At 37.3% G+C, this 144,179-nt stretch overlaps 3 protein-coding genes and 2 pseudogenes across 5 annotated transcripts in view; 1 reads left to right on the forward strand and 4 right to left on the reverse strand.

Moving 5' to 3' along the window:
• The window catches only part of CDO1 (cysteine dioxygenase type 1), a 12,652-nt gene extending 8,896 nt beyond the window's left edge, over positions 1 to 3,756 (reverse strand). The window contains exons 1-2 of the mRNA XM_028513949.2: positions 3,247 to 3,756; positions 1 to 78 (exon numbers count right to left, since the gene is read on the reverse strand). Coding sequence (XP_028369750.1) covers positions 1 to 78; positions 3,247 to 3,416 — 248 coding nt within the window. The 5' untranslated portion in view covers positions 3,417 to 3,756. The remainder of the gene's footprint in view (positions 79 to 3,246) is intronic.
• A 2,983-nt stretch (positions 3,757 to 6,739) lies between these two features.
• ATG12 (autophagy related 12) lies at positions 6,740 to 29,930 on the reverse strand. Its single transcript, XM_028525092.2, has 4 exons — positions 29,494 to 29,930; positions 23,092 to 23,228; positions 10,149 to 10,211; positions 6,740 to 9,222 (listed from the first exon to the last, which is right to left on the reverse strand). Exons 1-4 carry the CDS (start codon positions 29,654 to 29,656, stop codon positions 9,163 to 9,165), a joined length of 423 nt encoding a protein of 140 aa, XP_028380893.1. The 5' UTR covers positions 29,657 to 29,930; the 3' UTR covers positions 6,740 to 9,162.
• Positions 29,931 to 30,012: 82 nt separating this feature from the next.
• AP3S1 (adaptor related protein complex 3 subunit sigma 1) lies at positions 30,013 to 108,133 on the forward strand. Of its 3 annotated transcripts, none has more exons than XM_028514049.2 (7): positions 30,013 to 30,213; positions 56,077 to 56,168; positions 59,375 to 59,486; positions 76,927 to 76,998; positions 98,237 to 98,344; positions 101,558 to 101,598; positions 107,511 to 108,133. In XM_028514049.2, the coding sequence occupies exons 1-6, from the start codon at positions 30,145 to 30,147 to the stop codon at positions 101,591 to 101,593; spliced, it is 489 nt and encodes a 162-aa protein (XP_028369850.1). In that variant the 5' UTR covers positions 30,013 to 30,144; the 3' UTR covers positions 101,594 to 101,598; positions 107,511 to 108,133. The 3 variants fall into 3 exon arrangements, with proteins under 3 accessions (XP_028369850.1, XP_035876568.1, XP_028369836.1); XM_036020675.1 differs by lacking the exon at positions 107,511 to 108,133 and adding an exon at positions 106,068 to 106,164; XM_028514035.2 differs by lacking the exon at positions 101,558 to 101,598 and having other exon boundaries at positions 30,017 to 30,213.
• LOC114498039 lies at positions 32,517 to 33,234 on the reverse strand (annotated as a pseudogene).
• On the reverse strand, positions 61,546 to 64,898 carry LOC118499517 (annotated as a pseudogene).
• Positions 108,134 to 144,179: the final 36,046 nt, after the last annotated feature.

Below are 144,179 nucleotides of genomic sequence, written 5' to 3' on the forward strand. Positions count from 1 at the left end.
CTGCCATGTCCTTCACCCCAACATAGAATCATTAGATTAAATTTTCCGTTTCCTTCATCCACAAGGTTTCGGGTGTACCTGAAAAGAATATATTCAGAAGATTGAATTTGGTTAAAACAAGCACTGGGAAAAGTAAGTGTATCACAGAATATCATTCATTTACAGATCTTACTGTTTCTACCTCTAAGCAATTCTGAATGTAGTTTTCTAATTAGGAATCCAGCACAAATGAAAAATATTTTTCCCAGTGCATTTTGGACATTTTTATATTTTGAATCACATTTACAGTTACTGTTTTCATTAATGGCAGGGAAAAGTAAACCGGGATAAAAGCAAATTCCTTTATTCTCCATGTGACTGCCCCAAACTGATAAAAAGAATAAAAGTTCCTCCCAAAGGTATTTGTAAAGTGCCTTAGTGCTCTAGGCAAGAATGTTGCTGTTGTTTTTTTTTTTTTTTTGTCTTTTCCCTCAGGTAGTTACACCTGAACTTGAAGAACAATGTCTTATTAAATAGCTGTTCTAGAATTCTCCTTAGTTTTACTATAGTCCAGACCAAAACCATATTCAAAAGTGCTCCTAAAGAAAAGTCCTCCACAAATATAGTGGGGGTTGACTTAAGTCTGAGCATAAGAGACTACATTAGGAATGTAACTAATACTCTAAACCTTTTATAATGATGAGAAAACAGTAATAAGCCAAAAAATAAAAAATTAAAATTAAAACAATCCTGAACCAAACAACCACCACCACCACACCATCAGGAAAAAAAAAAATCAACTTTAAAGTTTCTATTGGTTCAAGAGGTACTAATGGTGTTATATAATTAGCAAAGTTGGAAAATTATGACATTCATTTAAACTGTTACTTTTAAGGAAAGCAATCTTTACCCCATTTCCGGGGTAGTGTTTGTTCATATGGTCATCTGTTCACTTAGGTCCTACGTGTCCCCTCCTCCCCCTAGCTGAAGGCCAGGTGTGTCACAGCAGCATCACTGAGGGAGGTAATTAGCAGATGCTCTTTAGTTGTCAGTCATTCTCACTCTGTAGCCCTTTATGACCTAGCAAGGGGCTGTACACATGGCCCTTGATTCACAGTAAATTCGGTTACTGTACTACTCCTTCCACCAGCTGTAGGGTCACCCTTATTGCTTCTTTGGGGCTTCTTCTGGAGAATTCACTATCAGATTCACACTGGAATACATTCTGTCTTGGTTCTTCTGCACTGCCTTCCCAAGGTCAAAGATCAGAATCCCTCACAGTGCTTGGACACTTATTACTTGCAAAAAATACTATCAAATTGATTTCTGCTCTCCCTTCCCCTTCCCTTTCTCCTCCCCCAAATGCCCACCCAGGACTGCACCCATTATCCTAATGAGCTGTATCTCAGATACTTGTGTAATAGATCTATCCAAGTGGTTGCATTTCAAAGGGTTTAGAGCTTGTCAATCAAGACAAATTTAAGGTCCAGGAAAATGTCCTGTTCTAAAGATTAAGAGCCTTTACAGCCTACCTGGTTAATTTCACTTGACAAATAATATCTCTAGGTGGAAGAAGAAAACCACTATTATGCTCCAAATATCTGCAAGAAGTTTAATAGTGGTTTAGTGTGTGGGCTCTGGAACAACAATGCTAATTTGATTTCTGGCACTGCTTGATGGAAGTATGATCTTGTACAGTAATCCAAACTTTTTATTGTCTACCATTTCTCACCTGTCAAATAGGGATAAGAATGGAACCAATCTCACAGGGTTGTGGAGTTAAATGAATTAATACAAGTGTCAAGTGACTGGAAGAGCACCTGGCCCATAACAAGCCCTCAATTACTTGGCACTAATGGCAGAATTAAAAACTAGACGCTGGTAACCTCACTGGCAGCCACAGAAGGACCAGCAGCAACATAAACTGAGTTGACAGGAACCAGAGGAACTTCTTATAGCCTCTTGCGAGTGGAAAATGGGATCCTGGGTAGGCTTCACTTATTTCAAATCCTAAAATACAGTTGAGACACCGCTTGCCAACAAAAATTTACCAAATGCACCAACCCCCGCCCCCTCCCAATCTGGCAATGATCAAGGCGCTCTCTGCTCTCTGTGTCCATGATTCTGTCTCTGTTCTCCTTGTTTGCTTAGTTTGTTTTTTAGATTCAATTGTTGATAGATACGTGTTTATTGCCATGTTATTGTTCATAGTTTTGATCTTCTTTTTTCTTGAATAAATCCCTTTAACATTTCATATAATAATGGGTTAGCGAAACGACTAACAGAAATTGCTACCAAAGAAAGCATAATCTTTCCTTATTCTTCTACTTCAACTATCTGCCTCGACCCAACTAACCATAATGACTGAAGCTCTACCTACCCTTCGGAAAACAACTTCTCACTCCTTGGGGTGATTAAATTTTACTTCTGGCCCCAGAGGATAGGTAGAGATTCATTTTTACTTAAAAACCGAGTCAGTGCTGTAAAGGACCAAGCCTCCGGGGGCATCTCACTCCAGCACAGCTGGAGAGCAGTGGTCTTCATTTTACATTCCAGATCCCCAGTACTATGGACAAGAGAAAGCATACTGCTTGGGGGCGAAAGAGAGACTGTCATTTATTTCGTGAACCCGATGGTAGATTTAAATAAAACTGCAGTCCAGGAAGTTAAACTGGTTTGGGAGAAAAGGCACCACAAATGGAAAAGGAGCAGCTGACAACCCCAAGACGCGAAAGAATGCCTGTCGGGCAGGTGCCCGGTTGCAGGCGACCAAGGTTGAAGTGATGGAGAACTAGTATCGGGGAAGTGTGTTCTCCACCGTTACCCTTTTCTCTGAATGGCTGGTATACTTCTCTCTTGGGAACACCACCCTCCATTAGCCCAGGCAGTCTGTTCCCCAGTGCACTGCTCCCCAGGGCAGGGGCAGAGGGAGGAGTGGTAGTTTTGAAGCTGAGAGATTGGCACGCGAGAACAGAAAACTGTAGAGGCCCGGTGGCCTCCCCTCCAGTGGGCAAGCCCTGCAGGATCTACCTTCCACCCAAAGCTCGGAGACTGAGCCCAGGTGCCCCCGGAGGAGGAGCAGCACTGCGGTGCGGCGAAGGACCTCGGGCGCTGGAAGCGTGGGCGCAATGCGGTCAGCGCTCTTCCCCAGCAAGATTTCCACCTTCCTCCCCAAGCCCGCTCCTCTGCGGCCTCCGAGAGTTGGCGCTGCAGGGTTTTGAGGCCCGCGCTTGAGATCCTCAGCTGGCCAGGCTAGAGCGCACTCACCTGTACTGGTCGTACTTGGCATACACTGACCACTCGGCGGGGTCGCTCTCGTAGGCTTCCATGACGGCCTGCACCTCCTCCACATTGACCTCTTCCTTGGCGAAGAGCTGGTGCAGGATGCGGATCAGATCGGCTAGTGTCTGTGGCTTTAGCACCTCGGTTTGCTCCATCCTTTGCAGAAGTGGCAGCACGCCTTTCTCACTGCTGGGCTTTGGCGAAGGAGCCGAGCAAGCCTAGGAAATGGGGACGATGGACCCTAGCTGCCAGCCACACAGCCACACACACAAAACCCCCAACGTTTGAGAGCCACAGCTTTAAAATCCCTGGCCAAGATACCAACACACCCTCCCAACCAGGGCGGGCGCAGAGAATGTGGGATCGCAATGCTCCTAAACACAAATCAGGACCAAATCTGCTGGATTTAGCCTCCCGGGCCCTTTTTAAGCTCTCGGAGCAACGGGAATGTACCAAAGGCCCTTGGAGGGTGGGGAGAAGCGCAACTTGAGGACGGTGGTGGAAGCTAAGGAGCGTGCGGGTAAGGTCCTCGGACCGTTTTAGCCTTACCGGAAGCCCCTCCCTCCCAAATCCCAGCACTCGCACTGGGCAGCGCGTAATTTCTCCCCTACCTTAACTGGGCCTGGGCGCACTTTGGCCGCCCATCCCCACCCACCCCTCTCCCTGCACCCTTCCTTACCTTCTCCTGCCAACTCGCCCTGAGGCTTCTTTTGGCCTCATGGGTTCCCAACCAAGGATGCAAAGCACCAGGGTTCTGGAGAAGACTGCTGGGGGTGAATGTTGAGGAAGGGGATCCTTCCTTTCAGAGAACTGGGAAATTGCATAGAGCTTGAGAAGGCTAAGGACAGATTATACTCCCAAAACGGAGATCTGTTTTTGTGGATTGAAACTATAGATAACATACTTCAGGCTAGGTGAAATAAGTGTGCTTTCCTTTATATTTTTAAAAACTTTTTAATTTATTGGGGTGATATTGCTTGGTACAATTATATAGGTTTCAGATATACAATTATATCATACATTATCTGTATGTTGTATTGCGTGCTGTACTGAAAGTACATTTAACAAAGGAGAGACTCGACTGTGGAGCAAGACTAGAAAATGGGAGGTGGCCAGGTATATCTCTTTGATTTTAAAATCGAACATAAAAAAAATGTTTAGTGCAAAGACTTCGTGTTTCAATTCATAGTGAATAGAAGTACTCTGTGTGTGTGTGTTTTCTCCCAATGCAGTAATTTAAAGCGTTCTAGTGAGACTATATCAATCTTTCATTTCTAGGAATGTGCTTGAAAGAGCCTCCTGGTAATACCTACATGGAAACACATTTTTATGTTGTGCACAGCACTTTCATGCTTGAGAACAAGATTAAAAAATGTGAGGGACAGAAAAAACGCAAGTATAGATTCCTTCTTTCTCATTAATGGACTCAGGGAATAATCTGGATTCAAGGTTATAAAAGGTCTAGACTTCTGGAAGACTTTTTCCTAGACTTCGCTTGAATGTATATACAGGGGTGGGCAAAAGTAGGTTTACGGTTGTGAATACACAAAAGTTTATTCTTGTATTGTTAGTATTGTTCTGTTTTGTATCATTATTTATGATTTATCTTTTAGGCAATGATAGCTGGTAACTTAACCTACTTTTGCCCACCCCTTTTATGTACATATAATGTAAACTTACTTGTACTAAGTGTCCTTTGGAAATACAAATGACAGTTCAATCACCATTGTTCAGAAAGGGCTTTGGTTAGGAAGCACGCCAGAAGCCAACCTTTTATGTGTGTTGCAAGGAGAGGCTCTAGTAACCTAAGTGGAATACCTAGATCCAGAGAGGTAGTAGTTCCACTGCACTCTGAATTGTCCAGGGCAATGATTTACACATTTGAATGGTCATTGATATGGAGTAATTAGGGAAGGGAACCAGAATTATCAGAGGTCTGGAAATATACATCTAATGATCCATTTGACACATTTAAGAAATCATGTACTACATGCCTGGCACTGCTCACCCCACCAAGTCTCTGCCCTCAGAGGGCTTATGTTCTAATGGAGGGGAAGAGCAGACAGTACACATGGTGAATTGGACACACAAATACTATACACAGCTTACAATGGAGGAAAACTAAAGCAGGGGGAAGAAGGTTGAGGGTGGTATATTTTAGAGGGAGTTCAGGGGAACATTCTTGATGTGAAATTTGGGCAGGGACTGAAGGATGTTAGTGAGACATGTGGTTTTCTGGGGGAAGCTTCCAAGTGGAGGAAACAAATGCAAAAGCCCTAAGATGGGAGCAAACTTAGTTTTTGAATAGTAACACAGATGAACACGGATATGCAAAAATGGGGACTCCAGATCACCTTGTAAGGTCTTCGGCTTTTGTTGATATGGAAAGCCATCTCATCACGTAGGCAGAGTATCATCTCACATCTTCATGATGAGAACACAGACACCATTCACATCACTTTTATCGCAGCATACTGTCAAAAAACACAGCATCTATATGGTTGGGTACTATCCAGGGTTTTAGGAATCCATTGGAGCTCATGGGTAAGTGGGGACTCTTGTACACAAATTGCCCTTTAGTGTTGCTTTTCCAAGTTAAACCATACTTTGAAAGCCACGCTTCATTTCATTCACTCAATATATAATGAATTATTGATTGGGTACGCATAAGGAAACATACTAAGTATTATGTGTATGGGTACCAAATGAAAAACCAAAAAAGTCCTATTTTTAGGAACATACGTATATACAATCATGGAATGGTATTGACACAATGCTTATGATGCAGTATGCAGCAGTGCTGTAATAGTGGTAGTTCACTATAACTGTTTTTATGAGGTAGAGAGTATCTCCCCCTTGACTGATTCAGACAGCTTTAGGGAAGTTAAAATCTGAATTAGGTCGAGGCAGGATTTGAAAGGGTGAGGGTAAGTGCACTTCTGTAATGGAAACATATGAGCAGATGTAAGAAACAGAAAAAAGGCGGCAGGTTCAGGGAATAGTGTGGGCTGAATAATGTAGGGTACCAGTACTTGTAACTTTTGCAGCAGTACAGAAACCTGCTGCACTGCTGTCTGAATACTTTTTCTTCCATTATGTGGTTTGTAGCTGACTTCCCTGGTGCCAGAAGCTTACCCAGTATATTATTGTCCTTGGAAAATGAGGTAGAAGATGCATGAAAGGTGATTTTCATACCCCTTGAACACTGCACTGTCCTATTTTGGGTTATATACAACTGGCTGCTGTATGATGAAAGGCACAGTCTGCACTCCTTTCAGATTTCTAGTGTGATTAGAGTAGATGATATTTAAGGTGCCTTCAGCATTAGAAAGTCTAGAAAATTAGATTCTATCAAGTATCCAATCTTATTTAGCTTACCATATATTCTAAGTGTGAGAAACTCATAATGAAGTCTTTGGTGTAGATACCTTCAAAGATGGAAGTACAATATTCTAGTAATTATATACACTCTGTATACTGTAGGTCATCTTTGCACAGTAATGTAGAGCATGACATAACTGACATCAATTTTCTCATAAACATGGAAAACAAAATATGACCTGAGGGTTCAGTTCCCCTTGCTCCAAGTTCAATTACAGTTAACAGTTTAAACCAGACAACTACGAAAAATATTTGTGAATTGTGTATAAGGTTCTAGTCACCAAATAACTTAATGGGATCCAGGCTTACAAGTAGATGTTGCAAAGTTACATAAAGTGATCAACTCTTTGGGTAAAGATTAAGAGGTAATAGTATAAATATGATTTATAATAGTGTAAAGCCCTATACTATGTTCTTCAAGGTTATTAGGGGAAAAAAAACAAGCAAGGTATATATGTATTTAACTAACCTTAGGTTTAATCAATTACTAAGTTCTTTAGATCAAAAATGAACAACTGATGTCACAAATTCAAAATGGAGTTTTGCTTATTGAGGTAGTAAATATTCCATACCTGAAACCTTAGTAATAAATATTAAGTAAATAATTTTTGCTATTTGTTAACTATATATGCATATAAATATATTTACATCTTTCAATAAACTATAAATGGATGAAGCTAGAGAACAGCTCTTTTCCACATCCAACATACGTGACTTGAAAATACACTTTCTGGTTTTCAACATACATACAAATTTCTGACCCAGTTTTTACAAGATAAATTTGGAAAATTTAACCTGTATTATTCCACTGCTAACTACTAGCTGTATTACGTTAGTACTCAGGAACATTGGTATAAGGGGACTTAAGAAGGACAGAAAATAAGAACTGAACAGTGATTCGATCACTGTAAACTCAGTTGTTCCTTAGTATCCTTTAATGCTAGTATATGGCAGATCATTAACCATAAAGTACATTCTAGGATTTAAGGGACATAAGCATAGTTCAAAGTTCTTTGACAAAACCATACCATGCCCATTGCCTTTGAAAATAAACACTTAGGATTCTTGCACACACTTTAGACCTGTTTGGATATTCCATTCAATTTACTGAAATACTTTTTTTTGTGGCTTCATGTCTAGTTTTTATTCTGGAATGTACAGCTGTTTTTAATTATAGTTGACATACAATATTATATTAGTTTCAGGTGTATCACATAGTGAGTTTTCACACCCTACAAAAGTGATCACAGAAGTGCACTATCCATGTGTCACCAGATAAAGTTATTGTGACATTGTTGACTGCATTCCCTATGCTGTACTTTACACCCCTGTGACTTATCTCTAAGTTTGTAACCTCTTCCTCCCCTTCACCATCTCTGGCCATACCCCTGCCACCCCACCCTCTGGCAACTATCAGTTATTCTGTATCTATGAGTCTGTTTTTTTGTTCGTTTTTTTTAGTTTTTTAGGTTCCACACATCAGTGAAATACTCTTTAAATACTGCATTACAAATGTAGTACAGAATAAAGTGTTAAATCTTACTTCAAGCAATAACCAGTGTTAACAGCATTAGAAAAAAAGATACTTTTAGTTATGCCATGAAATACACATAAAAACTAGTTTTTTTCCAGTTATTCTGAGCATTTTCAAGTTGAAAAAATTCATTATAAAAAAATTCAAGAATGCTGTCACCTTCACATGAGCACTTCTGACACTAAGAATAAGAGACAGAATATCACCACAGCTATAACCATCGGGGTTCAAGAATCATCAAATGACTGGACTGAAATTTGTCCAAAATTTGTAAAATTCCTGTTTCCCAACAAAATAATTAAATCTAAATGATGCATATTCTTTAAAACAGTCTTCCAGTGTGTCAATATATATGTTGTCTTGGCTAGATGTTTGCTAGAAATGAGCAGGAACAGTTTTTTTCCTCCATTATCATCTGGCAAAGATGTAAAACCAAACTGCTTCTTTCTACCAGCTGGGCTGCCCTCTACTGGATCATGTAAGGTATAAAATCAGCAGGACAGTGAGATTTTGTTTCATAATACTGTATAGGTATAAATATAAATGAGAACAGGCATATCCCATACATTGAACAAACTGAACTTCCCAGAGTAAGCACAAAAAGAATCCTTTAGTAAACAAAACTGACTTTTACAGTGGAAAAACAATCAGCAGAGTGTTAATTCTACAAGTAAACAATTTTAAGAACTGGTGACAAAGAGGCTTTTACAATCTTAGTCTCCTTATCAATTGTCATGGAGGCATATATGGAGCAATAGTTGTAGTACTGGGTATACTCTCATGTCAATCTTTTAGCATGATTTCTGTAATGCAAACTACATTCTTGTGAGTCTATCTACTCTATGGATAACATGCATAAACATGGGTCATAGCAGATAACATGCTCAGTAGATCATATTCACAAGTATCTTGCCAAAAGTGTCCAACTTTTCAGAGCTGTTTCCTTTGTGAAGATTCATTTTAGTTATGAAGATCTTTTCTGTAGTTCATCCCCATGCCTGAGATTTGCAGTAGTGTAGGACCAGTTTACCATCACTGCCAAAACACTACAAAAAGAAAACAAGGCAGTAAGTTAAACTTAGTTTCATCCAAGAATGACAAAAATTAAGAAATGTTATATTTATCATAAATATCCTCATACAATGTTACATGTAAGTTATCTATAAAGCTATTTCTGTCAAGAGATGCAAGTTGCTACTGGACACATATTAGTAATCACAATGTTTATTAATAAAACCTCTCCTTTAAACATCACAGGCATGGATGATAGGCTTACATATTTAATCTTGTCCCTTCTTTACACCTCTAACTGTAATGTATATACTGTTTTGAACTAGTGGTGTTAATGTGTATATGTACTATAATTATTATTGCCACGAAACTTAAGAATGTTAAATGAAGTCATTCTTATGTAGTCTCCTTTTAAATTTCTTAGAGGCAAATCTGGATTACTGATTAATATAAACAATATAGGAGAAACAAATTAGGTAAAAAAGAAGACCTTACTTTCTGGGCATACTTCAAAGTCATCCTCTATTTGTATTATTCATTCCTTAATTCTTTAATCAGTGCAAAATTTACTGAGATCCAGCTATGTTTAAGGTGTAAGAGAAGTAACAGAAAACAAGAAAGTAATCTTTTTCTCTTGGAGGCAATTAAGAATAGCATCTCTTAAAATAATGATACGATTAATAATCACACTATTCACAGATGTGCATCTTGCATTAAGAAAATGAAGTAGTGCCCTGGCTGGTGTAGCTCAGTGGATTGAGTGCGGGCTACGATACCAAAGTGTCGCAGGTTCGATTCCCAGTCAGGGCACATGCCTGGGTTGCAGGCCATGATCCCCAGCAACCGCACATTGATGTTTCTCTCTCTCTCTCCCTCCCTCCCTTCCCTCTCTAAAAATAAATAAATAAAATTTAAAAAAAAAAGAAAAAAGAAAAAAGAAAATGAAGTAGTTATGTTTTACCTCATAGAGGGTTCCAACTTCCTGGTCAGGGGAAGGGGCAAAGGACTGATTCACATAAATAAACTGCAAGAAAAAAATATGGTGATTAATTTTTAATGGTATCATGATTAATTTGTACTTTTCTGGGGTCTAATCAGCCAGTTATTTCAAATTCTTTGTCTTCAGAATTGAAGAAAGCTTCCCTAAATTCCTTTTTCTAATTCTCATAAATTAGTCATCTAATGAGATGTTTATGAAGATCACAGTCTTCCTGGAGGAAAAACAATAGAATATTTTCTCCTAGAACAGTGGTTCCCTCTTATTATAACTAAAACCTTTTACATGTTTTTACAAATAGCTTGAAGGTTTATTCAATAAATTATTAAAAGTATTAATTTTCCCAATCAATCATTAATTAAGGACACAATTTTTCCTAACAAAATTTCACATAGCTTAAAATCAGATCTAGTATTTGAGATAGCCTGTACATTTTTCTTGGGTAAAGAACACACATAGCTGGATTTTTTTTTTTTTTTTTTTACTTTTACCACCACTGAAAACTCTTAAAGGTATTGAACTCCAGGCTGGGTGTACTATTGTAAACTCATTTGTAGCTCAAAAGGACTGTAATATAACTGAAACCTAATGTCCTTATAACCTTGTTCTTTAAAGGATTCATTGTTCAATTTTTCAGTTTAGTCTTGTTTTTACTAAAACATTCTAATAAAGGTATTCTCCGCTTTTCGAAAGTTCATGTTATGAAAGACCTACATTAGTACCAGTTTTTAGTAACTGAAGAAATCTGAAGAGGATTTTCACTTTTACAAAAAAAGCAAAAATAGCATTCAACATACGTGTTGCAGTGAGCTATTACAGAAACAGTAAGACTGGCTCTGCCCAGCTTGTTCATGGGAACTACACTCAGCATCTCAGCATAAGCCACCAAAGCTTTGGACTGTGTCTATGAGCATCTGAGCATTAATTAGCAAGCTGTCTCCTAAGATACCACAAAGCCTAAGGAAGCTTGTAAGGTGTTATGCTTAGCATAAAATCAGATATAATTAAGTGTATTTAATATGATTTGGCAGGTTATTTTGTGGAGCCTGGGTATGCTAAAAAATTTTCCGTATAAATTAATAGTAATTGCTTATTTGCTTCATGCCATTTTGGCTTAGGAAAGGTTCTATAGGAACGCTCTTATTTCAGATAGTGGGGGAAACCTGTCCTTAAAAAATTCCTGAAGATACTGAAACAAAAGGCCACAGTGTCAAAGTAGCTTTTGATAATTTTCTTTTTAGAAAACAAAACATTACTTGCAGGTACCACATTCAATTTTCCTTTGTCCACAGTCAAATTCTAAGACTAAAATTTCCTGGGCTTATCATATTCTTTAAAACCCAACAGTATCAGAATAAGTAGATGGTTGACAGACACTATTTGGGTCACCGGCAATAACAAATATTATTTACATTTCTACCTTAGATGATACAGTGTGGTAATTAAGAACAGAGGCTCTATTGAGGCAGATCTAGGTTTGAATTATGGCTCTAAATGGAGTTAACTTTTCTCAGACCATTTCCTTATTTTTTTAAAAAGATTTTATTTACTTATTTTTAGAGAGGGAAGGGAGGGGGGGAGAGAGAGAGAGAGAGAGAGAGAGAGAGAGAGAGAAGCATCAATGTGCGCTTGCTGGGGGTTATGGCCTGCAACCCAGGCATGTACCCTGGCTGGGAATCGAACCTGGGACACTTTGGTTCCCAGCCCGTGCTCAATCCACTGAGCTACGCCAGCCAGGGCTAGACCATTTCCTTATTTATAAATACGGAAAATAATAGTACCTATTGGGGCTGTTGGGGAAGATAAAATGAGATAGTATCAGTTGCTGGTACATGTGCTCCATAGCCAGTTTTAATTATTTTAAAACAGTTAATGCATAAGTATCAATTCATCGTTAAGGCTGAATAATATATTAACAAAAACTTCAGAAACTTAACAGAGGTGAGTGTGCATTTAAATGTGAATTTCTATAATACAGATACAAGAATTTGTCTTTAGTTCCTGGCAATTCAACTATGAGCAAACTGTCAGGTACATTTCTCTTCTGGTACACATTTTACATGAGAAAGGCTCCCAATGGCAGTTTTTATTTCAGTGAACTGAGTGTCTATTATGTTGTAGGAATTGTCCAAGGTGTGGAACTATGAAGATTATATGTTCCATTAATGAGTTTTCAGTCTACTGGAGAGGCAGGCACATGCAGGTAAGAATATAGATGAGAAAAGTGCATCTGATGAGGTGTGAGGTGCACAGAGATGTGGCATTAGTTAAAGCATCAGGGAACACCTCCTTGAGATGATAAATAAGATTTGACTAGGTGAAAAGAATAATTAGGACTTTGTAGGCAAAAGTAAGATGGTTTTAGTGTTATGGGAAAAGAGCTAAAGAACTCGATGTGATTTGTAACAGGGGTCAGAAACTGAAAGTCCACTGCCACCAGGAGCCAGGATCTGGGGACTGTGGTAACTTATTGGGGAAGAGGCTGTCACCTCCTTGACCCCAGGCACCATGGGAACTGCAAATGGGATAGAATCTCACTGAGGAGGCTGCAGTTTGGCTCAGGAGCTGTAAGCTCTGGGGAAGGAGAGAGACAGTGAGGGCAGTGCTGGCTGCAGAAATAGCATGGCAGGAGCAGGCCGGCCCGAGGCTGACAATCACTGGTGGGAACAGGGAGAGCACCCTGCCACCACCTCATGTTATAGTATCGCTGTGGGATTCTTTCCAGCACCATCCAGGAGATCCACTGAGAAACTTCATCTAAAACTGCCTGAGGCTCTATCAGGCTGTGGCCAGACCTGACCAAGACTTTGTACTTTTTGTGGAGGGGAGCATGAGAACAGGCCCCCCAGGGTTCAGTGCTACAGTGAGGGGGCCACACAGGAACTCCTCTTAAAAGAGCTGAGGCAAGACTCAAGACCTGGCAGGGACCCTGTGCTCACATGCACGTGCCAGAGGTTGAACACCTGAGATTCACTGCAACCAGGCAGATCACCTCACAAGCATGTGTGCCCAACCCCCAACTGCCAGATTACAGGCTCTGCAGATCACTGAGGCCAGGCTCAGGAATATCTGCTCGGTGTGTATCTGCAGGGGAAAGCTAAAAGCTCTGAAGGAGCCCTTTCTACCAAACACTAGAGCTACATTCTTCCTTGGGCCATGATCCACTGAAACCAGTAGTGCAGAGAGATTAGATACAGGTGCAACAAGGCGGGGTTCAGGTCCCCCCTGCCACCCCCTCCCACGCAGCCTCTGTGCCTTAACAGAGCAATTGTCTGTGCCAAGCAGAAGGAGCTGTTCCTTTTACACAGATTGGCTCCTCACAGGAAATAGATAATTCACCAGAAACCACACATTATTGGAAAAAATCTGGGATAGAGCAAGTCATGTGGTGAAGGGGCAGGGAAACACTCCCATCATCTTCCCTGAAAACTGAAGGGCACCCCCTGGGGATAACCCAGGGTTCCCGTCCCCACTATAGCATTAGAGGTCCCCTCTGAACATAGGTGGAGAAGGTACCGGCAGTCCACTCTGGTCATTAAATAAACCATTCCTGGGCCCTGGGCTGATGGGAAGCAGGCAGGGCACAATAGTAGGGACCAGCCAAAATTGAAGGTGAATACAATCACCTTCTTAGAGGTGGGAAGCAGGCAGGGCACAATAGTAGGGACCAGCCAAAATTGAAGGTGAATACAATCACCTTCTTAGAGGTGGGAAGCAGGCAGGGCACAATAGTAGGGACCAGCCAAAATTGAAGGTGAATACAATCACCTTGTATTCTTAGATTGATCTAAGAATACAATCTCTTCAATTGTATTCTTAGATCTTCACTACTTTCATATTTCAAATCTTGAATTTTACCCTTTCCCTCTCCTACTCCATTTTGCCTTCCCCCACCCTTTCTTTGTTTTAAATTTTGCTTTTTCCATTTTAGCCTGATTTTCATTCCTCACTCTTAGTATTTCTTCTCTATTCTCTCAAAATCATTTTTCTTTCCTCTAGATATCTCATTAGCTTTTCTTTTTTTCTTTTCTTTCCTTCCCTCCCTTCTTATTCCCATTTCATCGGTATTAATCTTTGCTCATTTGTTGTTGGTATTGCTGTGGTGGATCTTTCCCTCCAATTTGGTTCCTGATTTTTTCATTAGTTTAAAATATATTTTTTCTTGAACCTCATACTATCCTTTTCCCTTTTCTTACTCCATATTGTCTTATTTCTCTCCTTTTAATTACGATGTAAATTCTATTTTCTTTACTTTGTTCCTATTCCCTACTCTTATTTCTCCTTCCTCTACCCTCTTAAAATTATTTTTCTTTCAGTTAGTCATCTCATATTTGTTTTCCTTTCTTATAATAGTCAATCTCCTTACACTTTTATTATTATTTACTCATTTGCTGTTGATAGTGTGGATGTGGTGGGGGTTGTATGTGGCATCATACAAGGCATGGTGGGCAGTGTGACTCTCAGACAGGATGCAGAGGGAAAACCCCACCAAAGAATGAGTCAACAACCACCAAAACCAAATTACAACAAGAGACAACACATAAATGGCATAAAGGGCATCCGAACAGCACCTAGTGCAGAAGATCAAGGGGGCTGCACCACTGAGTCCCACAGGTCTTCTACCATGGAAGGTCACACCATGATGACAGGGAGTTAAAGCAGATCAATCTAATACACTGAAAGAAACAGGAAGAGAAGATTAAAATGGGGAGACTAAGAAATACACCCAATCAAAAGGAAAGGAGGAATCCCCAGAAAAAGTGCTAAATGAAATTGAAGCAAACAATCTGTCAGACACTGAGTTAAAAAAATGGTTAAAAGGGTCCTCAAAGAGCTCAATGAGAACTACAAGGTATTCTATGGAAGCTACAAGGAACTTACTAGAACTACATCAGCATGAAAAAGTAAAGAGACTCTATCATTGAGAGCGGCAGGAAATGAGGAATACAGTATCTGAAGTGAAGAATACACTAGAAGGAATTAAAAGCAGGCTAGATGAAGCAGAGGATCAAATCAGCAATTTGGAGGACAAGGTAGAAAAAACTCCAGAAAGAGCAACAAAATCAAAAAGATTCAAAAAGAATGAAGAGGATGTAAGGGAGATGCAGGACAACGTGAAATGTAATAATATCCGTATACTAGGGATACCAGAAGGAGAAGAAGAGGGAGGGATAGAAAACCTGTTTGAAAAAGTAAGGATGGAAACTTCCCTAATTTGATGAGAGGAAAGTCACAGAAGTCCAGGAAGCACAGAAGGTCCCAATCAAGAGGAACCCAAAGAGGCCCAGGGCAAGACACATCATAATTAAAATGCCAAATTCAAAAACAAAGAGAGATTCTTAAAGGCAGCAAGGGAGACACAGGAAGTAACTTACAATGGAGCCCGGGATAAGGCTAGCAGCTGACTTCTCAATGGAAACGCTCCAAACCAGATGAGAATGGCAAGAAATATTCCAAGTAACAAAAAGCAAAGGTCTGCATCCAAGACTATTCTAACCAGTAAGGCTCTCAATTAAAATGGAAGGCCAAATAAGGAGTTTCCCAGGTACAAGAAGGCTCAAAGAATACATCTCCACCTAACAAGCACTGTAAGATATACTAAAGGGACTATTTTAAGATGATAAATGAAAGAGACAGACAGATACAGGTACAAAGAGCAAAAATGGCAATGAGTAAGTACTTATCAATAATAACATTAAATGTGAATGGATTAAATGCTCCAATCAAAGGACATAGGGTAGCTAAATGGATAAGAAAACATGACCCGCACATATACTGCCTACAAGAGACCCACCTCAGAACAAAAGGCCTACACAGAATGAAAGTGAAGCTATGGGAAAAATATTCTATGCAAATAGACATGAAAAAAAATGGGGTAGCAATATTCATATCTGACAAAACAGATTTCCAAACAAAGGCTATAAAAAGAGACAAAGAAGGACACTACATAAAACTTAAAAGTAATAATCCATCAAGAAATAACCATTGTAAACATATATGCACCCAAGAGAGAATCACCCAAATATATACGGAAAATCTTGGAGGACTTCAAGAAAGATACAGACAGCAACACACTCACTGCAGGGGATCTTAACACCCCATTGCCACTAATTGACATTTTACTAGAAAATAATCAACAAGAATATTGTGATATTAAATACTACACTAGATCAAATGGACTTATTTGATATATACAGAACCATTCATCCCCAAAAAGCAAAATATACATTATTCTCAATTGTATGTGGAACACTTTCAAAAAGAGACCACATGGTAGGACACAAAACAAACCTGAACAAATTCAAGGAAATTGAAACCATATTAAGCATCTTCTTGGATCACAACCGCTTGAAACTAGAAACCAATCTCAAAGGAAAAGAAAAGCAAAAACATCCAAATTCATAGAGATTGAATAACACACCTTTAAATAATGAATGGGTTTACAAATAGATCAAGAAAGAAATCAATACATATCTGGAAACAAGTGAAAATGAACACACAAGAGCCCAAAACCTATGGGACACTGCAAAGGCAGTCCTGAGAGGAAAGTTCATAGCAATACAGGCCCACCTAAAAAAAATAGAGAAGTCTCAAACAAAAAACCTAACCCTACATGTACAAGAACTGGAGGAACAACAATAAACAAAGTCCACAACAAGTAGAAGGAAGGAAATAATCAAGATCAGAACAGAATTAAATGACATAGAGACTAAAAGAACAATTTAAAGGCTCAATGAACCCGGGAGCTGGTTCTTTGAAAAGATAAAATTGACGAGCCTTTAACCAGACTCATCAAGAAGAAAAGAGAGAGGACCCAAATAAATAAAATCAGATGAAAGAGAAGTTACAATCAATATCACAGAAATACAAAGGATTGTAAGAAATTAGGAACTAGGAAAAAAAAATCCCATTTACTATAGCAACATTAAAAATAAAGTACATAGGAATAAACTTACCCAAGACCTATACTTGGATAACTGTAAGAACACTGAAGAAAGAAATTAAAGGAAGGAAGATACAAATAAATGGAAGTATATACCATGTTCATGAATTGGAAGAATTAACATCAATAAAATGTGCATATCACCCAAAGCAATCTGTAGATTAAACACAATCCCTATTACAATATCAATGACATGTTTCACAGATCTAGAACAAATATTTGAAAAATTTATATGGAACCAAGAAAGACCCCCAATAGCTTCAGCAATCTTGAGAAATTAGAAGAAAGTAGGAGGAATCACAATAGCTGATATCAAACTATACTACAAGTCCACTGTAATCAAAACAGTCTGGCACTGCCATAAGAACAGACACACAGATTAATGGAATAGAATAGACAGCTCAGAAATAAACCCATGTCTCTACGGTCACTTAATATCTGACAGAGGGGGCAGGAGCACAGAATGGAGTAAAAATAGCCTCTTCAATAAATGGTGTTGGGACAGATACATACAAAAAAAAAATGAAACTACATTACCAACTTACAATGGAAGGGAGGAATACTGCAGAATAAACTAAAAATGGATAAAAGACTTAAACATAAGCTATGACACCATGAAAATGTTCTCCTAGAGGAGAACATAGGCAGGAAATTTCAGATATCTCACGCAACAATATTTTTGCCAATATGTCTCCTAGGGCAAGGGAAATCAAGGAAAAAATAAGCAAACGGAACTACATCAAATTTCTTCTGCAAGTCTAAAGAAAACATCAACAAAATGGAAAGGGAACTGATTGTAATGGACAACATACTTGGCAATGACACCTTGGACAAAAGTTTGATCTCTAAAATATATAAGGAACTCATATGACTCACACCAGGAAGACAATCCAATTAAAAAAATGGATGAAGGACCTGAATAGGCACTTCTCTAAGGAAGATATAAAGAGGGTCCATAGGCATATGAAAGGGTGCTCAGCATCACTAGCCATCAGAGAGATGCAAATTAAAACCACAATGAGATACAACTTCACACAGGTCAGAATGGCCACCATAAAATCAACAAATAAGTTCTGGTGAGGATGTGGAGAAAAGGGAACCCTAGTGCACTGTTGGTGGGAATGCAGACCGGTGCAGCCACTGTGGAAAACAGTACAGAATTTCATAAAAAAATCTATAAATGGGGCTGCTTTTTGACCCAGCAATTCCATTGCTGGGATTATACCCTAAGAATCCCAAATCACCAATTCAAAAGAACTTATGCACTCCTGTGTTCATAGTAGTGCTATTTATAAAAGCCAAGTGCTGGAAACAGCCTAAGTGCACATCAGTGAACGAATAGATCAAAAACTGTGGTACATTTACACAATGGAATACTATACAACAGAACAAGGAACTCCTACTTTTTGCATCAGCATGGATGGAACTGGAAAATATTTTGCTAAGTGAAATAACCCAGGCAGTGAAGGACAAATACCGTATGACCTCACCTATAAGAGGAATCTAATGAATAAAACAAAGTAGAACCAGAGACATGGAAACAAGGAACAGACTGACAGGGACCAGAGGGATGGGAGAGTGAGATAAGGGTGGAAAGAGGAGGAAGTGACTAGTTTCAGAACACGTGTGAATGACCCACAGACATGAACAGCAAGGTGGGGACTGACTGTGGAGCAGTAGGAGCAACAGGAGGAGAACCAAAGGGGAAAAACTGGGACAACTATAATAGAACAACATTAAATATTTAATAAAAAGAAACTGAAAGTTTAAAAAAACAAGAAAAATTTAGCTAGTTTAAAATTCCATGGAAGTAAACATTTCAAAATGCAATCTTTTACTAAATGTTAGGATTTGGGAAGATAATATTATTTTAAAGAATAACAATTTTGTTTTTAAATCACTGGTCTTTAAGTGATGTCTCTCCAACTATTTTCGTTGTCACAAAGCTCTTTCCCTAGTAGATTCTTCAGGGAGGGCTTTTGGGAATAGTATTCCCCAAGTCTTACACATTACTAACAATTGTATCTTGATTAACAGTCAGTTTTGTTGTATATAAAATCTTTATTTCACATTTTCTTTCCTGGTATCTTCACTGTCCAAGTTTAATGATAGCCTAGTTTTCTAGTCATTTCCTCTTTTATCCCTTAGATGTCCAAAACCCTTTAAAAATTTTAAGTCCAATAATTTTACCAGAATGAATCTTAATGCTCATTATTCTGGCCTGACATTCTTAGGTACTTGGTATATTTTTTAACATGTACAATAGTTTCAATTATTTTAAAGAAATTTACTTTGAATTATACTTTTATGTTCTGTCCTTTGTTTGGTATTCTTCTTCAGAAATGACTGTTATCCAGATCTTCTCTCCTTTGTACATACTCATAATTTGTCACTTTTTCTCAAATCTTTTTTACCTTTCATTTCTTTCTGATTAAAAACAATTTTTGCCTTCTTTTTTTTAAAGTAATTATTTGTTATTTATTTAGCTTTTTCCTTCTAATTTAATGTCCATTTCTGAAATAACTAGTTCAGGAGTATTTGTAATTCTTTTCCTGAGCTGTAGCTTCATTTGAGTTTTACTAAAGCTGATTTATGTCCTTTCATGTCTTATATAATTTTCTTAATGTCTTTTAGTTTGCTCTGAAATAGTAAATTATAGTAATTGACTTGTCTTGTAGGCACATTTTTCTGGCATGCTTTGTCTTTAGTGATATTATTTCCCCGCCCCCCCCCACCAATAACATTGTATGGGATTTGACCTTGACACTTTTCTGTTGCTTGTTTTTATATGAATTTAGTCTTCAACTTTTAAAGACTAAAGAATGAGGTTTGAGTGGTTTTTCTAACTCTAGAGAATGACCTCTTCTGTTTTTATTTTTTTCCTTTTTGGTATAGTGTCCAACAATATGGAAGCCTGCTTTCTGAGACTCCAGGTTCTGTTCCCCTCCACTTTGATCTGGTCCTTCTATTTCCTTCCTCTCTCATGTTCCTACTCTGCTCAATTTTGATTCACTTCTAGAAGCTCCTCCTCAGTGTGGAGTCTTGTCCTGGAAGGGAAGGAGCTTTACTGAATCTATTTTGAGAGACCTCACAGGGTAGACTGCTCCAGTCCCTTCTGTTCACCTTAGTGAAGATATACAATAATAACCTACTATGGGAGAGAATGGAACCCTCTCAATTTCAGCTACTATTCTTAAAATATCTACTGCACTTTCCAGTAAACAGGTGTTAGCTATTTCCAGGTTTTCCCTTTTTCAGTGTTGTTAGATGCCAATCCTGTTGCTTGCTTGCTCCTTTCAGCACAATGCTGCTACCACGGCAGGCACAGTTGTTGGTGATTTGTCTCCACAAACTTGCATGTAAAGGTTCATGAAGATATTTGTCATCTAGTTGTGTTATAAATACTGAACATGGGTATTTGCTTTTGCCATCTAGTTGACATTTTTGTGGGAATTTAGAGATTCAACTATGCTTTTAAATCTTCATTCAAGGACACTTTCACCTGGAGAGAGAAAGAGAGAGAGAAAGGAAGGGAGGGAGGGAGGGAGGGAGGGAGGGAGGGAGGGAGGGGGAGAGAGAGGGGGAGAGAGGGAGAGAGAGAGAAACATCGATGCAAGAGAAGCACTGATCAATTGCCTCTGTACACAACCAGACTGGGGATCTGCATGGGGACCAGGGATCACATGTGCCTGCCACTGAATCAGGATGAACCCACAACCTAGGTATGTGCCCTGATCAGGAATCAAACCCTACACCTCTAGGTTACCTGATGACACTCTAACCACTGAGCCACAATGGCCAGGGCTCAACTATGCCTTCTGACACCACTGCTATCTTCCCTAAATCCCTAGTATTATTTTTTTCTTTAACATCCATTTTGCTAAAATAATGTAGGGTACAGCTAGATGAAAGTCAGAAGATGTAAGCTCTAGTTTAATCTAAAAAAGTGACAAAACATTACTTTTATGTTTCTTATTGATTACATAAAAAGGGATAATCAGATTCACTATAGAGGTTTAAGGTGGAACCATATAAAATTGCTGTTTTTATAGTTTAAAATGATTAATTAATGACAATTTTATATGGCTCAATCTAACATGTGAATATTAATCAAATTCTTTCAGATTACTGGATATAGGCAATACAAAAGATCAAGACTAACATTAACATACAACATAGCATAGTTTCATCTTTTCTTCTAATTATAAATTTCTAAAAGCAGTGTCTTTTTTATTTTTTAAAATTTATTTAAAAAATTTTTTTTAAAGGCCTCTTTTTTTTAAAGATTTTATTTATTATTTACTTTTTAGAGGGAAGAGGGGTAGAGAGAGAGAGAGAGAGAGAGAGAGAGAAGGAAAGAAACATCAATTTGTGGTTGCTGGGAGCTATGGCCTGCAACCTAGGCATGTGCCCTGACTGGGAATCGAACCTGCGATGCCTGATTCGCAGCCTGCGCTCAATCCACTGAGCTATGCCAGCCAGGGCAGCAGTGTCTTTTTTTTTTTTAAAAAAAAAGATTTCATTTATTTATTTTTAGAGAGAGGATGGGAGAAAGAGAGGAAAGGAAACATCAATGTGTGGTTGGCTCTTTTATGCTCTCTACTGGGCACCTGGCCTGCAACCCAGGCATGTATCCTAGACTGGGAATCAAACCGACCACCCTTTTGTCCAGAGGCTGGTGCTCAATCCACTGAGCCACACCAGCCAGAGCTAAAAGCAGTGTCTTGATTATTTGATGCTCCTCTGGTTTTCTACCTCTCCAACTCTTCATGCAGAGATATAGCTCTGCTCATATTTCTCAGGTGTATGTCCTCGTTTTGCTGACTTTTCTATTTAGACTTGGACTCTAGGGAAGCCCTCTGCTTCTGAGGATTCAACTACCATATGCATGTGGATGATACAATAATCTTCTTGCCCATCTCTAACATTTAATTAAATTCTATATGGCATTCTTATAAAACAGATACTTTTCTCACTCTGGTTGGTCACAGAGTAAAATGGTGAGCTACAAAACTCAAATATCCCCAATACTTTTCCTAAACAAGTTCCTTTGGAGGAATCCCTGGCTCTATGCTGTTTTTACCTCAAATTACTTCTAATCATTGGTCTATCTTGTGCTTGTTCTTGCACCTATGTTCATTTTATGAGAGCCATGTACAGTAAACTCTTATATTAATATTGGCCAAGATAAAGGTGTCTGATATATTAACATGCAACAACATTCCAAATACATGTAGACATTTAAATTTCTACAGCTGAAGACCAAGTTAAAAACCAGTGAGCCCTGGCCATGTGGCTTAGTAGGAGTGTTATCCCATATACCAAAAGGTTGTGGGTTTGATCCCCAGGTGGATCATGTATGGGAAGCAATGATGGATGTTTCTCACTTTGTCTCCCTTTCTCTCTCTCTCAAAAAATCAGTAAGGCACATCCTCAGGTGAGAAAAGAAACCAGTGGCATTTAAAATATTAATCTTTACAATGGCTACCATAAAGTGCTCAACATCTACTATAATATGAAATAAGAATACCTCTTAATTTTTCCATAATGTATAGCAAAGATATATTGCTTACCTCAAGATGAATGAGAAGAAAGCAACACTGATATCAAAACAAATTTTAAAACCTAAAAATTTATGTATCAATGTTCTATGATAGATCTTTCTACATGGACATTCGGTGACTTTTTGAAAAACAAAAACAAAAAACCAAATACAAACACACACACAAAACCACCAATACAGTAGGTTAAAAATCCCACTGTAAATCCAAAATTCATTTCATTTCAGGGTTCCCCAGAGCACTCTTCAATAAAGTACAGAAATTCCACCAACAAAAGAAATAAAATAACATACTTAAGTAACATATGTGGCTCCATATGTATTTTTATATACAACAGTTACTGATTGTTGCCCCATAACCACTGTAAATTACTGCAGAAAAATATTCACCACTGGTTTCATACCAACTGTTCTGAAGCCACAAGTTTAAGGAACTTTTTGATGAAGTCAATGAGTCCTTGGATGGTTCGGGTTCGCTCTACAGCCCACTTCTTTGTTTTCATTATAGGGGTGTCTCCTACAGCCTTTAGTAGGATGTCAACTGTAAAAGGAAAAGAAATTGACAATTGCATTGAAACATCTAAAGTGAAATTAAACTAATCTGCAGTTAAGTTTATACACTGAGTTGGCCAAAAGGTTAGTTTGTTTTTTTTCCTGGAATGGCTCTAGTACTGTTAGTTGTCTTTAACTTCATTGAAAACAATTTTGTTACATTGTGCCCTGGCTGGCAGAGCTCAGTGGATTGAGCGTGGGCTGCAAACCAAAGCATCAAACCAAAGCATCGCAGGTTTGATTCCCAGTCAGGGCGCATTCCTGAGCTGCAGGCCATGGCCCCCAGCAACTGCACACTGATGTTTCTCTTTCGCTCTCCTTCTCCCTCCCTTCCCTCTCTAAAAATAAATAAATAAAATCTTTAAAAAAAAACCCTGGCAATGAGCTTAAAAAAAATTTTTTGTTACATTGTATTGTGACAGCTGTCATAAAAAAACATCAAAACTGGTAAATTTTTGTGCAGTCATTTTAATACTAAAGATGGAAGAAGATAATGTAGCATTTTTGGTGTATTATGTTTTATTACCTCAAGAAGTGTAAAACAGGGACTTCCAGCCAAGCTGAAGACAAAGGTAGATACACTTTGCCTCCTTGCACAATCAAAAGGACAACAACAAACTTAAAAACAAAAAAACAACCAGAACTGCCAAAATATCGAACTGTGTAGAAGTCTGACAACCAAGGAGTTAAAGAGGAAACATGCATCCAGACTGGTAGGAGGGGTGGAGAGAATGGCTGGAGGACCTGGTGGGCAAGGTGGCAGCTAGTGGTCCCACACTCGTGTGCGGATAAACAGGAAAGAACACCTGGGGAGTGAGACAGGTGGTGCAACCCAGGGTCCCAGAACAGGAAAATAAAGCATCAAAACCTCTGGCTGTAAAAACTGGAGGGTGAGACAGCAGGAAAAACTCCCAACCTCACAGGAGAGTCAGTTGGAGGCCTAGGGGAGTCTTAGAATGTACCTAAACCCATTCACTGGGAATCAGCATCATAGGGGCCCGATTTGATTGTGGGTAGTGGGGGAAGTGAATGAAAGCCACCGAGAACCAAGCAAATGGCATTGTTCCCTCTGACCCCTCCTCCGCAGACAGCACCACAATGTTGGGAAGAGGGTTGCCCTGTCTTAGTGAATACTAAGGCTTTGTCTCCTATAATGTAACAAGTGTGCTGAACAAAGAGATATGGCCCAAATGAAAGAACAGATCAAACTCCAAAAATAGAACTAAGTGATGAAGATATAGGCAACCTATCACATGCAGAGTTCAAAACACTGGTAATCAGAATGCTCACAGAAATGGTTGAATATGGTCACCAAATGGAGGAAAAAGTGAAGGCAATGCAAAGTGAAATAAAGAAACATGTACAAGGAACCAACAGTGAAGGGAAGGAAAATGGGACTCAAATCAATGATCTGCAGCAGAAGGAAAAAATAAACATTCAACAAGAACAGAATGAAGAAACAGGAATTCAAAAAAATGAGGAGAGGCTTAGGAACCTCTGGGACGACTTTAAATGTTCCAACATCTGAATCATAGGGGTGCCAGAAGGAGAAGAGGAAGAGCAAGAAATGAAAAACTTATTTGAAAAAATAATGAAGGTGAACTGCCCCAATCTGGCAAAGGAAATAGATGTCCAGGAAGTCCAGGAAGCTCAGAGAGTCCCAAAGCTCAAAGAAGTTGGACCCAAGGAAGCACACACCAAGACACATCCTAATTCTATTATTCAAGATTAAAGAGAAGGAGAGAACCTGAAAAGCGGGAAGGGAAAAGGAGACACAGTAACCTACAAAAGATTTCCCAGTAGACTATCAGCTGATTTCTCAAAAGAAACCCAGTAGACAAGAAGGGGCTGGAAGGAAGTATTCAAAGTCTTAAAGGGCAAGGACTTACATCCAAGATTACTCTATACAGCAAAGCTATCATTTAGAATGGAAGGGCAAATAAAGTGCTTCCCAGATAAGGTTAAGTTAAAGGAGATCATTATCACCGAGCCCTTATTATATGAAATGTTAAAGGGACTTATCTAAGAAAAAGAAGATGACCAAAAATATGAACAGTAAAATGACAACTCACAACTGAACCTAAAGACAAAATCAAAAACAAACTAAGCAAGCAACTAGAACAGGATCAGAATTACAGAAATGGAGATCACACAGAGGATTATCAGCGGGGAGAGGTGAGAATGGGGAAGAAGGTACAGGGAATAAGAAGCATAAATGGTAGGTACAAAATAGACAGGGGGAAGTTAAGGATAGTATAGAAATGCAGAGCTGAAACGGGACAACTGCAACAGCAGAATCAATAAAATATACTTACATAATAACACAACCGAATCGCAAAAAAAAATTTGTGCTGCTATGGAGAAGGTGCTGTGACTGATTGAACACGTCAAAAGTGATTTGAGAAGTTTCTCGGTACTACTGATATTTTGGCCAAATAATTCTTTGCCATGAGGCTGTCTCATACACTGGAAGATGTTTAGCAGCACCCCTGGCCTCTACCCACTAGAAGGTAATAGCAGGAGATAGCCAGCATACTCAACATATCCAAATCAATTAAGTTATTGGTGAAAATGAAAAATGTGTCTTTTATTTTAGGGAAAAACTAAATGGACCTTGTGGCCAACCCAACATTAATGATACTGGAAGTATGTCTAAGATGTACAAGTATTAGGTAAGATTCTCTTTTCGTTGTGTTTTGTTCCCCCCCGCCCCTTGATTCTACAATCCCACAAAGGCCTCCTCATGCAAATAATCTTTAAAGGTCATTTTAACAATTCCAGGAAAAAAATATATAAATGGTTGATAAATATATAAAATATATAGAGTTATGGCCCTTTTCACCTATCAAATTAGTAAAGATTAGAATAATACTGTATGTGACACAACTTTTGGGAACAAAATGGTATACCTTTTCTGGAGAAGAATATGATAATACATTACAGTAGAGATATACGTTGACTCAATACTACTACTAATAATTCTAGGGATCTAGACTAATAAAATATGAGATGTAAAAAGATTCACTTAGAAGGACTTCACCTTTGTTGAAACGTTTATTTTTATGGGCAAAATACTTGGTAAACCTAAATATCCAATGATACACATATATGTGTGTGTGTATATAGATCTATATATATATATATATATGGGGGGAGAGAGACACATAGATAAAGATAGATATTTTTTTAGAGGGAGGAGGGAGGGAAGAAGATTGAGAGAGAAACATCAATTTGTTGTTCCACTTATTTACGAATTCATTGGTTGCGCCCTGACAGAGGATTGAACCTGTAACCTTGGTGTACGGGGTAATGCTTGAATCAACTGAGCTACCCAGCCATGGTTTGTCAACAAGGGTACTTAGACAGCATTAGTTAAATAAAGGATACTATAGTCTATGATAGAATTTATATAATTCAGTAAAGAACACACACTCTAAAATCTCTGGGTTCAAAATCCTGGCTCTGCCACTTGCTAGGGATGTAAGCTCTTTAATCTCTCTGTGCCAGAGTTTCTCCACTTGTAAAATTAAGATAATAGCACTATCTCATAAGGCTGCTTCGAGGATTAAGTGAATTAATATGCATAAAGTGTTTAGAACAGTATCAGTTCACAACTCATACTTATTGAACCTTAAGATTATAAGGTGCCATTAAAGAACACATATTACAAATGCATATTTAACACTATGAAGTTATCAAAATGTATTAAATATAAAACAGTACGTATAATAAAACCTCAATTTCATTAAAACCATCTCAAACACAAATTCATATAAATGTGGAATATGCACCAAAATGCTACTTTGCCAGTAATGACATTATAGATAATTAGTTTTATTTGTGCTTGTTACAAACACCAAGTTTCCTACAAAAACCTTTTTAATAAAGGAACATAATAATTATTAGAAAGGAAATACAATTAGGGGTCAAAAAATTTCAGTTAGAGAAAGTAAAGGTTTCAATAACCCAAAATACAAATTCAAACTATGAATCTGTCTCCTAAACTTATTATCTGTCTCCTTTTTAAAAAAAGGGGAGGGGCTGGTGAACAAATAATACAATATACAGATGATGTATTACAGAACTGTACACTTGAAACCTATGTAATTTTATTAAACAATGTCACCCCAGTAAATTCAATAAAAAGGAAAAAGAAGTCTATCTACCATCAAAAGCAACACTGAAAGCAAAACAGTGTATTGCTGCCCCCTAAAGTTAGTTCTGTTCTACTACATCCCTCTTGTCCCATTCACTGGTATTAAACAATTGGGACCTGAGGAAGTCAGAGATAAATATATTCAAGTTTACCCTTAAAATGAAGGCACTTCCAGCACAAAATGCACACAGCATTTTTTCCTGCTAAATTTTGTATTCCTTTTCCTGCTTAAAAACTCTAGCTTCAGTTATTTAGAGAAGAGGAATAAACTGGAAGATAAATGAAGGAATTTTGAATAACTCACTTGCATACTCCCTCAATCCCCTGAGGCTACCAACAACTCAGTTGCAATTGGGCATTTCAAGAAAGTGAAGCAGAAAATATTATGAATTGTATTACTGAATGAAAAAAATGTAAGGGCAAGGAGCTAAAGGAGGACACATTTATTTTAATAACTTTTTTTAAATTCTAAAGGTGATTTGCTTGTAGTTCTCAACTCTAAGCATTGGAATCAACTGGGGTAACAATTTAATTTACAAGAATACAGGTGTCCACATGAATTAAATCAGAATCTTTTTAAAGCAGGGTCTTGGGCATAGGTTCGTTCAAAAGCTCTCCCAGGTGGTCCTAACGTGAAACCAAGACAAAGAACCTCGTTTGTTTTAATCTTTGTTCTTCCATAGATTAAACCAGATGTGGAGCATATGAATTAATTAGCTAAGTTCATTTCATCAGAAGGCATCCTCAAAAAAGGACACTTTCAGGGAGGAAATTCAATAGCTAGAAACTAAGTTTTACATCAGAGAGGCAAACGCAAAGCTCATATAAGTCAGAAAAAGAGCCAATTTTTAAATGATGGTGTATTCACACACACACAGACACACATATATACACTGCTCAAACCAAAGAAAACATGCTATATAACCTCAGGCCATATCCCAGTTGCAGGTTATTATTTTTTAACCACTGCTTTACATGACTATCTTCGGCATCAAGTAGTAAACTTTTGACTAAGATTGTCAGAGATTACAACAAGCCCTTTGAAAGTATGTTACTGCTTACAGTAAAACGGAAAAACAGGCGGGGGGACAAAAATCTGTAAAACTCACGGACTTCTTCTGAAGATTGTAGTGGTTATCTATACAAATAAAGAGCTTGTTTCTCTAGTAATGCATCATGTGGAAATGACAGAATAAATTTCCCCCAAATGTAGAGGCAGTGTAACTTTAAAGGGGGACAGTGCCAAGAGAGACAATTATCCTTCATGGCAGAAGAAACTAAAGTCTGAGGAGAGGCCTTGAGATCACTAAGCAGAAAGCATGCCAATAGCTACACTAAGACTCTAGACTGAGAAAACTTGTCTAAGGCCCAGGGTCAACCTCTGAATTATAGGTTTTGATTTGCTGATTTTCTCATAAGCAACTGTACACAGAGCACTCAAGAACAAGTAAATTTAGGAATTTCCGTATTTTACAATGGCAAACTAATTCTTAAGCAATACAGGGTTGATGACAGCTAGTTCAAGCAATGAAATGATTCACAAAGGTTCTAAAAATTTTTGTTTTTAAAGGCAATTCCTATGCCATTAATTTTCCCTTAGTATTTCTTCATTCTGGGCAAAATTTCGCTTTTTTGGTTCAAGAAGTGAATTCACACGCAATTTGTATTAAAAACTGCAAACTAATTAGTAGGAAGGCAGGGATTGTAATCCACACCTGCCACTCACCATCCCTATCATCTTAAATCATTATTTTAATAATGAGGTATCGTGTAAAGTACCTGGAGCTACCGAGATCCCACTCAGTTCGACGTCTGGCCAACTGCAAGGAATAGTGCGGTGTCGTAAGTACTGTGGCAACCAAGTCAAGTACCGGGCACCACACTGCCAAGGTACGTCCAGTAACGGCTTTCTTAAGAAGAACTCAATTCAAAGGTCTTCAAAGCCGAAAAGTACGTTTCCTCTATCCTGACTGGTCAAAAACCACGTCTGGGACGTGCTCTCTAAATTTTGCTTCTTTTATTGGCCGCCATCCCTAGCGTGAAGCCATCCATCTAAACCTCCCGCCTCTGCCCAGAAAGAAACTACTTTCAAAATTACTTTTTTTCTTGGTGTCGCCGGCAGGTTCCTCTGTACCAGGGGAGACTGCAGCGGAAGAAGGAGGCTCCGGAGTGGCTGTTCCTGGGGAGACGTCCGCAGGTCCTTCGCTGTCAGCCGCGCCTGAGGGAGGGAGCTGCAGCACAGCCTCCGACTCCTCAGCCATTTTGTTCAGTGGGAGGCGAGAGCGGAAATGGGGGTTCAGGGTGTGCAGTGGGCGGGCTTTGCGCCGCGGAGAGTTGAACTGTAAGCGCCGAAGTAAGGGGACCCAACCCAACGACAGTTGGAGGAGTCGGCTGGTCGATGTCGAACCTGTGGCAGATCCCTAACCCTTAATACAATGCCCACTGTTTTCCCACAGCAACGCACCTCGGGAAAGAGACGGTGGCTTGCGTGGCGGCGGACCACTCAGTTCGCAGGTGCCGCTCTGGCAAGTGGGGAGGGGACTGGAGTGTTTCCGCTTCCCTCCACGCCAGCCCCGCTTTGGCCCCGCCCAAGCCCTGCCCCTTCAAGTCCCCGCCCGTCGACTCGGGGGCGCGCGCGCGTGCCGGAGGGGGCGGGTGGGGAAGGATCAGCGGCGAGATCCCGAGGCTAGGATCGCGCACCCGCCCCCGCCCTGGCCTCCAGAGCCCACCCGGTCCGCCCGGCTCAGCCATGATTAAGGCGATCCTCATCTTCAACAACCACGGGAAGCCGCGGCTGTCCAAGTTCTACCAGCCTTACGTGAGTATCCCGCCGCCGCCGAAATGGGCAAGCGGGAGTCGTTGGCAGCTGGCAGCGTCCTCAGTGCGACTCCCTTAGGCGCGCCTCGGCCCTTCTCGCGCCCCAGCAGCCTAGCGCTGCGGGGCTGTCAGCCTCCGGGTGGGTGTGAACCAGGTGCCAACCTCCCATTGCGCTCCCAGTCCTCCGACGTGGCTTTGCCTAGGCGGCCCCTCCGCCAGTCTGTTGCCTGGGTGGTTTCCCGGCTGCGCGGTGGAGGCCCTGGAGACTTTCCGGTGCGGGGCCCTCCCGGGTCTGGCAGCCTCAGCCCACCTGCGCCGGCTAGCTTACCAGCGCTCTTGCTTTCCTGACACCAGCGACTTCTTTTAGCTTCCGAGGAAGACAGTGGAGGTAGTCGGTCTCGCAGCCCCACCTTCCTGACTCCCAGCCTTTCTTGGTGGACTTCTTTCTCTTTTCTTCTGGACAGATGGGCCACTGTTGTTCACCGTAATCCTTTCATTGAGCAGGAACTTCAGCTTCCTGCGTTTTGATAATTGCACGCTTTGTACAATCTCTTGTATGTTGCGATACAGGATGGACTGCATGGTTTGACTTTCACGTGTCTCCTTATTAAAGAAAAAGATAAGTGAGGAACTAACATTTTTATTGGACTTTTTTCTTAGTGGCTGTAAATTATTTCCTTCTGCAATAACTGGAGACTTGTAGTCGATCAGGTATAACTGTGATTCTGTACTTTAAAGTTATTATGATTTGGCATTTTTCTACGTAAGGGAATTTGTCCTAACTTATAGTTTTTTCTACCTATGAAGAATAGTAATATTTGTAAAATTATTTTAGAAGTAAATATTATTTAAAAATGCAGGAGATCTTAAGGTGGTAAAGATAAGTAATTTAGTAATGGTTAATGGAGAATTATGTGCTCATCTGAGGCCAGATTCTCCATTAGGTAAAACACTGAAAGTTGGGCTATCAGTAGAGTTAATTTAGAGATATAACTATTGCATTGTATTTGGGGCATTTGCTTACAGTCAGAAATGAACTTTCAATTAAATATTTAAATTGTGCCAAGGCTAACGCTTTTATGCAAATTATTCCCAGAGAGAAATCATTCCTGCCATTAAAAATTAAATGTGAAGATGTCACTTTGCCTAAAATGATAATTCAGTCTGTGAAGGTGTTAGCTGAAGTGAGAAATCTTGAGCTTATTCCTCATTTCCTTAAGTAGTTTAGGTTTTGCTAGTGATAAAGAATATTTTCTACTACTGTTTGGCTTGAGTTTGATGTAATTTAAATGCTAATCCTTTATTTAAGAGTTCTACATTCATTCATTAATCCAGGACAGGATTCTAGTTGATCCTTCTGGATGAAAAAAAAAATGCCTTTAACTTTTTACATTGTTACCCATTTACCTAAAATATAGTATTAGCCTTTATTGAAGGAGCTTTCTCTTAACCATTTTGCTTGTGTCCTCCATTTGCAGTACAGAAAAGTATGGTCCAATAATGAAACAATTCAAAAATTTGCTTTTCCATGTCTACATTCAATAATTAGGCAATATTAAAAATAGGTTTCTTGCCTAATGCATAATATCAGTATAACCATTCCTGTAGTTTAGAATTTAACCATCTACAGAAAAATGAATGCAATCTGGGAATCCAGGAATCTTACTCTTGTTTAACAATGGAACAGAATACGTTTTACCTTTACTAGTAGGTAGCAGTGAAGGTTAATGTGGGAAGAGGCAATTCTAGCAGCAGGGGCAGCTCTGGTGTCATTTTTGGCCATTGCATATGTGACAGTGTTACTGGGGGCAGGGAGCTAAGAGGTGTATAAAGAAGAATCTAGTGGTCACTGGTCATGTAGAAGTAGGGGTGCCAGAAGCTGTTTTTATGTAATTAGTTTTATAAACTGGGTTTTGCCATTTGTATTTTTGTCATACAGGAATAATGTAAGGTTATTTGCTTCCTTTACTAGACCATAAGCTATTTAGGGTGGAAATCTTTCTCATTCATTTATTTCAGTCAGTTTGTCAACAAATATTTATTTCATGCTTACTAGGTTCAGGCAGTGTTTTAAAATCTGCAGATGAGTCTTGGCTGGTGTGACTTAGGGGATTGGGTGTCGGCCTGGGGGACTGAAAGGTTACCAGTTCGATTCCTAGTCAGGGCACATGCCTTGGTTTCAGGTCAGGTCGCCGGTTGGGGGCATGTTAGAGGCAACCTATCAGTGTATCACGTATTGATATTTCTCTCCTTCTCTTCCTTCCTCCCTTCCCCTCTCTCTAAAAATAAATAACACCTTTTTGGTTTGCATAAACACACTTATTTACTAACCAAAGGGCTGGTCCTAATTAAACTAACACTTGGAAATAGTTGCATGTAAAATGTTTGTGATGAAGATAACAGAACAGTAATGGGGAAACAAGCATGGAGAGATTTGCGTGTTGAACTGAGCTTGTTTATCCTCACAGCTAACTCCTGTTCAGAAGGATGATGGAATTTTCACTCAACTTTTTCATAGATCCGAGTACAGGTAACATAGTTCATAATGCATTCCACCACCATTTTCCCACCTTCCAATTTTCTTGTAATTGTGCTTTCCTTCCCATCCCACTCCTGATGTTGAACCAATGCACCCTCTTCAAAGTTGCAGATGGTCTTGAGTTTTTCTGCCATCACTTGTAGCTTCTTCGAACTTTTCTCCCAGGTAACATGAGAACTGTGTCATTTTCAATGTGCTCAGTTTTTACGGTGAGGTTTTTCTATCAAAAGTAATGGTACAGTCTGGTTTGGCCATGGCACCCATTTTCCGCAGAGCCATTCCCGCAACTAGCTCCTTCATGTACTCATCGAAGCCTTTGCTCTCCACTAAGTGCCATCTTCCTACCCATTGCTGAATGCTGGCCATGGTAGGCATGGGAGGTGTGCAGGCAACCAGAAAAGAGAAGAGTCTTGTGCTAGGAGCTTGGCCAAATAGAATCTTTAAATAAATAAAATCTAAAGGTGAACAAACATAACTTCTGTTTTTTTCGGTGGGGAGGGAACACAAAGCTAATAAGTATAATAGAATATATAGTGTGTCAGGTAGTTATAAGTGCTGGGAAAAAAGCAGGGGAGCATGATGGAGTGCAAGGATGATAATTTAAAATAAGATAGGTAAGTTCTATACTCTGGTTTCTCTTCAGATCGTATAAATCTTTCGCCTTTTAAAGTAAGATAGGTAAATTCTCACTGAGAAGGTGACATTTGATCAGAGACTTGCAGGAGGTAGGAAGGCCCACCTAGCAGATATCTGGGGGCAGATCAGTCCAAGCAGAGAGAGCAGGAAATGCAATGCCCCTGAGGTGGCAATGCCTGTTTGAAGAACTTGCCCTAAATGTTAAGGAACACCAAGAAAACTGGCATGGCAAGAGCAGAATATGTAAGGGAAGAGCAGTTGAAAATGGGGTGTGTTTGTACAGGGCACAGGTGGCAAACAAAAGGCCTGCGGGCCGAATCTGGTCTTCTATCTTGTTTTATCCAGCCTGGCACCTTGTTTCTTCTACCTGGTGGCAGCGCTGAGCTTTCACTTAGCTGTTAAGGAGTAGTTACATTTATACAGTCCTCAAATTATATTTGGCCCTTTGAAGGCAGCCTCGAGGCTGATGTGGCCCCTGAAAATTTCAGCCCTGAGGCTGAAAATGAGTTTGACACCCCTAGTATAGGGCATTTGAGTTTATTTTATTCTCATTGCTTGAAATGTCCTTTCCTTCCATTGCCAAATTTCTAAATTCCACCCCTTGTTCCAGGCCTAACTCAGACATCACTTAATCATTCCCTGGAGCCTTTTATCTTGCTGAAAGACTCCTCTTGGTTCTTAGGAGTTTTATCTATATTAGAATATAATATTCTGTTTCACATCCTATATTATAATTCCTTTGGGGCATTCTATAGATTCCTTGAAGTAACGTATCAGGTTTAAGATTTATTTGTGTCACCACCAGCAATCAATATTGAGTCTTCAATATAGAGAACTCTCAATAAATCTGTGCTGATGTATTTATTGGAGTTTCCTAGTTTGGGATAAAGTTTGGAATAGAAGTGACCTTCTAAATTCCCTTCCAATTCTTAAAATTTAGTCCTTCATTGACAGGAGGTTTTCAGAATCCATGCCTTTAGGATAAATGTAATGATAGAATAGCCATTACTTCAACTGTTTCTATTTTAAATGGAAATAAATCTCTTAAGAACTATATATTCAATGAGATTGACAGTTTTGAGTTTAATTTATTAAGCAGTATTTAGAGGTATGGTTGGGTTAACTGTTTCATACTGAGGTTTGAGTTCAGTAATAACGGTTTAACACTAAGCAGTTTGAAAAGTGCGTAACCATTTGCCAACCAGCTTCCCCTACTGCATTGGATTTTCATTCATTATTTCAGTGTTACCCTTGACTAGTGCAGATTTCCATTTCCTTTGCTGTAATTAAGTTTTAGATTTGATTGTGTCTCCAAGCTGCTATTAATGTGTGAGGCACATGAAATCACCACATATTTGGCTAAACTGAAGTTTTTGGTTCATTCTGTTAGAGTTTGACATTAAGAATTCAAGAGTATACTCAGAATAGATTCTCTTTTGTTTTTGCCTTCTATATCCTTGAACTATGTCTGCATAAGTTCAGATGTTTTTCTTGGTTTGTCTCTTTAAATTAATGCTTGGCCACAGTGACTTGGCAGCAGTAAACTTTAGTCTTTTTATATTTGCCTAGCAATAGTTGTATATTACTATAATTAACTAATAAAACTAATATTTCTTAAACCAGATATATTTTTATCTAGTTGTCAAACAAGAAAAAACCCTTGGGTTATGATTCCTGTATTATTAATAAACCTTAGTATATCCTTTGGTGAATCACTTTAATAAAGTAAAAAGTGTTTGTCTTTTATATGAATTATCTTAGTTGTTTCCACTGATTTAAAAGATTGTATATGTATACTTGTTGGAGAATTCACACGCGTATACAAACAGGGAAGTTTTCAAACTCTTACATACATGAGACTTGCCTCAATTTTCTTATACTTGTAAACTATATCCAATTATTTGTCAATGAAATGCAAATCCTAGAAGGAACTCTAAGATTGTTCATTTATTTTTTTAATGTCTTTACATGACAGATATAAAATATTGAAAGTCAAACTTTGTTTTCCTTTTTAAAAAATCCTTAAGAAAGATGCATCCATGTTTGTTGATGTCTTTTTTAGTGACTGTTGGACGATGTGGCAGATGCAATAGTTAAACTTACTTTTATGATCCAGATAGAAGTGTCAGCAGTTCTAAGTATTAATTAAGGTGTTAATACATATTGTATTAACACATAGTATTTAGGCTGTTTTATTGAGAAGATAATTCCAAGTGATTTAGTTTCTTTTCACATTAGTTAAGATGCTATTAGATACATAATAGCATCTAACTATGCTATTACTACAGGGTTTTATGTAGCCTGAGTCTTTCACTTAAAAGGAACTGTTAGTATACATAATAGGAAGTGCAAGAACAGTAGATAGATTTGAAAACTATTTGATTCAGCAAATCAATGACCTCATTCTAGATCCAATTTCTTTCTCTACCTGGCTTTTCACAAAGTTGATGTTCAAAGGCTGATTTCCTCCTTGAAATAAGCAGTAATCAATTCAATCCATAAGAGTAATCTGTTCCTCCAGTCCAAGAATATGTCTTTCCCTTCAGTCTGATTAGTCCTATCCAGGGCCAATAATATAGCTTACACTAATCAGGATCTACCCATGGAGCTGAGGATGAGGATGGAAACACAAATAAAATTGGTATTATGGAAGAGAGGAGTAGATAGATGTTGGGTAGGAAAGCAAGTTCCCACTATTCCCTCTGTATTAGCTCGTGTTCTTTCTTTTGAATAGATACTGATTTTTTCTTCTCTGTAATTTTAGATTGCTTCTGAGATTGTTAATATCAGGAATAGTTCTTGAAAATATGTGATTCTGAATATGTCACACAAAAGATATTAGTTTGGGGTATTTCTTATATCAAAGGATCATTGAAAATGTCCATTCTACTGTGATTACGGTTTTTGTACATGGTGTGCTTGAAGACTTGCTTTTAAAAAAATTTAACTTTAACCTGTTGAAAATTAAAGGAGGAAATAAAATATTCAACATTACAGTGATTCTTGGCTTTAGGAGAAGGGTTATAAATTGGGCAGTGTTACAGGTCATTCCTCTGCCTTTCTAAGCAGACAAAGGCTTTCTTTAGAGCTATTTGTTTCTTTAGCAAAGCCATTGATTATTAAATTATTTATTGTTTTAATTTTTAAATGTTTCTTTTTTTGTGATTATGTGGAAAATATTTAAGTATTTAGATCCCTAACATCACCCTTGATTTCATTATCCACAGATAACTATTAACATATATTTGTATTTCTTCCAGTCTTTTTCTATATCCTTTCAGAATGCCCCAGTGAAAAGTAAACACTTTTTAGACATTGATAACACAGAATGAATGCATCAAAGCTATTGGTGGATTTATTGAACATTTCTTTAAGATAATTAAATATGTTAATGTCTGGCTTCTCTATGTTAAATTGTTTAAAATACATTAATATATATTAATAGCCTTTAATAATTTGCACATATTTTTCTCTTTGCACATATTGTAGCTCTTTCTCTTTTACAAAATTGAACTCATATATAAACTGAGTGTATCAGGGCTCTTCCCTTTTCTGATTCTGAAGAGAAATATTTGCTAAGTTTTGTTGGAAAATCAGAATTTATTCTTATCTTTAGCACTTGGAGTTGACTTTGTACTTGTGGGTTATGAATCTCTTAACTGTTGCTGATAAGCCAAGTTGACTCTGAGTTGTAGACCAGCTAGGGAAGCCAGACCCCTTCACGAATATTGTTATATAAAACTCTCACATCTTTGCCCATTCTGTCCTTTCAGCTTTCCCCTTACCAATCCTTTGTGCTGCAACGAAAGTGAAAAACTTTCTTCACTGAATGATCAGGCAACTCAGAAAGCATGTTGCAGTGTAGGAAGAATAAAGGCCATAGTTAGCTAACAGGTGTTTAGTTCTTAAGACTCTCAGGGGAGGAACTTCTAGACAGTCCCTTGAGAAGTGGCCTTTTTGCATATTACCTGACCTGAGCATTACATTCTCTTTTCTCTGCCCATATTTTTCAACAAATATTTATTTTTGTATGACCCTGTTTTACAGGTCATATGGTTGGTAACATTGTGCTGAGTAATGTGAGTTTACATTCTAGTGACAGGAGACAGACAATAAGTTGTGTAAGATTCTGATTAGTCTGTGAAGAAAGGTGAAATAGTGTAAAGGGATATAGTGTGGGGGAGGGGCAATATTAGATAAGATAATCAGGGAAAGCCTCTTTGTGGACCTGACCTTTGAAAAGAGAATGGAGGAAAAGGTACAAGGAATAGGAAACATAATTGGTAGGTACAAAATAGAGAGGGGGAGATTGAGAATAGTATAGGAAATGTAGAAGCCAAAGAACTTATAAGTACAACCCATGGACATGAGCTAAGGCAGGACAATGCTGGTGGAAGGGAGGTTGCAGGGCGGAGGGGAATAAAGGGAGAAAAAAAAATGGGACAACTGTAATAGTATAATCAATAAAATATTCTTTAAAAAAAAGTATTGAATGAAGTAAAGGAGTGTGTGAAAACACCTGAGGAAAGAATGTATCTGACAGAAATAGGTTCAGGATTCCTTATATGGAACCAAACATGGCCTGTTGAGAAAGAGCAAGAAGGCAAGCTGAGTGATTACAGGCAAGAGTGGAAAGAGATGGGGTTGGGGAGAAAGATAGGGCCAGATCGGACCTCCATGCAAATCTTGCAGCCCCTTCAAACCTTTCAGTCTGATTATATTATTCCCAACATGCTCTCTACAAGAAATATTTCTCCTTGGATCTTTCTTGTAATTTACATAAATGAACAATGCCTCTGGCCTCTGTGGGAGAGGTAGGGATGCTCTCTCCTGCTCAGTTATTTTCTTTTCCACCCAGTTATCTTAGGCTGTTGGAGTGCTTAACCAATGAATAAATGCAAAGTGAGTACTGCAGTTCTCTGCAGCCTCTATACGAATTAGACCAATGATCAAGCTGGTTCCATTTCCTAAGATACCTGTGAAGTAATACAACTTGAGAAAAAAAAAATTCTTTTTCTCAGACATCTCATAGCCTTAATTGTAGGAGTGCAAAGTTTATGTGAAGTCCACTAGACTACCTTTATTATTGGGCTGAGAAGCATTTACATCTTTCTTTCTTGGTTGAAGTCTGGTGTAATTACAAGAATCGCTAGCTGTCAGTCATTGTTCTCTTTGTTGTCCTGGAGTAAAGGGCTCTTTGTCAGTGTGCCAGATCCATTATTTCAATTCCTGTGTGCTAAGTGGGAAAGATCGCTAGTTCATCCCACTACCTAGATATCTTACTATTTCCTGTCATTAATATATCTTAGTGTGATTGTTTAAACTAATTTTTACAGTAATAAAATATACATAACAAAATTTATCATTTTAATTGTACAGTCCTGTGGCAGTAAGTACACTCACATTGTGTGCAGCATCACATCATTCATCTCCAGAACTTTTTCATCTCCCCCAAACAAAAATTTGGAAGATTATGTATCTAAGGGAACTGTAGAACATTCCAGAGATTATTCTCAGTTACCTTTGTATTTCCTCAGACTGAATTGCTTCTTTTATTTTTATTTTCAAAGACTCCAGTGTTTAAATTATGTGAGCTTTATTTGGGAATGAACTTCCTAATTTTAAAATATAATATCTTTCAATATTCTTTCTAAGAATATATCTATAAGGAGACTTTTTAAGGAAAAAGTATTATGATGAAACTGGCCTCAGCTTTTGTAAAAAGAATTATCTAACCTTAAAAATATCCTTATTAAGATATAATTCACATACTATATAATTTGCCCACTGAAAGTGTATAATTCAATAGTCTTTATTGTTTTCCCCATTATGCAGCCATTACCATAATTCTGCTGTGACATTCATGTGAATTCATCTGAACTTTTTATGTGAACATTTGTTTTCATTTTTCTTGGGTGTGTACCTGGAAGTGAAATTGCTAGGTTATATGGTAACTCTGTGCTTACTTGTTTGAAGATCACACTGTTTTCCAAAGTGACTGTACCATTTTATATTGCCATCTGCTATGTATGAGGGTTTCAATATCTCCATATTCTCATTAACTTTTGCTGTGGTCTGTCTTTTTTTATTCTAGTCATCGTGATGGATGTCAAGTAACATGCCATTATGAATTTGATTTGTATTTTCTTAGTGACAGATAATTTTGATCATCTTTTCAAGTGATTATTGGCTATTTACATATCTTTAAAAAAAATCTGTTAGAATCTTTGCCCATTTTTAAGTTGTGTTTTTGTCTTTTTATTATTGAACTATGAGAGTTCTGTATATATTATGGATGCAAATTCCATATCAGAATCATGATTTGCAAATATTTTCTCCTATTATATGGGTTGTTTTCACTTTCCTGTTGATGTCATTTGCAACACAAAGATTTCAAATTTTGATGTCATCAAGTTTGTCAGTTTTTTATTTGATTTTGCTTTTTGGTGTAGTTAAATTTAAGAAAGCTTTGTCCAATCCAGGGTCATAAAGATTAATAACTATTAGTTTTAGTTCTTATATTTATGTCTAAGATCCATTTTGAGTTCTTTTATGTATGGTATGAGGTAGGGATCTAACTTCATTTTTTGTACATGGATATCCAGTTTTCCCAGCACCATTTGTTGAAGAGACTATTCTTTCCCCATTGAATTGTCTTGAAACTTTAACTCCAACTTTTTAACCTAAATTTTACCTTGTTTTTGAGGTCTCAGGCCTTTTCATGTGCTACCATGACTCAGTGTCTCTCTTTAAGTATTCAAACACAATATATCATCATCTCAGCTATTTTTTATTTAAATTCAGTAATAGGGTCTTGCCCCTGATACTGGAAAACATCTTAGTATTGGAGATGGTAGTTTTAGAATGATAATAGCTTTCATTTATTGAGTGCCTTCTTTGTTGTGCTAAGCATTTCAAATACATTTTTTACACTCTAAGGGGAAATAGCATAGTGCTCTTTAAAGAAATTTAATGAAAGTGCTAATACAGTTTCTGTTGTAGGTGCCTTCTTCCCTCCTTGTTTGGAATATAAAGCTAGTCCCATCCTGATCATCTGTTCTTTATGCACTCATGCTGAAGTGAGGCCTAGGCACAAACACAGAGTTTCTAGCAGCACTTACTACTTGGGAGATGCCTGTGCCCCACACAAAAAAAAATCACACCTGTGGAATTTTTTTTTCTTGCTGGGGCCTTCTCTTTTTTCTGATTCCTAATTGTTGGAGTGCTTTGTAGCTTAGTCCTTAGACTTCACTACATTTTAATGCAAAGAACTTTTTAGTGCAAAGAACTAATTATTTCCCATATGTTCCTTATTTTCCTGATTTTATTCTTTTGCTCAAATTTTTTTCTGCCTCCAATGTGCAATTTTAACTTGTCTATTGCCTGCATTTTTTAATTCTGTCAATACCTATTTTTTTAATCCTCATCTGAGGATATGTTCATTGAGTTTTAGAAAGAGAGGACGTAGGGTGGGGGAGAAAGAGAGGAAGGGAGAGACAGGAACATCTATGTGAGAGAAACATCACTTGGTTGCCTCCAGTAAGCACCCTAATTGAGGATCGAACCTACAACCTACACGTGTGCCCTGATGGGGAATCAAACCCAAAACCTTTGGTGCATGGGACAATACTCTAATCAAATGAGCCACCTGGTCAGAAATCTACCTATTCTTTATGGACCTTCCTAAATGTCTGTCACTTTTCTTCGAAGATGATAATCTTGCTGCTGAAAGTCATTATTCCTCTTTACTATTTATACTATTATGTATTATTTGTACTATTCATATATCAGGGATTGCCCTCTAATTTTGATTATAAAGATATCTATTTCTTTGTTTTTAAATATATTTTATTGATTATGCTATTACAGTTGTCCTAATTTTTCTCCCCTTTATTTCCCTGTGCCCTGTACCCACCCTCCCACCAGCATTCCCCCACCTTAGTTCATGTCCATGGATCATACATATAAGTTCTTTGATTTCTCCATTTCTCATATTATTCTTAACTCCCCCCATCTATTTTGTATCTACCATTTATGCTTCTTATTCCTTGTACATTTTTCCCCATTCTCCCCAATCTCCCACTACCTCCCCACTGATAACCTTCCATGTGATCTCCATTTCTGTAATTCTGTTCCTGTTCTAGTTGTTTGCTTAGTTTTTGTTTTTTAGGTTCAATTGCTGATAGTTGTGAGTTTGTTGTCATTTTACTGTTTGTATCTTTGATCTTCTATTTCTTTGATAAGTCCCTTTAACTTTTCATATAATAAGGGCTTGGTGATAATGACCTCCCTTAACTTGACTTTATCTGGGAAGCACTTTATTTGCCCTTCCATTCTAAATGATAGCTTTGCTGTATAGAGTAATCTTGGATGTAGGTCCTTGCCCTTCAAGACTTCGAATACTTCTTTCCAGCCCCTTCTTGCCTGCAAGGTTTCTTTTGAGAAATCAGCTAATTGTCTTATGGGCACTCCTTTGTAGGTAACTGTCTCCTTTTCTCTTGCTGTTGTTAAGATTTTCTCCTTCTCTTTCATCTTGGGTAATGGAATTATGATGTGCCTTCGTGTGTGCTTCCTTGGGTCCAACTTCTTTGGGACTCTCTGAGCTTCCTGGACTTCCTGGAAGTCTATTTCCTTTGCCAGATTGGGGCAGTTCTCCATCATTATGTTTTCAAATAAGTTTTCAATGTCTTGCTCTTCCTCTTCTCCTTCTGGCACCCCTATGATTCAGATGTTGGAACATTTAAAGTCGTCCCAGAGGTTCCTAAGCCTCTCCTCATTTTTTTTGAATTCCTGTTTCTTCATTCTGTTCTTGTTGAATGTTTATTTCTTCCTTCTCCTCTAAATCGTTGATTTGAGTCCCTGTTTCCTTCTTGTCACTGTTGGTTCCTTGTACATGTTTCTTTATTTCACTTTGCATTGCCTTCACTTTTTCCTCCATTTGGTGACCATATTCAACCATTTCTGTGAGCATCCTGATTACCAGTGTTTTGAACTCTGCATGTAATAGGTTGGCTATGTCTCCATCCCTTAGTTCTGTTTTTGGAGTTTTGATCTGTTCTTTCATTTGGGCCATATTTCTTTGTCTCTGTGCACCTGTGACATTGTAAAGGGCAGAGCCTTAGGTATTTGCCAGGATGGGGCAACTGACTTTGCTGCATTGTGGTGCTGTCTGTGGGGGAGGGGTCCAAGAGGGAACAATGCCGCTTGCTTGGCTCTTACCTGGCTTGGTTACTTCCCCTGCTACCCACAAGCAAATTGTGTCCTTCTGGTGATGATTCCCGGTGCATGGGCTTGTGTACATTCTAGGGTCCTGTGGCTCTCTCCAACAAACTCTCTTGTGAGGCTGTGAGTTTCTGCTGCCACCTCAACCCCCACTGGTTTTTATAGCCAGAGGTTTTGAGGCTTTATTTCCACGGTGCTGGAAGACTGTGTTGCACAGTCTGTCTTGCTCCCTAGTTGTTCCTCCCAGTTTATCTGCATGCAGATGTGGGACTACCTAGCCCACCAGCCACCACCTTGCCCTCCCCAGTCCTCCAGCTGCCACCTTTCCCTGAGTCCTCTTCACCCTGGCTGCCTATATCCACCCTTCCTACCAGTCTGGATATAGGTTTCTTTCTTAACTCCTCGGTTGTCAGACTTTCATACAATTGACTTTCTGCAGTTCTGGTTATTTTTGTTTTTAAATTTGTTTTTGCCCTTTCAGTTTTTCAAGGAAGCAAAGTATATCTACCTGTGCCTCCATCTTAGCTGGGAGTCAAAACAGATTTATTTCTTTTTTGGAATATTAAAAAAACAAGATATAAAACACTAAATAAAGGTTTAAAGTAGTTTTATTCATATTTCTTGTGTGAAGCTCTGAGAAAAGATATGTTTCTTTTTCATCTTGGTAATACTCAATATTCTAACATCTAGTGGAGTGAATGAATACATTTAGGAAAAAAATTCTTTGAATGTATGTGGGAAGGCGGGCTAAGGATAATGGTATATTTACTATTTGATTAAGAGGGAAATTTTGGTTTTGAAGATGACTTTTATGACATACATAAGGACAGGAAAGGAATGTAAGAAAAGTGGAAGTTTTACTAGTGAGTTACTGAATTTTTACAATTTGTTTTTCATTAATGCATTAAGAAATATTTATGCCATTTATAACTCTAGTTGTCTTTAGACTAATGTAATTTAGGAGTCATGACTAATGAAATGTACCTCTTGACTTCAATGGTGAAACTATAGTGTTAGGAATCTGATCAGACTGCATTTTGATCTTTAGTTTTGAAGGTATTGCTCCATGCCTTTTAGTTTCCAGTATTGCTTATCAAAAACCTGTAACAATTCTGATAACTCTTTGAGTATGATGTGTTTTACTGTCCAGAAAGTACATAGATTCTTGTTTGTAGTTTCTAAAGTTTCACAGATCCTTGCTATGAATCAGTTTTCATTCATTGTGATAGCTACTAGATGGGCACTTTTATTCTGAAAACTCTTGTCCTCTCTGGTTGAAAACTTCTCAGTTTCTGTGTTCTCCTTTTGAATCTTCTATTTGGAATTTCTCTGGATTGTTCTGCTTTCTTACCCTTTCTCTTCTGTTTTCTGTCTTTTTGCCCTTGACTCTATTTTTGGGATAATTTTCTCAACTTTATATTTCAGTTTTTCTCATGTGTCTTAAAATTTATCCTTATATTTTTAATTTCCATGAGTTCCCTTTTAATCTCCAAATGTTACTGTTTTCTAATATTCCTTTCTTGTTTCATAGTTGCATTATTTTCTTACCTCTCTGATATTAATGGTATGAATTTTAAATTTTTCTTCTCCCTACTTATTTTGTTTCCTCTGAGTTGCTTTCCCCCCATTTCATCTTTAGCTTTTATGTTAAATGTCCAGTGTCCTTGGTTGACTGCTCCTATCTAAGGCTAGGATACTAAAAACTAACTGGAAGCTTTGCATCTGTGATCAGAGGTTATCTATATGAGCTTTACTTGAGATGATCAGGCAATTTAGATAATTTAAGAATTACAATTGGTATAACAACAATCTCCCAAATCTTAGTGGCTTAACACAATAAAAGTTTATTACTCACTCATATAAAGTCTAATTTTGGTGGCCTTGATCAGCTAGAACCTTCTATGTGGGCAGTTTTTTGTCATTCTTGATAAGGGATTAAAGGAACTTCTGCATCTAACTAACATGAAAGATTGAGCAGGAATTTTTATGGGTGAGGCTTAGATGGTACACATATTTTTAACAACTGGCTTACCGGGGAGAAAACTCTAATTTGTAGTATTTGCTACAATGACAGCCAGTTTCAGGTTAACAACATTGATGGCCATGATGGCTTGGAATGCACAATTGGCTTTCAGCTCTGGCATACCACTGCATCCACCAGCCACATTCCATTGGCCAGAAATGAGTTGAATGGCTTCCCCTAAATTCAAGGGAGAATGGAAAATATTGTTGAATTGTGTGTCCAGTAGGTAAAGCAACTAGATTTTGGTGAACAAATAACACACAGTTTCTGCCATAGTTGGAACCTTCAGTGGCATTTAGATCTAAGTAGAGTTCCCAGGAGAAGTGTGTTCCAGGCTCTTGCCTGGAGGACAAAGAAGACCTGGCTATAGGAACTTTGGAAGCTGATTAAAGAAAAGGGCTAGGGATTTCAGCATTTAACATGTATACATTTTTTCACCCCACTCTCCACAATGTTTTCAGTGTGGTCCTTGTGTTTGGTTTCTACTGCCACTCTACCAAATGGCCACAAACTTAGTAGCTTAAAACAATGCAAACTTAATCACAGTTCCGTGATTTAGAAGTCTAACATGGGTTTTACTGGGCTAAAATCAAAATATCAGCAGAACAGCTTATCTTTCTGGAGGCTGTGGGAGAGAATCCATATCCTTGCCTTTTCCAACTCTTGGAGGTCACCTGTAGTCCTTGGCTTATGACCCCCTTTCTCTTTCTCATAGGCAGTTGCATAACATTTCTCTGATGACTTCTCTGGTCACATCCCCCTCTGACCACAGCCCAGGAAAGATTTCTTGATTTTAAAGTCATGTGATTAGATTAGGCCCATTTAGATAATATGGGGTAATCTTCCCATCTCAAGGTCATTAATTTAATCATATCTACAAACTCCCTTACTCTTGTAAGAGGATGTATATTCACTGGTTCCAGGGAGCAGGATATTGTCATCTTTGGTCGGTCATTATTCTGTCTACCATATACTCCTTGCCGTCCAAAGACCCTGTTTTTTCTACTCCTGGGAATAAGTCTACAGACTTTTATTGGGGATGGTAAAGGGAATTAAGCCGTCTTTCTGCGTCAACAGCCCTCCTTATTTTATATTCTTCTCTACATCTTCATTTCCAGAAGTACCTAAAAGCACCAATTCCTGAGTCTTTGGCTGTTTGTAATACAAATTGGGTCACTTCTTGGGTGTCCTGGTCACCAATTTAGGGTTACATTTACTGAGGGTACATTTACTGAGGTTACATTTACTGAGGCTTAATACTCTACCACTCATTCAGCCATTTGCCAAATTTTGTTGCCCTTGTTGTCCTTTCCTACTTTCCTCTCCTTGTGGGTTTATGTCTTTTAAAAAAAGAAGAAAACCAACCCTTTATTGTCATTTTTAGCTGAGTAAGAAGGCAACAAAAGTAGATGTATATTTAATCTACCATCTTATTTAGAACAGGGATTAATACTTTTAACTACTACACTATATTGTCTTTACTTCATTGCATCTTTTTATGTATATGTGGAAAATAACCTAGGTATTCAGTAAGATAAAGGAATGTGGATTCCATCATTTAGATTACACATTTATTTATTCAGTACCCTTTTATTGGCTGCTCTATGCTAGCCAACAAGAGAATTTCAGATTCAAAGAATACCTAGAGGAGCTCAGAGTCTAGTAGAATTCAGATATCTACAAAGGAAATTTGAACACTTTGTTATAAATGTATAACAGGAATAGAAACAGTATCAAGGAATCACTGAAGAAGGAGGAACTAATTTTTCCTGGGAAAATGTAAAAAAAGACTTCACAGAAGTTATGTTTGAGCGGAGTCTTTTATTATTATTATTATTATTATATTTTATTTAGTTATTTTTAGAGAGAGGGGAAGGGAAGGAGAAAGAGAGGGAGAGAAACATCAATGTGTGGTTGCCTCTTGCACACCCCTTGCTGGGGACCTGGCCTGCAACCCAGGCATGTGTCCTGACTAGGAATCGAACAGCACTTTAGTTCACAGGCCCACATTCAATCCACTGAGCTACACCAGTCAGGACTTGAGCTGAGTCTTAAAAGGATGTTGTTAGAGAATGGGGTGAGGAATGGGAAAATATAAAGGGAGTGAATGGTGAAAAGTTCAATGTTGCTGGAGCAGATTGTATAGGAAAGAAATAGGTGATGAAATTTGAGACTTAGGTCTGAGTTAAATTTTGGAGGGAGTTTTATGGCAGGGTAGGGAGTTTGGATTTTATTTTAGATCAGATGGAAACCATTTGAAGGGCTTTAAGAAGGGAAGAAACAAATACTATTTTTTAAGCAAGTAGTTCTGGTGATGTGTGGGATGGAGTAGAGAGACAGGTGGCAAAGTAAACATTTGGGTGGTTCTTAAATATTCTGAGTAAGAATCTGAGTTGAGATAATGTCTTTGAATCCAGCTTTACTGTTGCTGAAATAAAATTAACAGGACTTGGTGACTGAACAGACATGGGAAGTGAAAGAAAAGAAACCATCAAGAATTTTGGCTTAAGAGTCTGTGGAATGATGCTATTATTAACTAACATTAGAATATAGTAAGAAAAATAAGTTTTAGAAAAAATGTAATGTTTTTAATCTTTAGCATTTACATTTTAATTTAAATTTATGAGTTGCAAGTAGAGATATAACTGTTCAGAAAGTATCCAGCCACACAATATGAAAAATAGAGACATTTATTGAAAAAGATATCAGATACAAGGAACATTGTACATAGGACAATGATGCCTCTGTCCCCTTCAAAATAGGCACCTTGGGACTGTACACAGTCCTTCCAATTGCCATCAGCTGCCCCATCATATTTTCTTGAATCTTATCAACAGTTTGAAATCTCTTCCTTTTCAAAGATGATTTTAGTTTTGGGGAAAGCCAGAAGTCACAGGGCTTCAAATCTGGCCTGTTGCAGGGCTGAGTCACCTGGGTGATTTGATGTTTTGTCAAAAAACTATGAGACATGATGCATGAGCAGGTGCATTGCCAGTCACCAGTTGCCCATAGCTGCAGCCCTCTGAATCATCAGAATACTTTCCAGGGAGGAATGTTCAAGCTTAATGCAAAATTGGTTGCAGATTTGTTGCTGTACTAGGTCAGTCATTTTGAATGTGATATCCACATAGTACATGTGCTCACTCAACAGCATCTACCACCTCCACTTAGTAGTACAGTGAAGGTTTCATTTTTCAAGCACGCACATACCAGTTCACTCTTTTTGCCTATCAGTTGATATCGATGTCCTGAAAACCATTCTTGTTATTATTAACAATAGTTGGACTTTTTCCAGGCTGACCTCATATATACTTGGAAGCTGGAAATATCTATCCCAACTCAGAAAAGAAGGCAGCCTTTTTTTAGGCACTAGACACATGGGAGATTTGAAGATTAGGAAGATAACGTGGTTGAAGCCACAAGAGTAGGTACGGTCATTCAAGGAGCACTGTTTATCTCTAGATGATGACTAGAAGGAAGTGATAGAAGCAATAAAGCAAACAGAGAAAAGGGCAACTGTCTTATACGGTGTTTTTTTCCCACTTCCTCCTTATTTCTTTTCAATTTTTAAGTGAAATATTGATTAGGTACAAAAGAATATTTATATATTAAATATCTATAAAATACAATAAATAATGCCCTGACTGCTGTGTGTTCACCACCCGTTTTAAGAAAAATTAGCAATATCTTTGAAGTCTTTCTGTATCTCTCTTGTATTTCACACTGTTTCCTCTCTATAACCACAATTTTGAATGAATGAATGAATGTATGTATGTATGTATTTATTTATTTTTAGAGAGGGGAAATGGGGGAGAAAGAGAAGGAGAGAAAGACATCAGTGTGTGGTTGCATCTTGCACACCTGCTAATGGGGACCTGGCCCACAGCACAAATAAATGCCCTAGACTGGCAGTCAAACTGGCAACCCCTTGGTTCGCAGGCTGGCACTCAGTTCCCTGAGCCACATCAGCCAAGGCTACCATTTTTAATTTTTAATATCATTTTCATTTTTGTGCTGCCATATATTTTCTTACACAATTATTTAGTTTTGCATGTTTTTGAACATAAAAAATAGAGTGCTCTTTACAGTCTTCTATGACTTAATTTTTTATTTTTTAATTCATTTTTTAATGTTTTATTACTTATTGTTGTCCCAATTTTTCCCCTTTTGTCCCCCTCCACTCAGCCCACCTCTCACTTCTGTGGTCAGTCCTCATACTGTTGTGCATGTCCATGGGTCCTTCATATATGTTCTTTGACAAATCGCTTCACCTTCTTTCAAACAGTCCCTACCTCTTTTCTCCCCTCTTACAGCTGTCAGTCTATTCCATGATTCTGTGCCCCTGGTTCTTTTTTGCTTATTAGTTTATTTTGTTCATTAGATTCCCCTTATAAGTAAGACCATATGGTATTTGTCTCTCACCAGCTGGCTCATTTCACTTAGCATAATAGTCTCCAGTTCCATCCATCCTGTTGTTACAGGGTGCAGCCAAGAGGGGGGCCCCAAATAGGCATTTGAAATGGGGTCCAGAACTTAAGGTGTCCAGGAGATTTTAAGATGTCTCCATCCCCCACCCCAGGGTGTGGGTTGGGGGAAGGGACAAATGAAGCAGGGCCATTGAGAGCTGTTTTGCATAGCAACAGCCTTGCAGCTAACCTCTGGGTTGGTCATTTAACATATCTATAGCCTTTGGCTGGTTGCATAGATATGTTAAGTAGCTGTGATCAGCTCTAAGACAGGGGAACAGAAGTAACTTCCCCACCTAGATGTAACTGGGGGCGGGTCCCCTGCGTTACAGCGCCTGCGTGGGAGCTCAGAGAGGATTGGCTCCAGGATATGGGGCCACGCCTGCCCAGACTCATGATGGCAGCCCAGTAAAGCTGAAAGGATACGAGTTCCAGCATGTGAAGCTGAGTGTGGGAGGAGTCGGAAATGAGGCTGCAGAGGAAGATTGGCCGCGGGGATTTAAAAACCCAGATTTGGCGGCCATTAGGGAGGAGAACCATGTGTAGCCCTGAGAAGAGGGGAACCATGCTGCCATTGGAGCAGAATCATGCGCAGCCCTGGGAGGAGAACCATGCTACTTTAGGAAGGAGAAGCACGCGGACTTGACGGAGGGTAGACTCCTGCAGCCCTGAGAAGAGAACCACGCGGCAGCCCTGAGGAGAGAACCACGCGGCCTGGCAGAGTGGGGCCCCCACAGCTTTAGAAAGGGGAACCACCACCTGGTTTTAGCAGAGATCCCGACGACTCAGCTGAGGGTGCTGGGAACCCAGGGAGGTCTCCCAGCCGAGATGGAGTACTAACTGGGAAGAACCAGAGGACTACTTGAACCATGGACTTCTCTTTCCTTTCCTGAGATACGGTACTCTAGACTGGGCAAAGGGGGAAGGAAGGAAGGACTGTGTCTGTTTGTGGGTGTTTTAAGGGACTTTGGGATTTTGGTGAAGACATTAGGTCACTACTTTAAGTCTGTATAGCATTAAATAAACGTTTCCTTTCCTTTTCACAAATCTCTGGCATTGAGAGACGTCTTTCCTCTGGTGGCGGACATAACGGACCCGGGGCCTTCTTTCAGTAATAGTATATCATCCCAGGCCCCCCTTGTGTGTTCTGTAACACTGTCACAGAAGGTAGTATTTCTTCTTTCTTTCTGCTACATAGCATTCCATTTGTAGATGTATGAGTGTTTTAATCCACTTAATCTGATGGGCATTTAGGATGTTTCAAAATCCTTGCTATTATAAATAGCATGATGAACATAGGGATGCATAAATTCTTTTCAGTTGGTGTTTCAGGATTCTTAGGGTATATTCCCAGCATTCTGTGATTTAATTTTTAAAACACTCATCATTCTAAGATCATCATTGGCATTATATCTATTGTAGTCATTTTTCATTGCTGTGTAATATTCCATACATGAATAAACCACAGTTTATTTATGCATTCTAAGATTAAATGAAATTTACATTGTAGTTTTTTTGGTGCTACAAACAGTGCTGCTATAAGCAGTCTGGCAAACATCTTTTTAGATTTATCTAGGGCATGATATTTGAATAGCATTGTCAACTATTTTACTGGCATGTTCAGCTTTACTAGGTAATGCTGGTTCTGTTTTCAGAAGTGGTTGTTCGAATGTACTGTTCTAGTATTATATAAGTGCTTTATTGTTATACTCTTGACAATACTTGATATTATTATACGTTTTTATATGTCTTCATCAATAGTATATAGGCACATAATGTTGTGATTGTAGTTTTAATTAGCAGAGGATTTTTCCCCCTTTTTTCTTCTGTTCCTTGAGAACATAAATATCTTTCATAGTTTATTCATCATTCTGGTTTCCATTTTCTGATAACATTCAGAGGTGAGTAAGGTGGATGGACTCTTAACCTCAATTTACACTTAGTTAAGCATTCTTAATTGGAAGCTCCAGACTTTATTCCATATAGATTGGCTATGTGAATTAATTCTACCTTTACTTCTCTGTTTCATTTTACTTATTTGTAAGTCAAGGGGCTTTGACTAATTAATTTGTTATGTCCCTTTTACTAGTGTCTATAATTCATCTGTCTAATATGTTCTTGTTGGTCTTGAAACTTAGAAATAAGTTATATTGTAGTGGTACACTATAAAACATTGATTTTTTTTGTTTGTTTCTCATAAGAAAATGTTGGGTTTTGTTTCTGTAAGATGTGATATGTCAGTTCTACAAGGAGTTATCAGATGAATTTTCCAGGCAGGTATCACTAATTTTATTTAAAAATTTTTTTTAAGTAATTTTTTATTTTTCAATCAGAGTTGACATACAATATTATATTAGTTTAAGGTGTACAACATAGTGACTAGATATTTATATAACTTATGAAGTGGTCACCCTATAAATCTAGTACCCATCTGATGTCATACATAGTTATTACAGTATTATTGACTGTATTCCCTATGCAATACTTTACATCTCCATGACTGTTTTGTACTATGATTTGTACTTCTGAATCCCTTCCCCTTTTTCACCCATCCCCCTAACTTCCCTCCCACCTGGCAACCATCAAAATTTTCTCTGTATCTATGAATTTATTTCTCTTTTGTTTGTTCATTTATTTTGTTTTTTAAATTTCACATATAAGTGAAATAATATGGTATTTGTCTTTCTGTGCCTGACTTATTTTATTTAACATAATACCCTCTGGGTCCAACCATGTTGTTACAGGTGGCAAAATTGCATTCTTTTTTATGGCCAAGTAATATTCCATTGTATGTACATACTACTTCTTTATCCATTCATCTGTTGATGAACACTTAAGCTGCTTCCATATATTGGCTATTGTAAATAATGCTGCAGTGAACCTATGGATTTATATGTCTATTTGAATGAATGTTTTGGATTTTTTCAGATAAATACCCAGAAGTGAAATTGCTGGGTCTTTCTTTGTCTCATGTTATAGCCTTTGTTTTAAAGTCTATTTTATCTGGTGTAAGTATTGCTCCCCCAGCTTTTTCTTTAATTTCCATTTTCAGGAAATACCTTTTTCCCTCTCTTGACTTTCAGTCTGTGTGTGTCTACCCATCTCATGTGAGTCCCTTGTAACCAGCATATGTAAGGGTCTTAGTTTCTTATTCATTCAGCCACCACTTGTCTTTTGTTTGGAGCATTTAATCCATTTACATTTAAAGTAATAGTTGATAGATATGTAGTTGTTGCCATTTTATTATTCATCATTTTGATTTTTTCTTTCTTTTTAAGGAATCCTCTCCAACTTTTCTTGTAATACTGGCTTGGTAGTGATGAATTCCTTCAGCTTTTTCTTGTCTGGGAAGCTCTTTATTTCTCCTTCAATTTAAATGATAGCCTTGCTGGGTAAACTAGCCTTGGTTGTAGGTCCTCGCTTTTTCTTCACCTTGAATATTTCATGCTAATCCCTTCTGGCCTGAAATGTTTCTATTGAGAAATTGGATGATAGTTTTATGTGAGCTCCCTTGTGGGTAACTACCTGCTTTTTCTCTTGTGGCTTTTAGGATTCTCTCCTTGTCTTTTAAGTTTTGTCATTTTAATTAGGATGTGTCTTGGTGTAGGCCTCTTTGGGTCCATCTTGTTTGGGACTGTTTGTACAAACAAGACTTGTGTGTTTTTCTTTCCCAGATTAGGGAAGTTTTCAGTCATTGTTTCTTCAAACAGGTTCTTGATCCCTTGCTCCCTCTCTTCTCCTGGTATTCCTGTGATTCAGATGTTGTTATGTGTCCCAAAGGTTTCTTAAGCTCTCCTCAGTTTTTTAAATTCTCTTTTCTTTTTGCTGCTCTGCTTGGGTGTTTTTTTTACCTTGTCTTCTGAATCACTGATTCAGGCCTCTGCTTCATTTAACCTATTGTTCATTCCTTCCAGTGTATTATTTATTTTAGGTATTGCATTGTATATTCTGACTGGCCCTTTTAGGGTTATGTAGTCTCTTTTTTTCATGCTTTTCAGTATCCTTAAAATTATTACTCTAAACTCTATATCTGGAAAATTACTTGCCTTCATTTCATTTAGTTCTTCTGGAGAATTCTCTTGTTTTTATGTTGGGACCGATTTCTTTCCATTTTGGCTGCTTCTTTGTATTTGTTTCTGTGTTTTAGGTAGTTCTGCAAAAACTCTAGGACAGACTTATGTGAGATGCCGCTCATGACTGGCCCTGAGCAACCTACTTGGAGCTATCAGTGATGCACAGGTTGTGGCTCCCTCTGTTAGGTCTGGTTGTATCCAGAAAGAGCCAGGCTGTGCACTAAGCCCGGCTTTTACCAGCATAGTTTCCCAGGGAGGGTCAGCTAAAGTCTCAGAGTTCCCAGAGGTCTGCTTTCACTGTTAGGTTTAATCACTAATATAGCCTCCATCTATACTCAGCAGCCTGGCTTAAGCTTCACATGGTGGAGCCAATGCTCCTCCCTAGGCTGATGCCTCATGGAGGGATTGCTCTGCCTAAGAAAGATGGCTCCTGCAGTATGTGGAATAACTCAGTATAGGAATCCTGGTAGCTGATTTTTCAGCTCTCTCCGCAGAACCACCAGCCCCAGACTCTTCTCATGAGTCTCTAGGCCACTCTGCCTTTCCTCTATTAGAGCCCAGCAGTAAGTGGCTGCAAAAGAAGTTTTGTGCATTGGTCCTTTAAGAGGCTCTCTGCATCTCTGACAGACAGAAACCCTGCTGCTTTTACAGCTGGGTGTTATTTGGGTTCCTTTCCTGGTTCTGGTGCTTTAGACCAGGGGGCCTAACTTGGGATTTAGAACTCACTTCTCAGGGGGAATCCCCTTGACCACTTAATATACCTCCCGAAATTCAGTTGCCCTCTATGGGAGTTCAGCCCTCTCATGCCTCCATACTGTCTACCAGTCGTGTTGTGGTTAAGTGGTTTCTTCTGTATGTCATTGGTTATGAGGCTTCTCTCCAGCTAGTGTTCAGTTGGTTGTTCGGAATGATTTTTCTTTAATTGTAATTCCAGTTTGGTCCTAGGAGGTTATTATAGCTTCCCCTTACTCCTCCACCATCTTGGGTCTCTTTTGCTGCTGTTTAGAGACTCTCTTTGTCTTTAGCCTTGGGCACTTTAATTATGATGTGTCTTGCTGTAGACCTTCAAGTTCCTCTTGTTTAGGACTCTGAGCTTGCTGGGCTTATATGTCTATTTCCTTTGCCAGGTTAGGGAAGCTTTTAGTTCTTCAAATAGGTTTTTATTCCCTTGTTCCCTTCTTTTCCTTTTGGTACTCCTATGATGTGAATCATGTTATGCTTGAAGTTGTCCCAGAGGCCCCTGAAATGATACTCATTTTTCTGAGTCCTTTTTTCTTTTTGCTGTTTTGATTGCGTGTTTTCTGCTACCTTATCTTCCAAATTGCTGATTCAATCATATGTTTCATCTAATCTGATTTGGATTGCTTCTGATTATTCTTCATTTCAGTTATTGGTCACTTCTGACTGCTTCTTTTTATGTTTCCTTTCTCTTTGTTGACGTTCTCACTGAGATAATGGAGCGTCCTTATAACTAGGGGTTTGAACACTGTATCTGGTAGATTGCTTTTCTCCATTTTGTTTAGCTCTCTTTCTGGAGCATGATCGTTTTTTCATTTGGAACATATTTCTTTGTCTGCTCATTTTAGCCACCTCCCTGTGTGTGTTTCTATATATTAGGTAGAGTTGCTATGTCTCCTGGTGTTTGTAGAGTGGCCTTTGGAATAGATGTTGTGGGGGATCTAGTGCTGTAGTCTCCATGGTATAGAACCAGGTATGGAACTTGAGCCGGGTGCTCCAGGAGTATCCCTTGTGTGGGTTGTATATGCCCTCCTGTTGTAGTTGAGCCTTAATTACAGTTGGCATGTCATTTGGAGGGATTGACCCTCATGCTGATTGGTCATGAGAACTGGCTATGACTGTAGCTGAAGAGCTGTTTGTGCAGGGGTTGACCCTACAGAGCAGGACTGGTGCCTGCTGAGTCTTCCCTTAAGAGTATGTCATTTGTGGAAGTGTTTGGGAGGGACTTTAGTACAGGCCAACGTCAGCTGCTGCCTTGACCCTTTTCTGGGCTACTGAGTACAAGCTACAAAGTTGATCATCAGATGGTTGCCACTTATGCTGGGCATGGTTGCCACTTATGATGGTTGATCATCAGATGGTTGCCTGGGAGAGGCTAAGGAGAATTGAGGCTGGCCACTGCCAGTGCCAGGCTTGGGACTCCTTAGTAAGAGATATGGGACACAATGAGGCCAGACACTGTTTATTTTGGTTTTTGAACCTTCAAGAGATTTTGGGAAAGTCTGAAGCATAAGTCAAGACAGACCATTTTTATGGAAAAGCCACTGGAAGTAGCTTGGGTGGGCCTGCAAGTTGGGTGAGGCAGGATCTCAGGGAATCACCACAATTAGCCAAATGGTAAGGTTGATGGAGGCCCACGTATGGCACCCACCTTCAAGTGCCAGATGGGTTGGGAAAGGGATCAACAAAGGAACAATGGCCTCTGACAGCACTTCTGTCTGGTAGAAAGCTGCTCCTCCAGCCCTCACCCAGAGGCCAGACAATTCTTTTTTTCTTTGGCACCCTTTGAGCTGCCTCCCCAGAGTGAGTGAATCTGTCCTAAAGTAAGTCTCTGCACTGCAGGCCCTTTAAAAGGAATGCCTAGGGCTCCAGAAGCCCTCCATCTCAGTCAGCCACAATCCCTTCTGGTTTTTACCCCTCCTACCTGCCTCCAACTGGCTTCTTTGCTATATCCTTAGTTATAGGACGTCTGTTCAGCTAGTCTTCTGGAGGTTCTCAATGAGGGTTGTTCTGTAGTTTAGTTGTAATTTTGTCCTGGTTGTGGGAGGATGTGAACACAGCATTTACCTACTACTCCACCTTCTTGACCAGAAGCCTGTTTTAAAAGTTTAAAATGCTGTTAAACCTGTAAATTTGATCCTAACATATGTGAATTGTTCTTTCTCAGAGTGAAGATACACAACAGCAAATCATCAGGGAGACGTTCCACTTGGTATCTAAGAGAGATGAAAATGTTTGTAATTTCCTAGAAGGAGGATTGTAAGTAAAGCATTTCATAGACAATTCTAATCTTTGACTATGATTAAAATATATACTGCTAAACCTGTTTATGATAAAATTCTCCTAATTTTAATGAATTGCATTAGGTGAATTAAGTGACACCTATATTAGCTATAAGTCTAATTTAAAGAAATTTTTAAAGATAAGCAATTTTTAAAAGAATTTTATAAAAATATTTCATGTAAAGTAATATGTTCATATAGTAAAATTTCAAACATTACAAGGAAAGTATAAAATGTAAATCAAGAGTCTCTCTCTTCCAATTTTAGACCTTCTTCCAAGTTTCTTGTGTATCCTTCTAGAAAATTAATTTTGCTTTGACTGGCATATAAAAGTATGATCTTTAAATATTTTACTATGGAATCAAACTGTGTATGCTAGTTTGCATGTTGTTTGTTTTCACTTAGTGTTTTGAAAAGCTTTGCAAATAAACATGTCTAGAGCAACTTATTGTTTGTAATGACTACAGGCTATTCCTTGTAGTGTAGGGTCACTTGTTTATTTTGTCATGATAAACAAGACTGAAATCTGCTTTTCAAATATATGTCTGTGTGTGTGTACATGTATATGTATACGCAAATCTTTATATAGATAGATCAGAAATCAGCTTATTTTTTATTTTAAATGATTAAGAATTACCTATAATCTATATAGTATTATATGTCAAATATGTTTCAATAAAAATAAATTTAAAAATAAGATTACTTATAATTAACTTGACAACTATTATAAATACTTTTAAATTAATGGGTTTCATGAAAATAATTTGCACTCAGTTTTATAAATGTTCCCACATGTTTATATAGTTAATTTCTTAATAAGATATTTTCTTAGTGACAATTCAACAACTAAACTATAACTGAGTCCGATTATGAATAATCACAGGTTAGAGAAACTACACTTATATTTTAAAGTGTATGATGCATAGTGTGAAAAATAGGATAGTAGCAAAGTTATTTTTTTCTGAACATAAATTACTTTTTATCATGTAGAAAGTTTACTTTCATTTCACAAGAGGTTATATCATACTGCACTTAAATTGACAAAATGTTTGTTAATTTTGCCATTAACTCAAGGCTTCCGATTTATAGTTGAGACAGGTGCACCTGCTTTCTGTTTTTATATTTTAATTGTATTTTTCTTATTTCTCTTAAACTTGTATAGTTTAGTTGTCTTTACCATTACTATTACTTTCTTTCCTATCAGCCTCTTAATCTCTTATCTCATAAGAAACTTACCAGCCAGCATAATGCACTGCATGTGATAGGTGTGCAAGAACTCAATTGATCTAACCAGGGAGCTGTTTGAACTAGAAATTATGGGTTGATGTTGTGATCATTCTTTTCCAACCTTATAAGAAGTAGAAGGCAAATATTGCATCATAGATGAGGCTGCACATCTGGTTTAGTCCTAGTTTTGTCACTAGCATGTTGGTTTTCCTGAACAGGTAACTTAAATTTTTGTATTAATACCTCAGTTTTTAACCTATGTGAAATGAGGTATTTGAACTAAGAGAATTTCTAAAATTCTGTGGTTTTATATGGCATCTTACATTCCATACAAGAATTTGTATCAGCCTTTATCATTATTGTATTGTAGTTTAAAGATGAAATTGTATTTTAAAGGCAAAATACATTCTTGCCATATTAATATCTTTATTTCCTTTTAATAACATTAATAGCCATTTAACAATTTTTATAAGTTTGGTCATCTTCTTTTAAAACAGAGCCAAGCAAAAGTTTAAGACAAATGCTAAATTGTTGATTTTAGATGAAATAAAGCCTGACCTCATTGCTTACTAATCTTTCTTTGTCTGCAGACTGTCTTTTTCTTTCTTGAACATCCATATTTTGTTCTTGATAAAATGGCCTTTTTATTCATTGTTATCCCTGGCTGACATGCCCCCTTCTGAATTTTGTCATGGCTGGCTCTTTTTGTCTTTTTCAAAGAACAATTGTAATCATAACCTATAAAAAATTTCAGAGAATCTTTAAAGTGCATAATCATATTTTTAATCAAATCTTTTCTAGAAATATCTACCACAGGAAAAAGTTTGTCAAAGATTATTTCCCCTCTTACTGTTAGAGAATATAAATATAGTGATACTTAGAGAAGTTGTTTCTACAGAACTTATTAATTCAGTGTTACTTTTACTGAATAAATAATAGATGCCATTTTCCCCTGTCTTGTTCCAGTGTTCAATTAGCTTTGATTACATTTAGTCTTGATTTTTTTTTGTTAGTGTTAGAGGGTATTTTGAGAAGGTGAACAAACTGATTATTGTAAATTTAACTATGAAATATCTAAACTGTGTTTAGAAAAATATAAGAAGTTTGGAAAGATTATTTGTAAAATGCTATATATTGTAAGTAAAAACATTTGGTGAAATAATTGAATATCTCTTAGTTCAAGGATTTTTTTTTTTGCATTTGTATTTCAAAACAAAATGTATTTTTGGAGATCTTGTTGGGAAATCTGTCCAAACTTAAGAAGAAATGTCATTCTTTTTTTTTTTTATTGCTAATCAGTCTTAAGCTGTGTAATTTACTGTTAGCTGTGAAATTAAATTTAGTAAACACTTACAAATGCCCCGTGATCTGATTTCTTACCCTTTTGACCTCATTGCTTACTAATCTTTCTTTGTGTGCAGGCTGTCTTTTTCCTCCCTGAGCATCCATGTTTTATTCCTGATGAAATGGCCTTTCTATTAGTTGTTACCTCTGCCTGAAATGCTCTTTTGTAAATTTTGTCATGGCTGGCTCATTATCATTAGATCTTGGCCTAAATGTCACTCTTAATATCTAATCTGAAGTAACAAATCCACCAATGTGGTATTATCCCATTTGGATTATCTTTCTAGTGCTTTCCACTCTGATAATTTTTCCTTATTTGTTTGTTGTTGCTCCTTACCTCCTATCAGTGCCTGACACATAGTAGGTACTCAGTTAGTAGTTTAATGAAAGAATGAATTAAAATTAAACACCAGCATCTCTTACTTAACATTTTTGAAGAAAACCATCTTAATTACTTAGTCTCTGATACAAGTTCGCTTGAATGCAATGCCATTAAATGTTACCTTTCATTTTATAAAAAGGTTTTTAAGCCAGTTGTCAGTTTGCTTTAGCTAATGAAAATGTTTTTTATTTTGTTCTTACAATGTTCCAATTGTTTGTTTTGTCATTTAGATTAATTGGAGGATCTGACAACAAACTGATATATAGACATTATGCAACATTATATTTTGTCTTCTGTGTGGATTCTTCAGAAAGTGAACTTGGCATTTTAGATCTAATTCAAGTAAGTTAACATTTGTCTCTGTCTTCAATAACAATTTTGGCATTTATATTTTTAAAAACTTGCATGTTGTAACACACACACTTTTCTAAAATGATGTTTTATTTGGTAAGAAATCAAATGTTCCATAGTAGATATTGGGTGGGTAAAAGAAGGAGGAGGGATGGAAAAACACATAGACTAGCTTACTCTGATGAAGACTAATCAAATTAATTTCATCTCGCTCCCTTTTTCTTGTTCACATAAGTCACCACAACAAGCCCAAGACTTAGTGGATCTCTTATTAGGTATATTCAGATTTGACCTCAAAATGCACTCCTCTCTGTCTTCGGATCTTTCATAATGTCCCTGGAGCTCAAGGTCACTCATCAGCAAATTCCTCTTATTCTTCAATCTTTTTTCCTAGTATAACCATCACCTTTTTGCTCTTAAATTTAATCTGGTTTCCCTAATGATATTACACGCAGTCCTCCCCAGTGGTAGCAGATTTCTGTCATGCTTTCTTTACAACATTGAGCCTGGAGGTGTTCTTCTTGCTTTTTCCAGATCATTATCTATATTTTTTCTTTCTTTTTAAAAACATCTCCAAGCTTTATCTCAGGTTATCAAACTATACCACCTTCTACCCATCCCATTGCAGTAATCTTTTATTCCCACCTCCCATTCATTGGAGATTCTCTGAAAAACTTTCAAGGGTCTGAGATATTACCCTGCCTGCAAGCTAATAAGTTAACTACCACAATTTCATGGATCCTTGCAGAAAACAAGAGATTTCTGGGCCAGAAACAAAGGACTTCATTACTAACAGCAAAAGCAGTTGCCAAAGAACAGCCTTTGCTTACACTGGGTCCTTAAGTTCCAATTTCCAAAGTGTGACTTGAAAGGGGCCATGCGATACCTTTATACCCAGTAGATTAAGTAATAGAGGAACCGCAAGCTTAGGGAACTGGAGTCTTTTTTAATGGATACTAAGCATGTCTGCCCTTGAAGTGGAAGATGAGAATATTTTCTAAGGGTAAACCTATCCTTTGCTCTGGAAGAGGACACTCTATTTTCCAAGGTTGTTTGCTAGACAAGCTTGCTTGAGAAGATAGTCCACAATGAAGGCAGCTAGTAACTCTGCTCACATTATGTACAGAAACAGGAGACTCATTTATAGTTATTCACTGCCCTCACTTCAGTACTGCTTGTGATTTCAGTGTTCATGTGGACAATTTTTCTAGTACGCTGGTGTGTTCATCTGTGGAATTACTCTTCTCCAGTGAATTTTGCCCTTTACCCCACCTCACTATTCATTTCTAGATCTTGTCTTTATTCAAACTTCAATTTCTCCATCATTTCAGTTTCACAGTTTATACTCTCTGCCTCTTCTTATCTTTCATATCACAATTCCTGTTACTCCAACAATTCTTTGAGCCTATTGTGATTTTAAGTCTTTTAAATCTTTTTTTTCACTGTTCCTGATCTCCCTGATGTCTTACTTTCCTTACCCAGCTTAAATTCTGTGGTCATTCATGATAATCATAACCTTATATATACTCAGCTCCTTCTCTGTACCTATACATCTGAACATACTGAGTGGGGAAAAAACTGTAATCATACTTACTGGCTTCACTCTTAACTCATGATCCCTAGCCTCAGTGAGTCTTTAATACTACCCAGTAATATTACTATAATTTCCTGGTCTGTTCACTGTTCCATACTCTAGACAACTGCTGATACATTCTCCTCTCTCTTTAAGTCTCTAACATTCTTAGCATTTTGCTTCTTAGTTCCCTGAGAAAATTGAAGCAATAGAGAACTTCTACAGACGCTACATCTGTGTCCATGTACTCTACTCTGTCTTCTACGTGAGATGAACTCACTATACTCCTAGCTAAGGCCAATTCACCCACTTATATGCTGGTTTTCTCCTCATTTCCATAGCAGTTCTCCCTCTTTCTCCTGTGTTATTTTTCCTCTGTTTTATTTATGTATTTACTGATCTGTGATTGCATTTTTAATTATCTTATGTCCTATGAGCACATTAATTTACAATTTTGTGTTGATGATCTATTCACCTCTACTTTAATCCTTCTAGTGAGTTGGGGAAAGTACCATTACCACATATATACAGGAATTTTACAGTTGTTTTTAAATAGCTGTTCAAGACAATCCTGAATTATAACTTAGTCTGACTTAAAGAATTCACAAACAGAGTTTGCTACCATGTCTAGTCATGCTGAACTTTTAAAAGCATCTGACCCTATAGATCATCTATAAAATGTGAGAAGTGTTAAATATTCTTAATTTGATATTATACATAAACCACACTAAAATGTCTTTAAGTAAAGGCAACAGTTTAGATATAGGGAATTGTAATTAAATTGGCATTGTTAGGAACAAAAAGATAATATGGACTGTTCCACCTTATCTTTAGCCCTTGTCTTTTAATAGGCTAATGAAAACAACTTGAATCACAAGCAAGTCTTGCTGTTCTAAGAGACAGTGAAAGGATTTCCTCAGTATTTAAACATTATTAGTATAACTAGTTGCATAAATCTAAATATAAAACCAGCCTCATATTGGTATTGAGATGGCATTCACCATCTTTGTGAAAAGTTGAACATTACAAATCAAGTCCAATCATAATTTTGGAAGGGGAAAACAGTGATAGCACTTGCTTAATGGAAATTGCCATCAAAGTTCAAGCTGATCATAGTCATTTAACCACAAGCCAATCTTATTTTAATCAGGACTACTCAAAAGAAATGTTCTATTAGCTATTCATGATCTGAATTATGGTGTATGAGGTCAATTTAAATGTGATACACATTAAAAAGGTCATGAGACATTTGTTGTAATAAATAAGTCAGTGGCTAACTATTACTGATAAGTAGCTTTTTTGAGATAAGTTATCAAGTCTTTCCTTTCTGCACTCTTCTTAATGCAGCAAAGATCATTTTTGTTCCAGGAATGTGTTTCTTGGGATTCTCCAAATACTCCATCAGTGTAAACCCTCCCCAGGTGATATATTTGTTTTTGTGGACAGCCATGTAAGAAAATCTAGGGGCCCAACCTGTCTTTCTCCCAAATAAGCCTTGGAGATTTGGCCCAGTCTTGTGCTTGCCTCCCTTTTCTACATTATGGCACTGGGCACATTTCCAAACAAAAATCTTCTTGCCTTTCTCAACATCACCCATTTTTAAGTCACTCTTGTCACACATGACACAGAGGCTCCAGCTCAAGAGCTGGACATTCTGCTCTAAGCCCAAGAACACACTGATCCATACCTGTATACTGGTGTTGGTGCAACCGAAATCGCTCCCATTTTTCCTCTCTGCTAGATCATTTCCACTAACCTATAATATTTTCTCCCATCGTAAAAAAAAAAGTCCTGTCTCTATTTCCTTCTCCAGCCACTGCCTCATTTCTTTCCCCCTCTTTACTGCAAAAACACTTTTAAGATAGCTGTATACAATGTCTCAGTTTTTTCTTTTCCCGTTTTGTCTTGAACACATTCCCATCAGGTTTTCAGCTCCACAGTTATTGATCCAAAGGTTCTCTTCAGTCCTCCTTTATTTGATTAAGAATGTTTATCAGTCTGTTCTTCATGAAATATTTTCTTCACTTGGCTTCTAGAATACCTTACTTGCCTATTTCTGTAGTTGATTTATTTCAGTTTTCTGACCTCTCCTACCTCTTTTTCTTTGGTCATACTCTGTATATCCAATCCTGTTGGATATACAGAGTATGACCACTTAACCACTCTCTGCATTGCCAGTATATTGATCCAAGCCACCACTAGCTCTTGTCTGGGTTATTACAGTAGTTTCCTGACTGATGTTTCTGCTTCCACTGTCTTTCCCTTTGGTCTTATCTCAGTAAAACAACCAAAGTGATATTATTGAAATATGTCACGTCTTACACTCTTCCATTCTGAATGCTTCAATGGCTTTTCTTCTCGCTCAGAGTAAAGACCAAATTCCTTACAGATGACCCATGAAGCCCCACATAATTTGACTGCCGTCCCCATACCCTGCTATTTATCTTATTTTGGCTTCTACTACTTTCCCTTTTGTTCTACCCACACTGGCCATCCTTGCTGTTCCTCAAACATATTAGGCATGCTTCTACCTCAGATCCTTTGTGCTTTCTAATTTGGTACCTAGATTGTTCTTCCATTTGACATTTCCATGGCTAACTCCATTATTCTTTCAGGTCTTGACCCAGATGTCACTTTCTCAATATGATATTCCCTAGTCCTTCTCTTTGATATTCTCTAACTCCTTTCCGACTTTATTATCCTTTTCCTTAGAACTTATCACCATTTAGTATGCCATATATTTAACTGACTTTATCTTGTTTATTGTCATTGAGCCTTACAAGAATATAAGCTGCATGTGGGTTAGGATTTTTGTTTATTTTGTTCATTTATTTGTTTCTAGTGTATACAAAGGTGCAGGTAACATAGTAGGTCCTTGGCAGATAGTTGTTGAGTGAATGAATGTATTTAATGCCTAACATTTAGCATTCTTTGTAAAATAAATGACAACAAAAATCCAAAGGTTAATTACAAAGAGAAGAGTTAACTAGAAAAATAAAATACAGTGGTTGCTATGCAAGAGCAGTTCTTTTTAATCTTAGTGCTGGTTGCACTGATGTGTTTAATTTGTAAAAATCATTAATCTCTGTATACACTTAATATTTTGTACTTTCCGTTTGTGATATTCCATTAAAATAAGAAAATTAACTGACAATAAAAAATGTACTTCAAATAATTATATTGCATTAAGATTATCACGAGGGAATGCTCATGCATGAATCAGTCACTTTAAAAACATTGAGTAAACTAATATGGAAAGAAATGGCTTATTGTTTCTGCTTCTTTCATGAAACAGTTATTCAGAACTTATTTACAACTGATTTTCTTGTGTTGTTCAACCTCTGCTTTTGAGATAGGCAAGCGTAATGTAAAAAGTAAATGTGGAAAATTATAAACCAAGAGAGTTTGGATCATAACCTCTTGGTTTTGCATATTCTTTAGAGAACAGATTGAGAAATCTTAACAAACATCAACATATAGTTACTAAATATATGCTCTGACATTTTGAATATTAAAAATTACCATTCAAATGACCATAGAAGCATATTTTTATACAAATATTTCATGTTTCTAAGACATGAGTGTTGTGCAGATTTGACTTTATATATTGTATAAAATCTGAGATAAGTTATTGTTAGTAAATTCCTTATGTCACCAAACTGAATAATCAGCTTCTGTTTTTTTATGTTCCTTTTTAAAATTTCTATAAGGGAAAAAAGGTGATTATTTTTGTTTCTGATGTGTACTATTTTAGTGTGATATTGACTGCCATATAAGCAAATTTCAGAGTCAATCAAAGCTTTTTTTAAAAAGTATTTCATTCATCTTTAGAGAAAGAGGGAGAGAGGGAGAAAAACATCAATATGTGAGAGAAACTTCAGTCAGTTGCCTTTTGCACCCCCCATCTGGGGACCTGGTGGCAACCCAGGCGTGTGCCCTGTTTGTGAATGAACCGATGACCTTTTGGTTTGCAGGCTGGCACTCAATCCACTGAGCCACACTAGCCAGGGCTCAAAGCTTTTTTTAGGGTCTTTTCTGTTGTAGCATATCTTCATTGAGACTGTTAAAATATTTACAGAGTGAGAACAGAAGTTCATTAAATATAAATGTTAGTTGTTTGAGTTATTTATAAGCTGTCATATTGTCCTCAATTAATTTATTGTGTCAAGCTGATAATGGAGACAAAAGTTCACTAGGTAATTCCCAATTCTGTCATTGTTTTCTATACCACATAGGGCAATTACCACACCATCAGTTGTAGTTTAGAAATAGTTGAGAAATAACAGCTAAACTTTTCTTTAGATATAGTAAGGTGTGTTTTGGCCATGTTGATAGAATACAAATAAAAACTGGGGCTATGTGTATAGCATTTGTCATTATTGTGTTACAAGTGTTCAGCTAGCTTTTATAAAATTATTTTACTTACGGCTGTTAATGCTAATTTAGTATGTGATTGACCATATCACTTAATCTTTATAGACCTTCATTTTTTTCACTTGTAAAGTATGCCTGTTTTAATATGCTGCCTATAGACCCCATGAGGTGGTTTGAAAGGTCAATGAATAAAAGCGAGCTAGCTCTGCTTTGTACTGGCTGGGCAAAATTAACCTCTTTGACCCTAATATCTTCATTTGAAAAATGGGGATAATAATAATACCAACTCCTAGAACAAATAGGAGCAAACATTAAAAAAGATATTGTACATGAAGCTCATGGCTAAATGACTGACGTAATAGTAATTAGTGGTCTTAGCTAACATCATTAAGGCATATGTTTATTAAGGAAAGCATATAAAGTATTATTTTATTAGTATACAAACTGAATTGGATAAAGAAGTTCTTTTAACTTTTTTACTTTTACAAGGCTTTGTGGATCTTTTTATTCTGTGTGTGATGGCTTAGGATGAATTCTGCATGGTGAATAAGTTATGTGATAAGAAATAGATTTAATTGGGGATACTTGTAAGCCAAGAATACTTAGGTGAAGAAAGATTCCCTGATCTTCCTAGTATTACATAGGAAATTATGCAAGGTAGGTGCTACCTAACAGAATTGTGTGCCAAGGGAGACCTCACCTCATCCCACCCCACATCATTATTCTCTCTTATTACAAGGGTAGGAGTGAAAGCACCCTTGTTAGTGGGGTGATATATACACTATTTAAGCTTTAGGCTACATAGGTTTATATACCACCTGTTTTTAAGAATTATCTGGGAAACTCAGCTGACTAGCACTTGGGGATTGTGGGAGGTTGCCACTCCCTTATTGGGAGGTTGTAGGAGGTGATAAACCCCTGATCCCATGGGTGAAGATGAGTTCTGACATAGTTCCTCCTGCTAGAGCCCTGGCCCAGTTGGCTTATTTTCCAGGCAATCCAGAGTGAGTGACTAGGATCCTTTTAGGAAAATTCTACTTGCTACAATATGCTGTGTTATCAGAGTATTAAAACTTTCAGTTTTCAGTGAGTTGTTTCTTACATTTGTGTGAAAAGCAAAAAAATATTTCTGTAAACAATTGAATTAAACACTCCTAGGCTGACTCATTATTCTTAAGATTTTTTTCCTATTTTCTTGTTGAGAAGTCTAATTTCCAATAGTTAGAAATATAAAATTTACTTTTCTGTTATTTAAATTACTATTTCTTTGTGATAAATCCTAGTATTAAATTTGGTGATACTTATTATTCTAGTTTACATGTTTGTTGACATCTCAACAGTCCTCTTGGGAGGCATCATAGTATCAGATTAGTTTGTTTTTTTGTTCGTTTTTAAATTTTATTTATTTATTTACTTTAATATATTTTATTGATTATGCTGTTACAGTTGTCCCATTTTCCCCCCTTCACTCCCCTCCACCCTGTACACCCTCTCCCACCCATATCCCCCCCTTTAATCATGTCCATTTGTCATACTTATGAGTTCTTTAGCTTCTACATTTCCCATACTATTCTTACCCTCCCCCTATCTATTTTGAACCTACAATCTATGCTACTTATTCTCTGTACCTTTTCCCCCTCTCTCCTCCTCCCACTCCCCTGTTGCTAACCCTCCATGTGATCTCCATTTCTGTGGTCTGTTCCTGTTCTAGTTGTTTGCTTAGTTTCTTTTGGTTCTGCTTTAGGTGTGGTTGTTAATAATTGTGAGTGTGGTTGTTAATCTGAGTTTGCTGTCCTTTTACTATACATGTTTTTTCTTTATCTTCTTTTCTTAGATAAGTCCTTTTACCATTTCATAAAATAAGGGCTTGGTGATGATGAACTCCTTTAACTTGACCTTATCTGAGAAGCACTTTATATGCCCTTCCATTCTAAATGAAAGCTTTGCTGGATAGAGTATTCTGGGATGTAGATCTTTGCCTTTCATGACTTGGAATGCTTCTTTCCAGCCCCTTCTGGCCTGTAAGGTCTCTCTTGAGAAATCAGCTGGCAGTCTGATGGGAACTCCTTTGTAGGTGACTGTCCCCTTATCTCTTGCTGCTTCTAGGATTCTCTCCTTCATTTTTACCTTGGCTAATGTAATTATGATGTGCCTTGGTGTGTTTCTTCTTGGGTCCAACTTCTTTGGGGCTCTCTGAGCTTCCTGGATTTCCTGGAAGTCTATTTTCTTTGCCAAAATGGGGAAGTTCTCCTTTATTATTTGTTCAAATACGTGTTCAATCTGTTGCTTTTCCTCTTCCCCTTCTGGTACTCCTGTAATTTGGATGTTGGAACGTTTAAAGATGTCCTGGAGGTTCCTAAGCTTCTCCTCGTTTTTTTGAATTCTTATTTCTCCATTCTTTCTTGTTTGGTTGTTTTTTTCTTCCTTCTGGTCCAATTGTTTTGAATCCCAGTTTCCTCCCCATCACTATTGGTTCTCCATGCATCTTCCTTCATCTCTTTTATGGTAACCTGCATTTTTTCATGTAATTTGTGCCCAAAATCAACCAATTCTGTGAGCTTCCTGATCACCAGTGTTTTGAACTGTGCATCTGATAGATTGGCTATCTCTTGGTCGCTCAAAAGGATGAGTCCTGGGGCATTGATCTGTTCTTCTGTTTGAGACATGTCTCTCTCTCTCTCTCTCTTTTTTTTTTGGTCTGGTCACTCCTGTTATGGTGAGGGGCAGAGCCTTAGGTGTTCACCAGGGTTGGGCACCCCAGTCACTAGATTGTGATGTTGTATGCGGGGGAGGGGGAGGGGGCGGCAGGGAACAATGGCGGTAGCTCCGTTCTCCTGGGACTTCAGTCCCTTTTCTGGAATCCTAGGTTTCGTGCTCCACCCTGGTCCACAATCGCCACCTCACTGGGTTCGCCACCTGCTGCTTGCGTACTTAGGGTCCACCGCTGCAATCTTGTGCGCCCCAGATGTCTTACGAGCTCCCAGTTGCCTTATGCACCTAGTTCTCCCTGTTCTCCACAAGTCTCAACCCACTCCCGGCTGCTCCTCTCCGCTCCTCCTACCAGTCTGGATGAACGGGTCTACTTCAACTTCTTGGCTGTCCGACTTCCGTTCAGTTAAATTCTCTGCCAGTTCTGGGTGTTATTCTGCCTCTAAATTGTTGTTGTTCTAATCTTGGTTGTGTGTGGAGGTACGGTGCATCCACCTATGCCTCCATCTTGCCGGAAGTCCAGATTAGTGTTTGGAGTCAGATGGTTAAATGTTGGGTCTGTCACCCAACAGTTACATAACTTTGAGCAAATTACTTAGCCTTACCCATCTCCAATTTTCTTGTTTGTAAATGCTGATGTTTATACCTACCTTGCCAGCATTGTTACAAGAATTAGAACTGATGTATATAATGCAGTTAGCATAGGGCCTAGAATGTAGTAGACATTGTTATTATTTACTTTATAGTGGTGAAGGATTTTGGAACTCAGGTACTAAAGTTAGAATTTTGGAGCTGGAAGCAACTTAAAATTTAATTTTCCCCCTTAAAAGTAGGTTTGAAAGAGAGGAAATAACTCAGTTTATGGTGTTTCTCCTTAAGGTGAATTTTTTATTTACAATATAGAATGGTAGGTTTTCAGGAAGGAATTGGATATAGAAGAGGAAAGCCCCCTTTGAGCTTGCATATTCAGTTTTTTGGTTCTTTAAATTTTTTTTTAAATTTTCATGTCAAAATTATTTCAGACTAACAAAAGAATGGCAAATGTAATACAAAGAATTCTTCCCCCATCCTATATTCACCTAGATCCCCAAATTTAACATCTTCCATATAACCACAGTGCAATGATTAAAATCAGGAAATTAACATTGATACAGTACTATCATCTAATCTACAGACTTTATACAAAATTTGCCAATTGTCCCATTAATGTCATTTTTTTCATTCAGAGCTCAATTCAGTTCACATGTTGCATTGATTTTTGTGTCTCCTAAGTCTTTTTTTACTGTGCAATAGTTCTTTATTTTTGTCTTTTATTCGTGTCTTTTATACCTTGATTCTTTGATGAGTACTAGATAGTTATTGTGTAGAGTATCCTCAGTTCAGATTTGTTTGGTGTTTCGTAAGAATTAAATCAGGTTATATATATTTTGGCAAGAAATACCCCAGAAGCAATGTTACTTCCCCTTTAATGCATCATATCAAGAGGCATGGTGTCATTTTGTCCCATTACTTAATGATATTTATTCTGATTTCTTGGTTAAGATGATGCCTGTCAGGTTTATTGTAAACTTCTATTTCCCCTTTATGCTTAAAGTATTTTGTGAGCAATAAATTTGAGACTATATAAATATCCTTTCTCAAATCTTTTTTTGGCCGTTAATTTCAACATCCATCAATAATTCTTGCCTGAAAGAATTATTATTGTGTTATTTGCCAAATGGTGATTTTTTTCCATTATGCCTTCTATATTTATTAGTTGAAACTCTATGAGGGAAAACTTTCTTTTAAATCAGTGTTCAAAACATCAAGTGTACCATGTTTAATTAAAGATAGAATGTCTTTTTAAGCCAAATACCATTTTGAAAATCAACTTCTGCTTGGAAGTTTAAATATAGTTCTAACAATTTATGTCCGTATGTTTTATAAAGTGTTCTCATGATTAGCTTTTGTGCAGAGAAAGAAATAATCAGAGGCTACCTTCATTTTTAAAATTAGTATTTGATATATTAGCCTTACAAACTCAAAATCCTGTTTTTCTTAGACTTCTAAATCCAACATACAAGTCATATTAAATCACTTTAATGGACAGGTGTAATTAACCTGGACTTTAATGAACAATGTAATTAAATTTCCTATAGTACAAACAGTCTTTGTTTTGTACAATACTTTGTTAATGTGGGTGGTAGAAATATTAGAAGTTAAAAATTTGCTTTATACTTTTCTGTATTTTTCATATTTTCTAAATAATCTCTTTTTACTACATTAAAAATGAAGTGCTATATTTTATTGTTGTTGGAAGGATTATTCCTACTAAATAAAAGAATATGAGTTCTGCAATAAGACTTTCCAGAATTTAATAAAAACCCTACTACATAACTGTGTTAGTAGTTAACTTTTTGCTTTAGATTACTCTTCTGCAAATGGTTGCTAATAAAAGTACCTGCCTTATGGGGTTACTATGAAAGATTAAATAAAATAATTTATTTAAAGCACTTGGAATAATAACAATGTCATATAATTAAGAGAACTAAATCACACAAAAAGAATCATTGATATAATCTCTTTCAGAATCATTATGATATAAATATAGAAGACAGGGAGTCCTTTCATCAATGCTTAATTTCTTTATATTGAAATTTAAAGTTTAATATCTGTAAATGGACAGTAAATGTTTCTATTTTTACTAAGATTGTCATCATTGGCACATTAGTGTCCACATCAGGTTAGTGCAAATCTAGTCCAGAATCCAGTCATATGCTGAGTTGAGTGTTATATACACACCTTAAACACCATACATTAAGGGCTCTGAATATTACAGTTATTGGTATATATTGGAGAATGTACTTAGGCTCTATTCATAGTTTTTCTTCAAAGGTGTAATTGGTCTGATTTTAGGTGGAGTCTGTCTCCCCCAGCTTTATTGGCACATTTTTTATGGTGTTTTTTGATTCCTGGTTTGAGCTAAATCAGTGATCTCTTTAGAACATTGTGCTGCTAAGAAAACATTTTTTTGGACCACTTAGCATATTTTTAGTATTCTTAAATTTATACCTACTATTCTTAGGCTTAAGACTTTTTCTTTCCCATAATATGTCAGTTTAACATTTATGTACTTCATTTAATAGTATAGATTAGAAACAGTAGGATCAATTCATCCTGAAAGGAACTGCATATTATCTTATATGTAATCTTTTAAGTGATATTACTTAAGAATATTTTATGGCATCCTTTTTTTTACCTAGTGCAAATTTTTATTTCTTTATATGTGTATAGTATTATACTACTAGCTAACATATATGGAGTACCTTTTTGGTGAGACACTGTTCTTAGCCCTTTATATTCATTTAATCACTAAAACCACTCTACGGTATAAGTGCTATAATTATGCTCAAATGAAGAAACTGAGACTTAAGAGTTAAATAGCTATGTATTTTTGGAAAACCACATATTATTTAAATGAAGGAAAATTTAAGATACAGTTTTCTTAGTAAATAAGAAATAGTTTTTCTCCCACTAGCTTTTGAATTCCTTGAGGCCAGAGATTAATGGCTATTTAGTAGGTTACATTATAATGAAATTAACTTTAAACTTTATATTATTTTTAAGATGAAACACAAGAGGGTGCTATTTACCATTCACTACTATTTTTTTTCTTTTTAAATAACCTTGTGAAATATAGTGCAACAACAACTTTATTTAATTTTGTTGTTGTTGTCCTGGCTAGAATCCCCATGGCCCATTAATTTGTATTTCTTATTTTTTTTTTTTTTACTTAAGTTTATAGATTATTAGTTTTGTATTGGTGGTGTCCATGTACCAGATAGGCAGTGTGTATCTTCTGGGCACTACATTTCTAATTATATTAAATAATTTTGCTAAAGCTAAATAAAAGTAATGGAAAGTTTTTTGAAGAGGGTCTTTTATTTTTTTAAACCAAATTTCACATTTGAGTCCAAAGAATTCTTTGGAATTCTTTTCCTAAATTAAGAACATGTACCTCAATAAATATGACATTTTGCTTTAGGGTACTGTTTTGTTTTTGTTTTTGTTTTTGTTTTTTAATATTCACATTTTTCATAGGTGGTATTGTTCAGATTTAAATATTGACTTTTTTTTCTAAGTTAACTAGCAAATCACAAAGCCTTGGCTGCCTCAGCATCTAGTTACCTTGTTTTTTATATCTGTATTTATCAGCAGTATTAAAATTCTCTTTTTATTTTCATTTTGTAATCACATGTTTTGAACATCCAAATAAATAATACTGGCTTCCATTTATTAGATGTGCTATGGGCATTATGCTGAGCACTTTATCTAAATCATTTAAATTTTTAAGGTGAAAGTAAATGAAGTGAAAATAGGATAGTCATCTTTGATGGTTAAAAAATGATGGCTACAATATATGTGTTGCCAGTAGAAATAGGGTTCTTCCATGGAGTCACAAGAAAAGCATGCCAGGGACCCACACAGAGGAGGATCAGGTGTAGTGGTAAGATTTATTGGAGCAAAAATAAAGGACTGTTTTTAGCTGCCCGTGTCCCATCCATGGCCACATAGTTCACCTCTGAACCACTGTGAGAAAAGACCAGATCCCAGAGATGCAGAACTTCTGTGTCTTATTTCTCCATCTGCATGTCACGGTGAAGGCTGTGCTTGGGTTGCAGCCAATGCTGAGCTTGGACCCGCACAGCTGCTACAGAGAGACAGTGCACGAATGCAGGAGTGAATGGGTGTTCATGCTACCAAACCAGGCCTTTGTTAAGCTTTGATTGTATCACCTGGGGCTTGGGAGCGAGCAGGCTGTTCATACTAATCTGTTTCTTTCCTAATTCTTTGCAGGGCTTGTGCTGAGCCCTTCCCTTAACCGAACTTCTCTTTACCCCAGGTTTGTCAGGCTAGACCCCACCCCTTTATGTCGCCATTTTGGCTCCTATTGCACTGCCTCAAAGTTTTGTCACATCGCCTCATCTAGCTCCCATTACACATGCACTAACCCCCCCTCCCCCCAGTTTAGCTGCTACTACACGTGTGTCTAGCTAAGGAATTTGCCCTGCTGTTTTTATTCCTTCATCAGTAATCCCAGCTAATGACTGGTAGCAAGTTCTTCCTGCCTGCTTTAAGAATTAAGTTGCTTGTTAGAAGATGCTACTGTCCTTTGGGGATCGTGAATGCTGTGGCTTCCTAGTGAATTAGGCTTAATGTCCAATTCCATTTGCTCCCTTCCTTAACTAACTAGCTGCTTATACTAACATATGGGCAAACCACTGAAATTGAAAAAACTAAGCATGAAAAAATAAAAGGTATACTGGAAACTTTATTCTGATTAATAACTCTAATAATGGTTTTAAATTTAGAAGGACCACCTCATACCATACACAGAAATCAATTCCAGACATCAGTCCAAACATGAAAAATAAAACTTAAAGCTTTTGTTTTCTTCTGTAGAATATCTTCTTGACCTTGCTGTAGGCAAAGATTACTTAAACTGGACATAATAAAGATTAATTATAGCCCTGACAGGGTCACTTAGTTGGTTGGAGTATCGTCCAGTACACCAAAAGGTTGCAGAATAGATCTCAGTCAGGGCCCATACTGGAGGCAACCAATTGATGTTTCTCTTTCACATTGATGTTTCTCTCTTTCCCCGACCCTTCTCTCTCTCTAAATTAGTGAATGCATCTTCAGGTGAGGATTAAAGGAAAGAAAAAGACCAGTAGAAAAAATGAGGAGGAGTCTTGAACAGACATCACTAAAAGCACATTTAAATGGCCAAGAAATAGGAAATTGTGCTCAGTCTCTTTAGCCATCAGGGAAGTAGAAATCACTACCACACACCTATAAGAATGGCTAAAATTAAAATATTGACAATATAAAGTGTTAGAAAGGATATGGAACTGTGGAAACTATCATATATTGCTATATGGGGTATAAATTTTTATAATTGCTTTGAAAATCTATGTGGCACTGTCTACAAAGCTGAATGTATGCCACTCTGTGACCCAGCAGTTCTCTAGCTATACATGCAGTAGATATGTGTGAGTAAATTTACTAAAAAACACATAAAAGGATGTTCTTAGCAGTACTAATTCTAACAGCCCAGTTCTGGAAACACCCCAAATTTCTGACAATGGTGAATAGATAAATACATTGTGGTATATTAATGCAATGGCATACTGTGCAACAAGGATCAGTGAGCTATTGTATTAATGACAAAGAATCTAATCACAAAGATTATATACTGCATGATCCCATTTAACTATAGTTCAGAAACAGGCAAAACATTATATATAGTGTTAGGGTAATGTTACCTTTGATGGTGGTAGCAACTGATGGAATATAAGGGGACTTCTGCAGTGTTGGTAATATTCTAACACTTGATTTGGGTGTTGGCTACACAGATGTGTTTACTTTGTGAAAATTCATCAGGTTGTACATTATTACAGTTTGTGCATTTTTCTCTTTGTATGTCATACTCCAGTGAAAATTTACCATTAAATGGCTTTATTTCCCATAACTTATTTAACTATGATTTCATAAATTGGTATTCAGACCATTTCCAATTTAAAAATACTGTTTCCAAAGAAATACTTTCCTCTTTCTCAATGGGAGAAGTTTTCTCTTTTTTGATCCCATTCTTACTTTTCCCAAGAAGTTAATATGTGTGAAGTGCTTACTCTGTGTTCAAGCAGCATTATCTCATTTAGTTCTTATAACAAGAATCTGTTATAACAAGAAGGAAAATGAATCTAAATTAGCTGAAAATAGAATGGATAAAGTCATTTCAGGGGCCATGTCACCAAGTCCTTGAGGGAAAATTAATAAAGTTGGGAATTTGGGTATTTTCTACCTACCACAAAAAATTGAAATAAGCTAGAAATTTAGTTGAGGCTGACATGTATGTTCCACACTTATTAGCTGCTTCTTAGTAGCTGTCATCTTAATAGCTGTCTCCTTTCCATAAATGAAATTATGAGTAAAATGTATATTCTTGGTTACTACAGACCTCTTATTTCTCTTAGTGACTCTGGTCTAAGTCAAGGGTCAACAAACTACAGCTTGCATATCAAATCCATCCTGCTACCTGTTTTTGTAAATAAAGTTTTTTGGAACAGAGCCATGCTTACTTGTTTAGGTATTATCTATGGCTGTTTTTGTGCTACACTGTATAGCAAAAAAACCCCTAAAATATTTACTTTTCTGCTCTTTGCAAAGAAGTTTGTTTGTCCTTGGTCTAAGACAGTGTTGATTATAGCCATCTAGTTATGTATCTACATTGTTTCAACTGTCTTATTTACCTTCATTGATGCCAGGAAGGAACCTTGGATTGTGGATCTGTGTAAAGTGACCTGAGGTCAGAGTAGTTACAGCAAGACACTTGCTGTTTAGAATTTACTGTTTGTCCCATTGGATCACGTATGAATAGGATGATTATACATTTCAGTTTGCTTGGAACAGTCCTCATTTACATCTCTTGTTCCAGGCTATTATATTATTGTAATATTGCATCTATTAGTATCATTATAATTAATAGCTGCTCTTTTTACTCTTAATAACCCCTCAAGTTTGGGTGATAGAATGGTTACTTTGTGAAAGCTACCATTGAGAAGGGTAGTGGGAATAGAAATATGAATAGAATAGATTTTGCCAACTATGCAAGGTGGAATTTTAGAGATTAATTTTTGATAGTTTATATCAGAAGTCTCCAAGACCATCTGAATGATTTACTGGCATTCACAGGACAAAAGTTGTGCTCATGGTGAGAGTTCATTGTGAAAGGATACAGAGTAAAATCATCCGTGCACATGGGGGAAGTCTGGAGGAAACCATGTGCAAGCTTCCAGGTGTCCCTTCCCCGTGGAGTCACACAAGGTGTGTTTAACTCCCCCAGAAATGATTCATGATGACATGTGAGAAGTGTTCCCAACCAGTGAAGCATATCCTAGCCTGGGTGTCCAGGATTTTCATTGGAGGTCAATCACATAGGTATATTGCCCATGTGTGGCTGTCTTGGTACTTAAATTCCAGAACATTAGAGAAAAAGAGATGTTCGACATATATCATATTGATAGCATAAACTGTCTGCTCATACTGTGGCCCAAGGATTCAGGCATGTAAACACTCTTTTCATACAGAACTTTCCAAGAGCTCAGTTCCCAGAGGCTAGCCAAAGGCTAGTCTGAAAACAGGCCGTTTTGGAGAATGTGTAGGGTTTGAGCAACCCAGGTCTGCTGAGTTAATCCTTTCCCATACAAGGTCATACAAGGTATTCAAGCCAGAGATGGAACCCAGTAAATCTAATTCCAAAGTCTGTGTTCTTTGCATAAGTAATTTTTAGTCATCTTTTATACCGATTTGCTAATTAGAAATTACTGGCTACGTTAGATGTGATAGAGACTTGGACTATGCCCATCTATCCTGAAAATACTTCTAATAAGCTTTCTTTTTTTCCTTACTTGAGGACAGGGTGTTTGGTTTCAGTATTTTTTTAGTGGTTTAGTAAGTAATAGTGCTAAGAATTTCTATTTCTTAATTCTATTTTAGGCAAAGTGTGTTTTATATATTAATGTATTGAAAAGTAGCTTACATGAAAAATAGTCTATAATTACTCCTTTTGCACTTAATACAACTTTTTAATTTAAAAAAGAAAAGTATGATAATAGATTTACAGAAGTTTTTGTTCACAATTAAGAATTGTCTACCTTGTAGATAATAGATTTCATGAACTTACTTAGTTCTCAAAAGCTTTTAACCCTTTTCTCTTTCTCTCTTTTTTTTTAGGTATTTGTGGAAACATTAGACAAGTGTTTTGAAAATGTCTGTGAACTGGATTTAATTTTCCATGTAGACAAGGTACTACTGTACTGTCAAATCTTTTAAGTTTTTTAATCTAAGGAAAATGTTAGTTTTTAATTGGCAAAGTAAAAACGGATTTAGTGAATACTATTTTATTTCTTTATATTCAATTTTAAGTTATTTTTACTATGAGCCAGACACTGCTTAGAGAAGAAGGTTCAGACACTGTGCTAGAGGAGCTCACATCTAAAGGAAGAAACAGTGGCATTAACAAGTAACAGTGTGTTCAGAGTGTTAAGGGGAACACACCTGAACCACCTACCTCTGCCTAGGATTGTGTGAATGGAGGACATTATATTTTAACTGGATTTTTAAGGATTAGTAGATATTTTCTCAGACAGAAAATGAGAGATGGCCCTACAGGCAAAGATGTAAAATGTAGGCTTCTCATGAGGGGGAATTATTTTGATCAAGAGGCCTGATTTTGAAGTGCCTTTAGTCCCATGGACTTTAGACTTTATTCTGAAGCAATTTAATCTTTTTAAACAAGCTTTTATTGGCATTATTTTTGCTTTGTTTGTACATTTTGATTACTTTTTTCTACTTTATGGAAATTGGATTGGTAGATGGAAGATTAAAGACAGGGAAATCAATTTAGAAATCTGTTGCAGTAATCCAAGTAGAAATGAATTAAGGCAGTATTGGAGGGATGAAGGAAAGAATTGACAGGACCTGATGGCCTACCGAAAGCTGGAGGTAAGAGAGGGAAAGAATAGCTGAGTTTTCTAATCAGTATTACTGGGTATTAGTGATACAAGATTTAAAAGGAGGAGATTCCACTTTTATTTTATGTATATATACAGGTTTTTTTCCCCCTGTATCAAATTAATGTAATGTAACAGATTGTTTTAAACGATTAAGCCATCAAATAAAATAATCTGAAAATAAGCTTTGGAAAATTTTAGCAAAATGTGATTTTTAAAAATTAGCTTTATTGAGGTATAATTCACATGTATACAATTAATTAAGAAAAGTATGATAATAGGTTTACCATTAAATCTGTTGGTATCAGTTTTGGCAAATGTATATAGGTATGTAACCACTACCACAGTCAAGCTATAGTATAAGGAATGCATTTTAATATTTGTGAACATCAAAAGGATATATTTATCTTTAACCAATTTTCTAGATCATTTTTCTCATTTATTAAGTGATTTGATTTCAGGTATAAATTCTTTTGGACAGAGAACTTAAACTTGACATTTTTAAGAGTTTATTTTTAGTTTTCTACTGCTTTTCTCTAGCTATTATGTCTTATGTTTTTCCACATTTACAAAGACCTGTTATTTTTAGTTATTAGGGTTTACGATATTCAAAGTTATGTTTTGGTACATGATTAAAATGCTATAAAAAGCTCTATTTTAAAAATGACTGCTCAAAGATCGATAGTTTATATGATACATTTAGCAATTTTTTAAAGAAAATTGACAATACTTAATAAAATATTGCTGTGAGTAAAGTTCTCACATTTTTACAAGAGGATAAAGGTTTTCCTCAATGGGGAAATAAAGCTCTTCCATTCATGACATATAATGATTTTTAAACTTCTATTTTATAAATGTACATTCATTACTAGAAAGTACAGAGAAGAGGAAAATAAACGGAAGCCATCTCAGTTTCAAAGATTGCCCAGTGTTAAAAGATCAATTGAGGCATATTAAAAACTTTAAGCCATGGCTGGGTTGCTCATTTGGTTGGAGCACCATCCCATGCACCAAAAGGTTCCTGGTTTGATTCCCAATCGGCACATTTTTAGGTTGTGGGTTCAATCCCTGGTGAGGTTGCATATGAGAGGCAACGAGTCGATCTCTCTCTCTCTCTCTCTCTCTCTGTCTTTCCTCCCCCCTTCCCCTCATTCTCTCTAAATCAATAAACAAATCCTTGGTTGAGGATTTGAAGAAAATAAAATAAAGATTTTCAGAGTTAACTTGAGCAAAATTGTTTGAAGTTGGGCAGTACCAAACCAGAAGTGTTAGGAGCACTCTACTGACAGGAGCCAGGCAAAAGGCTTTTTATAGAGAAGAGACAGAAGCCAAGCAAGGAAATTATCTGATTAGCTCTAGCTTTAGCAGTTATATTTTTTGTGAAAGCTGAGTTGGCTGTTTATGATTGGTTGTCCTTTGGTCTCCATTTCTTAACCTTAGGCATTTACAGGCTAGGTTTTGCTTTGCTTACATAAGCTGCTGAGGTATTAGAACCACCTCAGTCTAATGGCCTCCTTAACTTAACACTGGCATTAACACTTAGAGTATGTATATTTCTAGATTTTTTTTGTATAAATAAGTACAGAAATATGTCTTTAAAAGTAGGATTATACAATATGTAGTGTGTATAGCCTATTCATTTCACACACCAGTGTGTTACTTTTAGTACTTGTCAAAGTTAGCTATATTTCTTCTTTCTGAGCTAAGCTTTTATTTTAATTTTTTCAATGCAATGAGACAAAAGAGCCAATATACCTAGAGTCAGAGACCAAACATTTCCTGTCCCCCCTATATTCTCTGTCTAAAACAATGCTAGCCTTGTTTTCAGTCCTTCTATGCAAGTTTCCATGTGGCCCCCTGCCCAGTCCCTAAGCTGGTGTCTTTTCCAATTTCTTATAAATCTTTAACTACTGATTTATGTATCTGTCACATAGGCTAATATTGTTGTCACCCTGAAGCAGTGGGATAGCCCACCCTACCCAAAATTGGTTTGAATATAGAGACTGAAGATGCCACATATATACCAGGAGGACCTGATCTGAAAAGGTTTATCATTCACATAATAAAATTTTCTGGGGAGAGCAGGGAACAGCAGTTAACTTAGGGTCTTATGTGGTTATGGGGTGGGGCTGGGATGGGTTTCCACATTCAAGCCAGGTCTTAAGTGGTTTGAACTTCCCACCAGTGCAAAGGAAGAAGCAACTGGACTTTCTTACCCCGGTATGGGACAGAAAAGGAAGGGGGAGTTGTAGGAATTAAAAACTGTCAACAACCAAACATCAAGAATAGAGTCGAACTGTTATTATAGCTATATTATGTGGTGGTAATACCAGTAACTTGGTTCATTTCTTATTTATACTACATGTCCATTTTGGGTGTGCTGGAATAGTCTGCTTCTTTGCTTAAACTGGATTACCTGCCCATTTCCCAATCACTGTAGTTTTAATTGGGCAGCCCCAGGTTGCCACTACTGCAACACAGTGTCAAATTCCTGAGCAAAGATGAGAAAGGTAAAGTTGAATGAAGGGCTTGGTTTGGAGGGTGTATGACTCTGATATTGACAGCTGTGAATGTGCTTTGTCTACCCCTCACTGCCTTCACCCCCTTCCCCAGTTGTTCAAGATAAGGGATATCTGATTGCAGGCCTAAGTGTCTTTCCTACCCTTCAGGCTAGGAGAATGAATGATTATGAGCCTAGTGGTTTCTCAGTTCACTCCCTCTTTAGGAGTTTGACAGCCTATCCTTAAATTGCAGCACGTACAGAGACTCCTTTTCCTTTCTCCATCTGAAAATATCTAGCCATAAAATATCCCAGTAACCAGACCTAAGTACCATTGAGCCAACAGAGAAAAAGACTACCATTTCAGCAAGAGATAAGGAACAGTTTCAATAATCTGAACATATATGCTGCATGAAAAAGAACCACTACAGAAGGTAGATGAACACTTGAAATTTAAAAATAATAAAAAGTACTTAACAGAGATGCAATTTTGAAGTCTTCTGGGGGCTTAAAAAAACATGTTTTTCAAACTGTACTATTTAAAAGGAGAGGATGGTCATAGCTGAGGACTGAATTATAGGTGTAAGGGTAGAAAATAATCTCAAAGCTCAGAATGGAAAGATTAAAGAGAGGGAAAACATGAAAAAAAAAAAGACACTTTAAAAAATATTTTATTTATTTATTTTTAGAGAGAGAGGGGAAAGGAGGGAGAAAGAGGGAGAGTAACAATGTGTGAGAGAAACAGCAATCAGTTGCCTCTCTCAGGACCCATCTGGGAACCTGAGCAACAACTCAGGCAAGTGCCCTGACTGGGAATCGAATTGGCGGCCTTTCAGTCCACAGGCCAGTGCTCAATCCACTGAGCCAAACCAGTCAGAGGGGGCAAAGAGACTTTAAAGGGTATATTTTACATGCATTATAGAATTTTGATTATGTTATTTAATTGGGGAGAAGAATAGGGCATAATGAGAGCATTTTAGTAGGGAAATAGGGCATCCCGGTGGTAGAAAGAGTTGATATTTGGTTTGCAAATAATAATAAAGTCATATTTACTCTGGCTGAGTGACTGGGTTGGAGCAGTTGTCCATACACCAAAAAGGTTGCTGGTTCAATCCCTGATCAAGGCACATACCAAGGCTGCACGTTTGATCCCCCATCAGGGTGCATAGGGAAAGCAACCGATTGATGTTTCTCTCTCTCATGGATGTTTCTTTCTTTCTCTCTCTCCTTCTCTCCCCCCTCCCTTTCTCCCTCTCCCACCCCCACCCTTTCCCTACCTTTCTTTCTCCCTCCCTCACTTTCTCTATAAAATCAATAAACATATCCTCGGGTGAGAATTAAAAAAAATAATAATATCATATTTGTTTGACTAAAACAGCAAGGAAAGAGACAGTATTCATTAATGAAAATTATAAACAATAGAATCTGATTTAAAAGAAGGGGAAATAATATAAATAAAGTTTGATCAAATCAACCAACACTGTGGGGGGAAAAGAAGTAACAATTTGAAATAGATACATTATTCAATACACTAAGTGTGAACTGAAGGTAATAATTCATTAAAAGACAAGCGATGGGTTTTAAAGTCAGAGTTTATATACAAAAGAGTATTTTTCTTTATTTACCAGTTTTCAAAACACTTCTCTAAAACCCTCCAAAATGATCTTTGAATTTTTTTACTATCCTTGTGACTTTTGAATTTTAACATAATTTGCTTTAAGTCACTCCAGATACTGTTTTGTTGTTGTTGTTGTTGTTTGTTGTTGTTGTTTTGATGCTCAGATTGCTTCATCTTTGGCCAATGGGAACTCTTTCAGGTTGTCTTCAGAGTCCTTTTGACATGATCTCTCTCCCCATGGACTTTGATAGCTGCTTTGTGTTCTGGTACAACTAGATAGACTCATTTTGTTCATTTCCTGCTCAAGACATGTTATCAGCCATTCCTTTTAGGAACCTAATTCCTTTTAGGGGAAAATGGTAAATAGAAACCACAGTCTGGAGGTGCTTTATGGAGCGGGTCATTGTTTCTAGGTCTTTTCTATGGACAGAGCATCTCAAATATTTTCTGCCCCAGCCCTCGAGACAGCTATTTCTCTAAGTACCTCTAGTTCCTTATAGTGGACAATGATGTTTAGAAATGACAATCTGAGCACCATGTATGCTCATTGAGAAAGGGGTGATATTACTCCTGGTTCTCTGTGAAATAAGCTGGGAAATAAATACACATACACACACATTTATTTCTATATCTTGTTATATATTAAACATCATTGAGTTCTTTTTAATATCTCAGAGTCTAGTGTAACACTATAGAAGTTATTTTAGCCTTTTCCTTTTTCATATTTGCAAATTGCTTCTCTGACAAGAGATTTTGATTATTTATGTTCTTCTTATTGTTGTTCTAGATACATTTACTTGTTTGTTCAGTACTTCTTTTTTATAACCAAACTTCTGGCTCAGACATTCAAAAGCTAATCTTCAGACATGCCAGTCACCACCCTTCCCTGCCAGCACTAATCAAAAACTTGGCCCTAGATACATCAGCCCCCACCCCATCTACTCAGCAACTTGTTAAGTCAATTCTGATAAAAATTGCAGTGAGTAAAGTATTTTTAAAAACCTATATGATTTTAAAAAGAACTCAATGGAATTTCTAGAAGAGAAAAAATGTCAATTAAAATTTTCACTGGGTGGGTTTAAAAGTAGATTAGAAAAAAATTGAAATAATGAAAGATAGTTTACAGGTTGGGGAGGATAGAATGAGAAAGGTCTAATGAACCTTCATTCTTAGTCTCAGCAGAAGAGGAGAGAAAGAATGAAGCATATTCAATATCTGAGTATCTGATAGCTGATGATTTTCCAGAATTATTATAAGATACAAATCCACAGATAAAAGATTCAAAGCAGAATAAATAAAAAGAAATCTACATCTGAGCTCTTCATATTCTGCGGAAATAAAAGACACATTAACTTCACAGGAGCAATGAAAATTGGAGACTGATTTCTCAACAACAACCGTGGAAATTAGAAGACAATGTGTTGAAAGAAAATAACTGCCAACTGTATTCTAAAATCAGCAAAAATATCTTTCAAGAATATGTGTGAAATAAAGGCATTGTCAGAGGAACAAATAATGAGAGAATTTGCTACCACCAAGCCTTCACTAAAGGAAATGCTAAAGAGGGTACTTTATATAGAAGGAAGTCCGAGACCTAGGAAGGAATGAGGTGGAGAGGAGTAAGAGCTAAGAAAATAGTAAATTTGTGGATAAAGATAAAAGAACATTGATTGTTAAAGTACTTGTGGGTTTAGGACAGAAAAAATGTAGCATTAAAATACAAGTCAACAATAACGCATAAACCAGGAAGGATCAATCAGAGTTGCAGTATTCTAAAGTCTTTTACTGAGCAGCTCTTATTTTTTAATTAGTAGCTTTTAAAAAAGATTTTTTAAAGTATATTTTATTAACTACACTATTACAGTTGTCCTAATTTTTTTCTCCCCTTTATCCCCCTCCTCCTGGCCCCTCCTTCTCCAGCATTCCACCCCACCATAGTTGTACATGTCCATCAGTTGTACATATAAGTTCTTTGGCTTCTCCATTTCCTATACTATTCTTAATCTCCCCCAGTTTATTTTGTGTCTGTTATGCTTCTTATTTCTTGTACCTTTCCTCCCTATTCTCCACCTCCTCCTCCTCCCCACTGATAACCCTCCAGGTGATCTCCATTTTTGTGAATCTGTTCCTGTTCTTGTTGTTTGCTTAGTTTGTTTTTGTTTTTTAGGTTCAATTGCTGATAGTTGTGTTTGTTGTCATTTTACTGTTCATAATTCTTGGCCTTCTATTTCTTAGGTAAGTGCCTTTAACTTTTCATATAATAAGGGCTTGGTGATGATGAATTCCTTTAACTTGACTTTATCTGGGAAACACTTTATCTGCCCTTCCATTCTAAATGATGGTTTTGCTGGATAGAGTAATCTTGGATGTAGGTTCTTGCCTCTCATGACTTGGAATACTTCTTTCCATCCCCTTTTTGCGTGTAAGGTTTCTTTTGAGAAATCAACTGATAGTCTTGTGGGAACTCCTTTGTAGGTAACTGTCTCCTTTTCTCTTGCTGCTTCTAGGATTCTCCTTCATTTGAATCTTGGGTAATGTAATTGTGATGTGCCCTGGATTGTGCTTCCTTGGGTCCAGCTTCATTGACTCTCTGAGCTTCCTGGACCTTTAGGAAGACTGTTTCCTTTGCCAGATTGGGGCAGTTCTTCTTCGTTACGTTTTCAAATAAGTTTTCAATGTCTTGCTCTTTTCTCCTTCTGGCACCTCTATGATTTGGATGTTGGAATGTTTAAAATTGTCTCGGAGGTCCCTAAGCCTCTCTCATTTTTTTTAACAATTTTTTTAAAGATTTTATTTATTTATTTTTACAGAGGGAAGGGGGAGAGAGAGAGAGAGAGAGAAACATCAATGTGCGGTTGCTGGGGGTCATGGCCTGCAACCCAGGCATGTGCCCTGACTGGGAATCAAACCTGCGGCACTTTGCTTCACAGCCCGCGCTCAATCCACTGAGCTACACCAGCCAGGGCGCCTCTCTCATTTTTATGAATTCATGTTTCTTCATTCTGTTTTGCTTGAATGTTTATTTCTTCCTCATGCTCTAAATCATTGATTTGAGTCCCAGTTTCCTTTCCTTCATTTTTGGTTTCCTGTACATTTTCCTTTATTTCATTTTGCATTGCCTTCACTTTTTCCTGTATTTAGCGACCATACTCAGCCATTTCTGTGAGCACCTTGATTATCAATGTTTTGAACTCTGCATCTGATAGGTTGACTATCTCTTAGTCACTTAGTTCTTTTCCTGGAGTTTTGATCTGTTCTTTCATTTGGGCCGTATTCTTTTGTTTCGGCATACCAGTCTGGATGAATATTTCTTTAACTCCTTGGTTGTTGGACTTCCATATACTTTGATTTTCTGGAAGTTCTGGTTGTTTTTTGTTTTTAAATTTGTTGTCCTTCTTTTGGTTGTGTGAAGAGGCAACATGTATCTACCTATACCTTCATTTTTTCTGAAGTTCATCATATGAATATCTATCAAAGTCATATCTATGACTTTGAGTGACTATACCCCTGTTGTTTTATATTAGTCAGCAATTAGCAAATGTCTTCATTATTATTATGTAATATGTTACTTACATACCTCACTTTTCTATTTTTATCTTGAAAATATAACCAAAATTTTGATAGGCTAACAAAATACATTCCAAATTGATTTCAATATTATTTTCAAAATCTTTATACTTTTTTTATAATTTATGTTTAATTATAAAATATACATAAAATAAAATTTACCATTTTAATCATTTATAAGTGTACAGTTTAATAGTGTTAAGTGTAAGTATATTTACGTTGTTGTGCACACAGTCTCCAACTTTTCATGCCCATTAAACAACTCCTCCTCTCCTCAGCCCTGGCAACCACTATTCTACTTTTTGTTTCTGTAAGTTTGACTACTTTAGATACCTGGTATAAGGAGAATCATACAGCATTTGTCTTTTTGTGTCTGGCTTAATACACTTAGCATAATGTCTTAAAGATTAATGTTCATTTTGTAGCACATGTCATAAGGTTGAATAATATTCTACTGTATGAATATACCATATTTTGTTTCTCCATTCATCTGTCAAGGAATATTTGTGTTACTTTTGCTTTTTTTGAGATTTTTTTTCAATTGTTTTTTAATCAGATTTATCGGTGTGATGTTGGTTTGCAAAACCATACAGATTTCAAGTGTAAAACTAAAAAAAAGTCATCTGCACACTGCATCCTGTGCCCGCCACCCCAAGCAAAGTCTCTTTCCATTCCTATTTCCCTCACCTTGGCCCACCTTCACCTACTCCCTAGCCCCCTTTCCCTCTGGCTATCACCACATTGTTGTCAGTGTGTATGTGCTATATATATATGTTTTTTGGTTAATCCCTTTACCTTCTTTTGTCCAGTCCCCTAAACCTCCTCCCCTTTGACAGCTGTCAGACTGTTTCATGTATCCATGCCTGTTTGTATTTTGTTCATCAGTTTATTTTATACATTAGAGTCCACATATAAGTGAGATCAGATGGTATTTTTCCTTCTGATGGGCTATTTCACTTAGCATAATAACCTTCAGGTCTATCCATGCTGTTGCAAAAACATTTCCTTTTTTTTCCACAGCTGAGTAGTATGCCACTGTGTAAATGTACCACTGTTTGTTTTTTTTTAATGAACTATAGAAATGATCCCTGAAAGTATAGTCTTACTACTGTTTTATTTTTTTATGCACTCATCTACTGATGGGCACCTGTGCTGTTTCCTCATCTTAGCTATTGTAAATAATGCTGCATTAACATAGGGGTGCAAATACTCTCTCAAATTAGCATTTTAGATTCCTTTGGGTGCATTCCCAGAAGTGGAATCACCAGGTCTAAAGGCAGTTCGATTTTTAATTTTTTGAGGAAACTTCACACTGTCAGTGGCTGTTCCAGTCTGCATTTCTACCAATGGTGCATGAGGGTTCCCTTTTCTCGACATTTTTGCCAGCACTTGTTCTTTGTTGATTAATTGATGACAGCTACTGTTGCAGGTGTTAGGTGATAACTCATTGTGGTTTTAATTTGCATCTTTCTAATGATCAGTGATGTCGAGTATCTTTTCATATGTCTATTGGCCATCTGTACATCCTCTTTGCCCATTTTTAAATAGGGTTGTTTGTCATCTTTGTATTGAGTTGTGTAAGTTCTTTATATATTTTTGAAATTAACCCCTTATAAGATGTGTCATTGGCAAATATGTTCCCCTATTCAATGGGTTCAACTTTTCATTTTGTTGATGATTTCTTTAGCTGCATAAAGATTTTTAGTTTGATGTGGTCCCATTTGTTAAATTTTTTCTTTCTTTCCCTTTCAAAAGGAGATATATTGGCAAAGATATTGGTATGAGAGATGTATGAGATTTTACTGCCTTTATTTTCTTACAAGAGTTTAATGGTTTTGCAACTTCTTTTTAAGTATTTTATCCTTTTTGAGTTTATTCTTGTGTATGGTGAAAGTTGGTGGTCTAGTTTCATTTTTTGCATGTACCTGTCTGATTTTCCCAATACCATTTATTGAAGAGATTATCTTTACTCCGTTGTATGATCTTGCCTCCTTTGTCAAATATTAATTGACAGTAAAGGTGTGTGTTTATTTCTGGGCTCTCTGTTTTGTCGCATTGATCTGGCTGCCTGTTCTTAGGCCAGTACAAGGCTGTTTTGATTACAGTGGCCTGGTAGTATAGTTTGATATCAGGTGGTGTGATACCTCCAACTTTGTTCTTCTTTCTCAAGATTGCTGTGGCTTTTCAGGGTCTTTTTTTAATTCAATATAAATTTTTGGAATATTTGTTCTAGATCTGTGAAATACACTATTAGTATTTTAATAGGAATAGTGTTGAATCTATAGATCACTTTGGGTAGTATGGATATTTTAATTATGTTTATTCTTTCAATCCACAAACACAGTATATACTTCCACTTATTTATGTCTTTTCTCAGTTTTTTTCTTTAGTATCCTATAATTTTCCAAGTGCAGATCTTTTACCTCCTTGGTTAAATTTATTCCTAGATACTTTATTTTTTTTTCAGGGTGCAGTAGTAAATGGGATTGTTTTTCTTAATTTCTCTTTCTGGTATTACATTATGGGTACATAAAAATGCCACAAATTTCTGAATATTAATTTTGTTTCCTATTTTACTGAATTCTTTTATTAGACTCTAATAGTTTTTTGTGGAGTCTTTATGGGTTTTCTATGCACAATATGATATCATGTATGAATAATGACAATTTTACTTCCTCATTTCCAATTTGGTCGCCTTTTATGGTTCTTCTTGTCTGATTGCTATGGCTAGTACTTCCCATACTCTGTTGAATAAGAGCAGTGAAAGCAGACATCCCTGTCTTGTTCCTGATCTTAAGGGAAATGCTTTTAGTTTTTGCTTGTTGAGTATGATGTTGGCAGTGGGTTTGTCATATATAGCCTTTATTATGTTGAGGTCTGATCCCTCTATTCCCATTATGCTGACAGGGTTTTTTTAAATCATAAGTGGGTGCTGGGTTTTATCAAATGCTTTTTCTGCATCTATTGATATTATGTGTTTTTTATTCCTGTATTTTGTTTATGTGATGCCTCATGTTTATTGATTTGCAAATATTGTACCAACCTTGCATCCTCAGAATAAATCCCACTTGATCATGGTATATAATCATTTTTTATTTTTTGTTTTTATTTATTGATTTGAGATTGGGAGAGAGAGAGCCAGACAGACAGACATTGATTTGTTGTCCCAATTATTTGTGCATTCATTGGTTGTTCCTTGTATGTTCGTTGACCAGAGATCAAACTCGCAGTCTTGGATGATGCTCTAAAACAGAGGTCTCCAACCCCCAGGCCCCTGTTAGGAACTGGGCTATTCAGCAGTAGGTGAGCAGCAGGCAATTATGTGAGGCTTCATCTGTGTTTCCACCCTGTCCCCACAACTTGCATTACCACCTGAGCTCTGCTGCATGTCAGATAAGCAGTGGCTCCTAGATTCTCATAGGAGTGCAAACCTTACTGTGAACTGTACATGCAAGGGATCTACGTTGCAAGCTCCTTATGAGAATCTAGTGCCTGCTGATCTAAGGTGGAACTGAGGCTGTGATGCTAGTCCTGGGGAGCGGCTGCAAATGCAGATTATCATTAGCAGAGAGGTTTGACTTCACATAGATCATAATAAATCAGCTGATTGCAGACTCATGTCAAAACCCTATCAGTGAGTGGCAAGTGATAATGGAGCTGCATTTGGTGGCAGGCTTTATAGTGGCAAGTGAGTTGATGTATTTCAGTTGTACAGCTGTATCTGGTAGCAGGCTTTAAGTCAGAATCCAACACTTATTTTAGCCTGCACATGGCCTGCCCATTTTATTTACCAATTCTGTTTGTGCCTCTTTCCTGCACTGTGCACTTGTCTCAGTCACAGTTTTGGTAAGCCCACATGCTAACCATAGCCAAAATGAGTAAAAACAAACGTCTCTGGAGAGTGTCTTTGAAAAGGAGGAAAGACCCAATGACGAAACAGCAGAAAACTCTAAGACTGACAGCAAAAAGAAAGCTGCATTTAAAAGAAAATACCAAGACCCCTACTTAAATTGTGGGTTCATTGCAACAGGTGATTCACATTCTTCAAGCCCACTTTGTATGTGTGGTAACTGGCTATCCAATGAAGCCATGAAAACTTCAAAGCTGTTTTGCCACATGGAAACCAAGCAACCCTGCATTAAAAGACAAACCTTTGGAGTTTTCCAGAAGAAAAAAATGTATACATGAAGAATGGAAGCAATTATTGAAGGCCACCACTTCATCAAATGTATCAGCACTAAGAACATCATTCTTAGTGTCTAACTGCATTGTTAAAGCTAAGAAGCCTTTTACTATTGGTGAATAGTTGATCCTGCCTGCTGCTAAGGACATTTGTCATGAATTTTTAGGAGTGACTGCAGTTTAAAAAGTGGCACGTGTTCCTCTTTCAATTAGTACCATAACTAGACGAACTGACAGAATAAGAGAGGATATCGAAGCATAACTGTTAGAGATGGACTAATGAGTCACTGTAGTATGCCATCCAGTTTGCTGAGTCTACTGATGTTGACAAGGCAACAATGCTTGTTTTTATGCGATACAATTTTCAGGAGGATGTGTGTGAGGATATGTTATAAGCATGTTTGTTGCCAACCAAAACCACAGCTACAGGACTATTCAAGTCTTTGAATGATTACATATCAGGAAAACTGAAGTGGTCATTTTGTCAGTATATGCACGCACAGAGCGGCTGCCATGACTGGACGGCTTGCTGGGTTCACTGCTTGAGTCAGAGAGGTCGCTTCTGAATGTGAGTCTACGCACTGTGTCTTTCATAGAGAAATGCTGGCTGGCCAAAAAATGTCACCTGAACTTAACAAGGTTTCACAGGATGAGATTAAAATTATCAACCACATTAAAGTACGTGATGCCTTTGACGCATGTCTGTTTGCATAGCTCTGTGAGGAGATGGACGCAGAGCACACATGTCCTCTCTCATACACAGAAGTGGGATGGCTTTCTAAAGGTGGATCACTGGCCAGAGTTTTTGAGTTACGAGAGCTGCTCCAGAGATTTCTTTTAGAAAAATAGTCACCACTGGCAGCACATTTCAGTGACACAGAATGGGTTACAAAAGTGCCCTACTTGTGTGGCCTAGTCAACCTGCTCAACGGACTCAATTTGTCACTTCAGGGAAGAAAAACAGCTGTGTTCAAGTTGGCAGAGAAAGTGGCTGCATTCAAAGCCAAACTGGAATTATAGGGCAATGAATGAACATTGGGATTTCTGACATGTTTCAAACAGTAGCAGAGATTTTGAAAGGGACTGAGCCAGGGCCTTCTTTCTCCCAGCTGGTGTGTGATCACCTATCTCAGCTTTCAAAAGAGTTTGAACATTACTTCCCAACCATAAACGACCCCTGAACTGGGAAGGAATGGATCTGTGGCCCCTTTGTGAATAAGCCAGGTGAATCGACTTTGTGCTAGAAGAGGATCAGCTGCTGGAGATCACAAATGACAGTGGCTTTAAAAGTATGTTTAAAATAACTTCAAACCTCCATACGTTCTAGATTAAAGTCAAGGCAGAATATCCTGAGATTGCCACAAAAGCACCGAACCTGCTTCCATTTCCAACCTCCTGTCGTTGTGAAGCAGAGTTTTCTGCAGTGAAAGCAACCAAAACAAAAATTACAGAGTAAACTGGACATAAGCAATACACTTCAATGTCACTGTCTCCCATCACCACCAGATGGGAGCATCTAGTTGCAGGAAAACAGTCTCAGGGCTCCCACTGATTCTGCATTATGGTGAGTTGTACAATTAGTTCATTATGTATTACAATGTAGTACTAATAGAAATAAAATGTGCAACAAACATAATTTACTCTTGAATCACCCCAAAACCATCACCATACACCTGGTCCATGGAAATATTGTCTTTCACAAACCAGTCCCTGGTGCCAAAATGGTTGGGGACCACTGCTTTAAGAAACTGAGCTACTCAGTCAGGCTGATGTATGATCTTTTTAATGTATTGATGGATCTGGTTTGCTAATATTTTGTTGAGGATTTTAGCACCCATGTTAACCAGGGATATTGGCCTATAGTTTTCTTTCTTTGTAATGTCTTTATATGGTTTTGTAATTAGGAGGAATGCTGTCCTCCTAAAAAGAGCTTGAAAGTTCCTGCCTCTTGATATTTTTAAAATAGTTTGAGAAGGTAAGTGTTAGTTTTTCTTTTTTTAATTTCAATCATTGTTCAAGTACAGTTTTCTCCCCCCTGCTCCCGTTCCAGCCCATCCACCCAACTCTCCCCCCTTCCCCCCATTACCCCCCACCCCTAGTTTTTGTCCATGTGTCCTCCAAATTTGTTCCTGTAATCCCTACCCATTCCCCCCTGAAATTCCCTCTTCTCTCCCCTCTGGCCACTGTCAGACTATCCCCTATTTCAGTGTCTTTGGTTATATTTTGCTAGTTTTTTGTTTTATTTTGTTTTGTTGTTTAGATTCCTGTTAAAGGTGATATCATGTGGTATTTGTCTTTCACTGCCTGGCTTGTTTCACTTAGCATAATGCTTTCCAGCTCCATCCATGCTGTTGCAAAGGGTATGAGCTCCTTCTTTCTTTCTGCTGCATAGAATTCCATTGTGTAAATGTACCATAGTTTTTTGATCCATTCATTTACTGGTGGGCATCTAGGTTGCTTCCAGCACCTAGCTATTATAAATTGTGCTGCTATGAACATCGGGGTGCAAAGGTTCTTTTGTATTGGTGTTTTAGTGTTCTTAGGATAGAGTCCCAGCAATGGAATTGCTGGGTCAAAAGGCAGATCCATTTTTAGTTTTCTGAGGAAGTTCCAAACTGCTTTCCATAATGGTTGTACCAGTCTGCAGTCCCACCAACAGTGCACTAGGGACCCCCTTTCTCCACATCCTCTCCAACACTTGTTGTTTGTTGCTTTGTTTATGATGGCCATTCTGACTGGTGTGAAGTGGTATTTCTTTAAATGCCTGGTAACATTTGTCTGTGAAGTCATAAGGTCCAAGACTTTTGTTTGCTGGGATGTTTTTTTTTATTACAGCTTTAATATCACTAGCTGTGATTGGTCTGTTCAGGTGTTCTGATTCTTCCTGATTCAGTTTTAGAAGATTTTATGTTTCTAGGAATTTATCCATTTTTCCCAGGTTATCTAATTCATTGGCATATAGTTGTTCATAATATTTTCTAACAACCCTGTGTATTTCTTTAGTGACAGTTGCTACTTCTCTCCCATTTCTGATTTTATTTGTTTGGGTCCTTTCTCTGTTTGTTCTTGATGAATCTGGTTAAAGGTTTGTCAGTCTTGTTCATCTTTTCAAAGAACCAGCTCTTGGATTCATTGATCTTTTGTATCATTTTTTCTTGATGAGACTGGTTAAAGTTTCGTCAATCTAGTTTACTTTTGAAAAACAAAGAACGAGCTCCTGGTTTTATTAGTCTTATGTATTTTTTTCATCTCTATGTCATTTATTTCCACTCTCATCTTTATTATTTTCTTCCTTCTACTTACTGTGGGATTTATTTGTTGTTTTTTCTTCTAGTTCTTTTTTGTTTAGGGTTAAATCATTTATTTGAGATTTTTCTTGCTTCTTGAGCCAGGCTTTCAGTGGAATGAACTTCCTTCTCAGTACTGGTTTCTCTGTGTCACATTGATTTTGATTGTTGTGTGTTCATTTTTATGTTCAGGTAGCTTTTGATCTTTTCCGTGATCTCATTGTTAACCCATTTATTGTTTAATAACATGTCATTTAGCCTCCATTTGTTTGAATGTTTCTCAGTTTTTTGTATTGTTATTGATTTCTAGTTTCATACCATTGTGGTCAGAGAAGATTATATGATTTCAATTCTTGAACTTGTTAAGACATATTTTGTGCCTAACATGTGGCCTATCTTTGAGAATGTTCCATGTGTACTTGAAAAGAACATGTATTTCTGCTGCTTAGTGATGAAATAGTCTGTAAATATCATGTGTCATTTAAGGTTGCTTTTGCCTTGTTGATATTTTTTTCTGGAAGATCTATCCTTTAATGTCATTAAGATGTTAAAATCCCCTACTATGACTATTGCTGTCAATCTCTCCCTTAATGTCCAGCAAGATTTTCTTTCATATTTTGTCCTGCCATGTTGGATGCACATGTTTACAAGGGTTATCTCCTCCTCTTAGATCGATCTTGTTATTGCCTTTGTTTTTGTTTCAATTTGCATGGAATATTTTTTTCATCCCTTCACTTTCAGTCTGTATATATCTTTTGTTCAGAAGTGGGTCTCTTGGAGACAGCATATATATGGGTCATGTTTTCTTTTCCATTCATCTACCCTATATCTTTTTGATTGGAGTATTTAATCCATTTACATTTAAGGTTATTATTGAAAAGTACTTATTTATTGACATTTTATTCTTTATACTTAGGTTCTCTTGGTTTCTTCCCTCCTTCTTCTTAAAGCAGGCTCTTCAACATTTCATGCAATACTGGTTTGGTGGGAAAGACATCCTTCAGGTTTTTTGGTTTTTGTGTTTTTGGTTGCTTTTGCCTAGGAAACTCTTTAGTTTGCTTTCAATTTTAAATGATGGCCTTGCTGGATAGAGTAGTCTTGGTTATAGGTTTTGGCTTTTCATTACTTTGAACATTTCATGCCATTCCCTTCTGGCCTGAAGTGTTTCTGTTGAGAAATCAGCCTTATGGCAACTCATTTGTAGGCAACTAGGTGCTTTTCTCTTGTTGCTTTTGAGTCTTTCTTTGTCTTTAATTCTTGGCATTTTAATCATAATGTGTCTTGGTGTGGGCCTTTTTGAGTTCCTCTTGACTGAGTCTCTGCTCTTCCTGAATTAGCATGACTTTTTCTTCCTTCACCAGGTTAAGGAAATTTTAACTATTACTTTTTTTCAAACAGGTTCTCTATCCCTTGCTCACATTCTTCTCCTTCTGGTCCCACTATGATGCAGATGTTGTTATGCTTGATAATGTCTCAGAGTTCCCTTAGATTTTCCTTATTTTTAAAATTCCCTTTTCTTTTTGATGCTTGTACTTTCTGTTCCGTTGTCCTCTAAACCTCTGCTTCATTTAACTAGCTGTTGATTTCTGCTTGTGTATTCTTCATTTTAGATAATATATTCTTCATTTCTGCCTTTTTAAAAATGTTTTCTGTGTCCTTTTATTTTCTCTCTCTCTCTTTGTTTAAGTTCTTGCTGAAATGGTCCATTCTTCCCATAAGGTCCTTGAGCATCCTTCCATTGTTTTAAACTCTGCATCTGGTATTTTAGTTGCTTCCATTTCATTTAATTCTTTTTCTGGGATTTCTCTTGTTCTTTCTATTTGGCGCATATTTCTTTGTCTTTCCACTTTGTCTCTCTGCATTGTTCTTTCCTATTCAGTTTTTCATTTCATGACCTGTCTATATTTCTAAGCAATCAATAGATTTTTCTCATTTTTAGATGTGTGATAATAGTGTGGATTCACCATTTTACAGTTTTGCATTTTTGTGTCTTTGCTTTTAACTAGCAGTGTCATTGATTATCCCTGTACATATCTGCAACCAGTATTTTTTATTATTTTTAAATCCACATCCTCATTCTCATCTGCCTCAAATTTTTAATACATTTTTTATTTTCTTGCAGAATTGTGAAATATAATCTATATAGTGTGACTTAATTTGTATAAATTAGATACACATATACAAACAAACACAATAAGTATGTGTATAACAAATTTTCTGGAAGGACATATAAGATACAATTAACTGTAATTATCTTTTGATAGAGGGACTTAATAACAGAAGCAGAAGGCAGTGGACACTTACTGCTTGTATATAAGTTTCTGCATGGCTTGAACTTTTAATTATTTGCTTATATTGTGATTTTTTAAAAAGCTGTGGTCTTCCAGAAGAAGCTATGTGTTTTTTTAAATGCAAAAGTGCATTGTTAATGTGGTATTTGCTACTTTTTAAAACACTTAAATACCTATAAACATTTTAAAAGAGGTAAAAACTCATTGAACTCTTATTTTAGGTGAACATCAAAGAATTTAGTAGATGAGTTGTATTACAAGGGTATTATTCTTATTTCTATAAAAATGTGTTTTAAGTAAAATTTGTAAAACAAAATAATGGAATATGTTAAACATATGAGTTAGGGTTATGTTCAAAGCAGAGCTTTTGTCATCCTCTTTCTCATATTAAGTTTGCCAAAAATTCTTCCCAACTCTGGGAACATGAATTTTTTGTCACTGGACGTGCTATGTTCAGCTCCTAAATTTCCCCATCTCATGTGACACCTTGCTTTGGTTACCATAACCTTGATTATATTGGAGTATCCTTCAAATTATTAATTCTTATTCCCATACTGTTTCTTTCCTTGAATGTCTATGTAATGTGTAGGACTTCCTCAACAAGAACACAGTCTTTAAGCATATATTATCTTTATAATAAATGAGATTATGTTTCTTTAAGGATTTAGCTCACAGGCCCCTCATATGTATTTTCTGTCTGTACTTCTGGATTTCTGAATTTGCCTTCATAGGAATTATTTTTACTCTGAGGGCAAATGTACATCTTAGTCCTCATCTACTAAATTGACATGTCCTTAGAATTTCTTGGGTATGACCCATATTTGTGGGGTGCTCATATTTTGATACCTTCAAACTGGAAGACGTTTCTATAATACTGAAATTTATAGTTTCCACTACTCCAGTGCTTGTATTCTGAGATGCTCCTGGAAAGGCAGTAGTACAATGTATGTAATGATGAACCCACAAGAAAGCCTGACCAAAGTGGGGATGGTGGAGTTGATGCACTTTTATCAACTTTACAGATTGTGCTTTTCATGAGAATTTGTTTTAAAAAGGAGAGAGTAAGTACTACTGCTAAAACAGAAGTTTTAATAAATCTGTTGGCTGACCATGGCCTTTCTGTCTGAACACTTTTCCTGCATGTAGTACCTATTAGCTATTATAAGATAATTTTATTTCATTGCTTAATCACCTTCTTAACCTTTAATTGAATTTTCATAGATTATGACTAAAAATTAATTGTTAATTTCATTTATTGTTAACAGAAGAAAGCAAGGAATTGGATTTGGATCACTCAGATTTAGGTTTGAATTGTTAATTTGCCACATATTAGTTTATATGTCTTTTTAAAGATTTTATTTTTATTTATTTTTAGAGAGGGAGGGGAGGGAGATAGAGAGAGAGAGAGAGAGAGAGAGAGAGAAACAATCAATGTGCGGTTGCTGGGGGTCATGGCCTGCAACCCAGGCATGTACCCTGACTGCGATGCTTTGGTTCGCAGCCCACGTTCAATCCACTGAGCTATGCCAGACAGGGCAGTTTATGTGTCTTGAGTAAGCTGGTTTATTCTCTCAGCTTTAACAAAGGTGAATGTGAGAAATAAATCAGATACCACAGTACAGCACCAAAATATAGTTTTAATAAATGATATCTAGCAACAGAAAGGATAGTAGTATAAGTGATGATTTTTAGCACAGATTTTTAAGAACAATTATAGCTTCTGGTTTTGTATTGTTTGCTAAAAAAAGTAATTTCTATAATTTATTCAAAATTTGTATGTGAGTTATCCATCTTACCATAATGAAAAATTAGTAAATAACAATATGATATTTTTTAAATCATGAATACATTTACATGAACTATTATAAAGGAATGAAAATCAAATGATATAATTATATACTTAACCAAAGAAAGTTTTGTTTTTTGTTTTTTTCTTTATAGATTTATTTATTTTTAGAGAGAGGGGAAGGGAGGGAGAATGAGAGGGAGAGAAACATCTGTGTGCAAGAGAAACATCAGTTGTCATACACTTCTGACTTGGGACCTGGCTTGCAATCCAGGCATGTGCCCTGACCAGGAATCGAACCGGCAACCTTTCAGTTTGCAGGACTACACTCAACCTGAGTCACACCAGTCAGGACTAATAAAAAAAAATTCTTTTTTAATTGGAATTACTCTGTAATACTATGCATACACTGCTTAGCACTTTACATAAATTATTCTTAACAATAATATTATGAAATGCCTATCCTATTTCTAATTCACAGATAGAGTAACAGACTCAGAGAGGTCACGTAACTGCTGAAGGGCATGTGACTAGTAAGTGGTAGAGTCAGATTTGTATCTATCTAATTTCAGAGTCTCCATTCTTAAATGCCTCGTTATTTTGTAAAAATTATAGCAGAGTATAATTATTCAGTGAAGCTTAATTCAGCTTTGAATTAGTGATTTTTGATCCAACACTTTATGAAAAAAAAAACACCTGGGTTAAATTTATTCTCCCTAATGGAAGATAATTGTTTTTAGTCACAGGATGTATTTGATAAAAAATTTTAGTGTGTCATATAGAGAGAGCTTTGGGGTAAAATCATATTAAAAAGTACCTACAGTAAGAAAATTTTATTTTCCAATCTAGAGCTTGTAATGATGCCACATAGTTTTACTGAGTACCTTGAGCATAAAACTTAATAACTATTGGCTTAGAATCTATCAAAGGACCTTGTGGATCATTTTTTAGCCTTAAAGTTAATTTGATAAAAAGGGTAGCTAATGTTTATTGATCATTTACTTTGTTTGGGGCACTTCCATGAATGATCTCATTTAATCTTTTCAGCAATCTATGGAGGAGGTACTATTATTATCTTTGTTTTACAACCCATTACATTAAGACTTAAAGAGGTTATATAATTGCCTAAGGGTTCACAGTAGTGACAAAAGTAGATTATGAGCCTTTACTCCAAATTATTTTATTTTATAGCTCATATTTATAAAGTAAACACAGCAGTATTTAAACCAAAAAACTACTGGAATTATGAAATGTTTTGTAGTGAGTTTTCTTTATGGATGTGTATTATTTTTTTCTTTAGGTTCACAATATTCTTGCAGAAATGGTGATGGGGGGAATGGTATTGGAGACCAACATGAATGAGATTGTTACACAAATTGATGCACAAAATAAACTGGAGAAATCTGAGGTAAGAATGAAAAGTGCTCTAGTTAATGAAGGTAGTAAGCATGATAATCATGTATGAGTTGTAGCTTTCACTGTTTGTCCTTCAATATCACACTTTAGGTACAGCTGGTATGCTTACTCAGTTTTAAAAAGGGAATACACAAATTTTCGTGTGCCAAATGTTCTGTGACTACTATCCACCAAACAGTTTTGTGCATCCTACTTTTAGCCACAGTCAACTGCCTTAGGTAATTAACAAGACTCCAAATTCTTCTTATTGCTTAAAAAAGAAATTATTTGAAAATGGAATAAATATTTGCATTATAAAACATTAGGCAGTAATTATCAAGGAAATCTTAGAGCTTACATTTTAAAAGGTATATAAACTTAGCATTATGAAACTATTACTGGAAGAGGAAAGAGAAGGTAATGGAATTCTCATGAGGAAGTGATAAGTTATAATAGGGGCTTAGCAAGCCCGAGTACAAATTGAAAAAGTAAATTCAATGCCTTAATCTTCCCATACATTCATTGATAGATATATTCATGGCTTTTATTTCATTCTGTAAGAGAAAGATTTGGTTAGTTATACATTGCTAACTTTGTGCTACTAGAATGAGGACCAACTAGCACTACAGTAGTGTATAAAACCCTACTTTAGAATTTTAGTGACTCTTCCCTCATGCACTAGCCTGAACATTAGTAACAGATACTGTAGCAAAGACGTTCAAGTTAACATCATTTTGGTTGTTTTATTTTTACTATTACAGAGGTTTAGAGAGATAATAGTCTTATATCCCATTCAGTGCTATGCTTATTTGAGGATACTCTTACTTTTGGTATTTATAGTCATAACTTAGATTAGGAAAATATATTTATAATTATTAATAGAAATTCATGTGTTTGGTTGACATAAAGTTAATATTACTGTAAAAGCAAGGTATTAAAAATATGCTAGTGTTAATTTACACAGGTGAGTTCCGAAGAATTATTATCTGTTGACCCCTGCAGGGGTGTCCCACCCACGGCCCAAGATGGCTATGAATGCGGCCCAACACAAAACTGTAAATTTATTTAAAACCCCTTTTTTTTTTTTTTGCTCATCAGTTTTCGTTAGTGTTTGTGTATTTAATGTGATGCCCAAGACTCCTCTTCTTCCAATGTGGCCCAGAGATACCAAAAGGTTGGACAGCCCTGCAAGGATCAGGTTAATACAATACTATGGTCACTGAAATTGAATAAAACACAGGATGGATGATGAATAAATCTGAAATCTGAGGGTTAGAAGTAGTTGAGCTTTGTGTAAAAACATTTTCTAATGTTTTATTTAAAATTAATATAGTCCTGCCTTTCTTATCTCAATTTACCATCCTATTGGTTTTCCAAAAAAGAGGCTTATAATAGTGAAGAGCTAACATTATGACTCTTTTAAGTAACTGTATATATTTTGTGTGTTCTATAGCCCATTTTTAAAATACTGGTTTTTGAAAGGGGAAAATATAAATTAGATTAGACTAGGAAAAGGAAAACAACTCAAAATATTATTTAATGTTGTTAGTTTGCAATATATTATAAGGAATAGTAAAAGATTTACTGTAAAATGTAAGTCTTAAAATGATAATTTGAAATTTATGTAATCTCTTACACCTTGTGTTACAAAACTGTGTGGATATAGATTTTAAATGCCAAGATACAGACAGCGACACAATCATTAATCACTCTAAAATGAATGGATGTGGTAATTTGTAAATTCTGTGGAATCAGCTGTAAAAATATATTGACTTCTTGTCTGGAATTTTTACATTTTCAGGTATTTAATTTCTTTCTATTGGTGGTGTCTTTTTATTTCTTTCTCCCTAGTGTGATATATATAATATTAACAAAAGTCATAAAGGACCTATAAAAACTATATAATGGATATTTCCTTTTTGATTGTCCAGTAAAATCTTGTTAGTGTGCAGTTTTTTAATCTATAAAGAGCAGTAAAATACAGAATTTACATTTTTGATGAGATGGTTATAAGAAAACTATAACTTAAAAATTTTTTTACAGAAGCAGTGCTATTTAAAATGGTTTTGAATGTTAGTGAGTACTCCCATTTTACATACACTGATCATCTGTTAACATACAAGCAGTTCTTATCTGCTACCAGATTAGTTTTTCTTTTTCTCCTTTGTAAGAAAAATATGCTTCAAATCTGATTGGGGACAAAACACAATATATGTTTATCAAGTGTTTCTCTATATGTGATTTCTACTAACATTTATTTATAAAATAGGATTTTGAGACAAAGTGAGGCCATTAGTCCTGATCATATTTTAAGAAATTATATTGAAAAATAATGTTTAATATTTGTAATTTTTCAATCATTTTCATATATTTTAAACATGTTTGGAGGCTACCAGCTTTATTCCAGACACTGAAATGTCAAAATTTTCACATTGGTTCCAGTTCCGTGTTACTTAAATTGGTTATATTACCAAACATATGATGGTAGAGTAATTCAAGATTACTTGAAAGCAAACTATAAACTTTTATTAATCTGCCTCTTGTTGAATTTTAGCTAAAATTCATTATGTAAGCAAAAACTTAGAAAGAAATACTTAAAATCCAGAGTATCATGTTTAATGATAAGACCTGGTTATCATATTTTTTAAATTAATTAATATTTAGGATAGCATTATCTTTTAAAAATTAGCCTGGGTTTAATTAAGATACAGCTTTTAAAGTGTAATATGGATCTATCTAGATGCCTTTACTTTGTCAGATACTGAAGATTTTATTATTTTGGGTTAATGATAGTACATTTTCAGTGACAGTCAAAAGTGAACCAGTTTAATTCCCAGTGCCTAAACAGGTAGGAGCAAAGATCATCCAAATCTTTAAATAGAGAAGAAGCAAAGATATGCTGTAAATGTATTTTCATAGATCCTGCTTTCTTAGAAAAATGGTTTGCTATAACATTGGGATCTTGGGAAAAGAGGTTTTAAGCTGAGAAGTGGTGGGATTTGGGGAAAGTCTGAGAGGCATCCAGGAATCTGTTTAGGAATGAACGGACTCTCTGGGGGTGGAGGTAGATGGGTGGGATGGGGAGACTTGTCAGTTTTTATGTATTTCATGTTATTTATAAGATGAATAAATGGCTCTGAATTTAGTCACTACTTTTTTAAAGTCAGTCCTCTTTTTTTCGGAACATCCTGATCTTTCTAGCTCTTTCCATTCTTCTCTCTTACAGACCTTTATCTTTCAATCTCCCAGACAGGACAGGTAGACAAGGTATTGCTGACTTTGGGGAAAATGTACTTTAACAAAAGGGAAAGCAAAATGATGTCAAAGGCAATCAATTATTTAGGCCAGACTCAAAAATTCTTTGTGTTAATAAACCCATATAGTCCCTTGTAGCCTATTTTTCATTCTAGTTTCTCTTTGTAATTTCTTCATCTTTTATTGGACTTAGTGTACTTTACTAGTATATCATTGATGTCATGTTTGTTCTGTTTTGTCTGCCTGCATTGTAAAAGGAAAGTTTAAATTTTTTGTTCTTTTTTTTAAACATTGTCATTTTACCCTGACAAATTACATTTTGTAAAAATGACAATTTACTTTGTATATTAAATTTAGAGTTTATTTTGAGCATCATACAGCAGAACCAATCTTTAACTCTCACAGATTGCCCCCCCCGCCCCCCCCCCCCCCCCCGGCCCACCTTTCTAAATTAGGATTCTAACATAAAATTGCCTGCTAGGTTTTGGAGGCTGTGAATTTAAAAACCAAAAGGTGAACCTTCAGAGTTTTGCATACAAAGTAGGAATCAGTGAAGGCTTAGCATAAGTGACTGTCAAATAATACTCCCCCTACCCCCTAATGGTTTTCATTTCCAAAGTCTTAACAGAATTGCTTTTACTAATTTGACTACCAGGTATATATTAAAAGTGTCCAATAAAAAAGAAAGATCAGATATTTTAAATTTGAATTAAATGCTGTAAAAAATAGAATTAATTATATTTATCAAAATAAAATAGATTTCCACTATAGCAACATTATGACATCCAAACATGTCATAATAAGACTCAATAAAATATTATAAACCTTGAATATTTTTTCAAAACATATGGGTAAATATTAGAAGTGTTTTCAATAGACTTCTAGCTTTAAAAAACTAAATTTTCTCAGGTATTTTCTGTACAGGTTTTCACACTGTAAATTAACTGTGTGAATTTCTTTTTAAACATTTCCATGTAGATGATGAACAACTTCTTTGTACAAAGTGATTTCAGGAAAAATGAAAATGTTTATAGGATCCCATTTAAAAATTTCAAAATAAAAATACTTTAATGAGTCTTATGGAGGGAAGAAAAACCTATAAATTTAACAAGTTAGATTACCTACCTTACTGATTAGGAAAATGTCACTGAGAATTTGGTAGTTTTTAGCCACTGAATTACTGCTTTCTGGATGTGTTTGAGAAGCAGCAACAGATAGGTGGCTTTATAATTTCTTATCCTAAGACCATGGGCTATTCATGAAGCTGGGAGTACCATGTTTGGTCCCTGTATCCATATTGCTGTATCCCTGCCATAGGAAGTAAATAATGGTGTCATTCAATCTCTTGAGTCAAATCACTGCCAATTTCTATGTTCTAGTCTTTAATTTATGTTAAATTGCTATTTTCTAGCAAGGAACTATCAACCACTTGGGTCTCTTAACTTCCATACCTAGAACTAGTAATTAGCTTTTTTCCTTTTTTAAAATCAAGTTTCTATTTTTAAAGAGTATAGAATAAGAAAAGCAACCCTAAGTAACAGATGTTGGTAAGTCAGCTTGTGAGCTGGTTCTGCTTCTCTGTGCTGGTGGAGACCCCTGAAGTCACTTGTAATGGTCAAAACTAGTTACATTAAATCCATCAATGGCTTCTGTCTGCTATATTTATTTCACACAGGCAAATTCTGTGTTAGAAGTGAAAACTATAAATGAAGATTATATAAAATGAATAGTAATTTGGAAGGTTTTAAGATTTTTAAATATTCTTATATTGATAAATTTTTTATAAGATGCCATGTACTTGCTCACTAGAGGATTGTCATGAGTATTTCCAATCTCTTTGTTTATAATTGCAGTATTAAAACACTGTCTTTGAAGCAAAGAGCAAGCCTATTATTAGTTCCTAGATTAAATGTTATTCTACCTTACACTCAGAAATTTAAATATTGACATTTTCTATTTTATTTAAAACATTTTCAAAAACCTGCCATTATTTTGTTGATGATTTTGAGTCTGAAACCATTTAATACTGTGTTTATTAATGTTGATGTTCTTTCACTTTGCTGTTAGGTCAAAATTTTGAATGTGCAAATACCAACTTCCAGCAGGAAGGGTGGGTAAAGGTTTTAGTGTGTACAAATTATTCCAGCTACCATCTTCTTATGCTGTAGTTCAAACTTGAAAAAGTATTTTAAGATGGTAGGTTGGTATTTAATGTCTTAGATGAAATAAATTTTAGATTCCCTTTCCCTTTGAGAAAGTTAATTGCTGTTGCATGAGGAAAAGGGAGCTTTCAGATTTTTTAAAATACATTTTAGTAATGCTGCTTTTTCGGTTTTGCTTGCACATATTTTGTTTATTTTTGGGTCTGGCAATTTAAAAACAAAATAAAAAAAATCATATCCATCCATTACTATCTCTGTGATTTTAGTGCTTGAAATTTCCAAGAGTATGTCTGTATAAGTCTTCTATCTGTTTGGCCTCATTTTGGTATACTTGCAGACTTCATTTTGTTTTCTTTCTCTTAATTCTGTTAATTTATTTAATCTCATGGGAGAGAAAACATGACCATTCTTTTATATACTGTACTTCATTCTTTCATCTAATTCATACTCTTAACGGCTTTGGATTCATGTATCTGTTTTTGTTAGTGGAGTTGTTGCAGTTTACCTGCCATGGTGGTGCTCGAGTAAAATAACATAGATGGAAACAAGTTATTTCTCCAGTAGGGTTTCATCTTTTTATTTCTGCTTGTGTCAGCTGTGTACTGTAAAATCTTTAAGAACTAGGTTGTACTGTCAGAAATACCTTACTTTTACATTTTAAATTGTATCAACTACTAACAAGTCAGGTAAACTTAATTTTTATAAATTTGAGTATTAATGAAAGTTATCTTGTTGCTTTGAATATATCTTACTGGAAAAAAAACTAAGATAAAAATTATACCTCTATGTTGGCAACTTGATTTTCTAGTGGCAAATTATCTCTTCTACATTTTATTCTTTAATAAAAATATTTTAGACTTCACTGTCATGGAAGTCTAAAGATGAAATTGATTTTATAACAGTTTGGGTGTTGATTACCTAATATGTGAAGTTCTTTTTCTTAAGCTCTAAGTTTTTGTATATAAACACTGATAGTTCATTTAAACATTTACTTACTAATCAACAATCCTTCTTGTATTTTTTCCTCCATTTTATATTCTGTAGAATCTGATTTCTTAAAATGTTTGTTTAGTTAAAACTTAATTGATATACACATTACTGTGTTAAGATTATATACCACCTAAACTCATGATATTCTACATAAAAGTATTGAACATGCTTGAGAAATAATTTGATTCTTTTAATTCATTTGTGTGTTCTGAATAGTTACCATCCTTTGCATGTCTATAGCTTGCTGCTTATGTTTAGAAGAATTGTAATTTGTTGTACTTAAAAACTTATTTTGTTTTTTTCCATAATAAGAATTTGGCACATATACGCTGTTGACTTCATATGTTCTCATTAGTAGCCAAAAGTCGACACCATCTTTGATCACAAAGAAATGAGTTAATCTAATGAAATTTAAACAGAGTGCATTTTTATCCTCATTTTCTTTGCTTAAGTTTAGTTTGGCCATTTATGGTATAGGGTATTATGGAAAAGAAGACCTCTTGACAATTACATTTAGCTTAATACTGAAAACAATTATTTTAAATATTTATAAATATAAATCATAGCATCCAGTGAACCACACACATATCTACCCTTTCTCTTTCACAAAATCCTCTAATAATTTATGCCTTTTAAAATATTTATACATCTCATTAATACTTTCCTATAACCTACTTATCATTTGTATCCTGTATAGAAATTTCAAAGTAAAAATAGTGGCAAAGTGATTTGCTATTTAGAAAAATTATAAAATTTATCTTCCTAGAAAAAAATGATACTGGTTCCAGGATGTCTGTCATTTTGTAAAATAGTTTCCCCCCTTGGGAAACAATATATTTCCTGGTAAAAGGAAGAGAGCCTACAAGATGATAAAGCTATTTGAACTGAATTCTTCTTTGATCCTTAACCATTCTAAATTTTGATAACTAGACATTGAACTTGAAATGATCAACTTAAAGACCTTTTCCATATAATTTATGCTATCCTCAGGAATATTCATATGTATCTTCGTCTTTTGGGGCAGTGGGAAGGAAGTGGGGTATAACTAAAACTGCATTACTTCGGGTAGGTATAAATGCAGAGGTCAGTCAAATTTTTAGTTATACATCAAAAACAACTAATCCCTATTAAATTATAAAAATCGAAGTCCCAGCCCTGTTAAGTCTTATTGGGTATGGAGTGTTTCATCCATATCACTCTTATCATTACCTGTGTGGACCATATCTATTATTAATACTATTATACAGATTCTTTTATTATTTCCAATTCTGACTTGATAATCCATGGCTTTTATTTCATTGCTTAACAATGTTTGTATCCTTTATTCAGCAAATAGTTTACACTGGCCTATTTTGTATCAGTCAAGATTTTTCTCAGGTAACAGCTTTATTATTATTTTTTAAATTAACAGAAAGGTAGGGTTACATGAGAGAAAAAAACTAAAATTACAAAAAGGGACTTTAAAACTAGTGTCTCTAATTACATAACCATTGTTTCTTATACCGGGTAGAGTGAATAGTAGGTTTACAGTTGTAAGCGAAACAGTTCATTTTTCTGTTATTTTATTTAATTATTGTATTTTCCATGCAAACAACTGTAAACCTACTTTTGCCTACTCCTGCATCTATGTAATCTAATCAAAATGGAAGATTTGTTTTTGTTACTTAAGTGTCTGCTTTTGTGCAAGATGATGTATGTCATGAATTGAATGTGTTTATTGGCTTTATTATATAGCTTGAATAAAAGCTGCTGAAATCTAATTGATATATAAATTAAACCTTAAAAATATGAAGACTGTTGATTAGATATTTGAGAAAAAATGATATATATTCATTCTTTTATTTTTAAGCTTATTTTCTTTCAAAATTACTCTACAAAATTATGAATTTTCTGACTAAAATAAAAGCCAAATATTGTACACTAATGGTACTGGAAGCTTTAAGATTCATTTATAAATATAAATAAAATAAAATTTACTATTTTTATTTACTATCTTTGCATTTATGCTATTTTTTAAATTTGTATTTTATAAACTAAACATATGTTGTTGAACTTACTTGATATGATAGATTCTTTTTAATTATTATGTGTTTGCTAATGCATCGCAGTGTAGAATGATCCTCTTGTTGCAGTTTCACATTTAGGCAGAACTGTTCTACTTGGATTGAGGCTTTACTTTAAAAGCCTGATTTTTTTTTTTAATGTTCTAGAATGTCCTTTAAAGTTTATAACAGCCTTTATAATTAAAAAAAATAATAATTTAAAAATATCATTGTCTTGAAGTGTTTTAAGGTAAAGAAACTAAATAAGCATGATCTATTATTTTTAATTCCATAGCATATATTGATAATAAATGCCATTTTAAAGCAAAAACCCCACAAAATATATCATGATTATTGTAAAAAATGTTTAATAAGGAAGCTAATATAAAATATGCTTCATACTTATATGTCAGTTATATCAAGATATAGGTGAAGATCTAGCTTTTGTCATTTGAATATTGTGTGTACTATCTAATTAGTAGTTTAATTTGTATTTAAATCTTTTCATTGTTATCATTGCATGTATTTACTGTATTTTTTATGTCAACTGTTTTCTCTTTATAGATTAATATTTCAGAGTAACCATCTCATATCAGTTCAAACTTACCGTGTGGTATCTAAGCTTGTTATATGAAAATCTTTTATTATTGTCCTCCATTTTTAGTGTTTTTTTTATGGACTATACCTGAGTTGTACATTTTCTTTTTCTTTTATTTGCTTCTGTATACAGGCTGGCTTAGCAGGAGCTCCAGCCCGTGCTGTATCAGCTGTAAAGAATATGAACCTTCCTGAGATCCCAAGAAATATTAACATTGGTGACATCAGTATAAAAGTGCCAAACCTGCCCTCTTTTAAATAAAAAAAAATTAAAAGGCCACTCCCAGGTAAAATCCAGGGGGAAAGTCATCTAAGTTTACCATGCAGTTGTTTACCAAAAATAGAGGAGAGTCTTAACTTTTGCTCTTGGATTTAAGTCAAGGTACTGTATAGAAGTTGTATAAAATCAATATGGTGGTTCAATGTTGTTTTTCTTGCTCAGTGATTTTGAAGAAATTGAGTAGTTCCAGTATGATTTTTTTTCTTTCTTTTCTAAACTGCATGCCTATGCCCACATAAGGCATGCCTCTATGTATTGGCTACAACAGTATTTCAAAAAGTGTTTGGAATATTTCTTTAAATTATGTACAACCCAAAATGTTGGTGTTTTGTATAAATCACAAGTGCAACATTCCTTAATTCTTTCTGTTATTTGTCACAATTGTTATTTAAAGAACCAAGTATGTATTGCATGAAAACATTATGACCTTTCCTATTAGTTTAAATAAACTCCAAGGTAACTGGACTTCTAAAGCACCTTTCTGTTTGCCTGATATCTACTTTAGCAATAATTTTTTTTATGACCCTTTGACTCAACAAAGTAAATAAAAGTATATTTTATCACTGTTAAGCAGCTGTTAATGATGATTTATTTAATTCATACTTCTGTTTTTAATATTCAGAAATTCACTGAATTATTCTAAAGATCAATTATTTCACAATCAAAAATAGTGTATCTTATAACACATCATATAGGATGAGTTCTGGAGTGGGAAATGACAAATCTTTTTCTAAAAATTACAGAATTTATTTTATGTATGTAGGTTTAAACCTTGAATCTGATTCTTTCTTGCTCAGATATTGAAAAATAACTTCAGCAAATACTTAATTGCTTTTGAACACAAAATTCTTTGGGTTCAAAGAACTGAACCCAAAGACTGTTCCATCTCAAAGTCAAAGCTATACTATATTTTCTTAAGCCTTAAAACTTATATTCTTATTTCTCATAATTGACCACATTGTCTTATTTGGTCTTACCTTGGGAACCATGACTCACGACTGAGTCATTGACACCCACTGCGTCTTCCCAGACCTCTATATTCTGGCCCCAGGCAGCTGACTCCTCTGCAGGGCTCAACTCTGCAGGATGGGGTGACAGGGAGCCCAGAGGATGTGGCTATTGCATTCCCCCCAGGCTGCTTCCATATGCAGGAGAACAACACCCAAGAATGACAGTGTCTGCAGTGTGGGAGAGGGGCTCAGCACAGGGACCCTGGAAGCTGTCCCCTTAGCCCTCTTCCCAGAACCACAAACCCCATTCTCTTGTCACAGGACTGTCTGCTCTGCCCTTTCTTTGTCAGAGCCCAGGGTGAGTGTCTAGAAACAAGATTTTGTATGTTGGCCGTTTAAGAGGGCACCTGGGTCTCTAGCAGACTCTTGTCTATCCCTTGTGGAGAGAATTTCTACAGATTTTCATAGCCAGATACTATGTGGGTACTTCTTTTCAGCTTTGGTGTCCTGGACTGGAAGTCTAGTATGGGATCGAAACCCCTTGCTTTTCACGGAGGGGGGTCCTTTGCAGCTCAGGTATCCCTCCAGAATCTCAGCCACTGTCAGCAGGAGCAGGGCCAGCCCTTTTCATGCCTCCACCCTTCCCTCCAGTTTCATTGTGGCTTCCTCTCTAAATCCTGGATTATAAGACTTCTGTTCAGCTGGTCTTTGATTGGTTATTCAGGTTGATGATTCAGTATTTTAGTTGTAATTCCAGTCTGGTCCTGGGAGGAAGTGTTACTTCCACCTACTCTGCCACTACCCTGGATCCCAACTATGTAGGAATATATTTACATTTATTTTTTAAGTATATTTTATTGATTATGCTATTACAGTTGTCCCATCTCCCCCCCTTCACTCCTGTCCACCCTGAACACCCACTCCCACCCACATTTGCCCCCTTTAGTTCATGTCCATGGATCACACGTATAAGTTCTTTCGCTTCTATATTTCCTATACTGTTCTTACCTTCCCCCTTTCTATTTTCTACCTGCCATCTATGCTACTTATTCTCTGTACCTTTTCCCCCTCTCTCCCCCTCCCACTCCCCTGTTGATAACCCTCCATGTGATCTATATTTCTGTGGTTCTGTTCCTGTTCTAGTTTTCTTAGTTTGCTTTTGTTTTTGTTTTAGGTGTGGTTGTCAGTGATTGTGAGTTTGCTGTCATTTTACTTTTCATATTGTTTGTCTTCTTTTTCTTAGATAAATCCCTTTAACATTTCATAAAATAAGGGCTTGGTAATGATGAACTCCTTTAACTTGACCTTATCTGAGAAGCACTTTATCTGTCCTTTCATTCTAAATGAAAACTTGGCTGGATAGAGTAATCTTGGATGTAGGTCCTCACCTTTCATGACTTGGAATACTTCTTTCCAGCCCCTTCTTGCCTGTAATGTCTCTTGAGAAACCAGCTGGTAGTCTTATGGGAACTCCTTTATAGGTAACCGTCTCTTTTCCTCTTGTTGCTTCTAGGATTCTCTCCTTCATTTTAATCTTGGGTAATGTAATTATGATGTGCTTTGGCATGTTCCTCCTTGGATCCAACTTCTTTGGGGCTCTCTGAGCTTCCTGGACTTCCTGGAAGTCTATTTCCTTTGCCAGATTGGGGAAGTTCTCCTTTATTATTTGTTTAAATAACTTTTCCACTTGTTGCTCTTCCTCTTCTACTTCTGGTATCCCTATAATTTGGATGTTGGAATGTTTAAAGATGTCCTGGAGGTTCCTAAGCCTCTCATTTTTTTGAACTCTTGTTACTTCATTCTTTTCTGGTTAGATGTTTCTTTCTTCCTTCTGGTCCACACCATTGATTCGAGTCCCAGTTTCCTTCCCATTACTATTGGTTCCCTGTGCATTTTCCTTAGCATACCCTTCATTTTTTCATCTAATTTGTGACCAAATTCAACCAATTCTGTGAGCATCCTGATTACTGGTGTTTTGAACTGTGCATCTGGTATGTTGGCTATCTCTTTGTCGCTTAGTTGTATTTGTTCCGGAGCTTTGATCTGTTCTTTCATTTGGGCCATTTTTTTTTGTCTTGACACACCTGTTACATAGTGAGGGACGGAGCGTTAGGTATTTGCCAGGGCAGGGCCACCTATGTTGCTGTGTTGTGACGCTATATGTGGGGAAGGGGTCCGAGAGGGAACAGTGGCACTTGCTCTGCTCTGTGCTGGATTTCCATCACTCCCCCACTTCCCAAAGCAAATTGGGCCCTTCTGGTGCTGATTCCTGTGTGGGTGGGCTTGTGTATGTTCTAGGGGCTTGTGCGCCTCTCCAACCAACTCTCCTGTGAGGCTGGGGTTTCTCCCAGTGCCTCAACCCCCACAGGTGTTTTCAATCGGTGGTTTGAGGCCTTTTTTTCCTGGAGCTGGGGCCCTGGGTTGCACAGTCTGTCCTGCTCCCAAGTTATTTCTCCCAGTTTATTTGCGCACAAATGTGGGACCTCCCAGTTCGCTATCTGCCACCTTGCCTACCCCAGTCCTCCAGCCACTTCCTTGCCACAAGTCCTCTCTGCCCAGCTGCCTGTCTCTGCCCTTCCTACCGGTCTGGATGAATATGTCTTCTTTAACTCCTTGGTTGACAGACTTCCATACAGTTCAGTTTTCTGTCAATTCTGTTTGTTTTCTGCTTTTAAACTGTTTTTGTTCTTCTTTTGGTTGTTCAAGGAGGCACAGGTGTGTCTACCTATGCCTCCATCTTGGCTGGAAGTCCTGTAGGAATATATTTAACCTGGCAGAGGTTGTGGCTGATCTAAGAGATACAAACTCTTTTCTTAAATATTGTTACATATATTGGGTGCATACACATTTGTATGTGACTAATGTTAAGTCATAATGTTCAAGCCAGCCCTATGCACCCAATATATGTAGCAATATCTAAGAAAAATGTTTGGGGATCCAAGATGGCAGAGGAGTAAGTGGAAGCTCCAATAACCTTCTCCCAGGATCATCTGAGATTACTACTTACTTTTGGAGAAATCATCTAGAATAACCAACTGAACACTAGCTGTAGAGAAGCCATATAACCAAGGACAGACAGAAGAAAACACTTCACCACAACAGGGCTGGTAGGCAGTATGGAAGAGGTGCGAGAGGGCTGGCTGGGCTTGTACAGGGAACAGCTGAAGTTCCAGAGGGATATTTATTTCAGTGGGTGAGGGTTCTCCCTGAGAAGTGTACAGTCTAGACCCCAAGCTGGACACCCCAGCCTACAGCACCAGAGCCAGAAAGGAAACCAGATAACATCCAGCTGTGAAAAGCAGCAGGGTTTCTATTTGCCAGGGAAGAGATGGCCTGAGACACAAAGAGCCTCTTTTAGGGCCAATGCACAAAATTTCATTTGCAGCCTCTTACCCTGGGCTCTGGCATAGGGCGGGTAGAGTGGACTAGAGACACTTGAGGAGAGTTTGGGGTTGGTGGTTCTGAGGAGAGAACTGAAGGAAGAGCTACCAGGATCCCTGTGCTGAGTCATTCCCCATACTGAAGAAGCCATCTTTCTCAGGCAGAGCACTTCTCTCTGTGTATCATCAGTCTGAGGGGAAACAATAGCCCTGCCCACAGGAATTACTCTGCCCGACCCTGTGGTGCTTAAGCTGCACTGCTGATCACATCTTGGTTAGATGACATAATTAAAATGACAAGGCTTAAAGACAAGGAGAGAATCCTAAAGGTTGCAAGAGAAAACAAGTAGTTACCGACAAGAGAGTACCAATTAGATTGACATCTGATTACTCAACAGAAACATTTCAGGCCAGAAAGGAGTGTCAGGTCTTGAAATATTCAAGGTGATGGAAAGCCAGGATCTACTTCCAAGGCTACTTTACCCAACAAGGCTATCATTTAACATTAAAGGAGAAATAAGGAGCTTCCCAGACAAGAAAAAGCTAAAGGAGTTTGTTAACACCAAACCATTACTTCAAAAAATGTTAAAGGTCTTACTTTAAGAAGAAGGGAAAAAAAGGCAGAAAAAGAAAGCAGAAGAAAACAGTCTAACAATAAAATGGATACATACTACATATGTATCTATAAATAATCATCTTAAATGTAAATGGCTTAAATGCCCCAACCAAAAGACATAGGGTAGCTGAATGGATAAGAAAACAAGACCCATATATATGCTACCCCCAAGAGACACATCTCAGAATGAAAGACACACACAGACTAAAAGTAGAGGGATGGAAGAAGATATTTTATGCAAATAGAAAAGAAAAAAATTATGGTAGCAGTACTTATATCTGACAAAATAGACTATTTTTTAAATTATAGATTATGCTATTACAGTTGTCCTGATTTTTCTCTCTTGGCCCCCCTCAACCCAGTAACTCCCACTGCCTCAGGAAATTTGCCCACCATTGTTCATGTCCATGGGTCATGCATGTAAGTTCTTTGGCTACTCCATTTCCTATACTGTACTTTACATCCTGGTGGCTATTCTATAACTACCAATTTGTACTTCTTAATCCCCTCACCCCTTCACCCATTCCCCCAAACCTCCTTCCCATCTGGCAACTATCAAAACTATCAAGAATCATGGATACTCCCCGTATCCATGATTCTGTTTCCATTCTTGTTTACCTAGTTTGTTCTTTAGATTGAATTGTCGATAGGTATGTGTTTTTGCCATTTTATTGTTCATGGTTTTTATCTTCTTTTTCTTAAGTCCCTTTAACATTTCATATAACAATGGTTTAGTGATGCTGAACTCTTAGTTTTTTTGTTTTCTGGGAAGCTCTTTATTTGCCCTTTCAATTCTAAATGATAGATTTGCCGGGTAGAGCAATTTTGGCTGTAGGTCTCTGCTTTTCTTGACTTTGAATATGTTTTGACAATCCCTTTTAGCCTGCAAAGTTTCTTTTGAGAAATCAGCTGACAATCTTATGGGAACTTCCCTTTAGGTAATTAACTTCTTTTCTCTGGCTGCTTTTAAGATTCTCTCTTTATCTTTTACCTTTGACATTTGAATTATGATGTGTGTTGATGTGGTCTTCTTTGTATCCATCTTGTTTGGACTTGTATGTCCAGAAAATGCATGTCCTTGCATTTCTTTCACCAAGTGAGGGAAGTTTTTTTGCTTTATTTTTTCCTAACAGATTTCCAGTTTCATGTTCTTTCTGTTCTCCTTCTGGCAGCCCATTGATGCAAATGTTGGATCTCTTGAAGTTGTCCCAGAGGCTGCTTATACTGTCCTTTATTTTGGATTCTTTTTTCTTGTTATTCTGATTTGTTGTTTTTTGCTTCCTTGTATTCCAAGTCATTGATTTAATTCTCAGCTTCATTCACTCTACTATTGTTTCCCCGTAAATTGTTCTTTATTTCAATTAGCGTATCCTTCATTTCTGACTGGATCTTTTTTATGCTACTGAGGTCCTCACTGAGTTCCTTGAGCATCCATATAACCCGTGTTTTCAACTCTACATCTGCTAGATTGTTTATCTCCATTTAGTTTAGCTTTTTTCCTGGAGTTTTGATCTCTTCTTTCATTTGGGCCATGTTTCTTTGCCTCCTCATTTTGGCAGCCTCCCCATGTTTGTTTCTATGTATTAGGTAAAGCTGCTTTGACTCTGTGTCTTGGTAGTGTGGCCTAATGTAGCATATGTCCTATAGGGTCCAGTGGCACAGCCTCCCCTATCACCCAGCCTGGGTAGTCGAGGTCCACCCTTCATGTGGGCTGAGTGCACCCTCCACTTGTAGTTGAGCCTTAGTTGCTGGTGGCAGATCAATGGGAGGGACTTACCAAGGAAGTCAATTGCAATGATTGAATGTGAATACTTACTCCCAACTTCTGCCCTCAGTGGCACATCAGCTGTTAAGGGGCAAGTTGGTGGTGCTCTGACATGGTCTATAGCTATCCACTGGGTGCTCTGGTTCTGGGGTTTCCCGGGCAGTGCAGACCAAGGACATTCCCCCAACTGTACTTTGCCCAAGGCCACCCTGCCTGAGCTATAAAGCAATCTGAGATGGCTGCTACTTTGGCTGGGCTTGGAGATTCCCAGGCAAAGCTAAGCTTTGTGTCTAGGCTGGCTGCTGCAAGCGCCAGGCCTAGGTCTCACCAGAGCCAACTCTTGCTTGTCTGACAGGATGTAGGAAGTTGTGTTGCATGAGCCAAGACCAGCCATTCATTTGGAAAAGCAGCTTGGGCAGGCCTGTACATTAGGTGGAGCAGAGCCTCAGGGGATCTCCAAGGTGTGTCAAACAGTGTTAGGCACCTTGATGGAGTCTTGATGGAGTCTGAGATATGGCATAAACTTTCTAGCTGTGTGACTCTGTGGTGGGAAGATTTAGAAAAGGGATAATGTTTTCTGCTCACCTTGATGCCAGACACTTCAGTTTCTTCCAGTATGCCATCAGTGCCTTTCAAGCTGCTACCTCAGGGCCAGAGCTCAGAGGGAGTGAGTTTGAGTAGATGAATCCCTGTGTGGATTCTTTAAAAGGAACTGCTTGGGAGTCCAGGAGTTTCCTTCACTGCCTCTAACCCCACTGGTTTTTGCAGCCAGAAGTTGTGCAGACTTATTTTCCTGGCACTGAAATCCTGGGCTGGGGAGCCTGGTGTATGGCTGGGACTCCTTGCTCCCAAGATATCCCTCCAGGATTTTTATCCACTACATGTGGGTGTGGGATCAGCCCATTCCACACCTGGGTCCCTCCTACCAATCTGGATGGATGTGGTTTCCTTAATTCCATAGTTATCAGACTTCCATTCAACTCAATTTCTGATGGTTCTGAATGATGGTTGTTCTATATTTTAGTAGTAATTTTGATGTGGTTGTGCAAAGAGGTGAGTCATGTCTGTCTATGCTGCCATCTTCCAAAATAAACTTTAAAACCAAGGTTGTAGTAGGAGACAAAGATGGATACTACATAATGATAAAGGGAACAATCCAACAAGAAGATATGACCCTAGTAAACATTTATACACCCAACATTGGAGCATCAAAATGTATAAAGTAAATCTTGATGGTTATAAAGGGAGAGATCAACAGAAATAGTCATAGCTGGTGGTTTTAACACCCCACTGATTTCAATAGATAGATCTTCCAGGCAGAAAATCAACAAGGAGACAGCAACCTTAAATCACAAACTAAATCTAATGGATTTAATTAATACCTTCAGAGCATTTTACCCCAAAACAGCAGAATATACCTACTTTTCAAGTACACATGGAATGTTTTCTAGAACAGACAATATGTTAGGAAATAAAATAAGTCCCAATAAATGGAAGAAGATTGAAATCATATCAAGCATTTTCATTGACAACAATGCTATGAATCTAGAAATTAATCATAAGAACACTGAAAAACATGCAAAGACATAGAAATTAAATAACATGTTATTAAACAATGAGCAGATCAACACAAGATCAAGGAAAAAGTCAAAAGATACCTTGAAAAAAAATGAAAATGAGGACACAACAATCCAAAATCTGTGGAATATTGGGAAAGCAATCCTAAGAGGAAAATTCATAGCATTACAAACCTATCTCAAAAAGCAAACTAAAACAAAAAAGAATAAGAAAAAGCTCAAATAAACAATCTAACTTCACACTTAAAAGGACTTGAAAAAGAACAACAAAGCCCAAAGTAACTAGAAGGAAGGAAATAATAAAGATCAGAGGAGAAATAAATGAAGCAGAGTCTAAAAACATGATACAAAAGAGCAATGATTTCAAGAGCTTGTTCTTTGGAAAGATAAACACGACTGACAAACATTTACCAGATTCATCCAGTAAAAAAGAGAAATGACCCAAATAAATAAAATCAGAAATGAAAGAGGAGAAACAACACCATAGATGTACAAAGGATTGTAAGAAAATATTATGAACAGGCTGGGATGGGAGTAAAAGATAGAAAATTGTACTGCAACAATTAAAATTTAAAAAATATTATGAACAATTACATGTCAATAAACAGGACAACCTGGATGAAATGCATAAATTCCTCAAAATATACAATATTCCAAAACTAAACCAGGAAAAATCTGGGTATCTGAATAGACAGATTACACTTAATGAAATTGAAGTAGTAATCAAAACACCCAACCAACAAAAGCCCTGGACCAGATGGCCTCACAGATGAATTTTACCAAACATTCCAAGAAGGACCACCTCTTCTCAAACTATTTCATAAAATTTAAGAGGAGGGAAGGCTCCCAACCTCATTTAACAAGGCCAGCATTATCCTAATTCCAAAACCAGACAAAGACACTACAAAGAAAAGTATAGACTAATATACCTGATGAACATAGACGCTAAAATCCTCAACAAAATGTTAGCAAACCAAATATAGCAATGCATCAAAAAGATCATACATTGTGATCAAGTGGGATTTATTCTGGATATTCAAGGTTGGTACAACATTTGCTAATCAATAAATGTGATTCACCACATAAACAAAATGAAGGTAAAACCAGATGATCATATCAATAGATATGGAAAAGCATTTGATAAAGTCCAGCACCCATTTATGAGAATTTTGATCATCAAAATTCTTAGCAAAGTGGGAATAGAGGGAACATACTTAAAAATAATAAAGGCCGTATATGACAAACCCACTGCCAGCATCATACTCAATGGGAAAAAACTACAAGCGTTCCCCTTAATATCAGGAACAAGACAGGGATGTCAAATTTCACCTCTTATTTGGCATAGTATGTAAGTCCTAGCCACAGCAAGCATACAAGAAGAAATAAAAGGCATCCAAGTTGGAAAGGAAGAAATAAAACTGTCATTATTTGCAGATGGCATGATACTGTATCTAGAGAACCCCAAGATTCCACCAAGAAACTATTAGAACTGATAAATGAATCCATCAGAGTAGCAGGACACAAAATTAATAACCAGAAATCAGTGTCATTTTTATATGCCAATAACAAACTAACAGGGAGAGAAATTAAGAAAACAGCCCCATTCATAATTGCTTCAAAAAGAATAAAATACCTAAGAATATACCTAACCAGGAATGTAAAAGATGTGTACATGGAAAATTATATGACACTGATGTTAGAAATTAAAGAAGATACAAATAAGTGGAAGCACATATTGTGTTCGTGGGTAGGAAAAATTAACAACATTAAAATGCCCATACTACCCAAAGCAATCTGTAGATTCAATGCAATTCCTATCAAGGTTCCAGTGGCATGTTTTACAGAACTAGAACAAATATTTCAAAAGTTTATATGGAACCACAAAAGGCTCTGCATGGCAATAGCAATCCTGAAAAAGAAGAGCAAAGTTGGAGGAACCACCCTACCTAAAGTCAAACCATATTATAAGGGCATAGTACTCAAAACAGCCTGGTACTGGCATAGAAACAGACACATAGGTCAATGAAACAGAAGAGAGAGCCCAGTTAATATTTGACAGAGGAAGCAAGCACATACAATGGGCTAAAGATAGTTGATTCAATAAATGGTGTTGGGAAAATTGGACAGATATGTGCAAAAAAATGAAATTAGACTACCTTCTTACACCACACACAAGAATAAATTCAAAATGGATCAAAGATTTAAATGTTTGACCCAGAAACATAAAAATCCTAGAAGAAACCATAGGTAGCATTTGACCCAGCCATTTCACTCCTGGGAGTACAGTATAACCTAATAATCCTGAAACACTATTATGTACTCCTGTGTTTATGGCAACACTATTTACAATAGCCAAGTGCTGGAAACAGCATAAGTGCCCATCAGTAAATGAGAGGGTCAAAAAACTGGTACATTTACACAATGGAATACTATGCGGCAGAAAGAACTACCTTTTATGACAGCATGGATGGAACTGGAAAATATGATAAGCAAAATAAGCCAAGGGGTGAGAGACAAATACCATATGATCTCACCTATAAGAGGAACCAAATGAACAAAATTAATGAGCAAAATAATACCAGAGGCATAGAAATAAGGAACAGACTGACAGCAACCAGAAGGGAGAGGGAAGGAGGATTAGAGTAGAAACAAGGAGACGAGACAAGCCAAGGAACATGTATGAATGACCCATGGACATGGACAACAGGGTGGGGAGGGACTGTGAGAGTAGGGGGTGGGCTGGGTGGAGGAGGGCAAAGGAGGAAAAATTGGGACAACTGTAACAGAACAATAAACTTTTTTTTAAGAAAGGAAAGAAAACAGCAAAATCTCAGACATTGCTCATAGAAATCTTATATAGGATGTATGTCCCCAGGCAAGGGAAACAAAAGAAAAAATAAACAGATGGGCCTACATCAAACTAAAAAGTTTTTGCACAGCAAAGAAAATCATCAATAAAATAAAAAGACAACACAGAATGGGAGAACATACCCGCCAATCCATCTGATAAGAGGTTAATATCCAAAATTTTAAAAGTATTTACAAAACCTAAAACACAATCCAATTAAAAATGGGCAAAGAATCTGAGTAGATACTTCTCCAAACAAGACATACAGATGGCCAATAAGCATATGAAAAGAGACTCAATTAACCAGAGAAATGCAAATTAAAACCATAATAAGATACCATATCACACCTGTCAGAATGGCTGTCATCAAGAAATCAACAAACAACAAGTGCTGGTGAGGATGTAGAGAAACAGGAACCCTTTTGCACTGTTGGTGGGAATGCAGACTGGTGCAGCCACTCTGGAAAGCAATGGGGAGATACCGCAAAAAAAATTAAAAATGGATTTGTCTTTTGACCCAGTGATCCTACTTCTGGGAATATATCCGAAGAAACCTAAAACACTAATTCAAAAAAACATAAGCACTCCTATGTTCATTGCAACAGTATTTTCAATTGCCAAAATATAAAAGCAGCTTAACTGCCCAAAAGTAGATGAATGGATAAAACAACTTGGGATATTTATAGAATGGAATACTACTTTGCTGTAAAAAAAAGAAGAAAATTTACCCTTTGGATGGACCTGGAGAGCATTATGCTAAGTGAGATAAGCCAGCCAGAGAAAGACAAATATCATATAATTTCAGTAGGATCTAATGAATAAACTAAACTAACAAGCAAAAAAGAGAGAGACTCATAGATGGAGAACAGATGACACAGCTAGTGGCTGGGGGTGGGGTGAGTTTAAGGGGTGGCAGGAAAGGAAAAAGGGCTTATGGTCAACAGTGTGGTGATTGCTGGGGGGCATAAGGGGTCTAAATGGTAATGGGGAAAAAATTCAGTAAAGATTAATTTAAAAAAAAAAGGTTGTATCTTTTAGATCACCTGCAACCTCCAGAGGGAACTAAAAGAAATCTCCAGTGAATGAAAACAACTGGGTTGGCCAAAAAGGTTTTTTTTTTTACCTCTGTGAAATGGCTCTAGTAGCACTTAGTATTTAACTTCATTCAAACAATGAATGAAGTCTTTAACTTTATTCAAAACAATTTTGTTGGATTGTATTGTAACAGCTGTCATATCAGCCTGCATTTAAAAATACTTATCAAGCCCTGGCTGGTATGGCTCAGTGGATTGAGCATAGGCCTGCTGACCAAAAGGTGGCTGGTTCGATTCCCAGTCAGGGCACATGCCTGGGTTGCAGGCCAGGTCCCCACTTGGGGACATGTGAGAGGCAACCAAATGATGCATCTTTCACAAATTGATGTTGTTCTCCCTCTCTTTGTCCCTCCCTTCCCCTCTCTCTAAAAGTAAATAAATAAAATCTTTTAAAAAATATAAAATAAACGTCAAAATTGGTGAATTTTTTGTAGCCATTTAATATTGAAGATAGAAGAAACATTTTCAGCACATTACGCTTTATTATTTCAAGAAAGGTAAAAACACAACTAAAATGCAAAAAGAAAAAGGATTTGTGCAGAAGGTGCTGTGACTGATTGGATGTGTCAAAAGTGGTTTGAGAAGCTTTGTGCTGGCAATTTGTTGGACACTGCTCCACAGTCAGACCAGTTGAGATTGATAGTGATCAAATTGAAGATATTAATTGAGAACAATCAACTTATACAATGCAAGAGATAACCAACATATTCAAAATATCCTAATCAAGCATTAAAAATCATTTGCACCAGCTTAATTATGTTAATCATTTTGATGTTTGGGTTCCACATAAGTTAAGTGCAAAAAACCTTCTTAACTATATTTCCACATGTGATTCTCTACTTAAACATAATGAAAATGTTCCATTTTGAAAACAAATTGTGATAGTCAATGAAAAGTGGATCTTTACAATAACATGGAATGGAAGACATCATGGGGCAAACGAAATGAACCGTACCAAAGGCTGGTCTTCATCCAAGGAATGATGTTGTGTATATCGTGGGATTTGAAGGGAGTCCTCTATTATGAGCTCCTTCTGGAAAACCAAACAATTAATTCCAACAAGTACTGCTCCCAATTAAACCAATTGAAAGCAGCAGTCCATGAAAAGCATCTGGAATTAGTCAACAGAAAACGCACAATCTTCCATCAGGATAATGTAAGGCCACATGTTACTTTGATGACTAGGCAGAAAGTGTTACAGCTTGGCTGATAGGTTCTGATTAATCTGCCATTTCACCATATATTGCAACTTCGATTCCCATTTATTTTGCATTTATAAAACTCTCTTAATGGAAAAATTTTCAATTCCCTGGAAAACTTCAAAAGACTCCTGGAATAGTTCTTTGCTCAAAAAGATACAAAGTTTTGGAAGATAAAATTATGAAGTTGCCTAAAAGGTAGCAGAAAGTAGTGGAACAAAACAGTGAATAGATTGTCCAATAAAGTTATTGGCGAAAATGAAAAATGTCTTATTTTTACTTCAAAACTGAACAAACATTTTGGCCAACCCAAAATTAGACTTTGTTGAAAGAAGTCAATGAAGACACAAACAAATTGAAAGACATTCTGTGTTTATGAATTGTAAAATGTCCATACTACCCCAAAACATCTATATTTTGTTTATTTTTTACCTTTGCTGGAGTATTATTTACTTTCATTTACTTTTATGTCACAAATTAGCATCTTTTCATGTCAGCTTGAAGAACTCTTCAGCATTTCTTGTAAGGCAGGCATAGTGGTGGTAAACACCCTCACTTTTGTTTGGGAAAGTCCTTATTTCTTCTTCATATCTGAAGGATAACTTTCCCAGATAAAGTATTATATTGCCTGGCAATTTTGATCTTTCAACAATTTGAATATGTCATTCCACATACTGTCTTCTAGACTATAGAATTTCTGGTGAGAAATCTGCTGATAGCCTAATTCGGGTTCTTTTTAGGATACTGTTTTCTCTGGCTGTCTTGAAGATTTTTTTCTTTATCAGTGATTTTGGACAGTTTAACTATAATGTGTTTTGGAGAAGGTCTTTTTCCATTGAGATAAAAGGGTTCTGTTGGCTTTTTGCATTTGTATATCAAATTTTTCCTGGGTTGGAAAGTTTTCTGCTATTCTTTTTCTAACTATACTTTTTGCTTTCTTCTCCTGCTCTTTTTCTTCTGGTAGACCAAATAATCTTTTTTATTATTTATTTTTTAAAGATTTTATTTTATTCAAAAATTTATATGGAACCATAAATGACCCCGAGTAGCTGCAGCAACTTTTGAGAAAGAAGAACAAAGTAGGAGGGATCACAATATCTGATATCAAACTTTATTTCAAGTCCACTGTAATCAAAACAGCCTGGTATTGGCATAAGAACAGACACATAGACCAATGGAACAGAACAGAGGGCCCAGAAATAAACCCAAGTCTCTATGGTCAATTAATATTTGACAAAGGAGGAGGCAGCATAAAATGGAGTAAAAACAGCCTCTTCAACAAATGGTGTTGGGAGATCTGGACAGCTACATGCAAAAAAAGGAAACTCGATCTCCAACTTACACCATACACAAAAATACAAGGTGGATAAAGACTTATAATAAGTCATGACACCATAAAAATCCTAGAGGAAAGTATTGGCAGGAAAACCTCAGACATTCCATGCAGCAATTTCTTCACTGATATGTGCACTAAAGCAAAGGACATAGAGGAAAGAAAAACAAATGGGACCTCATCAAATTAAAAAGCTTCTGCATGGCTAAAGAAAACAGCATTAAAATGAAAAGAGAACAAACTATATGGGAAAACATATTTTCCAATGATACCTTGGACAAGGGTTTGATCTCAAAAATATATGAAGAATTCACATGACTCCACTGCAGGAACACAAACAACCCAATTAAAAAATGGGCAAAAGACTTGAACAGACACTTTCCCAAGGAGAATGTACAGAGAGCCCAGAGACATGAAAAGATGCTCAGCATCACTAGCCATCAGAGAGATGCAAATTAAAATCACAGTGAGATACCACTTCACACCTGTGAGAATGGATATGGTGAACAAATCAACAAACAAGTGTTGGAGAGGATGTGGATAAAAGGGAACCCTGGTTCATTGTTGGTGGGAATGCAGACTGTTGTAGCCACTGTGGAAAACAGTATGGAATTTCCTCAGAAAGCTAAAAATGGAACTGCCTTTTGACCCAGCAGTTCCACTGCTGGGATTATATCCTAAGTACCATGAAACACTGATCCAAAAGAACCTATGCACTCCAGTGTTTATAGCAGCACAATTTACAATAGCCAAGTGCTGGAAGCAACCTAAGTGCCCATCAGTAAATGAATGGACCCAAAAACTATGGTACATTTACACAATGGAAACTACACAGCAGAGAGAAAGAAAGGAGCTCCTATGCTTTGTGACAGCATGGATGGAACTGGGGAGCATTATGCTACGTGAAATAAACCAGGTGGTGAGGCACAAATACCATATGATCTCACCTTTAACTGGAACCTAACCAACAAAAGACAAAAGCAAGCAAATTTAACCAGAGATGTTGAAATTAAGACAATCTGACAGTAACCAGAGGGGAGGTGGGAGGAAATAATGAGGGGAAGAGGGAAAGGGCTTTTAGGAACAACTATAAAGGACATGTGCACAAAACCAAGCTGGGGAGGAAGCCAGGGAGGGAAGAGAGTTTGGTTGGGGCGGGAGGGAGTGGTCGGGAGTAAACACAGACAACTAATTGAACAACAACAAAATAATTTTAAAATATTTTACTATTATTTTGTTAGGGGAAAGGTAGGAAAAAGGGAGGAAGAGATACATCAATATGAGAGAGAAACATCGAACAGTTGCCCAGCTGGGGACTGAACCCACACCCTGGACATGTGCACTGACCAGGAATCAAACTGGCGACCTTTCATTTTGTGGGATGATGCTTGACCAACTGAGCCATACCAGTCAGGTCTAGACCAATTATTCTTATATTTGCTTGTGTCATCATATCTGATAGCCCTAGTAGGGTTTCTTTGCTTTTTAAAATCGTAGTTATCTCCTTACGAGTTATTTCTAAATTCCTATTCTCCAGGTTGCAAATTCTTTTTTCAATCTGATCTGCCCTATTCCTAAGCTTATTCTTCGTCAGATTTATTGAATTCTTCAGCTCCAGAATTTCTGACTATGTTGACATCACTCTTCCCCCAAAGCCATCTATAGATTCAACACAATCCCTATCAAAACCCCAATGGCATTTTTCATAGATAAAAAAAAAAACAGTTCTGAAATTTGTATGGAACCACTAAAGACCTTGAATAGCCAAAGCAATTATGAGAAAGAACAGAATCAGAGGCATCACATGTCCAGATTTCAAAACTATATTACAAAAGCTATAGTTATTACACCAGTATGCTACTGACATAAAAATAGACGCATTGATCAATGGAACAGAATAGAAAGCCCAAAATTAACCTGCCCACATAATTTAGTCAACTAATATTTGAAAAGGGAGCCAAGAGCACCTAATGGGGAAAGGATAGTCTCTTCAACAAATGATGTTGGGAAAACTGGATAAATGCACGCAGAAAGATGAGACTGGACTCCTTTATTACACCATTCACAAAACTTAACTCACAAAAATGGCTCAGAGACTTAAACATAAGACCGATACTGTAAAACTCCTATGAGAAAACACAAGGAAGAAGTTCCTCAATAGTGGTTTTGGCAATGATTTGGTATAAAACAAAACAACAAAAGTAAAAATCAACAAGTGAGACTACATCAAACTTAAAAAGCTTTTGCATAGCAAAAGAAGCAACAAAATGAAAAGGCATTCTACAGAGCAAGAGAAAAGATTTGCAGACCTTATATTGGATAAGGAGTACATATCTAGAATATATAAAGTACTCATACAACCCAACAACAACAACAAAACAATCCAATTTAAAAATGGACAGTAGAACTAAATGGACATTTTCCCACAGAAGACATCCAAATGGCCAACAGGTACATGAAAAGGTGTTCAACATTGATAATCATCAGGATAGTACAAATAAAAACTGTAATGAGATATTATGTCAAACCTTGGGCTTTCACTAAGACAATAGAGGTAACAAGTGTTGGCAAGGATGTGGAGAAAAGAGAAGCCTTGTAAACTGTTGGTGGAAATATAAGTTACACCAGCCACTATGACAAACAGTATGGAGATTCCTCAAAAAAATTAAAATTAGAACTATATGATCCAGCAATTCCACGTCCAGGTATGCACCCAAAAGAAATGAAAACATGATGTTGAAGAGACATATGCACTTCCATATTTATCATAGCATATTCATAGTGGTGAAGATATGGAAACAACCAAAGTGTACATCAATATCAATGGATGAATCAATAAAGACGTGTTTGCACACACACATATATGGAATATTATATATATTTATATAATGGAATATTATTCAGCCATGTGAAAGAAGGAAATCCTATTTGTGACAACATGAATGGACTTTGAGGACATTAGGCTAAGTATAATAGTCAGATAAAGACAAAATACTGTGTGATATCACATATATGGAATCTATAAAAAGCCAAACTCATTAAATAATGAAAGTGAAATGGTTACTAGTGGCTGGAGGGTGGGAAAATAGGAGAGATGTTTAAAAGGACAAACCGTAACTAGCAGGTAAATAAGTCCTGGAGATGTAATGCACAATATGATGGTTACAGACAACAATATGGTATTATAAACAACAAACTTGCTAAAAGATTGCATAAAAAATGAAATGAGAATTATGTGTAGTGATAGAAGTGCTAGCTATAATGACAATCGTACTGCAATATACAAATGTATCAAATCAACATGATGTACACCTTAAACTTACGCAATGTTATATGTCAAATATATTTTAATTAAAAAATAAAATTGAGCCCTAACCAGTGTGGCTCAGTTGGTTGGGCATTGTCTGCTCAGAGCATGTGCCTGGGTTGTGGGTTCGGTCCCTGGTCAGAGAGTGTGTGAGAGGCAACCAATCAATTTATCTCTCTCACATTGATGTTTCTCTCCCTGTCTTTCTCTCTCCCTTACTCTCTCTAAAAATAAATAAATAAAATTAAAAAAATTGATATGACTGGAAAATGAAAAAAAAAAACCCTCACAGGACTCTCCTATTTCAATCATCTATGCCTTAATGATTCCTTTCACTTTGAGCCCATGATAAAATAAATCTATGGCAGAGCTTGCAAGAATCCCATGCACTGCATGATCCAGATGGTGATTTGTATGACCTCTAGAGTCAAATTGCTTGATTACTAATCCTAGCTTGGTTCCTTTTTGAGCCAAACCCTAAATCCCACTAAGCCTCGGTTTTCTAATGTATAAGTTGGAATACCAATGGTACTTACCTCATAGAATGTGATGACTACCTGAACTAATCTGTTAAGGTCAGCATTTAATAAAATGGTCTCTTTTTTCAAAGAACAAATGTATGTGACTTTGCTACATAGGGAAATATGTACAAATACAGAAGGATCCTTCTTCTTGGAACAATGCCGTTCTGAAAATTTCTCTTTCAGACACCTTCCTTAACTATTCAAACTCTTGAAGTTTGGTTTCCTAAGGCCTTTTCTCACCAGGACTCCAACCTCCCCAAGGGTTGGGGTACATATTGTAACACAGAAATTAAGATCAGAGTATTTTCCACAATAAAACTATCTTAGTTTCAGGAGGCAGGAATTCTAATTATGTTTAAAACCTCCTTTGTAATGTAGCTTTCACTTCCTGGAGTTTATTTTTATAGGTGCTTTCATGTTCCTGTGAAACTAGAAGAGGCAATAATACCAAAACCGCAAAACCATTCATTCTGCAGTTAACAATAGATGTGATATATTTTCCTAATCCTCCCCCCAAATATGAGAGATAGAATAAGTTATTTTAACAATTCACCCCCTAACACTAAGCACCACTACTTGACCTGTGTGTACCACTGTCCACCCTACCCCAGTGCCCTGGCCTTGTGACCGCGGCCTGGACCTTCCTCAGAGAGTTGTCCCATGTTGGCTTTAATTAGGTGTCATTTCCTAAACATATGGTATATTTTATATTAGTTATTTTTGGAAACAACAGAAGCTGATTTCTGACTCTTCCTTCTACCCTTAAAATGTTTTCTAGTGCCCCAAAATAGCATATTTAGAATTAGGGGCTGGTAAAATTAGGTTTAGAATGAAAAAAAAAAGGAACCCAAAAACCACTAAACAGCTTTATAATATGGAAGTCATTATCTTTTCAGTTTTCAATGAGAACGCTACCTGTGTCCCATTCAAATGATTTTCAAATGTACTGTAAATCTGAGTGTAGTAAAATCTAGTTTTGCAGCTGACTTTAGATGACTAGGTGAGCTACATACACTGCAGTTTGGAAGTCTGAAACAATTAGCATGTGTACTGATGTAGTTCACTGGGAGCAGCAGTGTGAAGTGAGCCACTGTGTGCCAAGGAGATCTCTTGCACATTTCACCAATTACTGCTTTCAGATTTATTAATAAATGTTTTTTTAAAACATAGCTGTCACCGTAGCTGCTATGGTCTGAATGTTTGTATCCCTCCAAAATTCAAATGTTGAAATCTAACCCCCAAGGTAATGTTATTAGAAGGTGGGGCCTTTGAGAGGTGATTTGGTCGTGAGGGTAGAGCCCTCATGAACGTGTGTCTAAAAGAGGCTCCCTAGAGCTTGCATGTCTCTTCTACCACGTGAGGATACAGCAAGAAGTGTGCAGTCTGGAGGAGGGCCCCCACTAGACCTGCTGGCACCCTGATGTGGACTTCCAGCCTCCAGAACTGTGAGAGATAAATTTCTGTTGTTTATAAGCTACCCAGTCTGTATATTTGTTATAGCAGCCCAAATAGACTAAAACACAAACTCAACTCACAGGAGCCTGTGAATATTTTATGCTGGGTAGGAAAGGCATAATGTTGGACCATATGACATCATAAAGAAGGACAAGCCTGGAGAGGGGCTTCAAAGGAGATTGACACAGTCATTCTGGATGCAGTTGACTAGGAGAAGCAGCAGCTAGAGCTTGTTTTCTCAACCTTGGCACTATTGACATTTGGGGCTGGATAATTCATTGTTGTGGGGGCTGTCCTCTGCATTGTAGAATGATTAGCAGTAGCATCATTGGCCTCTACTCACTTGATGCCAGTAGTGGCCTCTCTCCCAGTTATGACAGCAAAAATGTAGACATTGGCTAATGTCCCCTGGACTGCAAAATCACCCTCAGCTGAGAACCATTGGAATGGAGAATTCAGAATTCCAGGGGAAAACTTGGCACTGTCTATATTTTGTTTACACTCTGGATGGTAGTGATACCACCTATGAGCTACTAAGAAGCATTTATCACATGCTGTCAAGAAGACTGACTGACAAGAGTTCCGAGGGGAGAGGAGAGGGAATTTCAGGGGAATTTCAGGGGAAAAGGGGAAGGGTTTACAGGAATGAGTATAAGGATACATGGATAAAAACTAGGGGCGGGTGGAAATGGGAGGGAGGAGGGGAGGGTTGGGTGGGTGGGTTGGGATGGGAGTAAAAGATAGAAAATTGTACTGCAACAACAATTTATTAGCTTTATATATATAGCTAATAAAAAAGTATAATTTAAAAATAAAAAAAGAAGAAGTTGACATTTAGCCCTGGCTGGTATGGCTCAGTGGATTGAGTGCCGGCCTGCAAAACCAAAGGATTGCTGGATTCCCTGTCAGGGCACATGCCTGGGTGGCGGGCCAGGTCCCCAGTAGTGGGCACATGAGAGGCAACCACACATTGATGTTTTTCTCTCTCTCTTTCTCCCTCCTTTCTCCTCTCTAAAAGTAAATAAATAGAAGATTTTTTTAAGTTGGCATTTAAAGTTTATCCCAGTTGGTCCTAATCTACCTTTCTTAGGACCAAGTGTCTTCCCTGAACTCCAGTGTTTTTCAAGATACTCAAGTGATTATGAAATCAGTTTAGTGGGTCCTAACCAGCATTTTCTAAAAAATGAAATAATGAAGTAGAATAAATAGTACAGAAAATACCAGAGTATTCTGTGTAGAGTAAATAATGACTTGTTAAACTTTTGAATATATATTCATGTGTATACAACTGTGTAGGCTTGTTCATGTTGGCTGTTGATGTAAAATGTATTACTTACCAAGAGTTGTCAATTAAAAGACTTTGGGAATCCCTGTTGTATTTTAATATGTCCCCTGGACATACACTTTTCTCCTTATTAGTTTCTCATGACTGCTGTAACAAATTACCACAAACTTAGTGGCTTTACACTTAAAACGTGCAAGTTTATTCTCTTATAGTTCTGGAGGTAAGAAAATCAATTTCACTGCACAAAAATCAAGGTGTTGGCATGACAAGGACCTCAATCCTATAGCTGTAAGAAACAATTCTTCGAAGAACCAGTGAGCTTAGAAGAGGACCGTGAATCTCAGATGAGCTAGCAGCCTAGGCTGACATGTTGAGCACAGCCTTGTGAGACCCTGAACAGAGGACTCAGCCAAGCTTTCCCTGGACTCCAGACCAATTGAAATTATGAGGTAATAAGCAGGTGTTAAGTTCCTAAGACTGTGGTAATTTGTTATGCTGCAGTAGAAAACTAATACAGCCCTGACTGGTGTGACTTATTTGTTTGGATAGTGTCCTGCAGAGCAAAAGGTCATTGGTTTGATTCCTGGTCAGGGCACCTGCCTAAGTTGTGGGTTCGGTCCTTAGTTGGGGCATGTACAAGAGGCAACCAATTGATGTTTCTCTCTCATATCAATGTTTCTATCCTCTTTTTCTCCTTCCCTTCCCTTTTCTCTAAAAATAAATAAAATCTTTAAAGAGGTAGGAAACTAATACAGGCATTCATTTTTGCTCTAGAATTTTGACATTCTAGAGCAACTATGCTGATTTAGTATATTGGTATTAAAATCAAGTGATTTTATGCAATAACATGGAAGAATCTCAAATACTTTTTTGCTAAGTGAAATAAGTTAGATCCAAAAGGCTGCCTACTATATGATTCCACTTATATGACATTTTGGAGAAGACCAAACTTTAGGAATGCGGAGCAGGTGAGTGGATAACAACAATTAGAAATAGAGGGAGGGGTTGACTGCAGAGGGCACCAGGAGGGAACTGGGGTGGGGGAGAGTGAACTATTCTGTGTCATGACTGTGGCAGTAGGTATACTGTACACCTCCATACATTTGCCAAAAGACGTGGAACTGCTCATCACAGATAGACTTTTACTCTGTACAAATTTAAATTAGGCAATTTTTAATAAAATTATAAATCCTTTACTTGGCATTCTCTGCCCTGAGGAAAGTTCTCCCCACCAATCTGGACAACAGGAGAGGCTGGAGAGAACTCTGTCCCAGGATTGGGGTCACCACCATAGGGCTTAGCCTGGGAATTGCAGAGAAGGTGGCTTCCTCGCATTGTCTTCTGAACACTTCTGTTCCTCTCATGGGGTCAGGGTCTAGTTAAAATGATTGATTTCAATATATGGCCTCATGAAGTTACTGAATTTCAAAGAAAGCAAAATTGTTAGGAAAAGTGAGTTATGTAGAAGAGGGGGAAATCAGGTTAGCTTATACTTCTCCAAGTTGCAATATCTACAAAATATATGGTAATGAATTATAATTGGAGACATTAATATGAATTCATGTTTAGCTTAATATAGATATAGATGGACGATATAGAAATATTAAAACTATGTATACATACAGTAGTTAGTATACACACATATATTTCTATACTCTGTCAGCTGACAGGGTCTAGAAGAAGAAAAAGGAAAGAAGTGCCATACCCTAGTGGCAATGAGCATGCTCAGCACCCAGAACTTGGATCCTAAATACCATTCTTCAATAAAAAGAAAAAGTCTCCTTGGGGAGATGTCCGATTCTAGGGTAGGGGTAGGGAATACACAAGATGAGCCCAGAGCATCTTATGGTGTCAGAAAGTAAGGAAGTGCTCAAAACACAAGGCAATGGGTATTTGTCCAAATGACCCAAGAGCCAACTGAAAGAGCTCTCAATGACCACAGCTAAAATGATTTGAACAAAATAAATAACATAGCATTGGGTTATAACCCAAAGTTTAAAGTCAATATCTTTGAGTCCATACTGACACAAATAAGTGAGTGGGTAGATAAATAACAGAAAACTGTACAAAAGAGTTTCAAATAATTTATGTAACTACTATATTCCCAAGTTGGTAGAACGTAACTCTCTGTTCCTTAGTATGGGCCGTGCATAGCTACTTCCATCCAAACAGTACTACATGGGAAGAGGGACAAGAGTGGGAAAGTGACAAACACTTCCTTGGCTGTGCAGTCAAGCTGGACACTATCAGGGATAAATCGTGTCAACAGCATGTGCCCTGGATGTGTTGTGAGAACAGCACTTTACCTTTGTGGTCTTCCTTCCCATGAACTCTCACCCCAATCGTGAGAAAGAAAATCAGATAAACCCAAAATGAGGACCTGTCTCGAAGTTTCCTGACCTGTACTCCTCAAAAGCACCAGTTATCAAGAACAACAACAACAAAAAAAAAATCTGAGAAACTGTCCGAGTCTGGATGAGCCTAAGGAGAAATGATGACAGTATAATGTGGTATCTCAAGTGAGATCCTGGGGCAGAAAAAGGACAGCAGATAAAAGTCAAGAAAATTCAAATAAAGTATGGACTTTAGTTAATAATAATGTATTGGTTCATTTGTTTTGACAAATGTAGCACACTAATGTAACAGTTGGGACAACTGGGCCATGAGTGTATGGGAACCCTCTGTACTACTCTTGCAATTTTTCTGTAAATATAAAAATATTTAAAAGCATATTTTAAAAATCCAAAAGCATGTATAGTATGATTATCTGTCCTTTCTTCCTCCCTCCCTCCTTCCCTTCCTTTCCTTTTTTCTTTCCATCTATCCATACATTTATGTGTTCTTCCATCACTTCTCTCTGTATGTATATAAATAGGGAGCTGCCTATAATGCTGCCCACATTTTAGGGACTATGGTATCTGACTAGTGGAATTTATGGTGACTTTCTATACTGCTTGAGTTATTTTTAATAACCATGTTATTTCTAACAAAGTATTAAAGTCGCTGTTTTTTACATGAAGTTGGATGAGAAAAATGCTAACCAGCAAGAACTTTTTATCTTGATAATTTCTAGTTATGACAAGAACCAACATACTGTTTCAATTTGTAAGGATTTGTGGGATAAAATTTGGTCCAAAAGAGGGTTTGCTAAATTACCATAATCTACCAGCATATTTATTTTTTCATTGTCCAATATATTTAAATACAACTCATTATATAACCAAAAACAAATAAAGTGAAAAAATGTTCTTATTTTTTTCCTGTGCAAACTCCCACCCCCCCAAAATTGGACCTTGATTTTGCTGTTAAGACACATAACATCTTTTACAATCAGCCACTGCAGGGAGGAGGAATGCTCAAGTGTTCCTGTCTCAACTCAGCAGAGCTCAGTGCACTTGTAGCCAAGCAGTAAAGCAGATCTACAAGCAAACAATGCATCCAGTCCATGGTAGAGCTCTGCCGAATGTGAGAAGTGAGTCTGCCTTAATTCAAACACTTGTTATTTCAAGTGAATATAATTGCTATAAGGAGTTAGTTGTGAATAAAAGAAGACAGTCAGAATCACACTACTCTTATTTTCCTTATCCCTCAAAGCAGAAAAGTTGCCCAAATCTTTCAATTTCTAAATTTTAACATTAGCTAGAAGTTGCTCCTAAAACTTTATCATTTTAACATTGAAAGAAATATCCAAAAGTCACCAAATCCTCTCCCCTCATGTTACAGATGAAAACCAGAGGATCTATGTGCTCAGTTTTAAGAAAACCCAGTAAACCCAATTCTGTTTACAAAACAGATATATCAGGAGGTGGGTATTAATTTTACAAAATGACCCAATGTAGTATTCCTTTAAGTGTGCACCCCATATGTTTTAAAAGTATGATTCAACTTATAAAAATGGAAGTCACACAGAACCTTTAGGAATTCATCTAAATTTAGCAAATACACATTCCTGGAATGTTTTCTGTGTGCAAGTAGAAACGGACCCCAGCACTGCTGTGAAGTATCATGTAAATTTAAAGAAAACTTCATTTATCCTGGAAGCTGACATTTCCCTGTAAACATACAAGATGGGTTGGAACAGTTTTCAGAAATCATCGGAGTCCAGTGACAAGCAACAAAAACCACTGGGTCTGAGTTTCACTCCCATTTCCCAGTGCCTTCATCTTCCTCCCCATCTGTCTTCCCATCATTGTTCCTGTGTGTACCAGGCCAAGAGCCCAAAAACATCTGACTAAAGTAAGTCAAGTGTTCACATATGTAGATTCCCACAAAAACAAGCCAACCAAAACAGAAACAAACCAAGAAGGAGAAAACATTCAAATTCTCCTAAATCCTTTATTTTTTCAATTGGCCTTCATTTTGGACTTCTATTTTATGGTGGGTGTGTCAGGAAATCATACTGTTTGTTTGTTTGTTTAATCTTTTTGGAAGGAGTCTGTTCAGATTTTACTAGGAAGTGGAGTGTTAAAGCCTGAGTGTCATCAACACACTCTTCTGAAAGCTCTACCCCGGAGAAGGCATCTAGCTATAGGCAATTAAAGGCTGTCAAATTCTTGGAGAGTTTGTCAAACCAATAGACCAACTCCAAGATTTAGGAATAAAATGAAAAGTAAACATGTTTGATCCTTTATTTATATCAGCAAAGCAGTTACATGCAAGTCAAGGTGGTTGTTTGTGAGGGGTTGATAACTGGGATAGAGCTGAAGAAAGTCAAGTGTTACGTCTGCCACACCGGCGTTGCCCCGAAGCAATGTGGTAACCAAAGGTCTGGACAGATCCAAAAGGAGGTTCATGGAAATTAAATTCAAATGGTTATAAAGCATCTGGCTCTATTTCTAAACTATCAATGTTCAAAATTTGTTTCCAGTTCTCTTTCCGGAGCTCCTGTCTCCTAGGCTCACACAATCTACAGTGGCAGCATTTATTGTTTTGAGTGTGTCCAAGTTTGAGGTTTGAAGTAATTATGAAGGAACTCTGACTGGAAAACAAAGGCCAATAACAAACAACTTATGAAAGGGAGAGAAAAGTCAAGGTGAATTTAGATTTCTCAAGATGCTATGTTTCTGACTAGAGGAAATAACACATTTGCCAGTTGGCTTCCTGGGATCCCAGGCTGGGCCCAGAGACAGAGGGAACAGATGTTGGAGCTTCTTTCTGGATTGTGTGGCCAGACTTATGTTTCTTAGAGTCCCCCAAACACAATTCTCTGACAGCTCGGAATTTGTCTATGTCCTCTCACTTCTATGAACATTCTCATTCAGAGGTGATAATGCTGAAGCTCTGCTAATTGGGCTAAAAATTGCACCGTGTTCCTGGCAGGCTCTGGATCCCAGTGTGTCCCTTGGCAAATTCCAGCACTTCTGGGAAGACCTGTTGCTGCTTATGTTTTAGCCTTGCCCATTCCCTCCCTCTTCTTGTTAGTCAGACCTGCTTTCCTTACCATGCAGAGAACTCCCCCTTGGCTTTTGCTAGAAAGGGTCAGTGCACAGCTAACATTTATGGGTCTGGCCCATATCCACATGCTCTAAGGAAACTAGAAATCTTGACAGGCTTGAGGGGAAGTTAATGAAACACAAACTAACCACCCTAACATTTCACAACCAGGAAGGGACTCATAGAAACCAAATGTAAAATGAATTAAAATGTCAATTGAGACCAAAAAAACTGCAAGAACATTGACATCATATGTGGCAAGCATAGGGATCTGTTCTAATTCTTGAGAAAGAGCCCACAATCTGAGAGAGATGCTCACATCCAAATGTTCTGAGCAACTTGCATACTGGGGCAGGGGGAGGAGGAGCAGAGGGACATGAACTTCCAGGCCGAGCATTTCGTACCATTCATCTCATGGAAGAGCTTCTGGACTGATAGGAACCTTCAATTCAAGTTAGTCCTCTGAGCTGGTTCTTAAAATAACAATAATGATAATGACTCATATGAAGAATATTGCACTTAAGTTTCAATTGTTTATATAAGCTTCCTTCAAGTGACACAATCTTGTCTTTTCTACTAGACAGTAAATTGCAGGAGATCAGAGACAGAATCTTACACTCCTATTTCCTCTGTCAGTGCCAAGGCCACTTAAGCAACCAGTAGTAGGTGCAAAATACAGTGAGTCATGAAACTAAAATAGCCCTAAATAAAAGCGTTCTTCTCCAATCCCCAATTGGAGTAGTTGTATTCTTTAACTCTCCAGAAAAGATTTCTTTCTCCTCTTCTTATACATTTCTGGAAATGAGAGACTGTGAGCACCCCAAGAGCTTCCAATCAGGCCGATAATCAGCTTGTGTGCAATGGTATGACCAAAGTGATTGGTAAAATACTGAAATGCTTTCATCCCTGTTGGTATGAAAATAGGCACTGCCCAAGCCTCCAGATATTCTCCCAATGCGACCTAGACTCCACCCCTGAGACTCCCATACCTCCTCACCATCCATATTAATTTGATGTGACTGTTATAACTAAGCATCACAGACTGGATGGTTCATACAACAGAAATTTATTGTCTTACAGTTCTGGAAGCTAGAAGTCTGAGATCAAGGTGTTAACAAGGTCATGCTCCCTCTGATGGGACTCAGGGAAGGATCTATTCTGGGCCCCTCCCCTAGCTCCTGATGATTTGCTGACAATCATTGGTGTTCCTTGCCTTGTAGACAGCATCACCCTGATCTCTGCCTCTGTGTTCACATGGTGTTCTCCTTGTGTGAGTATCTGTGTCCAAATTTCTCCTTTTAATAAATATATTAGTCATATTGGATTAGGGGTCCAAGTTGCTCCAGTATGATCTCCTCTTAATGAATTATGTCTACAAAGACCTATTTCCAAATAAGGAGACATTCTGAGATACTGGGAGTTAGGACTTTAATACAAGAATTTGACGGGTAGGGTGGGATGGGCACAATTCAACTTTTAACACCATCTGTCAACTAAAAGTCAACACTTGGCACAACAAGAGGTCTCTAGAATTCACTCCAGTTCCTCATCCATTCTGATTTGTCCATTCATGTGGCAGAGTACTTAGTAAATATTTTGACTATTACTACTTGCTCCAAAGAAGTTCATTCAGTGCTAATTGACTGATTTCCAAGTGGTATATATAAAACCTTTTTGTTCTACATTTGATAATACTAGGAATACTACAGATTAGTGTATTAGAGATTCTAGGCCAGCTGCATTCTTACAATTCCATGTTTATGTTTTACAAAATAGATATGCCTAACCCCCTCCCAGTGTCTAAGGAGAAACAAAAGTTAATGACAGCATACTAAAGGCCAGGGACTTTTGACATCCATCCATGGGAGTGTCCGAATTCTTGATCTGTTGGGATGAGCCAAGGTAGAATGAAGTCTTTATTGGTAGAAAGAAGACTTGCAAGAGGATAAGAACTATCTTGCAAAGCAGAGGAGACCTTGTTAACCCTCTAAACCTTCAGCAAGCTAAGGATCTCAACTATAGAGACATATATAAGGTTCCCATATCCTCCTATGCAAATTCAGGATATACCAGCTAGGACAAATTTTCTCAAAACATGTTCTGTTTATCAAGGATTATTCCCATTGTGGCTTCATCTACTAACTATCACCGAGGGTGATACACATAATTTTTCATTTTTCTTATTTTTTCCCCAGAAAAGAATAACAGTTCTAGTATGTGAATATCAGTTTGCAACTTTAAAATTCACTATGGTTGGATCTCTGTTGCATGTATCTGGAGGATAAGATATCATCTGTTTGCAGGGGAGGTTACAGGGCTTAAGAGATGGCATTTTCAGGCAGGGACATTAGCAATCCTGTAGACCAGTAGTTTTCAGTTGTTTTATTTCCAAGTCTAGTAAGAGAAGTTCTTTTTTTTTTAAGTGTTTTGACTAGTGTTATTCTTCACAGCTAACAAGTGTGAAAATCTATGATATAGGCCAACACCTTCATCTTGGAAATGAGAATGTTGCTGTTCTGAGAGATTTGGGCCTTGTTGGGGAGCTCAGAGATCTCTTTCCCTGGGAAGCAATGGAGTGGATTCAAGTGGCCCTTTTCTCAAACCAGTGCTCTTGCTTCCACACCACTCTTTCTCTACTCCCAGACTTTGATATTTAATTCAAGTGTACCTGGTCATCCTCTTGTTCTATTTCTCTCATCCATTTGGAAAAGTCCTTTCAAAATAAGGCCCCTAATCACAGAACCCTGAAAGGAGCTGTGGCTACAGAAGGAGAGAGCCTGTGGTGCCTAAAGTCAGGAGACATCTAAGTGCAAACATCTGGATGGCTGTCTCAGGCTTCTGCCTCTGTGCAATGACAGTATGAAGCTTTGACAAACTCTCTTGATCTCTTATTATTTCCTCTGAGCCACATGCTGAATTATTTGGTGAAGCATCTGTTTCTCTAGTGTTGGAAACTGGGAGGAAAAGAGATGGAGACAAGGAGATAACAGTTTAAGGCTTCCATAACTTCAGACTTTCCTGATAAGTCCTGTCTTCGGTCTCTTGGGCCCTAGCTCATCCCTAGAGTATGGGCTTCTCACTTTTTGCCTGAGGGTAGAACCATCAGGTGCTAACCAATGCCAAGGTGTCCACATTCCTCAAGAGTTCATGGTATCTGGAGGTGGTCTGGAGTATTCTGGGAGTATAACAACCTTGGGCACTAAAATGCTGATCCTGCTCTTTCCCCACAATGGGACTCTAGCCCTATTCCAAGAATAGTCACCTGAACACTTTCCCCTTCTGATGGAATGGCTTTCAGTGTCCTAAAGAGGGAGAAAAATATACATTTAATCTCCAACAGGTGATTCAGCCACATGATCGTACATATATGTGCAACTCAACTGCTGAACTATGAGTGACACTTGAAAATAAACCCCATTGCCCAGAGGCTCCACTTGGTGCAACACACTGGTCTGGGAATAATCTATTTGGAATTGTAAACTGTACTGCTTGATATAATGGACTCCAGTTTTCATTTGGCCCGTATCCCCCATGGCCCAAAGGAATTCTTCATAAAGGAACTTCTGAAGGTGCTCTTCTATGTGCGTCAGAGGCCGAACGTTTGACTGAACAATAGGAGCAATGTTTCTATATTGAACACCAAATAGTAGATGAAGGTTCAAGATGTTGAAATGTTTTTGGCTCTCTATGTTCTTGAGTTTCCCATTTTAAAAGAAGAAATGTAAGCACACTTACTAATTCTTGCATCCTGAGAAGGGGGGGAGGGGAATGACATAAGTATTTGGCCTGAATTTTAAATTTTTTGGTCATAGTGAAAGACAAGGGATTGGGGTAGATCTGCATGCATTAAAGATCTGATTACAAGGGGAAGTGGGGAAAGAACAAGACAAGAATCTAGATTTTCCCCCTGATGGGGAAAATCAGGGGGTGGAGGGGGTGGTTAGTTAGGAGTTTCTTTCTACACAGCAACAGTTTCAAGTCCTGGACCATCCACCCATTTGCACATGACTAGCTAGTTTTGCAGAGTGGGAAATTTTCATCCTGATACATTTTCTCTAATCTAAGAAACAAACTAGCTTAGCCTGGGTTCTTCAAAGAGCAGAGCCTGAGGCAGAAGTTTCTGTGCTACTGCTTTGTTAGAGAGTGCAATCCCAGGGGAAAAGTGGGGAAACAGACTGAGATGGAAAGGTAGGAGAGCCAACAGGATGGTGTATTACCCACTCCACAGCAGGTGTCAAACACGACTGATTGCTCAATCTCATAGGATTGTCTTCTAAGAGATATACAGAATTTATTTTTTTAATATATTTTATCAATTATGCTATTTCAGTTGTCCCATTTCGCCCTTTATTCCCTTCCACCTTGGACACCCCTCCCACCACCATCCCCCCTCTTAGTTCATGTCCATGGGTCATACATATAAGTTCTTTGACTTCTACATTTCCTATACTATTCTTAATCTCCCCTGTCTATTTTCTACCTACTGTTTATGCTTCTTATTCCCTGTACTGTTTCCCCTATTCTCCCCACTCCCTCCCCACTGATAACACTTCATGTAATCTCCGTTTTTGTGATTCTATTCCTGTTCTAGTCATTTCCTTAGTTTGTTTTTGTTTTCTTAGGTTCAGTTGTCAATAGTTGTGAGTTTGTTGTCATTTTATTGTTCATAGTTTTTTATCTTCTTCTTTTCCTTAGGTAATTCCCTTTACCATTTCATATAATAAGGGCTTGGTGATGATGAACTCCTTGAACTTGACCTGATCTGGGAAGCACTTTATCTGCCCTTCCATTATAAGTGATAGTTTTGCTGGATAGAGTAATCTTGGGTGTAGGCCCTTGCCTTTCGTGACTTCGAATACTTCTTTACAGCTCCTTCTTGCCTGTAAGGTTTTTTTTGTTGTTGTTGTTTTGTTTTTTTGAGAAATCCACTAACAGTCTTATGGGAGCTCCTTGGTAGGTAACTGTCTCCTTTTCTCTTGCTGCTTCTAAGATTCTCTCCCTCTCTTTAACCTTGGGTAATGGAATTGTGATGTGCCTTGGTGTGTGCTTCCTTGGGTCCAACTTCTTTGGGACTCTCTGAGCTTCCTGGACTTCCTGAAAGTCATTTTTCCTTTGCCAGATTGGGGCAATTCTCCTTCGTTATTTGATCAAATAAGTTTTCAATTTCTTGCTCTTCCTCTTCTCTTTCTGGCACCCCTATGATTCAGATGTTGGAATGTTTAAAGTTGTCTCAGAGGTTCCTAAGCCTCTCCTCATATTTTTAAATTCTTTCTTCATTCTGTTCTGGTCGAATGTTTATTTCTTCCTTCTGCTGCAGATCATTGATTTGAGTCCCGGTTTCTTTCGCATCACTGTTGGTTTCCTGTGATTTTTCCTTTAATTCGCTTTTCATGGCCTTCACTCTTTCCTCTAATTTGCGACCATATTCAACCATTTCTGTGAGCCTCCTGATTACCAGTGTTTTGAACTGTGCATCTGATAGGTTGGCTATCTCTTCATCACTTCGTTATATTTTTTCTGGAGCTTTGATCTGTTCTTTCATTTGGGCTGCTTTTTTTTTTTTTTTTTTGTCTCCATGCCTATTATATAGTAAGGGGCAGAGCCCTAGGTATTCGCCAGGACTGAGCAACCCAAGTTGCAGTGTTGTGGTGCTGTATGTCAGTGAGAGGTCCAAAAGGGAACAATGCCAATTGCTGGGCTCTCCGCTGGCTTTCAGCCACTTCCCCTGCTACCCACAAGCAAATTTGACCCTTCTGGTGCTGATTCCTGGGTGGGTGGAATCAAACTCTCCTGTGAGGCTGGGAGTTTCTCCCACCACTGCAACTCACATGGTTTTTTTTCAGTCAGAGGTTTTGAGACTTTAGTTCCCAGCACTAGAACCCTGGGTTGCATAGTCTGTCTCGCTTCCTAGTTGTTCCTCCCAGTTTATCTGCATGCAAATGTGGGACTGCTTGCTCCACCAGCTGCCACCTTGCTGCAAGTCCTCTCTGCCCGGATGCCCATCTCTGCCCCTCCTACCAGTCAGGATGAATGCTTCTTCTTTACCTCGTTGATTGTCAGACTTCCATACAGTTTGATTTTCTGGCAGTTCTCATTATTTTTTGTTTTTAAATAGGTTGTTGTCTTTCTTTTCATTGTGCAAGAGGCAAATTGTATCTACCTACACCTTCATCTTGGCCGGAAGTCAGAAAGACAAAATTTATATTCTGCCTCCAGTTGGTCAGTGGGTTGTCAAATAGGGCATTAACTACCCAGACCTTTAACCCCCACATTCTGGATTGTGTAAGTGTGAACACTGAGTGGCCCTATGCCTCATCAACATTGAGGAAGTTGAGGCCCAGGCCAAGAAGAATCAAGGTGAAAGAGGCAAGTTGTTAGGTTGTTGGGGTCTCTATGTAGTTAGTCGTAGTAGTGGAGGCTGTAAGGGACTGCTGACTCCAGTGTCTTCTCAGGCCTGAGACTGAAAGTGGAATTTTTGTTGTTATTGTTGGCTTTCATGAGTTTTTAAAAAAGATTTTATTTATTTTATTTTTAGGGAAAAGGGAAAGAGAAAGAGAAGGAGAAAAACATCAGTGTGTGGTTGACTCTCATGTGCCCCCTACTGGGCACCTGGCCCACAACCCAGGCATGTGCCCTAGGCTGGGAATTGAATGAGTGACCCTTTGGTTTGCAGGCTGGTGCTCAATGCACTGAGCCACACCAGCAAGGGCTGAAACTGGGATTTGACTTCACACTCGAGGTGCCTCCAGCTTCTTCACTACTTGCCCATTCTCATCTTTTTATCTTCTCATCTCTTTTCCCTGTTCCCTGGTTTGGGCTAACCCATTGGTGTGGTAGACACTGATATGCACCATGGAGACCCCTCTTCAAGGGAAGATTTGCAGACCAGCAGTAGAAAGCACAACCAGTAGACAGTCTCCAGCTGTCAACCCCTTCAGGGTCTGCCTCAGCTGCAGAGAATCTCTCTGCCCAAAGCCATGCGCATCTCAGGGCAGTCTTCATCTGGTAACTAAATTGGGCTGACCATTGATTTCAGGGATATCAAGTCCCAGGCAATTGTTTTGAGACAACTCCAAAGGACATTATTTACTCCCGAGCGCCTCACTGGGTTGACCTATGTTGCAGTTTGACTTTTCCTGCTGCCTAACATGCTTAACCCCACCTTTCTGTCATAGGTGTTGATTTTAATAAACATCTTTGTGCCCCAAATGTCATTTTAGCATCTGTTTCTGGAGAAACCACCCTGCCTCTCAGCTTATAATATTGCATGCCCAGAATGTGTCAAATTTGTATAATAAATTGAAAAGTTAGGCCATTCAAAAATCTACAACTTGGCTTCTACATCCCAACCCTGGCCCCCACTTGCTTCAAGGGAATAGTCCCAAATTTCTTCCAGGATCAGTGGTTTCAGTGACAGCAATGCATTTCTAATTCACATTGGTAATACCACATGGAGATATGTGGGTCCAGAGAACCCCAGACATTTCTGCTACTAAGTTCACAAAGCATTGTCTTTGAGGCATCACCATACATGTGACTGCATGTGTATTCAAAGATTAGGTATATTCAAAGGCCAGGACATACAGATGCAATTATGTTCAGTAGTTGGTGACTGTAGAATATCTGAACCCTCATTTTTCCTCTCTAAATTGTGTACAACTCTCCTGGATCCCATGTTTGTTAGACCAAGTAAAAGGCAGAGATCCCCATATCCTTTCTTTGTCCCCCATCTCTGCTTTCTCAGGGTTGCCACATTTAACATTACAGTGGCTTAGAGAGTAGTGGGAAGCTTTTGTAGGAGACGTCAAGATGATAGACAGTAATAGAACATTGGTGCTGATGATTCATAATTCTGTTTGCCCACATTGGACACTGTGGGGTGGCATCATAGGGGCATACCTTGTGTGGCATCACAGTCTACCTCTTCCCATGAATTGAACTCACACAGAACATGTAGGGCATACTTATGTGCTCCAGCACCCATACACTCCACATACCCTCCTTTGGAGGGTCCTTCCATCAAGTTGAAACATGAACCCTCTTTGTAAGTCTTCTCTCCCAATAAAAATAATACGTCTTTCTTTAAAGAAAAATGGAAAAGGTAGTTGAGAATTGAACATCTGTTGGAAGCATCTCTTCTAATTTCCATGTTTCTCAATTCAGACTTAGTGTAAATGATGCAGAGACACTGACAGGAAGCTCCCAGTTTACTCCATGTGATATAGCTCAGTCCTGGTGTGATGTGTGTATTCCTTCTGTGTCCTACCCTAACTGTTGATTCACTTTTTGGAGTTGGGAATTTTGGGGAGATCACCAGTGTAACTCAGTGAATTAATAAGAAACTAGACCAAAGAGACCCAAAGGAGTCAAAGAACCAGCACAGGTAAGTTAAGTGCTATGGCAGAAACAACTGGGACTCACCAACTGTCCACATACTTCTCTGCATCTCCTAGTCTTCTTTGCAGTCAAGTTAGGTCATGTGACTAATTCTGCCCTATAGACTATGTGCAGAGGGTATATATGGCACATCTGGGTTGAGTTAGTTAAGAGTTGATAGGCATCCAATCATATCTCTTTCTACTCCAGCGGACTTGAGGACCACAGCTTCCAAGGGGTGAAGCAACAAAATAAACTCCACTCAAGCCATCATAGACATCTTTTCCCTTCCTGTGTTCCTTGGTTCCTAGAGCCTCTTGGGCTTTCTGGTCTCCCTACCCTCCTGCCCCCATTCTTTTTTTTTTTAAAGATTTTATTTATTTATTTTTAGAGAGGGAAGGGAGGGAGAAAGAGAGAGAAAGAAACATCAGTGTGAGGTTGCTGGGGGCTGTGGCCTGCAACCCAGGTATGTGGCCTGACTGGGAATCGAACCTGCAACACTTTGGTTCGCAGCCCGTGCTCAATCCACTGAGCTACGCCAGCCAGGGCTTGCCCCCATTCTTTACATTATGTCTTTCCTTGTTAAGGAGGGTAGCAGCAGCAGCCGACAGAAATACACTTGTGTGTGAGTAATGTGAGACTCAGAGACATACCAATCAATGTAGAATTTGCCTCTGAGACATAATTTCAGGTTCTCCTATGTTTCCTGTGTCTCTGTGAGCCCCATGTTGTCACAGAGGAACCCTATTATGCCTTTTCTATTTCACGACTAGTCCTTTAACTAGAAATAATGTAATTTTAATCTTTCTCTAAGGGAATGCCCATCTAATCAGATTTCATACAGTACTAAGTCTTTGTCCTCCATTATCTACAATTAATGATAGAAAATATTTATATTTCAATACATTTAAGAGTAATTTATTTTCCCTTGTTTTTTTGAGCTAATCAAATATTTTCATTTTTCTGATGTTTATTTACAACTCAGAAAATCCTTAGCCCTTTCTAAGTCATGATCAAAATAAATGTATAATAAAGTCTTACATATTATAAGTTTCATCAAAAGAATTATTGTTTAATCCACTGATTATGAAAAATTAGTCTTCTAAATTCTCTTACCTGTGTCCCAGAATGAGATTCCTCCGTAGCCCAGCAGGAGTAGAGACCTATTCATATGACATTTGAACAAAGAGGAGCTTCTGGGCCCAGCCACAGATGTCTGGTTTTGCATAAAATATGGATCCAAGTCCTGGCTCTATTTTCAACCATGAATTCCCTGATGGTTCCTGGTGTGTTCTTCTGGCTGCTACTACCATCGCTCACTTCACAACAAGAACATCAGGATTCCAAGGACACTGTGTCCCCTTGATTTGTCAAGGGACC

The sequence above is a fragment of the Phyllostomus discolor genome, chromosome 3 (genome assembly GCF_004126475.2).
Source record: "Phyllostomus discolor isolate MPI-MPIP mPhyDis1 chromosome 3, mPhyDis1.pri.v3, whole genome shotgun sequence".
NCBI classification, from domain to species: Eukaryota; Metazoa; Chordata; class Mammalia; order Chiroptera; family Phyllostomidae; genus Phyllostomus; species Phyllostomus discolor.

Excerpts from the sequence above, each read along its gene's own strand:
- ATG12 (XM_028525092.2), bottom strand. The coding sequence starts at position 29,656 with ATGGCTGAGGAGTCGGAGGCTGTGCTGCAGCTCCCTCCCTCAGGCGCG. Across the intron at positions 10,212-23,091 it reads TTGTGGCTTCAGAACAGTTG|TTTATTTATGTGAATCAGTC; the intron begins GTATGAAACCAG and ends TTTTTCTTGCAG. Across the intron at positions 9,223-10,148 it reads AAGTTGGAACCCTCTATGAG|TGTTTTGGCAGTGATGGTAA; the intron begins GTAAAACATAAC and ends TTCTTTTTGTAG.
- AP3S1 (XM_028514035.2), top strand. The coding sequence starts at position 30,145 with ATGATTAAGGCGATCCTCATCTTCAACAACCACGGGAAGCCGCGGCTG. Across the intron at positions 30,214-56,076 it reads CCAAGTTCTACCAGCCTTAC|AGTGAAGATACACAACAGCA; the intron begins GTGAGTATCCCG and ends GTTCTTTCTCAG. Across the intron at positions 98,345-107,510 it reads ATAAACTGGAGAAATCTGAG|GCTGGCTTAGCAGGAGCTCC; the intron begins GTAAGAATGAAA and ends TTCTGTATACAG.